The sequence below is a fragment of the Schistocerca americana genome, chromosome 2, assembly GCF_021461395.2.
Source record: "Schistocerca americana isolate TAMUIC-IGC-003095 chromosome 2, iqSchAmer2.1, whole genome shotgun sequence".
Lineage (NCBI taxonomy): Eukaryota > Metazoa > Arthropoda > Insecta > Orthoptera > Acrididae > Schistocerca > Schistocerca americana.
The window spans coordinates 1,051,582,753-1,051,726,931 of NC_060120.1; the positions used below are offsets into that span (position 1 = coordinate 1,051,582,753).

Here is a 144,179-nt window from a genome sequence, read left to right on the forward strand (position 1 = left end):
CAGCCTTCCTCCTTCCCATCCACAGTGCACAGATACCCTTTGCCATTGAACACGAATTGCTTCAGGAGTTATTGCATCTGGTGTTGTGGAATATTGTCACATACATAACTTGAAGATGTCACAGGAACTAAATGTGCTACTGCACAAAGAGAGTGGGGGAGGGAGGGAGAGACAAAGAGAGAGAGAGAGAGAGAGAGAGAGAGAGAGAGAGAGAGAGAGAGAGAGAGAGAGCTTTGCAGATGACTCCAGATTATTTAAACAATTACACATTTTATCCTGAAGAATACCACCACTGTCACACTTGAACACGCACTCTAAAAAGATCACTGCACACCTGTGAAACCATCTCAGAGGCAATTCGCACACTTTTGTGACAAATACCCATGTCTTGATTATGGGCTGCTTCAGGAGTTCATAAATCCAGCTGAATGTCTCTAAATACACTTTCAAAAAAGATCATAGCACAGTAGTTTGCTTCAATTTTGCAGTGTATACCACCACACTCAAACACAAACATTAAAAAAGATCGCGACACACTTATGAAACTTCCAGAGACACTTCGCGCACTTTTATGGAAACACCCTTGTCTTTGAGCACAAGCAGCTTCAGGAGATACTAAATCCAACTGAATATGTCTCTAAAAGCACTTTCAAAAAGATCACTGCACTGTAGTTTGCTTCAATTTTGCGATGTTTACTGCCCCACTCAGACGTGGACTCTAAAAAGATCGCAGCACACTTGTGAAACCAGCCTGAGGCACTTCACATGCTTTTGTGGGAAACAGATCTCGAAACTGATATCACCTGCAATATCTGATTGTGCACTCTGCAATGATGATATTTGGAAATCGAAATAAGTATCTCTGTAACTCTAAACTGGACGCTTGTTTGAAGTCACTACCACAGAGAAAAAAATTTCTGAGTCTTACAGCTGCTTGGGGTTCAACACTTCTCTGAAACGGTGAGTGGACTTAGTTTATATTTGCTGCTGCTGGAGTCAGGGACGTTATTTCCTCACTTCTCCAAGCACACACTGATGTCCAAGCAGAGACTGGAAAATCAAAACAATTCAAAGCACTGTGCTACAAACGAGAAAAAAGGCTGGAATTTTCAATGTCCTATAGCTTCTGGTCTGGAGATGCTCTAAGGCCACAATGCGGGTAAGCGACAGCATCCCTCCTATCCAGGCCAGAGGAGGATGGTCTGCTAGGACTTGTCTCTGAACACTCAAACAAAGAAGACGTAATGTGACTCTCAGAATTTTCTGTAGCTACCTTGCCCCCTGTCTTGTTTGAACCAGTCTGTAGAGGCTCCTACGCCCCACACAAAGGATGTCTTGTGACTCTCTGACGCCATGGAACTTCTTGTGAATGGACCATTCTGATTGGTTCTTATTGAATTTACCCACCAAACTGCTGTTGCTGTCGGTATGGGAACACTGTCAGCCACTTTTTTCAGATGGACAAATTACGAGACTTTCAGTGGAAAACTATTTTATACAGATCAAAAAAACATACAGCAGTCCTATTGCACCGGCAGTTAAACCCTGAGAAAGTGGTCTTCAGTTCATGATAAACGGAAGCTACTGCTGAAGATGCTTCCTCAATGACACTGTCACGGAAAGCTCGAATTGTTCAGCATGAAACTGATCTCGAATCGAGTTATATCACCACATACCATATTGATGTAGTAAAAACAACTCGTATCCTGCAACATAAAAAATCATCACGCCTGTATCCTGTCTACAGGAAAGTTATTAATGCAGCAAAAAAACTGAACAATGGTTTAATTATCAGAAAAGACAGCAATAAAACCAAATCAGTTTGGAAGGTCATAAATGATAAAATAAGCAAATCCAAAGTGACAAACAATAATCTTGTCATAAAAAAGGAAGGAAAAGTTGTTGAAGACCCTCTATATGTTGCCAATGTGTTCAATGACTACTACTACATTAACACTGCTCAAAATCTTATCAAGAACCTGGGGAACTCAAAAATTAGTAAGTCAAAAGTTCCCACAAATGAAAAGACAATGTTTTTGTACCCAGTTATGCAGTCAGAAGCAAGAAATGCGATTAATAAGCTGAAAAATAAAATGTCCTGTGGATGTGATGTTATTCCTGGTAAGGTCATAAAACATAGAGCAACAAAATAATGACTGAAATAGTTGATATTATTAATGCATCATTTAAAACTAGTAAATTCCCTTCTGCACTCAAAAAATCTATAATAAAGCCACTTTAAAGACTGTCCATATACCATACAAAATTATAGACCATTGCCACAACTATCAGGTTTTGCTAAAGTTGTTGAGAGGATTATATATGAGAGACTGTTGAGTTTCCTAATCCAATGCACAGAATGGGTTCAGGAAAAACAGGTCTGCAGAAACAGCTGTATATTACCTCTTGGAATGCACTTTAACTGCAATGGATAATGAGGACATAAACTGCAGAACATTTTTAGATCTATGCAAGGCATTTGACCTCATCAACCATGATATTTTGCTAGAGAAACTGTATTGCTATGGAGTCCGTGGAAATGCATATCGTTTCTGAACAACAGATATCAAAGTGTTGAAATAATACATAATGGCACAAAATATTACTCAACATATCAGAAAGTTAATTGTGATATACGTCAGGGTTCTGTTCTAGGCCCTCTGCTCTTCTTAATTTTTAATAATGATTTTCCTAACCATCTAACAATAGCAGAATCAGTACTTTTTGCAGACGATATAAGACTTTTTATCAAGGGAGTTAGTGAAGCTGATCTACAAGAAAAAATAACTGCAACAACGAAAGAGGCAGCTGAACGGTTCACAGACAATTATTTAATTATAAATGACAAAAGAATCACTTGGATGAATTTCAGGCACAGAAGGAACAGAGTAAAAAATAGCATAGGAGTAGATATTGGGAAATGTCTGATAGAACAAACTTCTTTTACAAAATTTTTATGAGTATAGCTGGACAAAGAGCAAACTTCTTTTACAAAATTTTTATGAGTATAGCTGGACAATAACTTAAGATGGGAAAGACATGTTCAACTACTGAATAAAAAACTTAGTAAATACTGTTATATATTAAGAAAACTTAAAGAAAACTGCAATTTTGAAACAGTACTATGTGTGGAGTGGCCCCATACTAACTGTCTTTAAGAAATGTGAGACTGGAACAGTCCAAAATATATCTTAAATAGTTGGGACTAACTAAATATCTCAGTTTTCACACTAGGTATGTCACTTTTGGCATTCTTTTGCAAATGTGACTGATGTGTTCTCCCCAGCTGAATATGGAGTCAATATGGAATCCTAAAAGATTAACTGTTCCGGTTTCTATATCATTAGATAGTTAAAATAGGTGATTCTGTGTCTTTTCACAACTACACAGCAATTTGTTAGGGGAGAACCATTTTACGGCAGCATGTAGTGATTCCAGTAACATTTGTGCTAATGTTTATGTGTCCTGGTGAGTTGCAATTACTGTTGTGTCATCTGTATAGCAGACCACAGACTGAGGAACATGATGTGGCAAACCATTGATGGCAATTACGAAAAAGAGTAGTCCAGGCACTGGTCACTGTGGTACCCCTGTCTCTACCATTTTCATTAGAGAAAGTCTATTTCTCACTTAAACGTATTGCTTTTTGTTTCGTGAGTATGAAGTAATTATTTTGAGTGCTGTAGTTTGTACTCCATAAAATCCATGTTTCTCAGTCAATATTTCATAAGGGACACAATCAAAGGCCTTACTTAGGTCACATAAAACCAATGAGGCTTTATCCATATTTTCAAAATGGTTTACAACATTAAGAACTGCTGAGGTGATATTTTTTTCCTCATCTGTAACCAAACTTTTTGTTCGAAAGGAGATTATTTTCTTCAAAATAATCACTTAATTGATTATATAAAAGAGTTTCAAATATTTTGGAAATTACAGGAAGTATTGAGAATGGGCAAAAATTTTGGCGGAGATTTTTGTCTCCTTTTTTAAAAATTGGTATAACTTTTGAAATTTTTAATCATGCAGGGAAAATTCCAAACTGAAGACATTTGTTAAAAATGAAGGCTAAAGGTTCACAAAGTAAATGAATAACTTCCTTGATAATGTAGTTGGATAGCCAGTAATTACCCATAGTTTTAGATTTGGAGAATTTTTTACTGCTTTTATTACGATAGCCAGTAATTACCCATAGTTTTAGATTTGGAGAATTTTTTACTACTTTTATTACATCTGTAGATGTGATCATTTTTCACTGAAAGGACTATTTCACTGACAGCTGCTTACCAAGTAGTTCACTTGCAGATGTGTTGGTCAAGTTTATTCTGTTTACAATTCCTTCACTCGGCCAGTCTGGAACCGCGCGACCGCTATGGTCGCAGGTTTGAATCCTGCCTCGGGCATGGATGTGTGTGATGTCATTAGGTTATTTAGGTTTAAGTAGTTCTAAGTTCTAGGGGACTGATGACCTCAGAAGTTAAGTCCCATAGTGCTCAGAGCCATTTGAACTGAAGTCACAAAGAACTCGGTCAGTTGGTCTGGTTCAAGTGCTACATCCTGTGTGTGGTTGGAGGAGTGTTCTTATGTCATTAACTGCCATGCTGCTTTGCACTTGTTTGGTGACATTTCTATAAACCATTAATTTTTTCTCATTAAGCAGCTTAGTTGTATAAAAAATTTTACACTTCATATACTTCCTATAACTGTATCAGCTTGCTTAGTGTCACTCTCATGGTTCTTTTTATATGCATCTCACAATAACAACATTTGTTCCCTATTGTTTTCAAGTTCTTTAGCATACCAATTTGCTAACTTGGTCTTAAGCTTACTTTTACACTTAGTTTTTCTTAGGTGTGAACAAGTGTACCACACTTCAATACATTTGCTAAAGTATCAATAGAGAGTTTCTTAAAACTCGTCAAGGATCAAAAGTGGCATGAAGTTTATAATCCCAGTAACATAGACAACAAATATAATGCTTTCCTTAACACATTTCTCATGCTCTTTGAGAGATGCTTTCCATTAAAATGTTCTTAATGGGGTACTAGCAGTAAAAGGCAGCCAGGGTGGCTGACTAGTGGGATAAGGATATCATGTAGAACAAAATGGGAATTATATCAAAATGATAGGAGTAGTCACAATCAAGCTACAGTTGTCCGTTGCAAACAGTATTGTAAGGCACTTAAAATGATATTAGGAAGGCAAAGAATATGTGGTGTGCAAATAGAATAGCTAATTCACAGGATAAAATTAGAACCATATGGTCAGTTGTGAAGGAAGTGTCTCGTCAGCTGCACAAGGTCGACAATATAACGTCATTTCGTAGTAACTGTTACTGATAAATCAGATACATTTACAGTATTCAACAATCATTTTCTGAGCGTTGATGGTGAATTAAATAGAAGTTTAGCTTCTACAGGGAATCATACAACTTTCTTGGAAAATGCCTTTCCGAGGCTGATGTCTCAAATACTACTCTGTGATACTGGCAAGAGGGAGATTGAGTCAATAATTAAATCACTGAAGACTAATGACTCTCATGGATATGATGAAGTGCCTAGCAGAATATGAAAGTACTGTGCTGCACATGTTAGGCATGTAATTAGCCATATTTGTAATTTTTCCTTTAGGAATGATCAGTTTCCTGAATGATTAAAGTACTCAGTAGTAAAGCCACTTTATTAAAAGGGAGAAAAGGATAATGTAGATACTTTTAGTCTATTTCTATGCCATCAGTGTTTGCTAAAGTTATTGAAAAAGCTGTGTATGTAAGGATAATGATCATTTTATATAACATAATTTGCAATCAAATGTACAGTTTAGCTTCAGAAGTCGTTTAACAACTGAAAACGCTATATTCTCTTTTCGCTGTGAGGCACTGGATTGGTTAAACAAAAGGTTTCAAATGCTAGGTACATTTTTTGATTTAACTAAAAGTCGGATCATTACAGAATATGGGGAGTAGCTCACAACTGGTTCACCTCTCACTGTAACAACAGACAGCAAAAGGTCATTATTCACAGTGTTGAGAATCGCTGTGATGTGGGGTCTGAATGGGGTATGGTCAAATTGGGAGTACCCCAGGGATAAGTGTTGGGGCCACTCCCATTCCTTATTTATATAAATGATGTGCCTTCTAGTATTATGGGTAACTCTAAAATATTTCTGTTTGCTGATGACACTAGCTTGGTGGTAAAGGATGTTATGTGGAACATTGGCTCGGTTTCAAATAGTGTAGTTCAAGGTTTGTAGAAAATAAGCTAATGCTAAATCACAGTAAGACTCAGTTTTTATAGTGTCTAACACAAAACTCAACAGAACCTGACGTTTTAATTTTGCAGAATGGGCATATGATTAGTGATACTGAAGAGTTCAAATTTCTAGGTGTTCAGATGGATAAACTGTTGTGGAAAGCCCACATTCAGGATCTTGTTCAAAGACTTAATGCTGCCATTTTTACTAGTTGAATGGTATCTGAAGTAAGTGATCGTTCGGCATGAAAATTAGTCTACTTCGCTTATTTTCATTCGCTTATGTCGTATGGTATTATATTTTGGGGTAAATCTTCCCATTGTAAAAGGATATTTTTGGCTCAGAAATGGCTGGTTCGGGCAATAAGAGGCATAAGTTTGCGAAACTCTTGTCAACCCCTCTTCACTAGTCTGGGTATTTTGACATTGGCGTCTCAATATATATATTCTTTACTGTCGTTTCTTGTTAACAATATCAGCTTATTCCCAAGAATAAGCAGCTTTCATTCAGTTAATACTCAGCAGAAATCCAGCCTGCATTTGGATCGGACTTCCTTAACTCTTGTGCAGAAAGGTGTGCTGTATACTGCTGCATCCATTTTCAATAAGCTACCACAAGAATTAAAAAAAATCTTAGCAGTATTCCATGCGCTTTCAAATCAAAACTGAAGAGTTTCCTCATGGGTCACTCCTTCTATTCTGTTGAGGAGTTAATTGAAAAATTAAGTTGACTCATGTTATATTGTAGAGTGGGTTTACTGAAATTTATGGCTTGACATATTTGGGTTCATAAACATTTTATTTTTGTTGGTTATTACTTTTATGTTGTAATTTCATGTACTGACACGTTCCATGACCTTGGAGATTTGCTCCTCAATTTCGTTCTACGGAACTTGACGTGTAAATAAATAAAAAAATTTGTCAAACACAGTTTCAACATTAGTTTGCCTAATCTGTGTTTCATGCAAAAAGTCCCAGTTTATATAATTTAGTCTATCAGAAACAAGTTCACAAATTCATCTTTCTGAGATCTCACCCAAGTCACCTTATTTTGATTGTGGGCTGTATTATTGATGTGATCTGACAGTTTACCGTAGACTGTGAGGACTAATGATTGATGGTCAGAGAAACATCCATCTACATGACTAACAGTAAAAATCTCACTAGAGAAGTTAATAATAATATTATCTAAGCATGCTTCTTTAGAAGTAGACTTTTTATTTGTACAGAATAAATTTAGTCACCTTAAGGTATTGAAAACAGTTCTTGATACTTTTCTTGTCACAGTTTGACATTTCTATATTGAAATCACCGCAGATAGCGATTTTTTCTTTTTTCCTTGAGATTTTTTCACACGTTCAAAATTTTTCAATAGTATTTATACTGCTCCATTTGGAGATCTATAGAGACTTAGAACTATCATATTCTCATCTATCAACTTTATGCAGCTTAACTCACAATCTGCTGTAGAACAACACTGGCTCACATAAACTTTTGTGAATTTCACACTATCTCTGGGAAAAATTACAACTCGGCCATTTTTTTCTCTTTTCTACACAAAAAGCTGGCCACAACATATCCTTGAAGAACAAAAATATCTATTTCAGACTCAGTTAACCAGCATTCCGATACACAAACTACTTCCACTTTCTTACTTCTACAATAATGTTAGAATTATAGTATTTTATTCCTTATGCTGCACATATTGATTTGCAGCACTGTTGAGTACTTAACGTCTGTCAATACTCCGACCTACTGAGCCTGGTGGTGTTGTTTCTTTCTTTGCAGAGAAGAGGGATTTCTGATAAAGATAATGACACTGATCATTTTTAGGTTGAACCATGTAACTTACGTATGGAATGGATGTCTTCCTGTTCTTCCCTGATACGATAAAAATCCTCATTCTCTGTTGTGGCTCTTCTTGGTCTCAGTTGCATTCTCTGGTTGCCTGCTGCTGTTGTTCCAGATGATAATTTTGTTATATTTCTTCGTGGTCTGAGACACATTATCTGGAACTTTGTGGTGCTGCTGGCGTTGCACACAACGTACACCATAATCATTGTTCTCTCAACTAAATAAAGATAGGAAATGAGTAGAAACAGTCAACTGGACAGTTTACATGGGAGGGAATAACTTTCCAGTATAAAAACACGCCCATGTTGAATTTTCTCAAATTTCCACAGAGAACATGCGTGATCACGAAAGCTGCCCAACACATAGTGAATATTAGTTCGCTATTCACTCACCTAGAGGGCGACAGGGAATAGGTCAGCTGCATTCTTCTACTCAGCCCGTCCAGTTCGGACAGCTCCCACCATAAGCCGGAAATATCTATCATTCTAGCCATAGGATACTGCTGCCACATGCGCTCCCACACCCCAGACAGAATCGTCCAAGGAAACCAGTCACATATATTTTATCACTGTATTTATAATTAAATATCGGAATTGCAGCCTCAATCTGATGACATTCGACAATGAGCGATATATAGGGAATACTCCCAATGGCTGTGGCCTTGGAAGTATTTATATCCTTCTTGTGACTGGACATAGAAAAAAAGATATTAAGCCTATTGCTATTTTCCACATCAAATCTATACCTTCCTTATGACAGGACAAAGCCATTTTCTTTGCACATGTCAGAACACCACAGTACACATACTTTATAAGCTTCCTGATCACAGCGAAACTAACACATATCCCCTACTACGTATAATACTGCGCCAATAACTGAATGCTGGTGATACCAAACGATCCGTGATGGATGGACATGTCTCATTTGTTTTCTTATGAGCAGTACCAGTGTGTCTTAGGAAGAGAGATGTAATCGTCTTACAGGTGACCAGCTATTAAGAAAACACGGTTGCAACAGCTATGTTACTGCCACAAGTGGCCTTGGTTCTACCAGCGCACACAAGTATCACTAACGATATTCTTGTTAAAAACTATACAAGCTTCATAAATTGAGGTATCGTATTCTTTCTGAATGAAGTGATCTTCCACACAAACACTGTGACATTGAATATAGACAGTCATCGCTGGGGTGTTTATTAACAGACCGAAAGCACGGGGTGCACATCGTCGGTGGTGTAAGGCCGTAGTAAAATCACCAAATTTAGAAAGTGATTCAGTTAAGGAACATGGTATGAAGATGGTATTTGCAACTCCATCATGCCACTGCTAGATATTTCTCCAGTATTTGTAATGCATTGTATATCAATGCCATGTCACAGGTTCTGTTATATATCCACTGGATTATAGGCGAGGGAACAGGATAGTTGATTGAGAATGATACGTACAGTAGATCATGTGTTATGCTACGAATCACTTAAAAAAATGCAACACTAGATTGTGGTCATAAAAAATGTACAAAATCCTATGACCAACACACTGGCTTTTCAGATCTGTAGTGTTATGCTTTCTGGTAGAAATGCTGTCTGCAATTTGGAATCAAGTCTTTCCATTCAACCACATACCTGCGTTGGATCCTATAGAGACGTCTTTTAATGATTATAGCCACTAGTGTATCATATTCGTGGCACTCTTGTATCTTGAAATGAGTCACCTTTTTCGAACCTATCTACCACAGTAAAACTACAAAATGTTTTTTTTTTTTTTTTTTTTTTTTTTTTTTTTTGACCATTTGTTGGAAATGGGAACATGTTGTAGTTCCACCAACAGTGTAACATCCTGTTTTTTCCACCACGATTCAAGATCTGTGTCAGGTTCTAAACTGACATTAACACATTTCGATCTGTTGGCTCTGACTGAAAGCTGGACATCACACAGTGTAAATCATGTTGCTGCTGCTCCCAAACAAAGCTTTCTCAGGCAACATGAGGTGGTAATGGAAAAAGGTAGTACGGGAACTGGAAGAAGGACAAAGATTTTGCTACTGCATGCGGTGTGTCTCCAAACTACACACAGGTGTGTCTCCAAACTACATACAGGTACTGCAGTCCGAACGAGATGTGCATCGCTCAGTGTACTTTCACGTCTGTCACCCAAACATTCTCTCTGTCATGGACCATTCAACATAGAATAAAAAACTATGAACTATAAAAACTCTGCTAACGTCACTTGATAGAGAACTTGATAAGATATTACCATGTCCCTGTCTTCAAATATATATGTATAAAAAACAATGCTCTCATCGAGCATATGCACCGACCCCATTAAGTATACAGGTATTGGCCCACTCACTGATCAAAGTCGCCTGCACAGACCAGTGTAAAGTGTCATCACCTGTACTGTAGGTGGATCATATCCCACAGACTATCAGTCCCACAGACTATCAGTCCCATGAGAAGGTCCCTATATTGTTGTTGGATACATTGTTTTTTTTTCTGCTGTAACTCATCCAAGCAGTGTATGACACAGCTTTGTACACTGAGGTACACAGAGGTACACAGAGAGGTGGGAAGTGGCAACAGGCAACAGGAGGAACAGGCCTAGAACTTTGTCTGACAGCTTTATGGTGAATGTGGAAAATAGATTTGACCTGTTGCTTCAGTTAGAAGCTGGTGAGCCTCAAGCAGTTACAGGTGTAGACAGGGCACAACAAACTTTCAGCAGCAAATTGAAAAGTAAGAATGTAGGGAAATCAGTAAAGAGAAAGAAAGTGTTGTTGTTAGGTAGTTCCCATGGAAGAGGTGTTGGCCAACTCTTGCAGGATGAACTAGGATCAGAATACCAGGTCACCAATTTTTTTAAACCTAGTGCTGGTCTGGAGCAGGTGACAGAGGATTTAGGATCACTTTGCAAAGATTTCACTAAGGAAGACACCGTGGTTATAGTGGGTGGGGCAGGTAACAGTATTGACAGAGATCCTGGGTACAGCATAGAGTGTGACCTGGCGAAGATTGCATCAGCATCGAGGCATACCAGTGTTGAGTTTGTATCTGTTCTTGGGCGCCATGACCGACCTCATTTGAACTCTTCTGTCAAGAGAGTTAATTTGGAGCTGGAACGGCTGCTCATGTCGGGTGCGGGGTCACACATTGGTGTGGTTCATGTTGATTCTGTCAGTAGGTGGGATTATACTAGGCATGGCCTTCACCTCAACAGGAAGGGGAAGGGTAAATTGGCTGGGGAAATAGCAGGAAAGTTAAAGGGGGGAGGCACTGTCATGAGTGGTAAAATACCAGTGGTTATAGGATTCAGAAAAGACCCTTTTTTAGGGTAGGGAGGACAGAAAGAAAACAAATTTTAAGAGAGGTTAGAACTGAGACAAACCTTCAGTTTGAGAAAGAAATCAAAAAACATAATTCCAGCTTATTACATCAACATAAACAGCCATTGGTTAAGAATTTTCAACTGTCAGCAGATATTTTAACTCCATCCAATTTTAAGTCAGTCAATGTGAAATGTCAGCTATCTTTATTGCATCAAAATATTCGAGGACTGAGAAATAAAATTAATGAATTAACTATCTGCATAGATGAATTAGAGTCTTCAAACCCAGCTGACATAATCTGCCTCTCTGAACATCATGTGACCACTGGTATAGAACTTTTAAGTGTTACAGGGTTTAGGTTAGCATCTCACTATTGTAGATCAGAAATGGAGAAAGGAGGAGTTGCCACATTCATCAGGAACTGTCATAAATTTAAGAACATAGACATTCATAAATTTTGCCTAGAACAGCATATGGAAGCATGTGCAACAGAATTAGATTTTCACAAAAAATCTTTCATAATATTAACTGTATATCGAGCACCTGCAGGTAACTTTAATCTGTTTGTAAACCACCTTGAAGCTGTACTGGCCCATTTAACAACCAAAAACAAAGAAATAGTGGTTGCTGGTGATTTCAATGTAGATTTCCTTAAAGACTCTCCCAATAAGAACCTATTTGAGTTAGTAACACTATCATTCAACTTAATTCCCACAGTAAAGTTCCCCACTAGGATAACCACTTGCTCACAAACAGCCATTGATAATATCTTTATAGAAAAGTCAAATGAACAAAATTATATTACAAAACCAATAGTCAATGGCCTCTCAGACCATGACATGCAGTTCCTTCTGTTAAATGTTAATACTGAACAGGATATAAAATCTGTTAAATCTGAGCTCAAGAGGGTAATCAGTAAGCCAAAAATTGATTATTTTAGGACACTCCTCAGAGACATTCACTGGACTGATGTTTACAGTGCTCATGGCATGAATGAAAAATATAACATTTTTGCTAATAAAGTGCTTACCTTATTTGAACACTGCTTTCCCCCAAAACTTACCAAGGTTAGAGCAAAGTCTACAAAGAAGCCATGGATTACTCGAGGAATAGGGGTATCTTGTAAAACAAAAAGAAAACTGTATCTGTCAATCCGAAACATTTCCAATGTTGATGCTATAGCACATTATAAGAAATACTGCAAAATATTAAAGACTGTAAGACGGATGTCAAAGCAAATATATTACAAGGAAAAGATAGTCATATCAGATAACAAAATAAAGACAATATGGGATATAGTGAAGGAGGAGACCGGTAGAACCAGACATGAAGAGGAACAAATAGCATTAAGAGTAAATGATACATTGGTGACAGATGTGTATAGTGTTGCAGAACTTTTTAACAAACATTTTATAACTGTTACTGAAAAGATGGGGTTGTCAGGTTCGGTAGATGCTGCTATGGATTACCTTAGACCAGACATTTCAAGTAACTTCCATAATATGAATTTGACCCTCACTACCCCAACAGAAATAATGTCCATCATAAAATCTTTAAAATCAAAAACATCTAGTGGGTATGATGAAATATCAACAAAGTTAATTAAAGAATGTGATTCTGAGCTAAGTAACATATTAAGCTATCTGTGTAACCAGTCGTTTATCAGTGGAATATTTCCCGAATGGCTGAAATATGCTGAAGTTAAGCCACTGTTTAAGAAGGGAGATAAAGAAATAGCATCAAATTTCCGTCCAATTTCACTGTTGCCAGCATTCTCAAAAATTTTCGAAAAAGTAATGTACAGTCGTCTTTATAACCATCTTATCTCAAATAACATACTGTCAAAGTCACAGTTTGGATTTCTAAAAGGTTCTGATATTGAGAAGGCTATCTACACTTACAGTGAAAATGTACTTAATTCATTAGACAAAAAATTGCAGGCAACTGGTATATTTTGTGATCTGTCAAAGGCATTTGACTGTGTAAATCACAATATCCTTTTAAGTAAACTAGAATATTATAGTGTAACAGGAAATGCTGCAAAATGGTTCAAATCTTATATCTCTGGCAGGAAACAAAGGGTGTTATTAGGAAAGAGACATGTATCAAGCTATCAGGCATCATCCAACTGGGAACTAATTACATGTGGGGTCCCACAAGGTTCCATTTTGGGGCCCTTACTTTTTCTTGTGTATATCAATGACCTTTCATCAGTAACATTACCAGATGCCAAGTTTGTTTTGTTTGCTGATGATACAAACATTGCAATAAATAGCAAATCAAGTGTAGTCTTAGAAAGATCAGCCAATAAAATATTTGTAGACATTAATCACTGGTTCCTAGCCAATTCTTTGTCACTAAACTTTGAAAAAACACACTACATGCAGTTCAGAACTTGTAAGGGGTGTCCCAAGAGTATATGTCTAACATATGATGACAAGAAGATAGAAGAAGTGGACGGTGTTAAATTCTTGGGATTACAGCTTGATAATAAATTCAACTGGGAGGAGCACACCACAGAACTGCTGAAGCGTCTTAACAAATCTCTGTTTGCAATGCGAATTTTGTCAGACATAGGGGATATAAAAATGAAAAAGCTGGCATACTATGCTTACTTTCATTCCATAATGTCATATGGGATTATTTTCTGGGGTAATTCATCAAGCCAAGCTAAAGTTTTCCGGGCACAAAAACGTGCAGTAAGAATTATATGTGGTGTGAACTCAAGAACATCCTGCAGAAGCCTGTTTAGGGAACTAGGGATACTAACTACAGCTTCCCAATATATTTATTCCTTAATGAAATTTGTCATTAAAAATATATCACTTTTTCAAACCAACAGCTCAATTCATGGAATCAATACTAGAAATAAGAATAATCTTCACAAGGATTTAAAGTCACTTAGTCTTGCACAAAAAGGTGTGCATTATTCAGGAACACACATTTTCAATAACTTGCCAGCAGCCATAAAAAGCTTAACAACCAATGAAATTCAGTTTAAGAGAAGCCTAAAGGATTTATTGGTGGCCAACTCCTTCTACTCCATTGATGAATTTCTGAGGAAAACCAACTGATTTGTATATAAGTACAACATAACTTCTGCACAATTTCAGTGCAGTAATGTGTTCACTGAAAATTTGTGTGTGTGTGTGTGTGTGTGTGTGTGTGTGTGTGTGTGTAAGTATAATCTAACTTCTGCACCATTTCAGTGCAGTAATGTGTTCATTGTAAATAAGTATTACAGTAGTTGTATTACATGTTTCTTACCTTATAAATAAATATAAAACTTTTTTATTTTAAATTCAGTGCAATAGTATTTGTAAAATGACTCTTAGTGTTCATTAAAAAATGACGATCATTCCACTTGGGACCTGTGGAATGGTACATTAGCTTATTTGTTTTAGTTTAAATATTTGTCATGTATTGTTGTTTTTCTGACATGTTCCACATCCTGGAGGACCTCCTCACTACGGATCAATTGGAATGAAAGTAAATCTAATCTAATCTAAACTGCCATACATCCTGTTTTTTCCACCACGATTCAAGATCTGTGTCAGGTTCTAAACTGACATTAACACATTTCGATCTGTTGGCTCTGACTGAAAGCTGGACATCACACAGTGTAAATCATGTTGCTGCTGCTCCCACAACACCCACACAAGGTTGCTTTTAAGTAAAAGACAGTCACAACATAAGGAAACTGGAACAGTTTTACGGCATTGTGGGGCGTTTCCAAACAGCTGTTCAAAGGTGGTTGACACCCTCTACATTTAGACTCAGCTTTCACAGTGACAGGGTAGCATATAGCTCAGTGTGCATTTCGACTGATTTCTCATACTGCAGTCATGTACATGATCACTGTTTTGATGCTACCGATACCCGGAAAGTGTTGCCCTCTACTAACTCTTTCTCCATCTCAAACAAGCAATGTCAGTCAATGATTATGTGGTAATCACAGTGTACCAGTGGATGGATGGGATGGAAAAGTCAGCACCAGTGTACTGTAATAATGATTCAAGTTGATAGTGGGATCAATTTTAGCAATTTTACAGTAATTTCAGTGCCAACCAATGATGCGGCACCATGCTTCCCAACTTCTGTAACATCGCTAAAACTGCCCCTCCTCTACTTTGTGAGAACAGATACTCGATTGCGAACGTAGATAAATGACTGTGCAGTACGTCCATTCATCATTAATTCTTGAACACATACACCAATGTATACCATACAGCATCCTATGTATTTCTAGCACTTTGATCATAGCGCGTAATTTACAATTTTTCCCTATCGAATGGGAGTCACAGAGCATTCTCACATTCTTAGGATAAAGTCAGAGATTGAAAGATATCCTCAGATTGTCTTTGACCAACCCTCCCTGCAATACTGTCACTGATTTAATCTGCAGTTGATCTGAAGTAGACCGATACATTCCACATCTCGTGAAGGAGTAGAGCTAACCAAGCCCGTAACTGCTGTTCTGCACCAATCTTACTCACGGTGCCCACCCAAAAGCACAAAATCTCTACAGATGCACGCATGTTGAAGGGGTTAGCATCATCCTGTATTGGTGTACAGTAGATATGAAAATGTTGTGATGAAATAGCAGACTCTTAAGGAGAAGAAGAAACAGGTAGTTTTTATGCATGATGAAGCTCCAGATGGACAGAGTTTGAAGCAGTTTATGCAAATCAAATTCACTATCAATTCTAAAATATTGTTCTAGTGTCTGTGGTCAATACCAAGAAGGTATTGGTAAGAGAGAACATAAACACATGCACTCCTAAGGCTACACACTTCTGCACTTAAAACACGCTATAATGTTAGAGAGGTATGGTTTCCGCCCTATTAGTCATGTGGAGTTCAACACTGTTAATATTTCAATGTAAGAAATATATTTAAAGTGCATTACATACATTGTCCTTGCAAGTTTATCTATGATAAACTATTGTGACAAAGTATAAAAAGAAAAATCTACTTTCTTAAAACATAGATTCTTTGTGATGTGTGCACAATAGAGCTTTCCACAGGTGTATAGCATTCACTGTCCACATTCGATGACGGTTCATAAATTATACTATGCTTGCATCAGTCCTATAAAATGATCGTTAGTAACAGACAATGTCTCTTACAAGGAAAGAGACAAACGCATAACAGCTGTGTTTCATGTATGAAATTACACACCATGTCATCGCTAACTCCGTAAACAGGACATCTGTCAAGCAGATGTTTACACAGCGATTGGAGTACTTCACAAACACCTCTCGCTAACTTAGAATCACCATAGTTATGAAACTGAAGACTCAATTTTATGCCCAAGATGCGGCATGGCAATGGAGTATGTCACATAAATCTTGGTTCGTTTAGAGGAAAGTGTTGAAACAGGATGGGTATGTCTCATCATCATCGCACCTGAGATGGAAGTCCTCTGATGACAGAGGTTTGCTGTTAACCATCACTAGTGGATAGTGCTCTAAGTCACACACAGTTGTATACAAGTCGATTGCAGGTTATACCACACAGCTGACACACCCAGACCGAACAACATAAAAAAATTGTTAAATGACCTGCAGCAACATCTCCCTCTCTCTCTGGAATGCATCATCTGTCCACCACTACATCATAGCTCGTTACACCTCCATCTCAACCAATCACTCTATCCACTTTCTGTCATCCTTTAAGGCAGCTTCAAGCAAGTTTAGAGGCAGATAGCTGTCTTTTTTTCCAGGAAAGCATCAAAGGTATAAGTCAACTTGCGTGTATCACTATTACCTCAATAGGCATAAAGTAGAACGTCGCCACACAGCAACTGTTTATTAGCTGACATCGGAAGGCTGTAATTGGTGGAGAGTACAGAGAAGCACATTGTAAATGCTGTTTGTTAGGAGAGGGTCAAACATACGATCCATTCTGTAGTTGTATACTGCAATTACCCCAGCTCATAATACAATGCTCCTTAGTTACGGACACATTATAAAAATTTTTAAGGTGCTTGTCGATGACTTTGGGGTCTCACCTGAGCTTTTGATCCAACATATTACTCTACACACAAGAATTGTCCTGTACCAGGCAGAAGACATGCAAGTACTCCTGTATTTCAGCGAAGTTTTTTGCCTCAATTTTTTCGTAATTTTATGTCACTTCTGTCCATGTCATCATGACATCACTTCTCACCACATATTATAAAATTGCTTATAAATGTGGTAGTACAGTTGTCAACACTTCGCACAAATGAATTATTTTTCTGGTTGGATGGCATAGTACAGCACTGTACTCAAACGCAGTTTCAGTGCATTTGCTTTGTTTTCTGTACGTCTGTGTGTCACGGATAGCCCAGGGAGGAAGACAGAGTGGCTTCAGGTCTGATGTTAGCTTCATGTGGTTACGAAGAAGGGAGGCTGAAGTATTTCCCGAGAGACAGGAAGTGTGCTAAGGATTAATGTGTACCTGAGTGCGCACCCTGACTGGCAAAAGACACGTGTTGCAGGACGCTATGGGTCCTTCACTAAGGAGCACTGTATTATGAGCTGGGGTGGCTGCAATATACAACTACAGAATGGATCATGTGTTTGACCCTGTGCACCAAACCTCTGTCATCAGAGGACTCCATCTCATGTGTGATGATGATGAAACATGTCCATGCTGTTTTGACACTTTCATCTAGATGAACGAAGATTTATGCGATGTACTCCATTGCCCTGTGCATCTTGGACATAAAATCGAGTCTTCAATTTCATAACTATGGTGATTCTAATTTAGCGAGAGGTGTTTGTGAGATACTGCAATCCGCATGTGCACATCTGCTTACAGATGTCCTGTTTACAGAGTTAGTGGCAGCACAGTAATTTCACATGTCAAACATCGTTGTTATGCATTTGGCTCTTCCCTTATAAGAGACATTCTCTGTTATTAACAATCATTTTATAGGACTGATGTAAGCATAGTATAATTTCTGAACTGCGATTGGATGTGAACATTGGGCACAATATACCTGTGGAAAGCTCTATTGTTTACTACATCGATATGGTATGTGGTGATATAGCCCAGTTGGAAATCATGTTTCACACTGAACAATTCAAGCTTTTCTTGACAGTAGCAGAGCAGAGTAACTGAGTAAGTGTCTTCAGCAGTAGTTTCCATGGGAAACTAACTATCAGTGCAATATGGCTGTTCTATGTTTTTTTTAATCTGTACAAAATAGTTTTGCCATTGAAAGTCTCGTAATTTGTACGCCTGCAGAAAATGGCAAACATCAGTTTGGCAGGTTTCACACTGAAAAATTCAAGCTTTCCTTGACAATAGCAGAGCAGTGTAATTGAGGAAATGTCTTTGGTGATAGTTTCTGTATTTCGTGATCTGCAGATCACTTTTGCAGGCTTTAACTGTCAGTTCAATATGACTACTGTATGTTTTTTCCGATCTGCAGAAAATAGTTTTGTTGCTGAAAGTCTCGTAATTTATCTGTCTGCAAAAAATAGCTGACAGTGTCCCCATACCAACAGCAGCAGCAGTTTGGCAAGTAAATTCAGTAAGAACCAATCAGAACGGTTTGCTCACAAGGACATCAGAGTCACAATACATCCCTTGTGGAGGGCACAGAAGCCGCTACAGACTGGTTCGAACAAGATGGGGGGCAAGGTATCCACGATAAGCTCTGAGAGTCACTTGATGTCTTCTTTGCTTGAGTGTTCAAAGCTGAGTCCTCCTCCTCTGGTTCAGACAGGCGGGATGCTGTTCCTCACCTGCATTGTGTCTTTAGAGCCTCTCCAGAGCAGTGTCTACAGGATATGGGAAATTCACCGAAAATTCTGGCCTTTTTTCTTGTCTGTAGGACAGTGCTTCAAATTGTTCTTATTTTTCCATCTCTGCTTAGACTAAGGCTCAGAAAGTCGTGAGCATCCTGTTTAGAGTTACAGATATATTTATTTTGACTTCTAAATATCATCAATTCAGAGTGTATAATCAGATATTGTAGCTGATATCGGTTTCAGAATCTCTTTCCCACAAAGGCTTGTGAAGTGTCTCATGCAGGTTTCACAAGTGTGCCACGATCCTTTTAGTGTGTGTGTTCAAGTGTGGCAGTGATGATATTCCTCGGAATTCCCCTGAAGCAGTTTGTGTTCACCAACAAAGGGTACCCATGCGCCAAAGCAGTTGCTGGTATGTCTCTTTCTGCAGCATCCATTGGAAGCGTCCTCAGGACCCAACATCCAGAATAGTGAGGAAGACATTAGAGCTTCTCAAATGGACATCAGTAGAAGAGAGCGCTATTAAAAGGATGAGAAGGAGGAAGGCTGTGGGTATTTACAACATGACAGGAAGTAGTTGACCACTGTGTGGCCGTGCTGTAAGCCAGCGCATGGTCTCTGGGGGCAGGAAGTGCGCCCACCAGAGGGAATATCTTGCCTCTTGCACTTCAGAAGACTGACTCGACTTTTATTGAATTATCTACAGTTACAGCAAATGCATTTATCAACATGAGTTATGAAGTGTAAATTAGCCCCATCCCGCTGCATATTCATTATTTCATGAAGTGTATTCGTCTTCACCAAATATCATTGCTATCCACACAGTCCTCAGATGCATTACTACAGCTAACATACCCTTAAACTACTCCTCCTGCAGCACAGACATCTCATACATTGAACACAGTAAACTATTACGTCTGTCCCGCCAGTTCAGCAGCAGCAAATAGACTGAGTCCTTTTGCCACCATTTTTTTCCCTGATTGCCATGTTGGATTACATCATAGGAGGGGACAGGTGTAGGGCCAAAAGCACCCTCTGTGCTGGTGTCATGAAGTAGGTCAGATGGACCCCGGACCTCATGGTGAACACACTGGATGGAACTATTGTCTATGACAACTCAAATTGCTTAAGTAAACAATGCATACTTATGCCCTTCTTATCTGACAGCCCAGCACAGACTGAAGCCTTTTCTCACCTATTTCCAGATTTGGGGGGGGGGGGGGGGGGGGAGACGGAGGGAGGGGAGGTTAGTAGAGGTAGCCCAATTGACCTATTTACCCGCCAAAACTTGAACTTCCCGCCATGGCATCACTGTGACGCTGCCACATCTATGGCTGCCACCTTAAATAAATTTGGTAACAATACAGATTAGGGTGATGCCAGATTTTTCCCTCTACCAACGTTCGGCAGTGGCATATGAAAAATCTGCGGGTGTTAATTCCAGTATGTCTGGCAGTGTAACAGTCTTGTTACTTCTCACGAAAAATCACTTAACTTGGTGCCAGATCAGTTTTGTTCGGTTCATACTATAATGGTATGGTGGCAAATGCAGCATTTATATGGTGTGCTGAATGCTGTGAAAATAATTGTTTTTCATGTTTCTACGACATTTGCCACTCTGGTTCCTGTGAGACTACATCTATGGTATAAAACAATGGGCATGGGCCCAATAAAGGGCATTTGGTTTTTCATTTGTGTCCTAAAAAATTAAATTGCTGCCATTTCTTAATTTACATAACCTTTATTAATGGTCTATCATAAAATATCGATAATTAAGAATTTGTATTTGAAATGAAAACAGGGATTTCGCATGCAATATGTAATTAGAATCAGAAGACGTGCGTTATTCATTAAAAAAAATGATACAGTTATGAGATGTAGATATTTCAAATTGAACAAAAAAAAGATACTATATCAAATACAATCCTTTGGAAAACTTCAAAGCCATTTTTTTCTGTAAATTTATGGAAAATATTAAGAACAACCTATTTCTCGGGATTTTTTTAACCAGTAACATCGTATGTGACTTATTAAAAAAAATCTTGTCTTCGTTAATGTATTATAAATAATGGCTAAACACCTGAACATTACAAATTCACCACACATGAAAATGATGACAACTTGTGCACAATATAAGAATATACATCACACATAAGTCTGAATCCTGTGATGTTAGAAGAGAGTATTCTATGTAATGGAAGATAGCTACTGAACTCCAATAAGCATGCGAACAACATTTTTACTGGTATCTTCTATTGAAGAATGTGTTTGGAAGATGACGTGGTCAGTACAATTACTAAACTATTTTCATGACTCTGAAACCACTACACAATTTTACAAAATACTTCAGGGTCCATTCTGATAGTACTTCACTCCCCTCAACATGAATTTTTGGTTCTTACATTTCACAACACTACTCAATTAACAACCTCGCTTCAGGGATTCTGAGACAACTGTACAGGTTGCAGTAGTATAACCAAACCAGTTGGAAAGTTCCATAAACAAAGTATATAAGGTTGATTATTATGAACTTAAAATGCATGTTTCTATCCTATGAGCTGAAAGCCAAGTCAGAGTTTCTGTTGGTGATATGTGATAGTCAACTGCACCAAGAATGTCTGTATCATGCATCTTCATTCACTTTTGAATAATATATAGGTCAACGTTGGGTTTTGCAGCATCAGTTAGTATCTTGACAACAGCCATTCATTTTTATTGTTTCACGACTGAATAATTGAACAATCTTTATATTTAAAATATTACATATTGTAGTGCATATATATAATAAAAAACATCACAATTTAGATGCCTTCTGTTGGTTCAAAAATCCAACATAAAGAATTTATGTGAAACAAGAAAAGAATACTTACAACATAATGATAAATAATTTCTTATAAAATGGCTACAAAGAAATTCATATATACATTACAAAGTCATTAATAACATATTCTCGGGTTTCAATCCATGTCAAGTGGTTAACTACCCATGAGCTTTTGGCAGAGATCTCCTCTGCCATTGTCAGGTGGTTGACTGTTGTCTGAATATGGCTGCTGCGATGCTGCCAGTAACGTCTCAGATGCATGGTCCTGCACAATATTCAACAATGTTTTTTGGCGATGTGGTCACTACACTTGCTTCAACTCTCCAATCACAGGATCCCAGGCAAACTCAGCTGGAATCCACCATCATTACTGAGAGTGTTGTCCGATACTTTGATCTCTATTGTTTCGTGTATTATGCTATCCCAGAAGCCAATGGTCCATTTTAATCATCGAATGCAACCCGGTATCCATTTTACAATGCATGCTCTGCTAAAGCTGATTTTTCAGCGTAGCATAAGTGGAAACAGCTTTCATGTTCTTTGTGATGCTGTTCAATAGTGCAGACCATCCGATCTACATAAAACTGCACACACACCCACACAGTATTTTGTACATTCCAGGTGTTCTGAGCCGTACACCATCTTTTGCAGGATTCATTAGTTGCCAGATCTTTGCTGGGCATCTGACGATTGTATCAACTTTATGTTTCTTCAGGAGACTGCTAATCTTCCCTGTTATTGAGCCAAAAACAGAGATCTTCTGCATTTGCGATTTAGATGAAACTGCTTCTGAAATTTTTCTATTGATGTAACGGTTATCCTTGAAAACTTTACGTAAGTGGCACAGTTCTCTCGGCAGGTTTTTGGCATCTGTGACGGTATCAGCTCAATGTACCGAGATCCTCAGAGCAGACCGTTTCTGTGCTGAGTGGTGGTAGCTGGTGACATGAAGATACCGGACTGTGTGGGTGGGCTTATGATAAATGATGTGCCTGAGGCACCCGTTGGGTTTTCACCGGACAAGGCTACAAGGGTGTCCTGGAAAAGCAAGGATCCTTTGTGAATGTTATGTGGTCATAGATGATATGTTCCATGAACTCTTTGTGCTTTTCATGTCCATAAGACCATATGATGAAGGTATCACTGCTGTAATGATTAAAACAACTAGGCTTTGCAGGAGCCATGTCGACAGTGATTTCCTCAAAATGCTCCATAAAGAGGGTTCCTACAACTGGAAGCAATGGGCTCCCCATCACGATGCCATCCATGTGGTTGAAATATTCTCCATCATGTAAAAAATACGATGATGTCAGCGCACGTTTAAATAAACCCATGATGGGGTCGTCAAAGAGACGGGACAGCAAGCCTATGAAGTCTGTGATGCGCATACACGTAAATAGAGAAACCACATTAAAACTAACCATAATATCCCTTTCACCAAGGCACAGAAATTTAATTTGATCAACTTAAGTCTGCCATATTCTTTACATGATGCACACAATGTCCAACATGTGTTGACAGGAGGCTGGCCAAATGCTTTGCAAGCCTGGAGGTCAGTGATCCAATGGTGCTAACTATAGGCCTTAAAGGTGTATCCTTCTTACGCACCTTTGGTAGACCTTAGAATGTGGGCGGTCTGGGTGTCTGAGGGAGGAAATTTTTTTTTTTAATAACGCTCTCTTCTACTGATGTCCATTTGAGAAGCTCTAAAGTCTTCCTCACTATTCTGGATGTTGGGTCCTGAGGACGCTTCCAATGGATGCTGCAGAAAGAGACATACCAGCAACTGCTTTGTGACCCAACATCCAGAATAGTAATGAAGACTTCAGATCTTCTCAAATGGTCCACCCTGGAAGAGGGTGTTATTAGAAACCTTCTCCCTCAGACACCCAGACCATCCACATTCTAGTGTCTGCCAAAGGTCATAAGTAGGATACAACTTTAAGGCCTATAGTGAGCACCATTGGATCACTGACCTACAAACTTCATGTACATAATATGGTGGACTTTGTTCATCCAATTAAATGTCTATGCCTTGATGAAGGGATAGTATGGTTAGTATTGCTGTGGTTTCCCTGTTCAGGAGTGTGCCCATTAGAGACTCTGTAGACTTGCTGTCCCGGCTCTTTCACGACACTATCATGGATTTATTTAAACATACCCCGATGTCATCATATTTTTTACATGGTCGAGAATATTTCAACCAGATGGACAGTGTCGTAATGGTGAGCCCATTAGCTCCAGTTGTAGAATACCTCTTTACAGAGTATTTTGACTATGTCACAACAGGGCTCTTGCAAAGCCTAGTTGTTTTTATTGCTACAACATCATATGTTCTCATGGACATGAAAAGCTCAAAGAGTTCGTGGAACATCCACAACCATATAAAGTTGACAATGGAAGAAGAGAAGGATTGGTCCTTGCCGTTCCTGGCTGTCCTTATCTGTCGAAAAACCAATGGCTGTCTAGGTCACGGTGTTTACCACTAGCCCATCTACAAGGTTCAGTATTTGTAAGCCATAAGCTACCACAATCCAGCACAGAAACAGTCTGTTCTGAGGGCACTGGCACATTGAGCTGAAACCATCTCAGACACCAAGAATCTGCCGACGGAATTGAGCCACTTACGTAAGGTTTTCAAGGGTAACAGTTACAACAATAGACAAATTTTGCAAGCAGTTTCATCTAAGCCGCAAAAGCAGACCTCTGAAGAAGACACAAAGAAGATGGCATTTTTCCCGTTTTGTGGCTCAATAACAGGGAAGATTAGCAGGCTCCTGAAGAAACATAAAATTGATATAGTCCTCAGGCTGCCAGCAAAGATCCGGCAACTAATCAAACCTGCAAAACATTATGTATGCCTCAGAACACCTGGAATATACTAAATAACATGTGGGTGTGTGCAGTTTTATGTCAGTCAGATTGTCTGCACTATTGTAGAGCTTCATATAGAACATGAAAGGTGTTTCCACTTATGCTATCCCAAAAAATCAGCTCTAGAGGAGCATGCATTGAAAAACGGACAACAAATTTCATTCATCAATACTTCTATTATTAAACGGACCAACGGCTTCTGGAATGGTGAAACACTTAAAGCAACAGAGATCCAAATATCAACAACACCCTCAATAAAGATGGTGGATTTCAGCTGAGTCACCGTGGGATCCTGTGATCGGAAAGTTGAAGCGGGGCCATATATGGTGCAGGACTAGGTACCAGTGATGTTACTGGTAGTGGCACAGCTATATAAGCATGGCAGCAGCATTCAGATGACAGTCAACCATTTGACAATGGCAGAGGAGATTTCTGCCAAAAGTTCGTGGGCAGTTAACCACTTGACGTGGCTTGAGACCCGAGAATATTTTATTAATGAATATAAATTACACAGTCATATTTTTGTCCATCACTGCTTTCCATTTACAGTAAAATCTTTTGATCTGTTAGGGCGCATCATATTCCTCTTCACTAAAATTCTTGATGTTTTGATCCTTCTGCAGGAATCTTTTAGAGGACAGTTGTGGTTCCTGACCACTACTGAAAAATTGTATTGTGTTTGCTCATATGAGACTGTTTTCCCATGCTTTTTTGGAGAAGTTGAGTAACTGGGGAAAAAATTTCTGCTGTCATTGGTGGGCATTGCCACTGGGTAAATAGTAATGAGAGAGGGAGAATTTTTAACAAAATATTACTGTTGTACCACCAAGCAGACTTACTGGCAGTTGTTCATGTCCCTCGCACACTATGGCTAGGTATTTTCTTCCATTTCGACTAGCAGCCATGAAGCCTTCAGCTGTCATCACAATTGATATTTCATTCATTCTTCTAGATTTCACCTTCTGTCCTGAGTTTCAACTACAAATAATACTTTCTTTGGTTAGAGCTCTTACCTTATTAAATTATATAACTTTGTCACATTTTTCTCAGTGATACAGTACCACAAATTTTACATGTGTATATACTTTGCTACAAAACACATCACTTCATATACTCCCGTGGTGAGGAGATGACCAAGTATGTCCATCCAAGATACAACAATTTATTTTATTTTGCATTGTAGTCCTTATGTCAGCCGTCCAATGGATTTTCTCTATAGGGTCAATTACTTTAGTAAAAAACAGTAACTTTACTGAATGGAAGGAATGTTCCTACTTCATCCTCTTCACATTATTGTTATCATTTTATTTGCAGGCCCCATTAATGAAAACAATCATCATATCTGTTGTCCACCAATTTTTCCCTTACGAAATCTTGCTATGATCAGTTTCTATAGATTAATGCAGCTAGGATTGGGATGACAACCTCACTATCTCCAGGGCGAATGTTATTTAGGAAATCATGGAATTCATGTAACTCTTCCTTGTGTGGTTATACAACAAATATGTCATTCACATAGTGGAGCCAGCAGAATGATTTTAATTCTGCATTAGTTAACCTGTTGCTCAGAATGGTCCACAAAAATGCGAGCTGCTACTGACAAAAAATTGGGCACATGGATACATTGTCAGATTGCTCAAAAAATCCTCCTTTACATTTAAAATAGCCGAACCACATGCAGATTTTGACCAGTTTACTTTTATCTACGGCAATTTTGCCTCCAATGAAGTACACAGTATCTGCTACTTGGATATCAATAACAAAAGATTTCACATTCAACTTGACAGGAATGTTAGTTGTGGATATCTTTACTGTGAATACTATTTATAACAAATGTTTGGAATTCTTAGTGAGAGGGTTTGTTTTTCCACTCAGATGATTCACTTTTGCTGACACAGGACTGTCTAAAAAGTACAATGGAAAGAATCCCATTCACAATAGGTCTTGGTGTGCATCCTTCTTTGTCTGTCTTTGGTTGACCATATATTCTGGAAGAGACAAGTTCCAGGCAGCAGAATCTTGATAAGAGTGCTATCTAATCTGTAGTTTGATGAAACATTTTTCAATTTTCTTATGACCTCGTATGTCAGATCACAACAACAGTTTCCAGAGCCTGTGTACTGCAAGCTCAAATGTTCGTCATCAGCATTTTTATAGATCACTGATAACAAGAGAAAAAAAGAAATTCTGGCTTCATAGCTACCTGCCATCAAGGAAGTAAATATTATCAGTAAGCCACTTTAGTGGCATGAAAACAATTAAATTTTTATATCATACCCACTCCCTCCCTCTTATCTTATCTTTTATCAGCATATACCCAAAGACAACTGCCCACCATTGGCAGACTGGACATTTTTTTATACAATAACACCACCAAAGTGCTAGAATACAGTCTTTTATAAGTGAACAAGGCACTGACTTTCAACAGTGTTCTGCCATCTGGGGACGTCAAGCCTGAAGGAGATCCTGCAAGAGGGATCAAAACATCGAGTATTTAAGAATTTTGGAGAGAATATGACAGGCTCAATAGCTCACAAGTTTTCACTATCAGTGACAATGACAACAAAATGTTGCAGACTTGTATGCTTTCCATTTCTCTCTTCCACATAAACAATAGTAAAACAAGAGTATCATTTGTCACTGGAATGCAATTTTAACATATGCCTTTTTACACTACCCTGTTGTGTAAATGACATTCCACAGCGACTACAACTGAATCGTTTCCCATTGTGTCCCGCAATGTGTAGAGCTAGATAGAATTTTGTTGTAAAATTCCGCTTACATATGTCACATGTGTATATTACATTTTCATATATACGAGTATGCTTATTCATGTGTTTATTGAAAGCAAATCTACGTTTGAATTCTTTGTTGCACACAGAGCAAATGAAACGTTCTCCACTAGAATTATCATCATGTTTCACTTCTTTGTGGTACTTCAATTGGTGTTTACTTGTAAAAGCTAAACTACAGTCTTCACACTGAAACTTTTCCCTGACAGAGTGCATGTTCTTCTTATGTCTCTTGAGTTGACAACGTCCTTTGAACTTCGCAAAACACAAGTCACATTCATATTTCCTTTCTGAGTGCACTATTTTGTGAGTATTTAATCTTACTTGATTGTGAAACATGGCTCCACAGACATCACACATCCAAGACTTCTCTGTATGAATAGTTTTATGGCGCTTCAAATAGCGTTGTGATCTGGCACCATGACCACAGATGTGACAGCGATATGGCCACTGATTTGTATGTATTAGTGCATGCTCTTTGAAAGATATTTCTCGATTAAGGCGCATTCCACAAATGCTACATTGTACATATGTCTTTTCAACATATGTTTTAATATGCTTTTTCAAAGCAGACATAGTACCATACTCCTTCTCACAAAAGTAGCATTTGAGTTTTTTTTTCCTCGACTCTCTGGAAAGGTGTTTGGCAATACAGGAATGACTGAGAAGTTGATAATACTCTGACAGTACCACTGAGCATTTAGAACACTTGATGCTTGATGGTTCTACAAAAGGACCCAAGCATTGAGGTTCTTGTGAAGTGCTGGATTCACTATTTGCCTGACTTATTTTTGAGTGAGGAGCTATCTGAATAGGCTCACAACATTCTGGTTCATGAGCAATGCTGGCTTCTTTGTTTGTTTGCACTGGTCTCAAGGGAGGGTGTACACTCCCATCACACATAACTGAGGTTGAGACATCTGGTTGCTTTATGGTGGAATGTTGTGGTTCTGCATTGCCTGTAACACAAAGATTATTATTACAAGACATGTTCACTGTCTCATTATAACATTGCTTTATACATATTCTGAGACAAGAAACTGTGAAATTTGTTTATAATAGATTTATATGTTTATGCGAACTACATTGTTGTAAAAGCGATGGAGCCACAGAACAAAACAAAGTGGAATTATATGACTTGTTCTTGTACCACACATGATGCAAACTTTTTTAATGGTGCCTCTTCATCAGTATGGTTAATACTGTGGTTACACAAAATTACCAAATTATTATCCTTCAGTATTTCGCTACTGTCTGACTGTGTGTAAATAGTTCATTTGGAAACATTTTACTTAAAGACATATTTATTATTTAATATACCTGTAAAGCACATGTTCGTCAAAATTGTGTCCTGCTAAAAACTATTTGTTTTAAGATTGGCATAGCTAATTAAAACACCTTTGTTCTCTTCTTTCAAGGAGATATTTCGCTTTTTCAAAAAAAATAGTATTTCAAAACTAATTCGAATTCTAAATTTTTATGTTCCAGAATGTTTCAATCTAAAGTTGTAATTCTTTGCAAAATACAGTGTTATAATTTTGTAGCATAGCATTTTCTTTTTTCATAAATGAATACTGTTACTTAAATAACCTGCTAGTGTGTTAATTATTCCAACTACAATATTTCACTTCCTCAAAAATAATTGGAGAATTTTGGGAATTCAAGCGCACACTAGAAAATCCCCTAATAAAGTAGGTCCTATTGTTTTGTTACTTTGTAATTATACAGCCTTCAGTTAAACATATTTACTTCACTGCCTACTGTATTTTTCTGTCTCTTGTGTTGATATTAAGAATGTAATAATCTTTTATTTTAACAATATTATGAAAAGGATTGATTGCTATTCACCACATAGAAGAGACATTAAGTTACAAAATGGCACAATGAGAAGATAAAAAAATCCTACTTCGGAAACAGAAAACATACACAGATTCACACAAGCACAACTTTCACACCCATGGCCACTGTCTCCAAACACTGTGTCCTGACTTCAGGCTAAAACTGCATATGACAGCAGCAGCAATCCGCAGTGGGTTGTAGGGGTAAGGAGGCAGCATGGGGTAGAGAGGGGAAGGGATCGCAGGGTAGGGGTGGTGGGAGATGATGTGATGCCTGTGAGTGTGTGCAGGGATTTGATAGGTACAGAATAGGGGTGCTGGGTTCAGAGTTAATGGCTGTGTGTGTGAGTGGCGGCGGGGATGGGCGGGGAAGCAGGAAACAGGAGAGGAAGGAAATAGAAAAGAGGAAAAAGACTAGTAGGTGCTTTGGAAAAATACAAGGCCTATGTATTGCTGGAGTGGGAACAACCTATTCATGGGCCATCTAGAGGAATCCTTCCTAACCAACTGGAATCCCAAACTTCTCAACTGTTTCAGATTCATTAATGTCTTCATGATCTGACCTGAGGGTGAGGAACCCTACCCACATTCCTCCAGAACCTCAACACCTTCTCCCTCATTTGCTTCATCAGCTTCTCTTAAACCCACCTCTCTTGATTTGGTCTTCACCTCAACGATGGCTAAATCTGTATCTCTGTCCACCTGAAACCTACCAACCTCTAACAACAATACCTCCATTTCAAAAGCTGTCACCCATTCAATACCAAGAAGTCCCTTCCATACAGCCTAGTCACCCTGTCACATCTATAGTGATGAGCAGACCCTCTCCAAATATGCCAAGGGCCTCACTGAGGCCTTCTGAAACCAAAATTATCCTCCCAACCTCGTTCAGAAACAGATCTCATATGCCTTTTTTCTCCAGTCATCTACCACTTCTCAGATACTCACTGTCCAGCTACAAAAGGGCACTCCCCTTGTGACCCAGTACCACCCGGGAGCTACTGAATCACATCCTCCATCAGAGTTTAAAACTACCTCTCGTCATGTTCTGAAATGAAGAATTTCCTACTTACTATCCCTCCCCACCTCTCCCACAATGGTAACAGTGGTATCCACAGCTCACAGTACCTAAGCAATATCCTTGTCCTTCTCTACTCCACCCTTGCTTTCAACCCCTCACAGCTCACATCCCTGTGATAGACTTAGATCCAACAACTGTCTAATACATCCTCCCACTATCTCAATCCTGGCAGAGGCATTTGCTATCACATCAAAGGTGGGGTACCTGTGAAAGCAGGCATTTGATCTACAAACTAAACCGCAACCATTGTGCTGCTTTCTACATACAGATGACAACTAAACAGCCATCTGTCCACATGAATGCCGCCACCAAATTGTAACCAAGAGACAGCTGGACTTCCCAGTTGCTGAGCAAGCTGCCCAGAACAACGTGCTTCAGTTCAATAACTGCTTCATGGCCTGTGCCATCTGGATCCTTTCTACCAACACCAGCTTTTCTGAATTTCACAAGTAGAAATGCTCTCTCAGACATATTCCTTCATTCTCAGATCTCCCATGGTCTCAGCCTTTGATAGTCCCTTTTGTCCACCTACCTGTTCTCCTCCCTGCTCCAACTCCAGCACTACACATGCCTTCTATTTTGTCAACAAACTTATGAGTCTTTTCCCCTTTACTACATCTCAACTTCGCCTTTTTCCATCCCCCCACCCAAACACAGCTCCCCACCTTGGCACTTAGCAGCCTTACCTTCTAGCCACCACATGTAGTGTTTTGAGATATTTGTCAACATCCCAACACACCATTGGAAAGCCATCAACAAGAGATGCTCATGAATAAATTGAATAAGAATAAATGTAGTGGGAAAGGGAAACTGTGTGTTTTCTTTTCTTGTTTGCAGTGAAGGTGGAGCAGTGGTGGAGCCAGCAAGAAGGAGACCAGTAAAAGTGGTATTACAACCACTGGTTGTCCGGGAGTCATTTGTGCCATGGTGCAGCAAGTGCCTCAATCCGAGAGCCATGGAGTAAACAATACACCAACAGGGGCACAATGAACAATTGAAAAGCAGTAGTTGTTTATCTGGGTTGCTATCTCAGGTCCTAAAGTATGCATTTAAGGACATTTTTGAATGTACTCAAGAGAGTGGTATTACCGTAGCAATTGTTTGATGTGTTGTTAAATGAAATAGTGAGAACATTGGGCAAGTTGGGCAAAATGTACCCCTGTTTGTGAGAAGTGTGGCAATTTATTTAGTAGTGCAGTAGAGAGAACTTGTGGAAGCATTCCAGGAATCTTCACCGCAGTTGGATCGACAGGGAGCTGGCACGGAAGGATCTGGACCACCAGACAACTACTCTGAGAAGAGAGGATAAAGGTAATACTACTTTCATCAGGAGTTGTATTAGGGTCAGCAAAATATGGCCCATTTATATCGGCCAGCGATGCAAATTCCTGCTAGTGTTGGTATAAGACTCACCACAAACCCTACAAAATATAAATCAGCAGAAGAAGAGGGAAAAATAAACCTCACATGTCCCTGTGCACTCTCACAGGCAGCATATCACCTTCCCCACCATAGTCCTTCCCCTTCCTACTCCTGCCCCCTCCTTACAGCTACCACACATCCTGATTGTTGCTCATGTCAGACCCGATTGCAGTCCGCAGTTGTGTTTTCTATGTCCCAAGAAGGACCTTTGTGTCTGAAAGCTTAAATATTTAGCAGTTTTTTAATTATGCCTGTCTGCAACTTAACGTATCCTCTATGTGGTGAGTAGCAATCTATCCTTTTCATAATGTTGTTGTTATCCCATACTGGACTTTCCATTATTTAATACTGTATTTTATAAATTTGTAATGTCTGCAACACGAGCACCTTCTGTATAGTTGTATACAGTGCCATGGTCAGTCAAATGTGAGAATTCAACAAGTACAAATCATGTAGTTTTTGTATGTCATGGCTAGCTGTAATTGATGTCTAGTTATTTTACTGATCATTGCCACAAACAAAATGTTTGAAACTTCTTCAAGGTGGTGCAGCTTAATATCTGTATTTACTTATTTTTGTATTCATCCAGTCATCATCTTACAATGATACAGACTTTTGTACCATAATACAATGAAAAATATTAGTAGACACAGAATATAGAAGTATCCTTCTACAACGATAGGACAGACAGATTGTTGGCCATGGTCTTTATCAAGAACACATCCTGACATTTGCCTGAAATGATTTAGAAAGATGACAGAAAACCTACATCAGGACTGCCAGACAAAGCTCACTCCACCTTCCCAAACACAACGACAATGTTTTAACAATAGCACTGACTCACTTGGATGGTCCATAATGTACAGAGATCTTTGATTTATACACAAGGATACATCGAAAATGAACTTGGTACTAACAAATGTGAAGGGTGGTGCAGCTTAATATCTGTATTTACTTATTTTTGTATTCATCCAGTCATCATCTTACAATGATACAGACTTTTGTACCATAATACAATGAAAAATATTAGTAGACACAGAATATAGAAGTATCCTTCTACAACGATAGGACAGACAGATTGTTGGCCATGGTCTTTATCAAGAACACATCCTGACATTTGCCTGAAATGATTTAGAAAGATGACAGAAAACCTACATCAGGACTGCCAGACAAAGCTCACTCCACCTTCCCAAACACAACGACAATGTTTTAACAATAGCTTGACTCACTTGGATGGTCCATAATGTACAGAGATCTTTGATTTATACACAAGGATACATCGAAAATGAACTTGGTACTAACAAATGTGAAGGGAAATGAGAAGCAAATCTGCAGTGCAGTGTAAATTATTTAATAACTGTTGTCCAGAATCAGTAATCACAGGAGGAAGATTAATGAAAAAGAATGATGAGATAGAGGAAAAGAAAACAGGTTGGCAAATCAACAACATCTAGTAAGAAGTCTACTACCAATTTCTGGGAGCAATCACTAGTTGCACACTTAAAGATAAGAAAGTTCATGGTATAATAAAACAATGCATTTTTTTCTTTCTTTTATTTAGTATGGTGTAATAATTATTTGTGAAATCTTTACAGTGATGCATATGAATGATGAACTCCAAACAAATGATATCACATGGATTCTACAGAGCCTTAATGTAGACGGTTATGACCCACACAATAATCACACTCTTGATGGATTGCTGAAACATATATGGTACAGTAGTTCATTTCCCATGGTGCAGTAGTTATTAACTAACAGGCAGATGCATATAGATCATCAGATTTAACACTTCTCCTGTAAATAATTTTCATTAACTGAAACTTGTCACAAAAAACAATATTTAATATCACATAAACATCAACTCTTTGAGCTACTTTTAGAGCACTTAATGCAAAATAAACAGTAATTGAAAATTCAGCATTAGTTATTTTTCATTGGAAAATTGTCTTTATTTGAATAACTGACTAAAATATATACTATGAAATGCCAGAATTTGTCAGGAATGAAGATCAGTGCCCATAATACCTGTATCACTCTCATATAGTATGCTTTCTTATGTGGGGGAGGATGGAGAGAGGAGGAGTGGAAGTAGACTTTAAAATTTCAGTCTCATTGAGCAGTCACACAGGAATAATGATTTTATTATTAATCTTATTAAACTGCTGTAAAGCTTCAGCCTAGAAAAGAAGACTTGCTCCAATACTTAGAGGATGGGATGAAAGCTTACTGACAAAGCAGCAAGTACAGAAACAGGCTATCAACACAAGGCATAGGGTGTTAGGGAAGACTAGATAGTAAAAAGTTGGACGACCAAGGTCATTTCTAAGTAATGCCCGTAGGAAGTGAATGTCTACAGTAGTGCAAAATTACTTGAGTGATGTATACCAGATAACTAGTATTTTTAAACTAAGTCCAGAGCACAGTAACTTTGACTTAAGCTCTTTGAGAGAAATCTAGATAACAATCGTGTTGCATTCATCAGTGGCCCAGGTAATAGAATAGGCCATAACCACAATTACACAACTTAGGACAAAGCATTCCATTAAATGCCAAGGTCTCAGAACTATTCAAGCAGAACAGTATTCACTTATTTCCTTTACTCAACAGCATTGTACTTTCTATCTGCATGGTTCTGGTAACAAACTGCTCGTACAATTCATTACAAGAAGCATTCACTCTTATCAGCAAGATGTCTGTCAAATCCCAGCATTTCCAAGTTTTAACTATCTTTTTCCAGATTAATGATCCCAAGTGACAGAGCTACAGAGTAAATATGGATTATGATCACTAGTGAAGCAAAACTTGATATTTTATATGGTTCTGAGATGTGAGGTTATGTGACCATTACCAAGGACTGCCCAACTGCTGCAGTTGAGCACTAAAAAGTTAATCATGGCCACACTGTTATTAACAATATTTTGATTCTTGAAATTGCGCTCTAAGATGACCTCTTACTCTGATTATGGATTAGTGTTGTAGATGTATAAATGGCCCAGGAGCCAAAGTTTCACATTCTTGTGAGTGATAGTTCAGGAATTTTACCATATTATTGATGTTTGATTGAAATTGTGCTCTGTTGTGGATTAAGTCTATGAAAACCAAATTTGGTACATGGGTTTAGGTATGCACTATATTCATGGAGTTAGTGCTGTTTTGTGACTGGAGTATTATTTTTTGAGTTATTTGTGTTTTTTACATTCTGGGTAGCATTGTTATAGATTATCTAATATAAATTTTGCTATAAGGTAAAATCTCTGATGCACCCTCAAGACCATAGTATCAGCTTTACTACAGGTAGAGTGCAGTCGGTGCTAAAAACAAGCTATCGCTGACACTAGTGCCATGGGCCTCACCTGACCCGTCCAGAACAGATACCTAGTGCCCCACAAAAGCAATTGGTAACTGCTCCCAGGCAAAGCACCCACTGCTAAGTGGTCCGAGCATAGGCTGTCACCAGCCATCGTTCAAGCAAAAAGCATTTTCTGTGAAGGAGCTAATCTGATGAGAGTACCTGTTTCCACCATGGAAGATAATTGGAGGGTAATGAGAAAGGTGATTTGGTAACTGCAATTACACACCCATAACACCACTGAAGTGGTCTTTTGGGGGCCTCCCTCAGTCCACAAACCCAGAGCACTACCGTGAAACATGTCACATTTTGCTCTCACTCAGTGTCATGGTTCAAATTTCCCTGGAGGCAGAAAGATTAGTTGTTTCTTCTAGTTGTCCTTTCAGCCAAATGAAAAATCTGCAGTGATGAAATGAAATGATCATATGCCATTGATGGCCAGGAGTCTCCAGCTGGAGAAATTCAGCCACCGAGTTGCAAGTCTTATCAGTTGACGCCACATTGGGCTAATAATGATGACGACAACACAACACCCAGTCCCTGAGTGAGGAATCAAACCGGGGCCCACTGCATGGCAGTCAAACAGGCTGGTCACTAAGCTACGAGGGCGGACTTTCAAGTGATGAAGTCAGCTGATACCACTGTTGTAGTGGAGATGCAGAAGCAGAACTATAACAATTAGAATGTACGCTATATTCCCCCAACACTCCCTGCTCGCACAAGTTATAAACAAGAAACACACAACACTGTTGTAACTTTGAATGCATTTCCAAGCAAGTCCAACTGCACTGATTGAAGCTCTTTAGCTGATAAATTTGGCTTCTTGCTTTCTACAGGCAGGAGAATCACCAAGTTAGATGTCACATGGCACAAGAGAAAACATGGTGTATATTATGATATCACTGCATGGGCATGTGTGTGCAGGGATATGGTGTTAACACACGACCTATATGTGGTATCTATTGTATCGAGGAGGGAAAAAAAAGTGCAAATACATTAATAATAAAATACAAAGTTGTATTATTTTTGCATTTTATTGTAAAAATTATTCAATAACAAATCTGGCTAGAAGTGACAAGATGATATTATAAAAGTGGCACAGAATGTCAGCAGTAGCTTTTTTTCAAAATCGGCGCACGGCTCTACATTTTATTGATGACACCTGTCTCCTGTCTTCAGTGCTCGGGGTACGAAACAACACTTTATTGGCACCTCCCCCTCCCTCCCCCCTTCTAGAAATACATATAGTAATACAAGTTGCACAATTTATTCTAATAATAATATATTTTCCAGAAAATCTTGTTTGCCTTGGAGATCAATGGGTGCATCTCTGCAAGTGGCACCTGGGGCACGAAAGACCCCTTTGCCTCCTCCCTCCCACCCACCCCCTCCCCTGCCCTCACCCACTACACCACATTGTCCAGCTGATTCTTGGCTACAGTCTGTCAATAGCCAATTATGTGAACAGGCAGCCTGCTGGTTGTCATGCCCATGTAAAACACAGCACAGTGGTTGCAGCTTAGCTTGTAGATGATATGACCACTCTCACAGATAGCCCTGTACTGATGGGATAGGTGATATTTGTGACTGGACTGGAGTAGTTGGTGATGGGTGAATGTATGGGACAGGTCGTGCATCTAGGCCTATTACATCGATATGAGCCATCAAGCAATGGGTTTTGCAATTAGTTGTGGAGTAGGGATAGATGACGATATTGTGCAGGTTCGGTGAGCTGCGGAATACCACAGTGGAAGAGATGGGATGGGTAGTGGGTAGCGCATTCCTCGTTTCATGGCACGCCAAGAGATAGTCGAAACTCTAGTAGAGAATGTTATTCAGTGGCTCTAGTACTGAGTGGCGCTGAGTCACAAGGACAGTGGAACTTCAGGAGGTCATGCGTGACTGGAGAGATAAGGCACAGGATATTTATTTTTGTAAAAGGTAGAGAGCATAATTTCAGCCTGTGAAGGCCTCAGTGAGGCCTCCTTGGTATATTTGGAGAGGGATTGCTTGTCACTACAGATGTGAAGGCCACAGTTGGCTAAGCTGTGCAGATAGAACTACTTGGTATGGAATGTGTGGCAGCTGTTGAAGTGAAAGTATTGCTGGTAGTTATCATGTTTGATATGGACTGAGGTACTGATGTTGCTGTCTTTGTGATGGGGGTTAGCAATCCCTGCCTTGCAGACCTACTACATTTACCACAACTCTTAAAAACTTCCTCACATCACCATACAGAAGCCATAACCTAAATGGACCTGAAACACAGTTGTGCATATTTACTCTGAAGCCTTATCCCACAGAAGTACCTGTCCTTTCTAAAGGACTTACCTTTTGTGCTATTCCCAAATTCAGCCATGCTAGACTTGTCAAAGGCCTTCTCCCAGTCCCTACAACGGAAAGACTTTTTCGCCACCAACCCATCCGATCAGACTCCATCCAACATCAATGTTGAACCATGCCTGACTCAGTTCATTCCTCCAACCAACTGAGATCCACCTCTACTGTCCAACCAACTGAGATCCACCTCTACTGCTGACTTATCACCTGCTGTTAACGTTCCATAATTTGTTAATCTCGAATCCTGCATCACCATCATTCCTCAAATCCCACAACATGCAAGCTAACCTTGTATTCGCAGAAATAACCACAAACCACCACAGAGACCCCATTTGCTCTTGTAGACCAACATATTCATGCTATTACCAGAAACCTACTCTCCACAGTTCCCGTTTCTTAACCACATGGTGCCTGCTTGACACTATTGATGCAACCTCCCTTTACACTAACATCCCTAATGCCCATGGCCTTACCACTATTGAAAACTTCCCTTTCCCAATGCCTGACAGATTACAAACCTACAACCTCCTTTCTGGTCACCATGACCAACTATATCCTCACCTACAATTATTTCCTTTTTGAAGGCATCACCTAAAAACAAATCTGTCGTGTGGCAATGGGCATCTGCATGGCACCATCGTATGCCAGCCCTTTTATGGACCATGAGAGGAATCCTTCCCAACGACGAAGAATCCCAAATGCCTCACCTGGTCCAGATTTACTGGTGAAATTTTCATGATGTGGACCAAGTATGAGGAACATCAATACATTCTCCCCCATTTGCATCACTTGTCCTCCTCAACCCAACAAGTCACCTTCCTCGATGTTGACCTCCACATCAAAGGTGTCTACATCAGTACCTTCATCCATATCAAACGTACCAACTATCACCAATACCTCCATTTCAAAAGTTGCTGCCCATTCTGTAACAAGAAGTACCTTCCACACAGTCAAGCAATTATGGCCACCACATCTGTGATGATGAGCAGTCCCTCTCGAAGTATACCAACAGTCTCACTGAGGCCTTCACAGACTTGAATTACCTCCCAACCTTGTACCCATCATGACTCAGTACCACCAAGGACTGGAACAATTGAATCACATTCTCTGCCAGGGTTTCAACGTCTCTCGTTGTGGCTTGAAATGAGGAATGATCTACCCACTATCCTTCCAACCCCTCCCACAGTGGTATTTTGCTGCCCACCAAACTTATACAATATCCTCATCCACCCCTACTACTCCACTGATCCAGTCCCCTTGGCTCTTGGCTTATATTCCTGTATAGTCTGTATAGTCTGGTCAAAAGCATTAGCTATTCAATCAAAAGTGGGGCTTCCTGTGAAAGCAATCATGCGATCTGAAAACTAAGCTGCAACCACTGTGCTGTGTTCTACATAGGCATGACAACCAACAAGCTGTCTGTCTGCTACGTGAATGACCACCACAAACTGTGGCCAAGAAATAGCAGGACCATTCAGTTCGTGAGCACACTGCAAAACACAACATTCTTGTGAGACCTGAGTTTCTCCTGGCATATACAACTTTCAAATAACTTCCGGGAATTCAGCCAGGTAACACTTTCAGCGACCACTGATATTTCAGTGGGAGAACATCCCACCATTTTCAAGGCAAACTGCAGCGAACAGGTGGCGTACATGCAAATGTAAAATCTCGGTTCTCGGACTGAAGCAGGAAAGATAACACACACACTGAACACTAGTGCCACCAAAGATGACCAAACAATTGCCAAGGTTGTGCACCATATTAATTCTCCTGCCGCCAATCGCATCAAGCAACATGCTGGCTTGGCTCTTGTTCGCAAAAGGATTCGTTTTGCTCGTCGATGTTTGGATTCTGTTTCCAAAGAATTGTATCGTTTTCATTTAACGGTGGCATCTGAAGTGCCTGATTTCACTTGGGATTGGTTGGACGGTGCCTCAAGGAGTCAAGCTGACTGGGCATACAACTCCATCACTGCCCGGCATTTGGCAAAGTTTGAACATTTTCATCGCGTGGAGTCGGATGTTATAGCTCGACGTTCTGTGATAAATCTCACAGAGAAATCTTTTGACGAAACAACCTTATCTGTGCTAGGGAAGGGTTTAAATTTTACACCCACTCCGAAGAGTTTGCAGGTAGTTGATTTTATTAGTTCAATTGAACAGGCAGTTTGTAAACTACCTCCTGACGCTGCAGAGGAGGTAAGGAGGGAGGCATGCCGTGTTTTGACTAGGGCTCGTCCACCCAAGAGTAATGTAACAGCAGCAGAGACGGCTACTTTACGCTCTCTCAAAGTTGATCCCGATATTGTTATTTTACCTGCAGACAAGGGCAATGTCACCGTTGTTTTAAATATACATGATTATGTACAAAAGATACAACGTTTACTATCTGATTCAGCGTATCGCAGAATCGATGCTGCGCCCACAAAAAGTGTTGAGAGAAAGACCAACAGCCTCCTGAAGAAAAGTGGTTTGTTGCAGAACACTATCAAGAGTCTTAACACCTATAGTGCTGTTCCCCCTAGGTTATATGGCCTTCTGAAGGTTCACAAGAAAGGGGTTCCTTTCCGTCCTATAGTGGGTAACATCGGCACTCCGACATATCGTGTAGCCAAGCATCTTGCTTCTCTGTTGAGTCCACAAGTCGGTCGGTGTGAACATCATATCAGGAACTCAGCTGATTTTTTACGTCGTTTGGGGGGACTGTGGTTGAATGACTCTGATATTTTAGTGAGTTTCGATGTGGTCTCTCTCTCCACTCGTGTTCCTCTGTCTGATTCATTGCGGTTAATTGAGGCCAGGTTTGGTGCTGAATTAACTAATCTCTTTTGGCATGTGTTGACATCCACTTACTTTTTATTTAATGACCAGTATTACGAGCAGACAGATGGAGTTGCGATGGGTAGTCCGTTGTCTCCTGTGATCGCAAATTTGTTTATGGAAGACTTCGAGGAGCGTGCACTGGAGTCGGTGCCTTTGAAACCCGCCTGTTTCTATAGATACGTTGAATATACCTTCATTGTTTGGCCTCATGGTAGGGAGAATTTGAATGTCTTTTTAGAACATCTGAACTCGATCCACCCGAACATTCTTGACGCATTGATTAGGAGGAAGGATGATGGATCATTGGGACATCCAGTCCACAGGAAACGTACTCACACCGACTTGTACTTACAGGCTAATAGTTGCCACCATCCGGCTCAGCATTAAGGGGTACTTCGTATCTTGGTACACAGGCCACATGTCACTTCTGACACTGAGACTTTGCCAGCTGAGCTGTCCCATCTTGAAGTTACATTTCGTCAAAATGGTTATAGTGATAGACAGATTGAACGTGCGTTGCGCTATCGACCAACTGTACATCGGGTGATTGATGATAATCCTGAGTCAACACCTAAGTCTACTGCCTTTTTGCCTTACGTAGGAAACACGTCCAATAAGATCAGTCGTGTTTACAGAAATACAATGTGAAATGTGTTTTCCGACCTCCATCTAAAAGTAGAGCACTTTTGAGTTCCGTTCAGGATGATCTTGTACTGGGTAAGGCGGGTGTATATCATATTCCTTGTAGCTGCGGCATGGCATATACTGGTCAAACTATCAGGACCATGGAGGACCGATGTACTGAGCATAAATGGCACACACGATTACAGCAGCCAAGTAGATCTGCTATTGCTGAACATTGCTTGGATACTGGTCACCCCATGTTATATAATAACACCGAGACATTGGCATGCACGTCCAGCTATTGGGACAGTGTTATTAGGGAGGCAGTTGAGATTAAATTAGCGAGCAACCTTGTTAACAGGGATGGAGGTTTCTGTTTAAACTCCATTTGGAATCCTGCTCTCTCCCTTGTCAAAAAACAGAGGGACAGAGTCAATGCTACCTCACCTGCAAATTCATAGTCTCACTATCGATAGCTCTGACTTTTGGTCATCTTTGGTGGCACTAGTGTTCAGTGTGTGTGTTATCTTTCCTGCTTCAGTCCAAGAATCGAGGTTTTAAATTTGCATGTACGCCGCCTGTCCATTGCAGTTTCCCTTGAAAATGGCGGGGTGTTCTCCCGCTGAAATATCAGCGGTATCTGAAAGTGTTACCTGGTTGAATTCCCGGAAGTTATTTGAAACAACATTCTTCACTTCAATGAGTGTTTCACAGCCTGCACCATTTGGATCCTTCCTACCAACACCAGCTTTTCTGAATTGTGCAGGTGGGAATCTCCCTGAAATATATCCTACGTTCCCGTAACCCCTGACCTCAACCTTCGTTAGTCATTGTCCTCCACCTACCTATCCCCTTCTCTGTTTACACTCCAGCACTAGACATAGCTTTCTATCCCACCAATGCACCCACAATCTTTTTACTTATCTCCTTTGCCATTCCCTTCCCACTCCCCCTCCCCATCCTCTGTCTAACCACCTGATTGTACCTAGTTGCCCTAGCCCCTCCCCACCACATCCCCTACATGCTTCTACAAGCAGCACTTTACGGTTCTCCACCCCATCCCTCCTAACCCTCCCCCTCCCCACTCCGGCTTCCCCCTTACCCCTCCACCCAGAGTGCTTCTCCCATCATGTGCAGTTGCTATTAGTCTGGCCTCAATGGCCAGAGACAGTGGTCATATGTGTGTGTGTGTGTGTGTGTGTGTGTGTGTGTGTGTGTGTGTGTGTGTGTGTGTGTGTGTCTACTTCTGAAAAAGGCATTTTTGGCCAGAAGATTACTTGTTTAGCAGTCTTTTTGTTGTGTCTGTCTGCAATCCATCCTTTCCGTCATATGTTCTTTTATATCAATAACTAAAATGTGATACTCTTGTATTCCACCAATTGGTAATTTATGTAATACACACATCTTTCATACAGGTGTCACACACAGTTCCACAGTCAGTTAGAGGAGAGAATTCAATTCGCAGATATCATACATTTTTTTATATTGTGGACCAGCTTTTCATCTTGTTGAACACTGCCAGTATGAAATGTTTCAAAATTCTTCAAGATGGTGTAACTTCCTGAATTGTAGTTATTTAGTTTTATTCATTTATTCATCCAGGGATCATACCCTAATGATAAAGAATTTCTAATTCTAAAACAAAAATAAATAGCTCAAAAATATACACACAGACAGAATATAGAAGTATACTCCTATTAGGAGAGGACATGTGTTGGCCATGGCCTTTATGAAGGAACTATCACAGAATTTGCCTGAAAAGTTTTAGGAAAATCTAACTCAGGATGGCCGGACAGAGCACACTCCACTCTCACGAATATGAGGTCAGTGTCTTAAAAAATGTGCTGCCCCATTTGGTTAGTCCCTATTGTATTATGTTCTTTGATTTATACATAATTTGCTCCTGACATTAAGATCTAGATGCTCATATGTTCTACACAGCTGATAATTGAAAATGAACTTGGTATTAATAAACGTCAAGAAAAATTAAAAATAAAACTGCAATATTGTGTAAATTATTTAACAACAGTTCTCTAAAATCAATAATTACAGAAAGAAGATTAAAGGAGAAGTTTGACAAGACAGAGGCAAAGAACACAGATTGGCACATCTACGGCATTCAGTAAGTAGTCTACTATCTTGTTGCCCACTTACGGATAAGAAATTTCATTGCATAACAAAACACTGTGTTTTTTCTTTCCTTTATTAGAAGATTATACAGAACCTTAACACAAAAGACCCACACAATAATCACATTGTTGATAGATTGCTGAAATGTATACATTAGTTCATTTGCTGTGACACTGTAGTAATTAATAAACAGACTGATTTCTATACATCATCAAATTTAACATTTTTCCTGTCAACAATTTTCATTAACTGAAACTAGTCACAAAAAGCAATATTTCGTATCTTACAAATGACAATGTTTTGAATTATTTTCATCTCAATGCTATGTGAAGTAATTTTAAAGTCCCAGTCTTTCATTCTACAACTGTCCTCAACTGAATACCTCACTGAAGCCTATGTTATGAAATGCCATAACTTGTCAGGAATGAAAATCAGTGCCCATAATGGTGTCACTGCCACACAGTATGTATTGTTAGATGTACCTTATTAAAGAGGGAGGGCGAGGGAGGAGAGTAAGTTGACCTTAAAATATAATGGATGCAAACTGTAGTTTGGGGGAAGTATCTTAAATATTCAACTGATAATTTTAAGATTAATCTTCCTATACCACTGTAAAGCTTCGGTGTAGAAAAGAACAGATGCTCCAATATTTTGTAGACTGGACAAAAGCATACCGATGCAGCAACAAGTTCACAAGCAGTCGAAAAACACAAGGCATAAGGTGAAAAACACAAGTCATAAATGAAGTTAAGGCTAGGAGGTAGAAAGCTGTAAGAACAAGGTCATCTCTAAGTAATACCCATAGATTGTATATGGTCCATAAGCCAACTACATACACTGCCAGTACAACATCTTAGCCCTGCGGGTTTGCCTACCTGTGGCCCACAGGTGTCTCACCTCCAGAGACTGTTTATTAATACCACATGGGCATCACATGTTATTGTCACAATATTGCATGCGAACAGTCTTTTGATACACTATATTTCACATGTACCATCTTCCAAATAGCACACAAATCAGGAAGCCAATGGTACAGCTATCAAGGAAACAAGTAATGTCTGCATGTTGCATGCTAAGAGAATGTGCATCAGCCTACCGTATACTTAAGGCCAAGTAAAGCCTCCAGTAGCGAGCATTCAACTGCTCGCTCAGTTCCAGGCTAGGAACAGGCTACATTCGTAGGTCATCAGTTGGAACTGACCAAGACCAGATCCGACAACACACTGCTCTACATTGCACCATCTTCGCACTGCATCACAATACTCCATACAGGACGGACACTGCATCTACAGCCACTCGGAATGAATCTTTCCTTGAAATGCATACCACGTCAGCAAACTTTGTTTCTTTTGAGTGACCATGAATCATTTTTCAGTTGTTATCAGATTTTACCCATTGTGAATAAAGTGTTCTTTACGTCCACCTGGGAATCATCATTACAACTGCGTGCATCTCTCAAATGGGACTAAACCGTAAGAATGAAAGTCACAACACATAGCGAGCGAATATCTAAACTAGTGCAAAATTCCTTGAGCAATGAATACCAGGTAACTAGTATTTTTAACTAAGAGACCTGTAAAGCAACAATGATTACTGATTTAAGCTCTTTGGGAGAAATTTAGATAACAATTATGTTGCAACCTAAGTGGCCCATGTAACAGTTTAGGAAGCAACCATAAATGGCCTAGGTAGTAATTTAGGCTAAAATTTTGGGATGAAGCATTCAATTAAATGCCAAGCTCAAAATCATTCAGGCAAGAACAGCATTCACTTCAGAAGTGTCTATCATATTGCCCTTTACCAAAGTCCATCAAACACAGGATTCAATCATACTAATACCACAGTCATTAAACACCTGCAATTCCAATGTTTTTATCCCACCAGGATAAATGATTCCAAATGACAGAGCTAGAGAGCAAATACATTTATGGTTACTAGTGATGCAAAACTTGATAGTTTACATGGTGTTAGGATATGAGGTCTATTTCACCATTAGCACAGTCTGACCGACTGCTGCAGCTGAACAGTTACTCTTGACCCCACCATTTTTCAATTACTGAACTTGCATTCTTTGATGACCTATCATTTTGATTGTGGATTAGTGTTATAGATGTGTAAATGGCCCAGGAGCCAAAGTTTCATGCTCCTGTGAGTGGTAGTTCAGCAATTTCAGCATTTTATCAATTTCCAATTAAAACTGTGTTCTGCTGTAGATTAAATGTATAAAAAACAGATTTGATACGAGTGTTTAGTTAGGCATTACATTCACTTGAGCTTGGTCGAAAAACTGTCTCACTCCATCACTTCAGCAATGACAACTGACACACTCGAAAGAATGCCCCGCACCTGGCAGCTTCAAGCTCCTCCGTCATGGCATGAGCAGAGGGCACCAAAGTTCACCTGACTGCAGAGCATTAGTAATGGCAGAGGCACCGCTACGCCAGCTAGATGACCTACAGGTGGCCGACTGCCTCGCTGCCAGTGTAGATGGCAAAAAATGTGTCAAAGAATAAACAAGAAGACAAATAAGGTAGAAGACAACACAAGACACATGGATGGAAGAAAAGGGATGCAAAGCAATGTGTTCTAGCACTGAACTCAATCAGGGGCTGAAGCATCGCTTGTGAGGATCCTACATTCAGAGAGTTAGTCAGTGGTACAGCTAAACTAAATGCACATAGCTCAATTTTTCGGATCCACACAAAGTAAGTAAATTGCGGACTTAGAATATTTTCAACCCAATTGTGACACACAGAAGTGCTTTAAATAATTACATGTACCACATTTTGTTTTAGGACACGTGGCACTGTGAAGACATCAGTAACTTTGCTGTGGAAACTGTGCTGGCAAACTTAAAACTTTCAGGAGTTAGTCAGATCTTGATTTATCTACAATTAGACTGAGTTGTTGTTTAAAATAATTTTGACACGCATATTCACACATGACACACAGAAAATTTTGTAAGCATTCCGTTTTCTTTTAATAATTCACATGGCATCACTCACATATTTCAGTCATACGTACAGCAACATATTTCAGGAAGATCAAACATTTTATAAATCTTTACTAATTTTTTTTCCTCAAGTGAAGGGATGTTAGGATTTTGATAGCTGTATACTGGGTAGTTCCTAGTAAGATGTGGTGGTTTATTGGAAGAATATATTGTTAATTTATGATTAACACTTTTCTACTTACAATCCTATATCCTTATACGCACCCTGATCAACAAAATTTGGTGCAGGCATACATGTTATGGTTACCACTCTTAAAGCAATAAAAACAATATTTAAACTAACATCACATGGAAATCATAAACAATATTACTGTGCAACTACAGGAATGCAGTAAGAGGAAACAATAAGCACATTGGATAAGAAATTTGTCAAACCCCCTCCCCTTCTCCCCAGACACCATCCTAACACCATGTCACACCACATCTAGCATTGATAATGGTCCCAACTACACCAGGGAGGGGAGTTGACAAGTTTCTTCAGGTTCGCCGCGTCCAATAGCTGAAGCAGCCCTGATGAGAGCCCAAAGAGCTACCGAACTGCAGGGGGGGGGGGGGGATATTAATAGCTACATTCTACCTGCTGTTCCAAATAGTCTCAGACATTTTCAATGAGAGTCAGGTTTGGTGATTTAGTGGGTCAGTCAAGAGGTGAGAAGAAGCTCATGTGTACGTCAAACCAGGAATGTGTATGTGCAACAATGTGATCATACCTGCTATCATCTCAGAAGATGGGAGTGTTCATAACATATTCATCATGAAGATGTAGATGAAAGGATACCACTTGGTTACCAAGAATGTTAAAATAGACATCCATCATCATGTTTACTGTTATGTGAATGAGTGGCCCTAAGTTAAGGTATGAAAAACACCCTAAAACATCACAGAACCGCATCTGGCCCAAACTACTCTCTCCATATATTGCAAGTTAAACACCAGACTTCACAGAATTGTGGCTTGTTGGATTACACTCATGCCAGCTTCTGTCCAGTTTATGTGTTGTTTGGGTCACACTGAAGATGGGCAGCTTTGTGTGATGCTGTGGGAAAAGCCCTTTCACAAGGTACTCGGCTACAAATGTCCACTGCATGCAGTTCCCTTTGCAATGTTCACTTGGAAACTGGTTGAGATGGATATTCATTCATTGACAGTGGTAATTCTTGATGAGTTAGAAAACTGATTGTCACTGACACATCCATAAGGGACAGTCCCTTCTGCTTTCTGTCACATCACTATGTTGACCAATCTTGATGTGTTGACTACATACACTTCCATGACTTAGTTCAGCAGTGGAGGAACACGTGACTGACTGCTACTAGCTCTACATCTTACACACATGGACCTGTAAAACACATATAAACTTCCCCATAACAACAGACACTGTTGAGGTAGTATAGCTTGAGTGCTACAACGATACAAATAGCTATACTAGAGGTCTGACCACAAAGGAGGGATATCTATGAAGAGATCAGACAAACATGTGGTTCCTGAAGAGGGGCAACAACCTTTTCATCAGTTGCAGTAGCAACAGTCTGGATGATTGACTGATCTGGCCTTGTAATGTAACTCAGCATGACCCTGCTGTGCTGGTACTGCACACAGCTGAAAGCAAGGGAAACTATACAGCCACTACTTTTCCTGAACACATGCAAAAATAGTCCCCCCCCCCCCCCCCCCCCCTCCCAGTCAGATCTCTGGGCAGGGAATACTCAGGAGGCGGCAATCATCAGGAAAAATAAAACTGGTGCCCCAGATTGGATCAGGGAATGTTAGATCCCTTAATCAGGTAGTTAGGTTAGAAAATTTAGAAAGGAGAATCAATAGGTAGGAGTTAGATATAATGGGGATTAGTGAAGTTCAGTGACATGATGAACAAGACTTCTGGTCTAGTGAGTGCAGGCCTACAAATACAAAATCAAATAGAGATAATCAAAAGTAGTTCTAATAATGAATATGAAAACAGGAGCAGCATAGGTAACACATTATCGTAGGCAAGATAGACACCAGGCCCACACTCACCACAGAAGTATAAGTTTATATGCCAACTGGCTCCAGAGATAACGAAGAGACAAAGAATGTGTGATGAGATAAAAGAAATTATTCAGATAGTTAAGGGAGAGAAACACTTCACTTCATGTGATGGGTGACTAGAAATCAGTGGTAGGAAGAAGAGAAGGAAAAATAGAAGGAGAATATGAACTTGGGGAAAGGAATGAAACATAAACCTGCCTATCAGAATTTTCCACACAGCATAATTTAATCATCACTAATACCTAGTTTAAGAACCATCAAAGAAGGGTGGTATTCGAGAAAGAGACTGGGCGACAGCTGAAGATTTGCAATCGATTACATAACTGTAAGACAGAGATTTCCAACTAGACTTTAAACATTTAGATATATCCAGGTGCAGTTGTGGACTCTGTCTATAATGTATTGGTTATGAACTGTATATTAAAACAGAGGAATTTGCAAACCAAGTAAGAACTTACATATATAGGACCTAGCTAAGTTGAAAGAACCAGAGGTTGTTGAGAGTTTCAAAGGTAGAATTAGGCAACAATTGACTTAAACTGGGGAACAGAACACAGTAGCTGATGAATGGGTAGCTTTGAGAGATGACATATTGAAGACAGTAGAAGAACTATCCCATCTCCTGTGCATGATATAAGAGACACAGGAAATACTCTAAAACTTCAAGAAGAATGTAATAGCTCCAACTCCGAAGAAATCACATGCTGACAGGTATGAAAATTACCGAACTATCAGTTTAATAAGTCACACTTGCAAAATACTGACACTATTTATATACAGAAGAATGGAAAAACTGGTAGAAGCCAACCTCAGAGAATATCAGTTTGGGTTCTGGAGAAATGTTGGAACACATGAGCCAATACAGACCCAACGACTTATCTTAAAAGAAGGTTAAAGAAAGACAAACTTATTTTTCTAGTATTTTTAGACTTTTAGAGATCTTTTAACAGTGATGACTGGAATACACTACCTGAAATTCTGAAGGTAGCAGGGGTGCAGTGCAGGGAGAAAAAGGTCATATGCAAGTTGTACAGAAACCAGATAGCAGTTATGTGTTAAGGAGTATGAAAGGGAGCAGTGGTTGAGAAGAGGGTGAAAAAGGGCTGAAGCCTACCCCCGATGTTATTGAACTTGTACACTGAGCAAGCAGTAAATGAAGGCAAAGAAACATTTTGAGAATGAAATAAAGTTCAGTGAGAAGAAATAAAAACTTTTAATGTTTGCTGATGAGAATGTAATTTTGTCAGAGACAGCAAAGGACTCGGAAGAGCAGCTGAACGGAAAGGACAGAATTTTGAGAGGAGGATATGAACACTAATAAAAGCGAAACAAGGATAATGAAATGCCATTGAATTAAACAAGGCAATGCTGAAGGAATTAGATTAGGAAATGAAATGCTAAAAGTAGTAGATGAGTTTTGCTACTTAGGCAGTAAAATAACTGATGAAGGTTGAAGTAGAGAGGATACAGAATGCAGAATGGAAATGACAAGACGAGCATTTCTGAAGAAGAAATATTTGCTAACATTGAATATAAGTTTAAGTGTTAGGAAGTCTTTTCTGAAGGTATTTGTCTTGAGTGTAGCATTGTATGGGAGTGAAACAAGGACAATAAGCAGGTCAAACAACAAGACATTACAAGCTTATGAAATGTGGTGCTACAGAAGAATGCTGAAGATCAGATGGGTAGATGGTGCAACTAATGAAGAGATACTGAACAGAATTGGGGAGAAAAGGCATTTGTGGCATTACTTAATTGAAAGAAGCAATTGGTTGATAGGACACATTCTGAGACATCAAGGAATCATCCATATTGGAGGGAGGCACGATGGGTAAAACTTGCAGAGGGAGACCAAGAGATGAGTACAGTAAGTAAGTTCATATCGATGTAAGAAGCAGTAGTTATTCGGAGATGAAGAGGTTTGCGCAGGATATAGCAATGTGGAGAGCTGCTCCAAAACAGTCTTAGGACTGAAGACTGCAACAACAACAAACACACATGCTACTAGCACATTTAGTGTACAGGTACAGGTGATCAGAAAGAAACACAATCCATTTCATGTATCCATTGAATACAGTACAGCTATACAGATCCGAATAACTGATTGTAAACTCATCATTTGAGGAGACTTTAATGCTGTTAGGAATAAAACATGCTGCTCAGTAAAAAAAAAAAGATACAGTATAACAGAATAATAACTTACTTTAAAATAAACAATCTAAGGCAGGACGATGCACTGGATTTACTCCAGGACAAACTATAAAGTATCTACAGACAATGGTTTTAAATTTAAAATCAATAAAGAAATTGTAAAGATCACGGAAAACCATCGTTGCTCTTTCTTTGATGGAATTTCTGGTTGCAGATTTGAAACTAATCTGACTTAATGCAATTCTCCTTGCGCTATCTTTATAATCAGTCAATGACTCAAGGGATAGTCCCTGACCATTTTAATTATTAAAGTACAAATTGACAACTCCTTGACACCTCAACATGTACCATTAACCGATCACTTCTCTTTGTCAAGCTGTCCACTAAATTTCTTTTCTCTTCAATCTGAAACAATACCTTGTCATTATTTATCCAATATTCCCATATTATCTTCAACATTCTTCTGTAACACTACATTTTAAAGGCTACTTTTCTCCTCTTGTCAGAATTATTTATAGTCCAAGTTTCCCTCTTCCACAAGATAACACTCCAAACAAGTAACTTCACAAAACACTTCATAAGACTTAAATTTACTATGCAGTGTTGATAAATTTCTTTTTTTAGAAATGTTTCTTTTACTATTGTCAGCTTGCATTTCGCATACTCTTTCATTCAGCTGCTGTCAGTAATTTTGCTGCTCACATAGCTCGATTTAATTTGACTACTTTCAATTACTCTTGCTTTACTTTATCTTATAACCTATTTTCAACTGAGCTGATCTTCCATGTCCTTTGTATTTATGTCACACAACAATAATATCAGAAAACTTAAGATTTTTATTTACTCACTCTGAACTTAATTTCCTTTTCCAAATTTCTCTCAGATTTCCTTCATAGCTCACTCAATATATAGACCAAGTAATATTAGGGATAGACTGCAGCTCTAGCTTACTCCCGTAACAACTTCCCCTTCCCTGTCATATCCTTCGATTCTTATAGCTGCAGTGTTGTTTCTATCCAAGTTATTGACAACCTCTCACTCCCTGAAAATTATATCTATTAACTTCCAGCCAAGTAGTCAAAGGTTTTTCTGTATCTACATGTCTATACACACTTCTGTCTGTTCTGTAAGGCAAGTCGTACTGTCGATATAGTCTCTGGAATCGAAACTTATCTATGATGTGAGCTTCTACCAGTTTTTCCACTCTGCTGTAAAGAATTTGTGTCAGAATTTTTCAGCCATGACTTACTAAACTGAATATTCACACCCATCAGCACGGTATGAGGTGGAAAGTTTTTGTCATGGTATGTTCTCCCTAGGATCTAAGTAATTCTAAGGGACTATCATCTCCTTCAGCTTCCTTCTTTCAGTTCATGTCTTCCAGTGATCTCCCAAGTTCTTCCCTAAGTATCATAGCTCCCATCTCATCTTTATCTACTTCCTCTTCTCTTTCTCCAATACTGTCTTAAAGTTTCTTTCCTTTATTTAGACCCTCCACATAGCCCTACCACCTTTCAGTATTACCTTCTTTGCTTAGGATGAGCTAACCACCTGAGCTCTTAATATTCATAGAGGTGCATCTCTTTTTCTCCTATCTCTTTTCCATTTTCCTAAATGGGGTATCTATCCTTCCCACAGCCATGTATCCTTCTACAGCTTTGCCCTTCTCCTCTAGTTCTCCCTGTTTTGCCCCTTTGCACTTCTTGTCTATTTCATTTTAGATTTCTGCATTCCTTTTCATTTGCTCTATTTTAATAGTTTCTCCTTTCATCAATTAAATTCCATATTTTTTGGGTTTATACTGGGCATTGTCTTTTGGATATTTGATTCTTTGCTGTTTCATGTCTCAAAGCTATCCGCTCATCTTCTATTACATTCTATCTTCCTGTCTCTGTCAATTGTAGCCTACTTCTGCCTTTGAAGCTTTTAACCACCAGTGGATCTTAAAATCTATCTAGGTCTGTCTCTCTCTTTTGCCCTCTCTGCCTCTCAAACAGAACAAAAAATAACCCAGGAAATAAGATTAACATAACATGGAAAATACAAAACCATATATTTAAATATGCTAAAAGTACTGTGTGCCATTAATGTTTTATCTCCAATTAAATTAAATTAGAATACGTGTATAATTTCTTTTTCTTCTCTGAGTTTCTTTGAGCAGGATCAGCTTATCTGCACCTCACTGTAAACATGTTATTCCATAGGGCGTCAAGCCATGATATCCTTAAAGAAAGTGATTAATGACAACATAATAGTAACGACAAACAGAGTTTTAAAATTACAGACAACGCAGTAGCTAAGGGTTCCAAAATATATGAAATACACTTCTTATGAAACTTGAGAACTTAGCTTTTAGTTTTTGCAGTAAAGAATATTTTGTAACATTAACAAAGTTCCTAAGCCAATGTTATCATAATGCAGATAAAACACAAAGTCAGTTCCTGTGCATAGTCCTAAACCATTATTTCCAAAATCAGACTTGCCTGACCTCATGTTACAACTGAAATATTTTTCAAACTATACTTTTTAAAGAGAATGTTCACACAGTATTAATGAAGCTTATAGCTTGCTGTGTATTCTTTGGAGTATTTAGTTGGGAGCTGTTGTGCTGTTTTAGACCATCAAGCAGCTGTCAGCAGCAGTTGCTTGTGACGAACCAATCTATTACTTTGTTTTTGGCAACAGTTGGCAGTGGCCATTCATCGTGGTAAAACTTGCCACAGGGATCATATCCCTGTGGTAGACCAAGGTGCAAGACATGCTCAATCCACCAACCCAGCACTTCCTACGCCAGTCCTGTCACAGGCTTATCTTAAACCCCCATCAGAGGCAGGGCCACATGTGAAAGCACTCATCATATATCAATTCTGCTGTAAACACTGCACAGAATTTTATGACGAAATTACTACCAACCATCTGTCACAATGACGAATGGCCACTGCCAAACTGTTGCCAAGAATAAAGTCAACCACTTGGTGGCACAACATGGAGCTCAGCACAACATGCTCAGTTTTAATGGCTGCTTCACTGCACATGCCATATGGATCCTTCCCTCCACCATTAGCTTCTCTGAGCTACACGGATAAGAGTTATCCTTGCAATATATCCTCAGCTCCCATAATTGCCTTGGGCTAAATCTTCAGTAGCTCACTGTCCCACACTCTTCACCCAACAATTTCCTCTTCATCTGTCTTTCCGACCCCTCCAAATTCACATCCATTTTAGTGTGCACCACTCCCTACCGGCTTCCACAACCATGTATCGCATACCTAGCCCATGTACCTGCCTCCCCTCCCTCCCGCATTCCTAGCCATCAAACCACCTGCCTCCCTTTGAGCTGCTAGCCACCTATTCTCAATCCCTCTTCCTGCCTCTCACCTCTCTCTGCTTCTATACAGCCCACCCGACACAACATCCACCATAACCAAGTCCACCCGGCAAAATGAGGCACGGCACTGTGTGTCCAGTCAGCACCACATAGGGAGGTGTGTGTGTGTGTGTGTGTGTGTGTGTGTGTGTGTGTGTGTGTGTGTGTGCATGTGTGTTGGTTGGTTGGTTTAAAAGAGGGGAAAATGGACCAAACTACGAGGTCATCGGTCCTTTGTTCCTAATAAAACAGTGGCACAAGTATGAGAATAAAACAGACAAGACATATAACGCAAAACAGAATGAAAGGAAAGACCACAAGAACGTAGGAAAGGCAACGAACACTAAAAGGAACAAAAGAGGACAAGAGAACAACAGAGAGATGCAAGAAACAGGTAGAGACTAAAACAAGGAAGCAGATTACAGTGGCTGGTCGATGATGAAAATAAAAAGGAAAAGCCAGCCACCCTGCAACACATTACAACCTCCACCCTAAAAGCATTAGGGTGGAGGACACAGAGGGACAAAGGACATGTGCTAAAACTCAGACCAAATGATAAAATCCTCCCTCACGGATGAAACATAAAACCAAATCAGCCGATGAGGTGCTGTCTGCTAAAATCAATGATAACTAGTCCAGCAACCGAAGATGAAGCCACAGGGCAGCCAAAGAAGGACAGAGCAGAAGGATATGGGCCACTGTCAACCGGGCACTGCACCAATACTGAGGTGCATCTTCACAGTGCAGGAGGTAGCCGTAGTTTGCCCAGGCATGGCCAATGAGGAGCTGGCAGAGAACCATGGAATCCCGGTGAGAGGCCCTCATTGAGGACTTCCACACATTCATGGTCCCCTTAATGACTCGCAGTTTGTTGTGCATTCTGAGATTTTGCCATTCCATCTCCCAAAGCTGAAAAACCTTGCGACGTAATAAAGAATGCAGGTCAGTTGTGGGGATGCCCATCTCCAGAAGTGGTTTCTGTGTAGCCTGTTTGGCCATCCTGTCAGATAGTTCATTTCCTGGGATTCTGACATGACCAGGGGTTCAGACAAACACCACTGAATGACTGGACCATTCCAGAGCATAGACGGATGCCTGGATGGACGCTACCAAAGGATGACAAGGGTAGCACTGGTCGATAGTTTTCAGGCTGCTCAAGGGGTCAGTACATAAATGAAAAGACTCCCCAGGGCATGAACGGAGATACTGAAGTGCACGAGAAATGGCCACCAGCTCTGCAGTGAATACACTGCAGCCATTGGGTAAGGAATGCTGTTCAGTTAGGCCGACGTGAACGTAGGCAAAGCCAACGCGACCATCAGCCATCGAGCTGCCCGTGTAAACCACTTTGCAGCCCTGGAACACAACAAAAATCTAGAGGAAGTGACAGAGGAGAGCCACAGCGTTAACGGAGTCCTTAGGGCCATGTGAAAGGTCCAGATGAAGCTGAAGCTGCAGCTGAGGTGTACACCATGGAGGCGTATGTGAACAGACTGCAAGTAGAGGTGGTAAAGGGAAGGACTTCAGTTTGGAAAGAATGGACTGCACGTGAACTGCAATCAGCCCTGACCTGGGCCGCCAATGCGGGAGATGGACTGCTGTGGGCGGAAAAAGGAGATGGTAATTCAGATGCTCAGGAGATCTACGAATGTGTGCGGCATAACTGGCGAGCAGTTGTGCACATCTGATCTGCAATGGAGGAACCCCAGCCTCCACCAGTACGCTGGTCACCGGACTCATCCTAAAAGCTCCTGTCACTAATCCAACCCCACAATGGTGCATAGGGTCGAGTAAATCCAATTCTGAAGGCGCTGCCAAGCCATAAACCACACTCCCATAGTCAATTCAGGATTGGACAAGGGTTCTGTAGAGCCACAGCAGCGTAGTGCAATCTGCACCCCAATTGGTGTTGCTCAGGCAATGGAGGGTGTTGAGGTGCTGCCAGCACTTCTGCTTAAGCTGATAAAGATGAGGAAGCCAAGTCAATCAAGCATCAAAAACTACAGTGAATGGATCATCATGAAGGTAAAGTTCTGGGTCTGGATGAACGGTACAATGCCGACAGATGTGCATGACGCACGACTTTGCGGCTGAAAACTGGAAGCCGTGGGCTAGAGCCCATGACTGCGCCTTATGGATGGCTCCCTGTAGGCAACACTCAGCAACACCAGTACTGGTGGAGCAGTACGAAATGCAGAAGTCGTCTCCATACAGAGAGGGTGAGACGGACGGCCCTACAGCTGCTGCTAGACCATTAATGGCCACTAAAAATAGAGACACACTCAATACAGAGCCCTGTGGGACTCCATACTGATGGATATGGATGGAACTATGGGAGGCACCAACTTGGACACAGAAAGTATGGAGTGACAGGAAGTTTTTGATAAAAATCGGGAGTGGTCCCCGGAGGCCCCACTCATACTTTGTGGCAAGGATACGATGTCGTCAGGTCGTGTCGTATGCAAATCAAAAAGGATGGAAACCAGGTGTTGCTGTCTGGAAAAGGTGTTTTGGATGACAGACTTGAGGGACACAAGATTATCAGAGGTAGAGCAACCCTGGCAGAAGCCACCCTGACAAGGAGACAGTAGGACACTTGACTCCAGGATCCAACCCAACCGCCGACATACCATACATTCCAGCAGCTTACAAAGAACGTTGGTGGGGCTGATGGGCCAATAGCTATGCACATCAAGTGGATTTTACTGGGTTTGAGCACTGGAATGATGGTGCTCTACTGCCATTGTGATGGAAAGACGCGATCGCACCAGATGTGGTTGAAGATGACAAGAAGATATTGCTTGCAATCAGATGAGAGATGTTTAATCATCTGGCTGTGGATCTGATCAGGCCCAGGAGCTGTGTTGGGGCAATGTGCAAGGGCACTGAGGAGCTCCCATTCTGTAAATGTGACATTACAGGATTCACTGTGGCGTGTAGTGAATGAGAGGACATTCCCTTCCAGCCATTGTTTGAGAGTGTGAAAGGCTGGGGGGTAATTCTCCGACACAGAGGCTTGAGCAAAGTGCTTGGCAATCGTGTTTGTGCCGGTAGATAACATGGCATTTATGTTAACACCAGGAACACCTGTTGGGGTATGGTACCCAAAAACACGTTTGATCTTTGCCCAGACTTGGAAACGTGACATACGGCACCCAATGGTTGAGACTTATCTCTCCCAACACTCCTGCTTCTGTCATTTGATAAGTTGGTGAACGCGAGCATGGAGCTGTTTAACGGCTATTAGGTGCTCCAGGGAAGGGTGCTGCTTATGCCACTGTAGAGCTTGCCGACACTCCTTAATTGCTTCAGCAACTTCCGGTGACCACCAAGGGACTGCCTTATACCTTGGGCACCCTAAAAGAGTGAGGGATCGAGTTTTCTGCCACAGAAACAAATGTTGTAGCCACCTGCTCAACCATCACATCGATGTTACCGTGTGTGGGGGGGATTAAAGCCTATCTGGGCAGGTGTCTGTGGGCCTGACACTGCGGCAGTGACAGGAAGATGGGGAAGTGGTCACTACCACACAGGTGGTCATGTGCTCTCCAGTGGATAGATGGGAGAAGTCCTGGGCTACAAATTGATAAATCAATGGCCGAGTAACTACCGTGAGCCACACTGAAATGTGTGGTGGCCCCAGTATTTAAGAGGCAGAGGTCGAACTGCGAAAGTTTTGACCTCTCGGCCTTGGCCAGTAAGCACAGTGCCACCCGACAAGGGGTTATGGGTGTTAAAATCTCCCAAAAGTATGAAAGGTTTAGTGAGTTAATCAAACAGTGCAGCCAATACTTTCAGAGGTGCTGCACCATGTGGAGGAAGATATACATTGCAGACAGTTATTTCCTGTGTCATCCTTATTCTGACAGCTACAGCTTCAAGAGAGGTTTGAAGAGGCACAGGTTCACTACAGACTGAGTTTAGGACATAAACGCAAACTCCACATGACACTCAATTATATTCGTTATGGTTCCTGTAATATCCCTTATAGCCGTGGAGGGAAAGGGTACACATTGCTGGGAACCAGGTTTCCCGGAGGGCAATGCAGATAGGAGGTGTAAAGCTTAACAGTTGCCGTAGCTCAGCCAGGCGGTGGAAAAAACTGCTCAATTCTACTGGAGAATGACGTCATTGTGTGGTAGATTACAACTCAGAGTCACCTGCTACCGCTGACTTATTGCCTGAGCAGTCTATACTCATTGTGTCTGAGGGTCTGGCAAGATCTTCTACGTCCCCAGCGGATGCCAAAATCTCCACCCCATCCTCAGATGCAGGGCTTGTAGGTAGCAGTGGTGTGGGTGCAACTGCAATTTCCTTGGTCTTAGGGGTTTTCTTTTTGGATTTCCTGCTCCTTGGGTTTCCTGGCTGGGAGGACTTCACTGGCTCAGTCTCCGGGACTGAGGATGAGTGTGAAGCGCAATGACCAGCTGCTTTTGGACTCTTCAGTCACTGCTGGGTGTCATCTTCCCCACTAGTAGAAACCTGGAAAGGGAGTGACCCAAGGGACCCCTTCCAAGTGAGAGAAGCCAAAGAAGACTTACACTTCTCCAGCTTAGAAGTGGGGATGGATGTCCCCAATGGTTGGGGGGCAAGTGTAGTTGTCCAGCTCTGAGATGTGACTGGGGTTGGCGTAGCTGGCGGTGCCAGAACTGTTATAGTGGCGGTGTAAGACGATGTTACAGGCACAGGATGCAGACATTCAAATTTTCTCTTAGCCTCAGTGTATGTCAGTCGGTCCAGGGTACTTGTACTCCATGATTTTCCTTTCTTTCTGGAGAATCCTGCAGTCTGGCAAGCAAGGTGAATGATGCTCTTCGCAGTTGACACAGGTGGGAGGTGGGGCACATGGAGTATTGGTATGTGATGGGCATCCGCAATCTCGACATGTAACACTGAAAGTACAGTGGGAAGACATATGACCGAACTTCCAGCACTTATAGCACCACATCGAGGAAGGGATATAGGGCTTTACATCATAGTGGCAGACCATCACCTTGAACTTCTCGGGCAATGAATCACCCTCGAAGGTCAAGATGAAGGCACTGGTGGCAACCTGATTATCCCTTGGACCCCGGTGGACACACCGGATGAAATGTACACCTCACCTCTCTAAATTTGCACACAGCTCATTGTCGGACTGCGAAAGAAGATCCCTGTGAAATATGATACCCTGGACTGTATTTAAGCTCTTATGGGGTGTGATGGTTACAGAAACATCCCCCAGCTTGTGACAAGCGAGTAACGCCCGTGACTGGGCAGAAGATGCTGTTTTGATCAAGACTGACCCAGATCTCATTTTGGACAAGCGCTCCACCTCTCCAAACTTGTCCTCTAAATGCTCAACAAAAAACTGAGGGTTCATCATCACGAAAGACTCCCCATCAGCTCTCGAACATACATGGTACCGGGGCGAATAAGATCCACTGCCATCCTTACCCTGATGTTCCTCCCATAGCGTGGCCAGGGAGGGAACGATTTGGGGTTGTACTTCTGTGTGTTGAATTGAGCTCGTGAACACTTAGAGACTGCTGGTTTTTCACCACCAGCAAGAGACGATGGACTACGCTTCATCGTGTGTCATCCTCCCTGAAGTCACCCAATCCGACCAGGTGCCCTCCCCACGGGTGCCACCCAGCCGCAGCAAAGGCCACCTGGCAGGATGGCCATTGCCGGGAGTCCCAATGCTCCAGGGGGATGGGCATCTACCCCTTGGCATACGTGGTGAGTGAACGGTGCAGGCATCAGTAGGGTGATCTCTGTGTGGTCAGGGAGCTACAACCAACAGGGTATATGGTGGCCTCACCACAATGGAATGGCTACCATGCTGGATATCAGGTGCAAAGAGGACCATGCTCATCGTCGATGCAGAAAGCGACACTGCCTAGTGCGTGGTGTAAAATGCACCCAGGAAGGTGTCCTCGATCAAGAGATGGAGAATGGGTGGGATTGCAATGTGACAATGAGATTTGTGTGTGTGTGTGTGTGTGTGTGTGTGTGTGTGTGTGTGTGTGTTTGTGTGTGTGTACACTTAAGTTTAACTCGAAAAGAGGATCACTCCAAAAGCTACCACGTTTTCTTTCTCTGTCAATGACTCAATGCTTCTGCTATCTGGTAAGCAGTCTTGTTTACTCTAAAAGTATTAACATTTAAAATTTGGTGCTTCTGACCAGTCTCTTGCTTCTCTCATATTCAGATAAATGGTCATATCTCTGCCTGACAAACCAACAGAACCGTGGGTACTTGGCTGTCGAACACAAAAGAAACTAGAATGTAGGAATGACAGATTCAAACTTTGTGGAACATCTTTTAACTCAAAACCACTCATACAATATGCATTGTAAATACTGCATATCTGCCTCAATAAAATCTTGACAGTACGTCATTTTATCTTTTACTGAGACATTAAACTGACACTTAGGAATGGCTTTAGAACCTGAAAACTGTACTACATAATTAACAATTACAGTGCAACAGGAAAGTGTTTGGTTTTTTATCATCATCATTTTTCTTCAAGCACTGATGGAAAAGTCAGGTAATACCACAGAAGTCTGCCATAAAAACTGCACATGTGTCACACACATGTGCCTCTATATGAATATTCTCCTGTGATACACGAAGTCCAAATTTGTTTTAAAAGTTGAAGCTCTTGCAGCTCCATAGACAGTATGTCCACAGTTACAATACAATTGCATGAAGGCTCCATAAAATTAAAACATAAAGATTTGGTCTGTGCCCCAAGCACAGTGACTACACTTTTTAAAATATTTAGTCCCTTAGGATTCACACTTTCATATTCCTAAAGTCTCTTTTACATGAGCAGCTGTACTGCCTCAATAAACTATTCATAGTAGTTGAATCCACTGCTGCATCACTGCCATATTATTCAGGTAGTGAGACTCATTTGTCAGAAACTGTTCATCACTTTTACACATTAACTCCAATATCACCTGACTGTCACCTGCTTTTTAGCTCAGTTGTGAATAGTAAAAGTGAGGTTATAACAGACTATCCTTCTTACTAAAAGTCTAAATACAGTAAGAGCATTAAGGATCCAGCAATGCAGTAAAGTTTCTTAATGGACAAAGCAAAATTAAAAATGAGTGTTCTTGACAAAAATCTCACACTGAATTCTCCACACTGCTGAGAACTGGAAGAATGTGAAAGGTGTATGCATACAAACACATCAAACAATATTTAGAAAGCAGTAAATAGCACAATTTTCTATTATTCTTTATGTCTTGTTTTCTTTCTAAGTGCTAAATAATATCAAAAATTATTTTAACCCTACAACAGACTGATGTTTTCATTGTTGAAATCACTTTCATTTAAAAAAGTCGTTGTATAAGTATAGTTTAGCCTTTTTTTTCTAGGTATTGTGAAACCTAAACCATTTTTTAATTTGTATATCTGGTTGAGTCTTCATGCAATTCTCAGAAGCAAGCAGTAAATTAAACATTAAGAGAATATAGAAGGATGGCTCCTCATTAGTATAATATAAGTATAATATAAGTATAGTTTAGCCTTTTTTTTCTAGGTATTGTGAAACCTAAACCATTTTTTAATTTGTATATCTGGTTGAGTCTTCATGCAATTCTCAGAAGCAAGCAGTAAATTAAACATTAAGAGAATATAGAAGGATGGCTCCTCATTAGTATAATATAAGGGAGTACAGTGAAAATTGATTAATTCCAACATTAACAAATAACATATCCACACACCCTTCTCTTCATGTGCAGTCTTCAGCACATGTAGCATTTCATATCCCTACAACAAACACAGTCAGTTGATTATTAACATCACTAAACCACTTGCAACAGGCATGCTTGTCAATTTTCATTCTTTTATGTGACACATACTAACCACAAGTCAACGACTTAGACAAGTAGGTTCCTCATGCAAAACAAGCTGAAGGTGTGGCAATCAAGTATACTTAAAATCAAATGTGAGATCCACAAATCTCACCACTTCCTTAAAATTCAGTTCAGAAATCTAAACCATTAAAAAGAATGCTCACAACCCCCCCCCCCCCCCCCCCACACACACACACACACATTCCTCCAGCCTTCTAATACTGTACGAGGTCTGTTCAATGTATGTTAGAGCAAAATGTGGTTTGCATCCCTGCACATGGCAGTGTTTAATGTGTAACTGCTGGAAATTTCATTTTTATATGTCTTTTAATTATTGTTCAGTGCTGTATTGAGTAGAACGTTGCCTCCACAGTTTGCGAATTCCGAGATGGCAGAGTTAGAGGAGCAACTTATTTGCATTAAATGTTGTATGAAATTCATGAAAATCTTTACAGAATGATGTAGGAAGCCTACGGTGATAAGTGCTTTGGCTGTACTCGGTGTTACAAATGGTTCACAGAATTTAAAGATGACCGTTTGACCCTTGTTCAGGGTGCCCTTTGATGTCTACCAATAACGTTCACGTCAGGAACATCAACAAAATTGTGCATGCCTATCGAAGACTGACTGTGCAAGAGATTGCAGAAGAATGTAACATTTCAGTTGGATCATGTCATGAAATCCTGACAGCATCTTGGAATGCATCACATTGCCACCAAGTTCTACCCACAGCTCAAGAGTCAAGACCAGAAAGACTTTGCCACGCAATCTGTGAAGAGCTTTTGGATCGCAGAAATGAGAACGAGATCTTCCTTAAGAGAATCATAACTGGTGATTAGATGTAGATCTACAGTTGTGATGTTGAGACCAAAGTTCTATCTTCACAATGGATCAGGAAAGATTCTACAAGACCAAAAAAAGCCCATCAGGTCAGGTCAAACATCAAAGGCATGCTGATAATTCTCTTTGAATTTGAAAGATTACCTCATCATGAATTCGTGCCACAGGGACATAATGTTAATCGATGGTACTATCAGGATGTGTTGTGATGCCTACGAGAAAATGTGAGAAGGATACGGCCTGAAATGTGGCGAGACAATTCATGGCTCTTGCATCATGATAACGCACCTGCCCTTTCACACATCTTGGTGTGTGGCTATTGCACAAAAAATAAACTCACTGTGTTGCCTCATCCTCCATACTCTCCAGATCTGGCCCTGTGAACGTCTTTTTATTTCCAAAGTTGAAAATACAATTGAAAGGACGAAGATTTGCAGTGATAGACAAGATAAAAGAAAACTCATAAATGGTGCTTTGCACAATCCAGCAAGAGGCATACCAAGATTGCTTCTGGAAATGGAAACAGTATTGGGAGTGGTGTATCAATTGTGGGGGAGAGCATATCAAAGGGAACCATGCACAATAAGTAAAAGGTAAGCACAGAAAAATTTTGTGGGCAAAGTTCCAGAAGTTTTTGAACACACCCCATATTCAGCTGTAGCTGATGGGTTGTTGTTACAAGGATCAAAGGGGAGTAAAATGAGAAGATGTTGTGTCCAAATAACAAACACTGGACAAAATTTCTTACTGTCGATGTTACACTATTATATTCATAGCCCTAGAAAATATACATACACTTAAAACACTACTTGAGGTACACTGTATCAATTCATAATGGTAAGAGAGAATGTCCTCAACTCAATATTTAAAATACTATGGGGAGAGGAAGGATTGCAAAAAGAAGGGAAGACATTCAAGGGAGCTCCGTTCATAGACCTGCCTAAAGATATCATGTCTCAGTATAGTATCATAGCCTTTCTTGAGGTCAAAAACTAAACCTATCAGTTGATGCATGTGCAGGAAAACCTACTGTGCAGCCACTTCCAATAAGACCACATTGTCAAGGGTGGAGCAACACTTCCAAAACTTTCTAAACCTGACGAAGGAGCTGTTTGGATTCTAAAATGCAGACAAAGTGGTGGCTAACCAAGTTCTTTCTAAAGAACTAGCGAAGACAAAACTATGGTAACTACTTGGGTTGTATGGTCCGTCCCAGGTTTCAAGAGGGGAACTGAAACACTTTCCTTCTCTGTGAGGTGCTACAACATACTGTAATGCACTCTACCATGATCAAGTGATGCGTCATGCGCCACAGGCATTACGGAATACTGCTCCCACATGGAGAAGATGCAGTTGTATGCTTCACCATTGGTGGAACTAGAGCCCCAACTGTACATTCTTCTCAGTGTCAACTCTGTGTTGTCAAAAATTTTAAAGCTGACTAGCAGTGGCAGTAATTCTGAAAAATGTTCTGCCACTGTCTGGGCTATGTCTCTCTGATTTGTCTTAGGATATGTGGTTGGCATTAAATCAGCAGCTGACCATGTCCTTGCTCTCCTAGAAATCCTCCTGACAGTCTTCCACACAATACAAATCTTAGTGGAATGAATAGTTCCAGGAAATGTTGCTAAGATCTTTTCTTGTTCTCCCCAGTAACTCAATGAGATTTGAATCTACACAGAGCTGCACACGTGCCTCTGACTGTGAAACAGCATTTGTTGCTCCTCCATGGAACAGGCTGCCTCTGTTAATTTATCTGTAGGTTGTGAAACTGATGCTTCAGTGATATAGTGGATTGTGTTAGTAATATGATCCATCCATTCCAGAATGCTCTCTGATAGTGCAGCACATTAATATAGGACTCGTTTAAATTATAGATGCAACCGTGAAGTTTCACATCCACTTCCATGTAAAACATCAGGTCACGAGGATGAATCTGTGTTGTGTCATCACCCTTTAATTTAACTTTCAGCAAATTTCAAGGAGAATTTTGGGTAAAAGTTAACTATAAATTGTAAAAGCACTTTGTTATTGTTAATGTATTTCTTCCTATATACGAGGGTGGTTCAGAAAGTAACCTCCGATTGGTCACAGTGCGGGTTGGTGCGGGGAGTAGCGACGCCATCTGTGCGTTCACGCACTCAACAGGTCAGTCGGCATCAAGCCGTGGTCGAGTGAACGTCGTACCTGCGCTAGTTTAGTTTTTGTGGCAGTTTGAAATCTGTGCTGCAATAGAAAACCCCGCCAAATGTGAAGTGCGTGCTGTCATAAGGTTTTTTACAGCCAAAGGCTATTCTGCAGCAGCTATTCATCGTGAGCTTTGTGCCGTGTACGGACCAAGAGTTATGAGTGAAGGAGTTGTCCGTGAATGGGTACGTTTATTTAAAAGTGGACGAGAAAACATTCATGATGAAGAGAGGAGTGGTAGACCATCATTGGTGACTGACGAACTCGTTCAGACAGTTGATGCAAAAGTTCGTGAAAATCGACGTTTCTCAATGTCGGAGTTGTCTACTGGTTTTCCACAGATTTCTAAGACTCTCTTGTACGAGATAGTGACAGCAAGATTGGGTTACCGTAAGTTCTGTGCATGATGGGTGCCCAAAATTCTTACCGACCACCACAAAACGCAAAGAATGGCCTCTGCATTAGACTTTGTCACGTTATGAGGATGAAGGAGAACCATTGTTAAACAGAATCGTGACCGGTGACGAAACCTGGATTAAGTACTTGAACCCTGAGACAAAAGAACAATCAAAGATGTGGGCACATTCAAATTCGCCTACCAAACCAAGAAAAGCCTCGCAAGATTTTTCTGCCAGAAAACTGATGGCAACGGTGTTTTGGGATGCCAAAGGGGTGTTGTTGGTTGAATTCATGGAACGTGGTATGACCATTAATCAAGACGTGTACTGTGAAACAATAAAAAAGTTACGACGGGCTATACAGAACAAACGCCGTGGTATGCTGACTTCCGGTATCGTTTTTTTGCACGATAACGCCCGTCCTCACTCTGCTCGCAGAACAACGGTCCTTCTCGAGTCCTTCAAGTGGGACGTTATCAACCATCCACCTTACAGCCCAGACCTGGCGCCAAGTGATTATCACCTCTTCATGCATTTGAAGAAATGGCTCGGGTCACAGCGGTTTGATGACGACGAAGAGCTCAAAGATGCGGTCACAGGCTGGCTCCAGGCACAAGCGGGTGATTTTTATGCAGAAGGAATTTCAAAGCTTGTGAAGAGATACGATAAGTGCCTCAATCGCTATGGAGACTATGTAGAAAAATAGTGCAAAGATGTAGTTGTAAGATGTATAAATTAAAATATTTTTATTTAACTTGGTGTATTTTTTTAAATCAACCGGAGGTTACTTTCTGAACGGCCCTCGTATCTCTTCTTTTCAATGCTTTATTGGCGTAATCTATGCCACACTCTTGACATGGCACCAATGAAAAATACAACCAAAGTGTGTTAAATCAGGCACATGCACTGGCAATGAAACACATCCTGCTTGATCTACCAAATATTCCTCAAAATTGACAGCTGTGTTTGCGTATGAGCACTAAAGTATGTTGACACTCAATTATGCAGGAACCAGAAGATCCTGCACGCAGTAAGTATTCTGCAAATGTATCGTGCTGTTGATGTCTTGTGTTAGGAAACTGATGACTGTATGAGTGATGGCCACTTCCATCACATCCCCTTCTCTTACTGTGACATATGACTGTGTCAGTAAACTTAAACCACTCCTAGTTCATGTTAGATCCAGAAACTCACATGTAAACAACAACCGCTGAAGCATACTGAAGACTTCGAAGTACTATGAGTTCACTACTGTGCATTTTGTATTGTGACTAGGTCCTAAAACATGCAGTATATAATTTTACACCACAAATAATCTTAATTACTGCCCCCCCCCTCCCACCCACCCACACACACACACACACACACACACACACACACACACACACAGAGAGAGAGAGAGAGAGAGGATGGAGAGATTCAACTGCATGATTCACGTCAGCTGGAAGAACTATGAAAGTAAGGGCCTGAAACAAGGTATTTTACAGCCATGAATGCTGTTTACCTCAGCAGAAATCACATTTTCCTGCGCTCATCTGCTTCTTTGACTTAACAGCAAGATCGTACCATGTGATGTCATATTCTACAGTGCTGTGGAACACTACTCAAACACTCCCCGCCCACCCACCCATCCCCAATGATGTAGCTACATCTTAATGGTCCATTTGCGTGTTTATTTTATAGTTGCCATAGATTATAAATTTCACACCCTTGCACTTGAAACCAGTTACATAAGTACTGTGGCCAAGACGTCTTGGCTTCAGATTACTTAACCTCTGTTGCAATGCAGTGCCAGCCAGAAAAGTTACTTAAAAGACCACCTACTTCTGAATAATTCTGAAACTCTTCTTCTGTGCAATATGTGTATTAAACTCCTGTTAAAATGTGTACATTGCATATTCCAGTTGCTTACAGCTCCAAGTTATACAGCTTTAACATTTTACAGTGTTTTTCATATATCAGGGCTGTTGAGCAATGGCTGACTTTCCTTCACAGAGATGTCAACAGCTATGTCTCCAGCTCACACGGATTGCACGGGACGGAGTGTACAACCCACACAAGACGTCTTCCATCACAAATTGTTACTCTTAATAATGCCTTACTTTACAGTGAATTAGACTCATAAGTTTTAAACAATCTTCAACCACTATGGTGTTGCAGTGGCTTGATTGATGCTTGTACTTATGCGCGTAGTACGTGCCACTGTATACACTGTCTTGTCTGGTGTTCTGAATACTCATTATTTTCTTAAATAATTTGGTCACAGTCTGAAGTAGTTGACCAGACCTGCTACTCGGTTCCAGTCTGCTGTGCTGATCATTCTTCACTTTGCAGTTATGTGTGGAGCTGTAAGAGATGCTGTTCTCCAACTAGCATCACCAACTCAACAAATACTCAGACGTCAGTTTAACTAATATATTCTTCAACATCATAAACAATATGTCACATTAACATTTTACAGAACACCATATTAGTATTACAATTGCCAGAGAAGACAGATTGTCACCCAAGTTGCAAAATCAATACATCTGATATCTCTTCACGGAGAAGACACTAGTTGCGCTTTGTCATTGCAGCACTATTCCATGTACCATGTTCATCTCTGGTGCTACACCAACTCAGAGTAAGCCATCCCACACCACAGCAGGTGGCGATATTTTAACACCTGTACTGCTCACCAGACATATGGTGTCCATGGATTACTCTGTTTCTACACGGATTTCCAACATCTCCCACACAGTGGGCTGTCCAGTCTTTTTGCCTAACTTACACATTAAAAAAATCTTCCGACACATATTGTTGGCTAAGTTAAACATTGAGTGTGACACACTATTTCTTACAAAATAGCCTGTGACATTACATGTCCCACGGTGGAGGCAAAATGTGTCAGAATCATTCATTTATTTTGAGCTCGTAGCCTACTGCTTCTTGCTTAACTTATGCTTTTTAATACTTTATTGTTGAGACTTATTATGAGACTTTATACATCTTTGATACTACTAAACTTATTATATTCTTTCAAGAACAAGAGAAAACAGAAACTTCATTATTTCATTTTAGTTTATTTTTACTATCTTTGTATACCTTTGCACATTTTCCCCTCATTACTATTTCATGGAGCATTTGACCATCTTGCCTGTATCATTTTATTTTGGTTCACATCCTCCAACATAACACTGTCCATAAATTATTTATTTCTTCCTTTAATATTTCACACTCTTCCTCACAACAGACTTAAAATGTTACTCCCCTTTTAAGTGTTCTGTGGTACCGCCTTAACAATTGGGTTGTTTTGTGGTAATTTCATAACCCTTTCTCCTGTTGCTCGGTTTACTGCTATCCATACATTTAAGATGTTAGCACGTCGTTAACTACATGCTAAGGGGCTGGGTTACTTTCCTACTAGTCTGCCCCCCCCCCCCCCCCCAAAGAAAAAAGAAAATGTAACCTCAGATTAATAAGTGCATTCCTGTTTGTATCTACTAGTGTATTGGTGTGTATGGATTTGAGAGTTAGTATTAATGTGTATTTATGCGTGTTTATGTACGCTCCTTAACCCTCGAGTCCTCCTGTGACAACGGGATTTTAGTCAATTACAGAGACAGAATGAATGAAGGGTTTCACAACAGAAATATATGAATCTCGGAGGAGGGATGAACAGAAATTGTCCTCATAATAGAGAAGAAAGGCAAAAAAAAAAATCAGAGTACTAGTGTGTGTGTGTGTGTGTGTGTGTGTGTGTATGTGTGTGTGGGTGGGTGGATGGATGGATGGATGGGTGGGTGGGTGGGTGAGTGGGTGGGGCAAGGGGGGGGGGGGGGGGGGTGCGCACATGCAAGGCCTGTGTTCTCAAATTGTCCCGATATAAAACCACTGGTCTCAAGTCTTTTACTACTTCTGTTCACAACCTCCACTAAAAAATGTGCTCAAAACTGACCCCACATATGTACATTGTATAAAAGGTAAAAAAAAAAGGATCCCCATACAAAGATGAAAACAGTTAGTGTTATGCACCTGTCGAGATTGTACTTTTGTAGGTGTATTGTAAGTAATAAGGTGTGATTGTTCAAAACTGTTTGAAATTCTGGAATAAGCTGAGCACAAGAAGTATGCCTGTTGGAGCAGAATGGTTGGTTTCTTACTTTCCTCTCTGGCCTTCTCTTTATATGAGTCTAATGACTTTTGTAAGTCTAAAATTCTACACATATCAAAAAAAGTTTTGCATCACTCCGGTTCCCAGAACTGCTGAAGATAGATGTTGACTGTGGATACTGTATCACAGATACAGTCCTTTTGACTGTTCACATGTCACTAAACCCGCCCAAAGATGTAAACAACCATGCATGAGCAGCGCCTATTTGACGGAGGGGGTCGGACAGCTGATCAGTTCTACTCAGTCCACCAGGAAGAAAGTACATGGCCCGTATTGACTGTAGTTCAACCATGCCTAGACATCAATACCGTGATTTGATCGCGTCCACATTGTTACTTTGTGCCAGGAAGAGATCTCAACAAGGGAAGTGTCCAGGCATCTCGGAGTGAACCAAAGTGATGTTGTTCGGACATGGAGGAGATACAGACAGACAGGAACTGTCGATGACATGTGTCGCTCAGGCCGCCCAAGGGCTACTACAGCAGTGGGTGACCACTACCTATGGATTACGGCTTGGAGGAACCCTGGCAACAGTGCCACCATGTTGAATAATGCTTTTCATGCGGGCACGGGACATCGTGTTACGACTCAAACTGGCCGGCCGCGGTGGTCTAGCGGTTCTAGGCGCTCAGTCAGGAACCGCGCGACTGCTACGGTCGCATGTTCGAATCCTGCCTCGGGAATGGATGTGTGTGATGTCCTTAGTTTAGTTAGGTTTAAGTAGTTCTAAGGTCTAGGGGACTTATGACCACAGATGTTGAGTCCCACAGTGCTCAGAGCCATTTGAACCATTTGACTCAAACTGTGCGCAATAGGCTGCATGATGCAAAACTTCACTTGCAACATCCATCGCGATGTCCATCTTTGCAACTACGATACCATTCAGCGAGGTACAGATGGGCCCAACAACATGCCGAATGGACCGCTCAGAATTGGCATCACGTTCTCTTCACCGATGAGTGTCGCATATTCCTACAACCAGACAATCGTGTGTTTGGAGGAAACCCGGTCAGGCTGAACGCCTTAGACACACTGTCCAGCGACTGCAGCAAGGTGGAGGTTCCCTGCTGTTTTGGGACGGCATCACATGGGGCTGATGTACGCTGTTGGTGGTAATGGAAGGCGCCGCAATGGCTGTACAATACATGAATGCTATCCTCTGACTGATAGTGCAACCATATTGGCACATATTGACAGGGCATTTGTCTTCATGGACGACAATCCACACCCCTATCATGCACATAATGACATCACTCGACTAGAGTAGCCAATATGTTCTCTAGACATGAATCCTTCCAAACATGCTTGGGATGGACTGAAAAGGGCTGTTTATGGGCGACATGACCTACCAACCACTCTGAGGGATCTACACTGAATCACCATTGAGGACTGTGACAATATGGACCAACAGTGCCTTGAGCAACTTGTGGTTAGTATGCCATGATGAATACAGGTAGGCATCAATGTAAGAGGATGTGCTACTGGGTATTAGAGGTACAGGTGTGTACAGCAATCTGGACCACCACCTCTCAAGGTCTCACTGTATGGTGGTGCAACATTAAATGTGTGGTTTTCATGAGCAATAAATAGGGCGGAAATGATGTTTATGTTGGTCTCTATTCCAATTTTCTGTACAGGTTCTGGAACTCCCAGAACCGAGGTGATGCACAACTTTTTTTGATGTGTGTATTGTTTGTTTCTTCTTTCTCTTGCCTTGATTCTCTGATATGGGTCTCTAAATCTTTTTCCAGCTTTTCTAAATTGGCCTTATATTTTATATGCTAACAGACAATTCTGATTGGAATCACTGATTTTTTTGTTCAACTCATTTGTGTTATCATCTATTTTTTTGCTCAAATCACGTCTTACCTCATTTTTAACCTATTTGTTAATTTAACTATGAAATCATGGAGCCCTACCAGTATTTCAGAAGCTATTCTATGTGTTATTATTGGCACATAAGTATGTGTACACAATATTCACTTAAGAATTATGCTTTTGTATAAACACAGACTCTCCCAAGCACAGTGTCACTATCATATACAACTCAATTTCCCCTGTAAACAGATTGCATGTAACACTACTGACTATCACAAGACATCACTCCAACTATTGATAAAACTTGTTCAGCACTTTAACAACTCACTGTATGTGTTGGCTGGACTGGGAGAGTGGTGGGTTGTCTAGCACTGGTATCATGGAGTGAAGTCTTGTAGTCTCGTCGTGTAGATTTCCCAATGAGTAATCAAAGCAGGGACAGCTGCTCATAGACAACAAGCTGCTCGGTCATCTCTGCCCACTTTGTTGTTGTTGGCGAGTCTTGTTTCATGAACTGTCATCTTCACTCTCCTTTGTATTTTATTGATGATTCACCATAGTGAGAGGCTTTTGCTTTTTTCCAACTACTAATAAACAATTCACCCAGACTTCACTTTACCGAAGTAGACTTTCTTTGAATACTATGTTGTTTATGTCTGTTGTCCATGGCAAGCAACCTAATTTCTTAGGAAAATCTTCATAAATTTTCCAAATTTTTTTTATTTTGTAATAACTGCTCTCTTTCCACTTCTTCAGTAATATTTGCATCCTGTCACAGTCACAAAATATGGTGTCACAGTTGCTTGATTGATATTTGCACCTGCATTTGTAGTAAATGCCAGTGCATACACTGTCTTGTCGGATGATCCGAATACTCACTATATCCTTAAATAATCTGGTCACCATTTGCAGTAGTGGACGAGACTCACTACTCATTCCAGTCTGCTGTGCAAATTTGTCTTCTCCACCTGCCAGTGGTGTGTGAAGGTGTAAGAGAGGCTGCTGTTCAATTAATGTCATCAAATCAACAAATACTATGACTTTAGTTCAACTTATATATTCTTCAACATTATAAACAACATTTCACATGAACATATTGCAGAACACTAGATTAATATTACAACTGCCAAAGTAGACAATGTTCTCTATGCGGCAGATTGCCACCCAAGGTCCTAAATCAACAAATTTGATCTCTCTGCACAGGGAAGAAGCCAGTCAGATGTTCTCATCTGTGGTACTATTCCATGGGCTGAGTTCATCTCTGGCATGGCACCAGCATGGAGTAAGCAATCCCACATCACAGCACGTGCCTGTGATTTAATGCCTGTACTGCTCGCCAGATATATGGCATCGATGCATTACTCTGTCTCTGCACAAAATTTCACACGTTTTCCATGCAGTGGGCTGTCCCGTCTTTTTGGCTAACTTACACATTAAGAAATCTTCCAAAATATGTCAACTAAGTTAATCCTTGAGTGTGACTTGCTGTTTCCTACAAAATAGGGCGTGACACAACGCTACCTTAGCCTGGTTTCAAATCCTTCCATGTACATGGACTTAACATCCGTTTGTGGATTTAACTTGCATCTGGGCAAGAAAATTTATATTTTCACACTAATGTTCTACAAACTATATGATTCTCTTTTAAGTTTACTACATGGGAATGTTGCACTACACACATAAGATTATCTACTGAGTATATTTCACATACAACTACCAGCTGTTCACCCTGGTTACTTATGAAACACATAAGAGATTCTTTGGTATAGAAAACTAATACTGATATCCAGATTGTTTAAAGTCACTAAAAAAAAACAAATACTGTCCAAACAGGCCTTGAAGACCAAACAGTACTGACCAGCTACCATGTCATCCTCAGTCTTTAGGCATCAACGGATGCAGATACGGAGGGGCATGCGATCAGTTTTTGTGACCAGTGTCACTACTTCTCAGTCAAGTAGGTCCTCAATTGGTCTTGCAATGGCTAAGTGTTCCCTGCTCACCAACAGCACTTAGCAGACCCAGACAGTGATCCATCCAAGTGCTAGCCAAGCTCAACAGCACTTAACTTTGGTGATCTGACAGGAACCACTGTTACCACTGCGGCAAGGCTATTGGCGTTTAAAGTCACTAGCCCACAGAAAATGTGAAAGTACTAATTTATATTAAAGCAAAGCCCCTACCATTAGAACATTTACAAATCCAACCATGTAGTTCAATACTTCTACCAAAAGTGTAAAAATTCCCTAAAACCTAGCATTTGATTTACCTATTTATTTATTTACACGTCAAGTTCCATAGGACCAAATTGAGGAGCAAATCTCCAAGGTCATGGAAAGCGTCAGTACATGAAATTACAACATAAAGGTAATAACAGATAAAAATAATGTTTATGAACCCAAAAAGTCAAGGCACAACTTTAAGTAACTGCAATCAACAATATAACAAAAGAATCAGCTTAATTTTTCAAGGAACTCCTCAACAGAATAGAAGGAGTGACCCATGAGGAAACTCTTAAGTTTCAAATTGAAAGTGTGTGGATTACTGCTAAGATTTTTGGATTCTTGTGGTAGCTTACTGAAAATGGATGCAGCAGTATACTGCACACCTTACTACACAGGAGTTAAGGAAATCCGATCCAAATGCAGGTTGGATTTCTGCTGAGTATTAACTGAGTGAAAGCTGCTTATTATTGGTAATAAGCTGATATTGTTAACAAGAAATGACAGTAAAGAATGGGCGGCCAGTGTCAAAATACCCAGACTAGTGAACATGGGTCGGCAAGAGGTTCACGTACTTACACAACTTATTTCCCGAATCACCCAGTTCTGAGCAAAAAATATAACTTTGGGAATGGGAAGAATACCCCAAAATATAATACCATACCTCGTAAGGAAATGAAAATAAACAAAGTAGACCAACTTTCTTGTTGAACAATCACTTACTTCCAATACCGATCCAAGAGAAGAAACAGCTGCATTAAGTCTTTGAACAAGATCCTCAACGTGAGCCTTCCACGATAGTTCACTACCTATGTGAGCACCTAGAAATTTGAACTGTTCAGTTTAATAATCATATGTCCATTCTGTGAAATTAAAATGTCGAGTTTTGTTGAATTGTGTGTTAGAAACTGTAAAAACTAAATCTTACTGTGATTTAGAGTTAGTTTATTTACTATAAGCCATGGACTTAGGTCATCGACTGCATTATTTGATACCAAGCCAGTGTTGCACACAACATCAGCAAACATAAATATTTTAGAATTACCCACAATACTAAAGGGCATATCATTTATATAAATACGGAATGGAATTGGCCCCAACACTGATCCCTGGGGCACCCTCCACTTGACCGTAGCCCACTCAGACCCCACATCACAGCCATTCTCAACACTGTGCTGTCTGTTGCTAAAGTAAGAAGTGAACCAATTGTGAGCTTCTACCCATATTCCATAACGGTCCAACTTCTGGAGCAATATTTTGTGATCTACACAATTAAACACCTTAGTTAAATGAAAAAATATGCCTAGTGTTCGAAACCTTTTATTTAACCCATCCAGTACCTCACAGAGAAAAGAGACTATAGCATTTTGAGTTGTTAGACAGCCTCTAAAGCCAAACTGTACATCTGATAGCAAATTATGTTATAGAAATGATCAATTACCTTACATACAAAGCCTTTTCAATAGCTTTAGGAAACACTGATGGCATAGAAATAGGTTAAAATTGTCTACATGATCCCTTTATCCATTTTTATAAAGTTGCTTTACTACTGAGTACTTTAATCATTCAGGAAACCGACCATTCGTAAAGGAAAAATTACAAATATGGCTAAGTACAGGGCTAACATGAGCAGCACAGTACTTTAATATTCTGCTAGCCACTCCCTCATATCCACGAGAGTCCTTAGTCTTCAGTGATTTAGTTATTGACTCAATCTGCCACTTGTCTGTATCATAGAGGAATATTTCAGACATCAATCTCGGAAAGGCATTTGCCAAGAGAGTTATATGATTCCCTGTAGAAACTAAATTTTTATTTAATTGACCAGCAATGCTCATAAAATGATTGTTAAATACTGTACATATATCTGATTTATCAGTAACAGAAATATTTTTACTACAAACTGACTTTAATCACCGACCTCGTGCTGCTGACTAGACACTTCCTTCACAACTGACCATATGGTTTTCATTTTATCGTGTGAATTAGCTACCGTAAAATGGGGCGACTTTGTGACTGGTGGGGTGACTTTGTGACAAGGGATCGAGTTTTCGTATTTTAAATCTCGCGCCGCGACCGCTCGTCTCAGGAAAGAGCTGAACCACGCATTTCGTTTGTCAGACATGCCACGCCACGTAGTGGCAGCAGGGTGAAGCTTCTGCACACGCATAGTTCCTTCCGACGCCGTTGCTTAGAAACGCTGTTATTTACGTTTTCGTAAAACGAGGGAAACTTTATATTGTGAAAACGTTTATGTTAAGGACGCAACTAAAACAGGTATGTACATTTGTTTGTTAATATGTTGGGCAAATTATTGTAGAATATCGATTAAATCAAGCCATGTTTGTTGAACATATGAGACAAAAACTGAAATGCACGCACTTTGTGTGGCGACTTTGTGACACCTCAACTTGTCACAAAGTCACCCCACCATGGTTTTAGGTTATATTTTATCACGTTTTTTTGTCTTTCAAGCACTGAAAAGAAGATGAGGTCTTATAAAAGGAAGTTGGGTGCAAGAGCCTATAGAAATTACTCTCCAGAGACGTTAGATAAAGCCGTTAAATTGGTTTTAACAAAGAAAATGACCCTGCGAGCAGCATCGTTCTTTAATTTTTCATACACTGTCACACAGGAAGTAAACGTTTTATTGGATACTGTAAGGCTAAAATAGACGTTTAGATGACCATCTGTTTGGCGTTTTTAAGCAAATTCTTCTGCTTGAATAGGGAGCAAAATACAGCTATGTACACCAGGAAGTTACCTACATTCCTTTATTTTGTTACAAACTTTACTGTCATAAAACGGGTTTTTACACCAATTTGCAACTTCTGGCATTTGTAAAGGAAGCATTTATGCAAATTTTAAACCTACCTTCGTAAAATTCTGATATTTTTGGCATTTTTTCTATTAAACATCTTTTAAAAGGTATGGTATTTTTTTCTGAATTATACCATACTGGTATATATGTTTTATACGTTCTTTTTCTCTGCTTTTAGGTTCAATATTCATCGAAACACATTGTGGAACAAAACCAAAGAGATAAAACGTTCGACCACCTCAAACTCAGAGACAGTCAAACCTAAAAGACAGCATGGGGGTCAACCTATTTTCACAAAAGAAGAAGAGGATACATTCGTTGCTCATTCCATTGCAATGGCATCTTATGGTTTCCCAATGACATTACTTGATTTGCGCTGTGTCGTCAAATCATATCTAGATCGAACTGGAAGAAAAGTTCCCGTGTTTGGAAATGGAAACTTTCCTGGGAGAGAGTGGGCCATGTCATTTATGAAGCGGCATAAGTATGTTCTCTCCGAACGTGTCACCAAAAATATCACATATGCAAGAGCTGCGACTGATACTGAAGTGATTGACTCATATTTTGAGCATTTAGAGAAGGCGTTAGAGGGTATTCCGCCAGAAAAAATTTGGAATTACGACGAAACGAACGTCCAGGACGATCCGGGAAGCAAAAAAGTGTTGGTCAGAAGAGGAGCAAAATATCCAGAGCGGATACAAAATTGTTCCAAAGCGTGTACTTCGATTATGGTCTGTGGGAACGCCGCAGGACAGTTGGCTCCACTATACGTAAATTACAAGGCCGAGAACATGTGGTCGACCTGGACCGAAAATGGACCTGAAGGAGCCCGCTACAATCGTACTAAATCTGGATGGTTTGATCACCAAGTGTTTGAGGACTGGTTCATCAATCTTATGCTCCCCATACTGAAACAACAAGATGGCCAAAAAGTTCTTATTGGCGATAATTTGAGTTCGCATATTAACCTAGAGGTTATTCGACTCTGCGAAAAGTATGGGATAAAATTTATCGCACTCCCACCAAATGCGACACATCTACTGCAACCGCTAGATGTTGCCATATTCAGAGTTCTAAAACTGATTTGGCGTGAAATTTTGTCAGATTGGAAGCAATCGACATCTGGTAGCCGGTGCACATCAGTTCCAAAAGATGAACTGCCTGGTCTGTTAAAGAAAATGATGGACAAGCTGCAGGAGAACATCATAAAAAATCTCCAGTCAGGATTTAGGAAGACTGGGATTTTTCCGCTTAACAAAATGGAAGTCCTCCAAAGACTCCCGAAGGCCGTCTTGGAAGAGAGCCTACAGTCCTTATCAGGAGTGGTTGGTGAGATCTTCATAGAAGAACTGCAGAAGAAGAGAGAAGAGGTTACAGGATGCCGGGCCCCCAAGAGAAGGAGAAGGCTCACTGTTCCAGCAGGCAGAAGTATCTACAGTGCCGAAATCGAAGCCAGTAGGGCGGAACAGCCGAAAGGGAAGAACACAAAAGCCAGCACTTCCTCCAGACCCAGCGGATCCAAGGAAAAGGCTGTACTGGCAGGTGAGATGTCTGAAGAAAGCTCTTCAGATGAAGACAACAGCAGAGAGAGGAACTGGATGGATGAAGATCCCAGTGACCCCGACGTGCTGGATGAATCTTTCAGCTGTTTGGAGGATTCAGAACCTGAAATGTCTCCCACAAAAGTGATTCCAAATGATAAAGACGTCTTGGGAATCGACAGCATGGCTCCTGAAAAAAACGTTTTCAAAGTGGATGATTTTGTAGTGGTGAACTTTGAAGGGAAACTTTTTCCAGGAAGGGTGACTGAAGAAAAACAAGAGGGCTACATTGTCAGCGTTATGGAGAGGACCAAGATGTTCTGGAAGTGGCCTACTAAAGAAGATGCTATTCTGTACTCCAAAGAAGAAGTTTTCTACACTATCGACCCCCCAAGACCGGTAGGAAAGCGAGGGTTCTTTGAGGTGAAAAATCTAGATTAGGGAGCTCCTTTTTCATCACTTGTAAAAATGATGTAGCTCTACCAAAGCATCAAACACATGTACATTGATTAAATATACTTTTTGATTGGTCAAAATTGTGACATTATTTTTTTCCCATACTTTGTAACCCAAAAACAATGTTGTCACAAAGTCACCCCACAGGGTGGGGTGACTTTGTGACCGAGTTTTCCCTTTATATAGTCGTTCATAAAAAAGATACAAATTTTTTGAAGACATAATCTTGTAAAGGAAGGTTGTAGCTATCTTATGATGCCATCCGTTTCAGTTTATGTTAAAAATTGGTCAGTGTACGAGTGAAAACATGCAAAACTTGTCACAAAGTCACCCCATTTTACGGTATTCTATTTGCATACCACATCTCTTTGCCTTCCTAATAACATTTTAAGCACCTGTTTGTAATGGGCTTCTGCAGCTTGATTGTGACTACTTCTAACATTTTGATATAATTCCCGCTTTGTTCTACATGATATCCTTACCCCACTAGTCAGTCACCCAACCTGTCTTTTACTGCTAGTACCCGTTTAGAACATTCTAATGGAAAGCAACTCTCAAAGATCTAGCATGTGGTTGGCTACTAAGCCTGGATATGTATGTTTCACCATGCAAAAGTATATTCATAAATTCACTTCTTTTCTTGACACTTTGTATGACCTAGCAACTACTCAGGGGGTTATGCAAAGATCACAAACGACCAAGCATTATGGCATGATATTACTTATACAAACATGAATTATTCTGTTGATTAATTACAGGCCAAAGCAATGTGTAACTCTTTGCAACTCCTTGCCTAATACTCATGTTCCCTGCACCTTATTGCACTTGTTCCCTTGTTCATTCATTTAGCCAGACATGTAAGTTCAAAGAGCTGTACGACCCAGGTAAATCTTTCTGCTTTATTGTCTTGGGGTAAGCCTTCAAATAACAATGGCATCATACAATTAAGAACTGTTGAACACACCACTTAATGCAAAAAAATACTTCCAGCACAATTCTAAATTCTTATGGCTATCTACATTGGCCCCTTATTTTATGGTATTGGTCTTCCCTCAATAGGGTACATGAGCCAATTCATATCAAGGTGCATTTTCCCATACTTCTTTCTACCATTTGACCACTTTTCTATTCTCAAAGTAGCTTAATCCCTTTTATGGCTGGAACTTACTTCTGGACCACCTCCCTCACCCGCCTACTGTGGCTTGCATGTTTTCCTCTACCCTGAGTTGAGGTAATTAGAAGGCTTATACTTGTGAATTATCCTTGTCCTCTGCTAACATGCATATCTAGATATTAGCTCATCACTTACTTTCCTAGGTGGACATGAACATCTGTTTTTCCGGGTGGGTTACATTTAAAGGTTTACACATTGAAATGATTCTCAGTATTCACTAGTTTTTGCATTTATTGTGCTGGTAAGGTAATCAAAGGAAGTGAAAAACAAAATTAGATGAGGTAGGTCCTTTTAGGAATTTAGGCTAGTTGTATTGTCATGTCGTGGAGCCTGACCTCTGCACCAGGATGTTCTATGTCTCCTGAATATCTGTAAATGCATAGATTACTGTTGTTTGTAAGTTAGAAACTGGAGTATGTATTTCTTCTTTTCTTTTTCTTAAATTTCTTTACGTGTTTTTTAAATTTGCATTTGTTGCAGACAACTCTGTTCTAAGATTTCCCGTTTAAATTTAACCCTCCAACTGCCTTATCAAATTTCACAGTCATCTTCTCAGTAAACACTCTTAATAACTCACCTACAGGTTGTGATCAGTCTTCTGACTGGTTTTATGTGGCCTGCCATGAATTCTTCTCCTGTGGCAACCTCTGCACCTCAGAGAAGCATTTGCAACCTATGCCCTCAATTATTTGCTGGAGGTATTCTAATCTCTGTTTTCCTCTACAGTTTTTACCTTCTATGGGATCTTCTTGTACCATGGAAGTTAACCGGTGATGTTGTAACAGATGTCCTATCATCCTGCCCCTTCTTCTACTTCTTCTTCTTCTTCTTCTTCTTCTCAGTGTTTTCCATATAATCTTTTCCTCACTTATTCTCTGGAGAACCTCCTCATTCCTTACCTTAACAGTCCACCTAATTTTCAACATTCTTCTGTAACATCACATCTCAATGCTTTGATCCTCTTCTTTTCCAGTTTTCCCACAGTCCATGTCTCACTACAATCCAATGCCATGCTCCAAAACTACATTCTCAGAAATTTCTTCCTCAAATTGAGGCCTATGTTTGATACTAATAGACTTCTCTTTGACAGGAATGCCCTTTTTGCCAGTGCTGGTTTGCTTTTCATGTCCTCCTCGTTCCGACCATCATGGGTTATTTTGCTGCCTATGTAGTAGAATTCCTTAAATTCACCTACTTCGTGATCACTCATCCTGGTGTTATGTTTCTCACTGTTCTCATTTCTGCTACTTCTCATTACTTTCGTCCTTCTATTTATTCTCAGTCCATGTTCCGTAACATTCCGTAATTACTTCTTTGAAGTATGGGTTAAACAGTAGGGGTGAAAGATTACAGCCCTGTCTTACGCCCTTTTTAATCTGAGCAGTTTGTTCTTCATCTCCCACTCTTACTGTTCCCTCTTTGTTCTAGGACATATTGTATATTGACTGTCTTTCCCTATAGCTTAACCCTATTTTTCTCAGAAATTCTAATATCTCGCACCATTGTGCATTTTTGAATGCTTTTTCCAGGTCAACATATCCTATAAATGCACCTTGATTTTTCTTCAGTCTTACTTCCATTATCAACTGCAATGTCAGAATTGCCTCTCAGGTGTATTTACCCCATTCTCCTGTAAATTATTCTCATCAGCAAACTTGGATGTCTGAGCTGTTAAGCTGTTTGTGCTATAATTGTTAAACTTGTCTTCTCTAGCAATCTTTGGAATTGTGTGGATGATGTTTTTCCGAAAGGCAGTATGTGATGTTTACCACAGACCACTTGACTGTTCCAAAACATGGTGCTATTCCCAAAATATTGACATTGAAAACATACCTCATTGGGTTGGGAACACAAGGCCCAACTTCAAGCCTCAGGAAACCAGCCTTTGTGTGTTCTGCTAATACTACGCTAATACAACAACAGCAAAACTGAGTATAAATACAGCTGTTTTCTCCAATTTGCCATTTACCTTCATTGTGGCCCTTTTTTCCCCTCACATCTCCTTCCCACTCTTCCTTTAGTTCTTGGAAATCTATTCCCAATAGATGTCTACAGGAACAATGTCCTTGCTGAAATTAAGAATGTTGTGAAGCCTCCATTACAATGAGGCAATCAACAGATATTTTATATTTAGAGGCCTGCAGAGAAGTAGAATTTTCTGTAAGTATTGTACTGTTCTTAAGTATTATTATGGATTAACACAGACACATTGCTAATCTTAATAAGCGATGAACTGGCACACAAACTTGGTAACAAACAAGAGAGCCTACCGGTAGCTTATAGAATTTCATCTGGAGACCTGGAACAGGTATAGAATGCCTAGCGTATTGCAGCACTTCTCTAAACAGAAAATCATGCCGAGAAAGCTGTTGTCAGCTTTGGAAAGTCACCTTAGAGTAATTCTAAAAACAAATGTACAATCCCTTATTTCCATTTCAAAATTTTCTAAGATGATATGTTTGAATTTAGAATTTAATTCCTGCAACATGACACATGAAAAGAAATCTTGGGCCTAGGTGAACAATTTCCAAAAGCATACAAGGCAGGTTATAAGCAGTTTTAATTGCATGAACAATATTTGTATTACCAAGCACTGCTCAAATCACTGGATATTTTCTTCCACAGTGTGGACATTATACAATAATAGATGCATTGTGAAAACAAGCATAGGCTTGTAGTGATACATACCACACCAAAAGACTGAGACATAGGCCTACATCTTTTTACTGAAGAACCATACTGTCAATAAACACAATTTACAAAGGAAGAAGATAATGTAAAATCACACATTCAATTAAATATTATGATACAGTGTGTTTGCTTATTTTATTGTGCATGTGATGAGTGACACTGTGAAACAATATGCATTTCCAGCATGTGATGGTGATCATAGTGATTTAATAAAAGAAAATACATGCTCACACATAGCCGCAGACTTCTCAAGAAATTAGATATCAACAATAGTGAAACGTTGTACAGAAAGCTAGAGGAATGCTTGAGAAGTAGAATGATCTTGTAATCTTGAGTATTAACATAACAGCTTTGTTACAGTTGTTAAAAAATTTGAGGGTAGGGAAATACAGGGTGGTGCACGTAATGTGTTACCAATTGTTTCTTTCACAATTTACAATGCTCATTAGATATCCTGCTGGGATCTCTACAGCAGTACCAGCAGAGCTTGGAAAAACAAATAAGTTACAAAATGACGTGTAATTCACAATACTACCACTAGGAGACTACTAAGCAGCAATGGCTGACAATGGAAGACGGACGACACAGCAACGATCAGCAATTGTGTTTCTTTTTCATGAAACGAAAAGCCTTGTTGTGACTCAGAGGCGTTTTCGACAACAGTTTAACACACGATGGGTTCCTTGCAAGAAGACCATCCACAGGTTGTACGATAAATTTGTACAGGAAGGAACAGTATTGGAAGCAAAGTGACCTTGGCCTAAGCATGTTTGTTTTCCGGAGAATATTGAAGCGGTACGAGTTGCTGTACAGAGAAGTCCCGGGAAATCATGTAGAAAGGCAGCAGTGCAACTGGGAATATCCAGACACTCCGTTCAACGCATACTTAGAAGTGACCTCTATATGTACCCATACAAGATGACCTGTGCACAGAAGTTCACTGAAGAACACAAGCAGCAGAGACTACCGTTTGCTCAGTGGGCAGAGGATAGGGAAGAAACTCTTGACAATGTTTGGTTTTCAGACGAGGCGCATTTTCATTTAAATGGTGTGGTTAACAAACAAAATGTACGCTTTTGGGCCACTGAAAAACCACAAGTGCTTCATGAACGACAACATTATGCTCCAAGGATTACAGCATGGGCAGCAATTTCCAGTCACGGACTTACTGGACCCTTTTTCTTTGAAGAAACTGTGAACAGCGAGCATTATTTGAGCATGCTTCGCAATATCTTGATTCCATGGCTTCTTGCTACTGCCTTGCCCTTCAACACGCAGTGATTCATGCAAGATGGAGCAAGGCCACATATTGCAAACACTGTGTTGGAGTTTTTACACGATCATTTTGACATGCGGATCATTTCACTCAGGTTTCCAGGTCGCTTCAATGACGGACAAAATTGGCCCCACAATAGTCCAGACCTCAATCTACGTGACTTTTTTCTTTGGGGGTACCTAAAGGAAAAAAATTTCCCGAAACGTCCACGTCATTTAATGGAGTTCAGAAGACTTATTCTTCAAGCTTGCAGTGAAACTACAGAAGATATGTGCCGTAGGGTAATCACTAACTTCAGTGTTTGTTTGAAGGAAGTTAGGAAACAAAATGATGGACATATTGAGCATGTGCTGAGTTAGAACAAATCTCCATGGACAGCTCTTCATTGTAGTATATGTTCCTTTCAGATTGTACTGACAATAAAGTTTATATTCAAAAACAAAATGGTAACACATTTCGTGCGCCACCCTGTATATCAAATGTTAACTTACAACTGTTCCTGAAACACGGTGCAAAACAAATTACATTTTATTGCATTTAACATAGTAATAATGGCTTTGGTAATAGAGTACAGAAGTGGAATTTAAAATTTTCTCAACAAATTAAATGTCTGAAGAGATTTTGGGATTGTAGCCAGTCGTCTTAAACTTCACTCCACTATAATTCAACTGGTCATCTTCCCACTGAAGACTGATGAAGATGTTCTCCGCTCCGCCTTCTATAGCGCGCTGACAGTATTGCTGCGGATGTGTCAGAGGCATGATGACAGAAGGACTACACTAACTGGTGGCAGTGTCCTTGCTAGTGGAATTGCAAAGATCAATTGTCTTTGGCATTACCGCTTGCCTCTTCATCTGGAGCAAATCGCAGACATGACAGTATTTCATGCATTATCGAGCTAGTAACCGCTGCAGCTACCAGCTGGATAATGCATCGAATCCTGTCATCTCCGAGATTTGCTCTAGACGAAGATGCCAGAACACTCAGATGACTGCGGTGAGTGGCAATGTTGAAGACAGTTGGTCTTTGCAGAGGGTGCTGCCACCAGTCGTGTGGTCCTTCTGTCTTCGTGACTTTGACACATGTGTGGCAATACTGTCAGCGTGCTATATAAGGCAGGGCAGAGAACGTCTTCGTCAGTCTTCAATGGCTCACCTGAAAATGACTGGCAGGTATCCAATTGAAATATCGTGGAGTGAAGTTAATGAAGACCTGCTGCAATCCAAAAATCTGTTCAGACAGATTCCAGAAGTACCAATCAAAGTACTGTTATATACATTCAATAAGTAATGCAAAACCTTTTATCTTGGCCTGTTTCAGTTCAAAAAAATTCTGAATTTACTGTGGGACATCATGGAATATTTCTGCTTCAGCCCCTATTGTTTCTTGAAGTTCCGATAGGTGGCAGAGGGCTATACGTAGCCTTCTAAATAGTGCCCATAACAGAAGTGCATTCCAACCTAAGAGCTGTCATTGAGTTTCTTTTTGCAGAAAACCAGAGCATCTCAGATATTCATAGGCATTTGCAGAATGTCCATGGAGACCTGGCAGTGAACAAAAGCATGCGGAGTCATTGGGCATTTGTCACCACTGCAACAAGACGTTTGGCAAACCTGTCCAATCTCCCGTGTGTCAGCCGGCCACACACAGCTGTGACTCCTGGAATGTTGAAACGTGTAGACAGTCTCATTCAATCACAATCAAACACTTCATTGCTAAACTGGACATATTTGTTGATAGTGCTGACACATTCGTCAACCGACTGGATCCTCAAAGGTGTGTACCCACTAGTTTCCTCGCTACCTAACAGAAGACCTTAAAGAGCAACGAAGGACCATCTGTGCAGCACTGCTTGAATGTTAGACTGATTGCGACAATTTTTTGTGGAGTATCATCACAGGCGATGAAATGTGGGTTCATCACTTTGAACCGGAAACAAAACAGCAATCTCCGGAGTGCTGCCACATCATCTCTCCTCTGAAGAAAAAGTTAGAAGCTGCAACCTCAGTTTGTGCAGTTATGGTGACGGTCTTCTGGGACTCTGAAGAAGTTAATCTGTTTGATGTCCTGCCTCATTGTGCAATGATCAACTCTGAAGTATATTGTGCCAACCTTAGGAAACTGAAGAAACAACTTCAGTGTGTTCATCGCCTCAAAAATGCAAATGAGCTTCTCCTCCTCCATGAGAATGCTGCCCTCACAGAAGACTGTAGACCCGAAAGCGCCTCACAAAATGTCGTTGGACCGTTCTTCCTCATCCACCGACAGAGCAGATCTTGCACATTCAGTCAACCATGTGTTCGGCCCAATGGGAAGCAGTATGTGGATGATGGGGAGGTTACTAATGCAGCAAGACAGTGGCTCTGACATCAACCAGCACACTGGTACCACATGGGCACACATGCCATTCTAGTACAGTCATGTAAGGCTATCACACTGAATGGAGGCTATGCTGAAAAATAGGGGTTTGTAGCCAAAAGAGTGGGGAATACTATGGTGTATTGGAATCCGGAATAAAACAAACCTGCTTTCAGAAGAAAAAAAAATGCATTGCATTACTTATGGAATGCTCCTTGTACAAATCCAACAGCAACACACATTTGACACAAACATCTGCACTGTACACTCTATTGCAGCACAGATTTCACACAAATTGTATGGCATCTGTAGGCTGTGGAAATTGCCAAACCACTGGCATCTAACTCTTACAACTCAATATAGTGAATACAGCATTGCCTTAAGACTGATATTACCACTTCTCAGTGTACAAGCAGATTTTAACAAAGGGTTTTTACAACTTCCTTCACTAGACACTTACCTTGTGGTGTTTCTTAATTGACAATATTATGAGACATTAACATCAAATACAAAACCATATAAGAAAGTGGGTTAACTACTACTGTGTTCTATGCAGTGCTTACTTTCTAGTAGTGTACAAATATTGCTTACCTTCTATGCTGTTGATAACAGGTGGGGGTGTGCTAATTCTTGATTCTTCCTTAACTGGAAAAAACAAGAGCAGAATGAATTTTACAGCTTGATGTGGATTGAGACAAGAATCTATTTATACATATGTATACAAATTACTGTCCTCCAACTGCTGTTTCTGTCAGTATGTTTGTGCTAATCTCAGGAACTACAAGTACAATTTTGATGAGATTTTCCTTAGTAGACATAGTTATTCATGAAGAAGGTTTGTGTACACGATTTATGAATATTTCGTGCGTAATGGCAAAACTGTGATGAATTAAAGTCCCCTGCTGTTTGGATAAAGATGCCAAATAGTGGCAAATGACAGAACTCCTTCGAGCATACATGTGCGAGCCTCCCAGTAGTGGTAGCTGACACTGGCCTGGCACAGCAGCCGAACGTCCTGTCCTACTGGCAGAGGTAGCTCATGCCAGGCTGGCAGCACACTCAACCAGCCTCCCGTTAGTGGTAGCTCACATCAGACTCGTACAGAAACCGAGCAGCCTCTGGGTAGTGGTATGTAATGCCAGGCCTACACAACAATCAAATGTCCTCCAGGTAGCTGTCGGTCACATCAGCCTGATGCAGCCTACCGGTAGTGGTTCATTACGTCAAGGTGGCGCTACAATCAGATGGCCTCCTGGCAGTGGCAGCTCACACAGGCCTGACACAACAGCCGGGTGGCCCCCAGCTAGTGGCAGCTGACATCAGCCTGGCACAGCAGCCAGGTGGCTTACCGGTAGAGGTAGCTCACGCCAGGCCGGTACGACAATCAAATGCCCTCTCGGTAGCGGCAGCTCACATCGCAGCCAGGTAGCCTCCCCATAGTGGTATGACACACAAAGCTGATGCAACAATCAAATGGCCTCCAGGTAGCGGTAGCTCACATCAGCCTGACACGGGCTCCTGGTTGGGGTAGGTTGTGCCTGGCTGTTGTTACAATCCAACGGCCTCTCGGTACTGGTAGTTCACATAAGCCTGGCGCAGCAGCTGGGCAGCCTCCCAGCAGTGATTGGCCGTGCCAGGCTGGCACTACAATCATACGACCTCCTCGTAGCGGTTGCTCATATCGGCACGGTGCAGCAGCTGGGTGGCCTAATGGTAGAGGCTGCTCACCACAATCGAACAGCCTCCCGGTAGTGGTAACTACTTCAGCCTGGCACAGCATTCGCACCAGGCCGGTGCTACAATCAAACGTCATCCCAGCAGGAGGAGCTCACATCAGCCTTGCGCAGCAGCCTGGCATCTGCCACTATCGTAGCTCGCATCAGCCTGGCACAGCAGCTGGGTGGTCTTCCGGTAGTGGTAGATGGCAGCAGTGCGGTGTTACAATTGGGCGGTCTCTCGGTTGAGGGAACCCTCGCCTGCCTGTCTTTGCAGTTGGGCTACCTTCCAGTAGCAGAAGCCTCTGCTGGACTGATGCTGCAGTGACACAGTCTCACTGTGTCTCTCGAGTCCATACCACACCCCTGCCACTGTCGGCATAATTTTCTGGTTGAAATCCGATGCACATCTAGGATGTTAATATTTGTGTCTTGTGAGAACTTACCTGGTGTGCACTAGTTAAAGATATACGAAAGCGATGATGTTCAGACACTTATTGCTGTTCTCCTAATTTTTATCATAACTCTAACCTATGGCCTCTAAACAAAATTACCGATAAGCTTGCAAAGCGAGAGCAGGTTGCTAATACACGTAGTATATGAATTGAAATGATTCTAACCAATTATATGTGGCGGAGCAGTCACCCTACTGATGTTGCACGGTATTGGGTGTTACATGTACATGTTGCACGGCAGAGGGTCTCCCACAGACGAGGGGCGACCCAAAAGAAACCGGACTCCGAGGGTGCTGCCACTTGTAGATGTAGCGCAGGGTTCTCATGCTAGATGGTGTTAGTAGAGACCTTCGTGAAACAGCTGTGCAGGTGGCGTTAGTGTAGAGCTGAACGTGCAAGTGTGGTATTGTGTTTCTCTGACTGTTGGCGGGTTACCTCTGCGAAGTCGTTATGGCAACTTTAAAAGAACAAAGAGTGTGTGTGAAATTTTGTTTCCTGCTTAAAAAACTGGAACAGAGACACACCAAATGCTTCAGGAAGCTTTCCAGGAGGACACTGTTAGCCGCACATAGGTTTTTGAGTGGTTTGGGCACTTCAAACGTAGTGAGATGTGTGTTGAAGACCGAGCTCGTTCTGGACGCCCTTCAACATCATGAAATGAGGAAAACATTGAATAGGTCTGACAAAAGATCAACGAGGATCGTCGCCAAATGATCGACCAAATTTCAGCCGAGACAGGAATCAGTTGGAGCTCATGCTAGCGGATTTTGAGTGAGGATTTGCACATGACACGTGTTGCTGCTAAATTTTTTCCGTGGTGCCTTCTCACACAGGAGCAAAAAACCATCTGCATGAATGTGTGTCAGGACTTGAAAACAGAGATTGAAAGTGATCCAAACTTCTTGAACAAAGTCATTACAGGGGATGAGAGTTGGTGTTAAGGGTAAGACCCAGAAACCAAGCAAGCATCAAGTCGCTGGAGGACTCCCAACTCTCCCAGACCAAAAAAAGCAAGGCAAGAGGTCAAATGTGAAGACGATGATCATTGTCTTTTTTGATGTTCGTGAAACTGTGCATCAGGAATTCGTACCTCCTGGCCAGACTGTTGACCAGCACTTTTACTTGGATGTTTTAAGGCATCTGCGAGAGGATGTGAGGAGGAAATGCCCAGAACTTTGATGATCAATTGACTGGTTTCTGCATCACGACAACGCTCCAGCACACATGGCCTTATGAGTGACCCACTATTTGGCATCTCAGAGGTGGTCTGTCATTCCCCACGCTCCGTATTCGCCGGACCTAGCCCCGTGTGACTTTTTCCTATTTCCTCGAATGAAAGAAACGCTAAAAGGGGAGCATTATGATGATGTGGAGGTGGTAAAAACAGCTTCGCAAAGGGCACTGGACAACATCAAACTTGTAGAGTTCCAAACATGCTTACAACGTGTGTGTGTGTGTGGGGAGGGGGGGGGGGGGCTCATCATATGATAACCCCAGAAGCTATCATTTTCTTTTTTTGTTTGTGCCTATTGACAGCTCAATACTTCTGTTGTTGGTGCGTGGACTCCTTTAGTCCAAAAGTATCTGCTTTCTACAATAATCCAAAAGTATCTGCTTTCTACAATAACTTTCCTACAACACTTAACAAAAGTATTACATGTACCTAAAAGGAATACATCCGTAAGTCTGGTTTCTTCTATGCACCACGCAGCTCAAGTATTTTGGGGGGGGGGGGGGGGGGGCGGTATAGGATATATTGTAGTCAAGGAATTGTCAAAGTAACAATATGCATTCATCACAGCTTATGTTCATACACAAATAATTTAAGTGTTCAGTATTGTTATAATTTACTTTTAAGTTCATTAAATTGCCAAATACTGTATATGTATTACTCAAAAGACCTTTTTTTTAAGACTGTACAGAAAATACCCCACAACCCAGGTCATGTGACAAAATAAATATATCTCACGTTCATCAATTTAACAGTTCCAGTTTCCTGGGTACTGGTAATGAGCCTCTTCCATTTAGTCCTGTTCAAATACACCTGTTCACGGAGATCATCGTCCACTGTTCATCTTCTGGTCACTAGATCAGCCTTAATCAAGTCCATCCATTGGGTTCGAGGTCTTCCTTGAGGTCTTTTCCCATCCACCTGTCTTTCCAAATTTATTTATACTGTTCTAGTTGGCTCCATTCTCATCATATGCACGCACCATCGAAGTCTATATGCGCCAATTCAGTCTAATAGGGATGTCTCTATTCCAGCTTCTTTCCTCACTTCCTCATTCCTTAACTTGACCATCTTGGTCTTCTGGAAGGTGGATTTAAGAAATTTCATCTCTGATGCTTGCGGCCTTGATGATTCTCTTTTTGTGAGGGTACATGTTTCAATGCCATAAGTCAATATTGGTATGAAATAGCTATTAAACATCATCAGTTTGGCTGGTTTTGGAATCAAGTCATCCCATAAAAGTGGCCTTACTGGTTGGTAGAATTCAGATCCTTTGTGCACTCTGTTGGTGATTCATTTCTGATCAACTTATCACTGAAGATCACACTTCCGAGGTGAGGAAAACTGTTCACACACTCTAGTTGTTGGTCTCCTTGTTTTACACTTGCTGGTTACCCATCTCTGTTGACTGCCATCACCACTGTCTTTGTCTTGCTGATGTTGAGGTTATATTTCTGGAACTGATATTTCCATTCATCGAGTCTGATCTGTACTTCCTCTTCAGTTTCACCCCATATCATGATGTCATCAGCAAAGGCAATTGCATTCAGTTCACCTGACTTCCCCTTGACATTCTTCATTATAGTATCCATAACAGTGATGAATAGTAGTGGGGACAGTGCACTTCCTTGCTGGACCCACTCTTGGTCTCAAACCATGATGATCGTTCTTCCGCAATTTGTACAAAGCTAGTGTAGTCTTTGTACAACATCTGAATTTCTCTTATTAGTCTTTCAGGCACATTCTTTTTATTCGGGCATTTCCAGATCTTATCTCTTATAACACTATCATAGGCTTTTTCTATATCCAGGAATACAATGACCAAGGTCTTGCCTTTCTCCCAATACTTTTCCATCAACATGTGGGTGCTAAAAATTAGATCTATTGTTGATCTATTATTGCACTGTTGATGGTTCCAAGCAATGGTTGCAGTAAGAGCATACACATACTCTGCGATTGAAGAAAGTGTGTATACTGCAAATTATGTCTCCCCCTTGCCTGTGCAGAATTTTTCGCCTACCACCATCATCAGCTTTGAAAGGTCACAATAAATGGGATAACAATTCACTTCATAACTCATTATTATCATGTTTAATGCTTGCATTGACTATATCATTCAAGGCAGAGTGTTGAGAACACTACTGAATGATCATTGGTTGTCGGAGAATGCATGAGTACATGTGCTGGACAAGCTGTTGTTTGTGATTCCCCCTATATTGAGCATGAGTTCAATTATTCAGTTACTGAGAATAAAACTGCTATCTACAGTTTGGAGTCAACAAAAATTTCAGGTTCTACTATGGGGTTCGGAAATAATAACATATAGACCATCAAGCTTTTGCATTCTTAATGGAGAGTAGACTATTACACAATCAATTAATGAGATGGTTTCTATTCTTACAAGAATTTAAGCTTGAAACCAATTACATCATAGGCTCATTTAATGTAGTGCCAGACACACTTTCTTGGTTATCAACAAGTACGAATAATGAGAGTAGAACTGAAGGCCCTGGAACCATGTTTAGGTTGGTTGGTTGGTTGGTTTAGAGGCAGCAGAAGGGACCAAACTATGAGGTCATCGGTGCTGTGGTCCTAATAAAACAATGCCACAAGTGTGAGAATAAAATGGACAAAACATATAACACAAAATGGAAAGAAAGGAAAAGCCACAAGAATGAAGGGAAGGCAACGAACACTAAAAGGAACAAAAGAGGACAAGAAAACAACAGAGAGATGCTAGAAACTGAAGAGAGTCAAACATGAAAGCAGATTACAGTGGCTGGCCAACCACAAGAATAAAAAGGGAAAGCCAGCCACTCCACAATACATTAAAACCTCCATCCTAAAAGCACTAGGGTGGAGGACACGGAGGGACAAAGGACATGCGCTAAAACCTACATAGAAGTATAAAACCCACTCTCACGGATAAAACGTAAGATTAAAGCTGCTATGGAGGCATTGTCGCCCAACACTGAAGGCAGGGTGCTGAGAAAGTTAAAAGTCTGCTGCAGAGCAGCTAAAAGTGGGAAGTCCAGCAAGAGGTGGACGACTGTCATTTGGGAGCCACAACGACACTGAGGGGGATCATCTCAATGGAGTAGGTAACCATGCATTAGCCACGTATTGCCAATGCGGAGCCGGCAGAGGACAACTGATTCCGTGTGAGAGACCTGCGTGGAAGACTTCCACACATTCATAGTCTCCTTAATGACATGCAGTTTGTTGTGCGTGCTGTTATGCCATTCCATCTCCCAAATCCAGAAAACCATGCGGTGTAAGACAAAACCCAGGTCAGCTTCGGAGATGCCTATCTCCAGGAGTGGTTTCTGCATCATCTGTTTGGCCAGTCTGTTGGCAAGTTCGTTGCCAGCGATTCCGATGTCTCCTGGGGTCCACACAAACACCACGGAATGGCGGGACTGTTCCAGGGCATAGATGGACTCATGAATGGATGCTGCCAGAGGGTGGCGAGGGTAGCACTGGTCAATAGCTTGTAGGCTGCTCAATGAGTCAGTACACAGGAGAAATGACTCGCCAGGGCATGAGTGGATGTACTCAAGAGCACGAGATATGGTCGCCAGCTTTGCAGTGAAAACACTGCAGCCAACTGGCAAGGAGTGCTGCTCAATATGTCCTCCATGAACATATACGAAGCCTATGTGACCATTAGCCATTGAGCTGTCGGTGTAAACCACTTCAGAGCCCCTGAACATGTCAAGAGTCGAGAGGAAGTGACAGCGGAGAGCGGTGGGGTTAATGCAGTCCTTAGGGCCATGCAAAAGGTCCAGACGAAGCTGTGGCTGAGGCATACACCATGGAGGCATACATGAACGGTAGAAGTAGAAGTGGTAAAGGGAAGGACTCCAGTTCAGAGGGAAGGGACTGCACATGAACTGCAATCACTAGCCCTGATCTGGGTCACCAATGCGGGGGATGGACTGCCGCGAGCGGAAAAAAGAGACGGTAATTCGAATGCTCAGGGGAACTATGAATGTGTGCTGCATAAGTGACGAGCAGTTGCGCACGTCTGGTCTGCAGTGTAGGGACACCAGCCTCCACCAGTACGCTGGTCACCGGACTCATCCTAAAAGCTCCTGTCCCTAATCCAACCCCACAATGGTGCACAGGGTCGAGTAAATGCAATGCTGAAGGCGCTGCCAAACCATAAACCACACTCCCATAGTCAGTTCAGGATTGGACAAGGGTTCTGTAGAACTGCAGAAGTGTACAGTGATCTGTACCCCAATTGGTGTTGCTCAAGCAATGGAGGGCATTGAGGTGCTGCCAGCACTTCTGCTTACGCTGATGAAGATGAGGGAGCAAAGGCAACTGAGCGTCGAAAACCAGTCCTAGGAATTGATATGTCTCCACTACAGTGAGTGGATAGTCATTAAGGTAAAGTGTGGGATCTGGATGAACGGTACAACACCGACAGAAGTACATGACACACGACTTGGCAGCTGAAAACTGGAAGCCATGAGCTAGATCCCATGACTGTGTCTTGTGGATGGCTCCCTGGAGGCGCCGCTCAGCAACAATAGTACTGGAGCAGCAGTATGAAATGCAGAAGTTGTCTGCATGCAGAGAAGGTGAGATGCTGGGCTCGACAGCTGCTGCTAGACCGTTAATGGCCACTAAAAATAGAGAGACACACATTACAGTGCCCTGCGGTACTCCATTCTCCTGGATATGGATGGAACTATGGGAGTCACCAACTTGGACATGGAAGATAAATGAGGTAAACTGGAATGCTCACTGAGTCATGCATGCACACAATAATGTTCTGTCTCTCTCGTGTCTCCCATGACACACACACACACACACACACACACACACACACACACACACACATAAAAAGAAAGAACCGCTTTTCCTCCTCTGTCCGTGCTCTTCAAATGCAGCATTACTAATGTGAGATAGCAACAAGCAAGTACTGGGTACTTCATTGGTTCTAAATCACATAGAACTACAATTTTTCGTATGAAGACAATAACATTTATATATTTAAAAACAATACTTAATGATTGTATGTGATTAATGAACACTGAATGTAAATTGATGATTCACAAAGTACAGTATAGGAATGAAAGTTTATAAAAGAAACCATACCATTACCCATGGCTTTGCCCACAGATGTGTATGCCACAAATATGACATGCATCTCCTCCTTCCCCTCTCTTAGTCCATGTCCTCTTCCCCAGCCACTCGGTTAATCGCCCCTGCGCCCTCTATCTGTAAACCACACCTCCCCCTCTATCTATTCATCATCCCCTCCCACCTCTCTCTCTCTCCATCGCCCTCTTCCCCTCACACTGTCCTCCTCCTATTGGTCCATCTTCAGCTCCCTTTGTCTCAATCCATCTCCTCCCACCCCCTATCCTTCTCCATCTCCTCCTACCCCCAATTTCTGTCCTCCTCCTCTCCCCTCACTCTGTACATCTCCTCCTTCCCCTTTCTTGATCCATCTCCTCCTCCACCATCTCTAAATCTATCCCTTCCTCACACTCTCTCTGTATATCCCCTCCTCCCTGCTGTCTCTGTCAATATTCCCTTGCCTATCTTTGACCACCTCCTTCCCCACTCTTCATTGGTCCATCCCCTCCTCTTGCATCTTTCTGTCTATTTCACCTGCCTCTCTCTTTGTCCGTTTTCTCCTCCTCAACCCCTCTATGCCTGTCACCCAAATCTCCCCTCTCCCCATTGCCTCCTCTCCTTGTCTCTGCCCATCTCCTCCTAGCCTTTTCACTGTTCATCTCCTATTGCCCCCGCTACTTAACCATCTCCTCCTCCTCCAAGTCTCTGCTCAGTCATGGCTATAGATACATGTAACCCCTGGAACACATATCGATATCGCCTGAACACATGTCATGCAACGCAGCTTAGATGTAAGGGTTACCAACATTTTTTTACCCCCACCCTTATCCCTACAGGAGCAAGTTGTTTCTTATCCTCACAATACTTCTTACCAAACACTATCCCAAATTTTGTTCAATTTGATCCAGTGGTTTAGGGGATGTGATAAATAAGCACACAAATAAAGATCCAATTTTATATATATATGATGATAACAAATGTAGCTCATACAAAAAATATCACGGTTGCATCAGAAAAGCAAGATTTGTTAAATGTTATAATGATGGTAAAGTTTGATGAAAATATTACATGATTTATCACAAAAATGCCATAAAATTATCTGATTATAACAAAATTATCATAAAATGTGTTTATTGTTAAAATTTGTAAATATTATCACTACTGTGAGAGCATGGCTCAATATTTGATACATCTCAGTTTTCTGACTCACCGCTGTTTCAGTGTTTGGTACTGTTTTGACTCAGCAGGATACTGATAAATGCATGTAGGACCAAAAGAACAATATCTATCAACCACAACACGATTTCAGTTTTCAAATATTGTTGTTGTTGTTGTGGTCTTCAGTCCTGAGACTGGTTTGACGCAGCTCTCCATGTTACTCTATCCTGTGCAAGCTTCTTCATCTCCCAGTACCTACTGCAACCTACATCCTTCTGAATCAGTTTAGTGTATTCATCTCTTGGTCTCCCTCTATGATATTTACCCTCCACGCTGCCCTCCAGTACTAAATTGGTGATCCCTTGATGCCTCAGAACATGTCCTACCAATCGATCCCTTCTTCTAGTCAAGTTGTACCACAAACTTCTCTTCTCCCCAATCCTATTAAATACCTCCTCATTAGTTATGTGATCTACCCATCTAATCTTCAGCATTCTTCTGTAGCATCACATTTTGAAAGCTTCTATTCTCTTCTTGTCCAAACTAGTTATCGTCCATGTTTCACTTCCATACATGGCTATGCTCCATACAAATACTTTCACAAACGACTTCCTGACACTTAAATCTATACTCGATGTTAACAAATTTCTCTTCTTCAGAAATGCTTTCTTTGCCATTGCCAGTCTACATTTTATATCCTCTCTACTTCGACCATCATCAGTTATTTTGCTCCCCAAATAGCAAAACTTCATTACTACTTTAAGTGTCTCATTTCCTAATCTAATTCCCTCAGCATCACCCGACTTAATTCGACTACATTCCATTATCCTCGTTTTGCTTTTGTTGATGTTCATCTTATACCCTCCTTTCATGACACTGCCCATTCCGTTCAACTGCTCTTCCAAGTCCTTTGCTGTCTCTGACAGAATTACAATGTCATCGGCAAACCTCAAAGTTTTTATTTATGCTCCATGGATTATAACTGCCATCTGGTTTCTGTACAAATTGTAAATAGCCTTTTGCTCCCTGTATTTTACCCCCGTCACCTTCAGAATTTGAAAGAGAGTTTTCCAGCCAACATTGTCAAAAGCTTTCTCTAAGTCTGCAAATGCTAGAAATGTAGGTTTGCCTTTCCTTAATCTAGCTTCTAAGATAAGTCGTAGAGTCAGTATTGCCTCACATGTTCCAATATTTCTATGGAATCCAAACTGATCTTCCCCAAGGTTGGCTTCTACCAGTTTTTCCATTCGTCTGTAGAGAATTCGCGTTAATATTTTGCACCCATGACTTATTAAACTGATAGTTCGGTAATTTTCACATCTGTCAGCACCTGCTTTCTTTGGGAATGGAATTATTATATTCTTCTTGAAGTCTGAGGGTATTTCGCCTGTCTCATACATCTTGCTCACCAGATGGTAGAGTTTTATCAGGACTGGCTCTCCCAAGGCCATCAGTAGTTCTAATGGAATGTTGTCTACTCCCGAGGCCTTGTTTCGACTCAGGTCTTTCAGTGCTCTGTCAAACTCTTCACGCAGTATCGTATCTCCCAGTTCATCTTCATCTACATCCTCTTCCATTACCATAATATTGTCCTCAAGTACATTGCCCTTGTATAGACCCTCTATATACTCCCTCCACCTTTCTGCTTTCCCTTCTTTGCTTAGAACTGGGTTTCCATCTGAGCTCTTGATATTCATACAAGTGGTTATCTTTTCTCCAAAGGTCTCTTTAATTTTCCTGTAGGCATTATCTATCTTACCCGTAGTGAGATAAGCCTCTATATCCTTACATTTGTCCTCTAGCCATCCCTGCTTAGCCATTTTGCACTTCCTGTCAATCTCATTTTTGAGACGTTTGTATTCCTTTTTGCCTGCTTCATTTACTGCATTTTTATATTTTCTCCTTTCATCAATTAAATTTAATATTTCTTCTGTTACACAAGGATTTCTACTAGCCCTTGTCTTTTTACCTACTAGGTCCTCTGCTGCCTTCACTACTTCATCTCTCAAAACTACCCATTCTTCTTCTACTGTATTTCTTTCCCCCATTCCTGTGAATTGTTCCCTTATGCTCTCCCTGAAACTCTGTACAACCTCTGGTTTAGTCAGTTTATCCAGGTCCCATCTCCTTAAATTGCCACCTTTTTGCAGTTTCTTCAGTTTTAATCTACAGTTCATAACCAATAGATTGTGATCAGAGTCCACAGCTGCCCCTGGAAATGTCTTACAATTTAAAACCTGGTTCCTAAATCTCTGTCTTACCATTATGTAATCTATCTGATACCATTCTCACAATAGTCTATGTCATGATGAGATATTCACTCCTAAATACACAAATACTGCAACTAAGTTAAGTACCAAGCAAAAAATATTGAGTTTGCTTAAACAGTGCTTGATTTGATAAACAGGTGAACATTTCAACTCGGAGGTGAGCACAGAGGCTCTGTGGTGGGATACTTCCATGTATGGAAGTGCATATATAGAAATATTATTAAGTTTCATTGTATTTTGTCAAGGATATTTGGCAAGCCAAAAAGTATGAAAGAAAACACAAGAAAAATGACCTGTCAGCTGAATGTGGACTGCAATGCCAGAAAAATGAGGACTTTTATACATGTGTCTGTTTTTGTTTGACTTCGTTGTTAAATTATTTTTGTGTGATTATGACAATTGTTCTTGGTGGACCTTAACCCTAGAGATCGTGGACATAGGTGGCAGAACATGGCATGCTCCTGCCCTCTCTAATTATTCATCTCCTCCTTCCCCATATCTCTGCTCCGTCATGGCTATCGATATGTGCAACCCCTGCAATGCATTGCGGTATGTATTATAATAACAAAAAATATAATTATTAGAAGGAATATTAGTAAAATCACATTATTATGAAATGTTCTGCATATACAAAATTGTTAGCATCCACTTTACATTGCATTGTTTCTCTTTTTTCTGTGTCCATCTCTATATATTTTAATTATATATGCCATCTTCTGTAAGCTTCTCTTCCTGGTTATTCTTGCAAAAATATGACAGTGGACTTCCTTCCCTACATTTCAATTGTAGATGCAGGCAGATATGAGAGAGTGAAACAAAATCATGTACAGAAAAGTGAATGATGTTTTTTGTTGTTTGTGCATTACTGCACATTCATAATTAATGTCTTTGCCTATGCTTATGGTCAGTCTTTGATAGTATAGAACATGGAGGAAATTCCTCCCAACTTGGCTCCAATTCACTTTAATAAAAATACCTAATACTGTTATTAAGTCTTCTCTTAATCAGAATCACATATAATACAAAACACTTGTAGCACGTCATACTCTGAGCAGTACATCATTCTTCTAGATATGAGAGAGTGAAACAAAATCATGTATAGAAAAGTGAATGATGTTTTTTGTCTGTGCATTACTGCACATTCATAATTAATGGCTTTGCCAATGCTTATGGTCAGTCTTTGATTCTGCCATTATCGCTGTTTCATTTTTTAATAAATTTTAACTTTACCATATCCAGGGGTCTTTCACCAAGTACCTACACAGATACTAACCAGATACATGTCACGCATGGCAGCTTAGACATCAGGGGTTTTTGATGGGTAGGAGGATATTAAAATATGTCCCTTTAAACAAATAGGTTGAAGAGAAAACTCTCAAACCAAAGCCAGTTACAGTAAGTGGTGTAATTGATGAAATACATACTTACAAAAATGGTTCAAGCCATGGAAAGAATGGATATTATGGAAGGCAATTAATTAGTTGAGGGCTAAGGGACTAAACATCATAATCATAAGTCCCTCAGCAAGAAGACAGTTCATCTGGTGACAGTGATGTCAGCCAGAAATGTGATAGAATTATGAAGATATTCAGGAGTGATAAAATTGAGGCCAGAGCTAAGAATATTTTAAAGAGGAGTATATGGATCAGACTGGCACACTGGTCAGAAGAGACAAGGGGTCTCCCATGTCTCATCTGTGGCGAACGAAACCCCACCTACATCTGACCCCTCATCAACCCCATCAGTGATGGAGTTACAGAGTAAAGAATGCCTTCTGGCCAGGAGATTTGTAACAATAAAAGTGAGAAGCCTAAAACAGTAAAGTACATAAGTTGGATCAATAACAATAAACCAAAGTGAGAGAAACAGTCAGGTCAGTAAGAAGGTGAGGCTAGGTAAGTCTCCCCCGGGGCTCCCCACGCAATGGGGACCACACTTCCCACCTCACAATCTATTATAATCAAAAGTTTTAAAAGAGGGGAACAGCATCCAATATGCATTGGAGTGATTGCTCTAAAATGGAAAACAGGGTGTAGTAGTAGTAGTAGTAGTAGTAGTAGTAGTAAAAAGGAGCTAACCACATCTCAGAGCAATCCACACAGAGTAAAAGAGCGATGGTGAAGGAGGCTGGGTTGGGGTCACCCCAGACAAGCAGGCAGTGGGAGACACACCAGCACCAACCACCCTGCCTGTACTGAAAGTAATTTAAAATGTTAAACCTAATAATAACAACAACAACATTCACAGAAAAAATGGACAACCAGTCCTACTGTCTGTGAGTTATTCGTCAATATCAGCGGCAAAGAATCCCAATGACCACATCTAACATGGAGAGTCAGAAGGATTGTGCATTCCACCGGTATGTAAGCTACGGTCAGTACAGCTCCACAACCACAACAAAGGGGTGGCATGTTAAGTAAAATAAAACTGTGTGTTGGCTATGCTAGCTTTTCATGAAAGCCTTTTATCACAGAGAAGTCCCAAAAATCATGATAGTGCAACAATGACCAAGTGTTCGGTACTCAAGTAGAGTTCTGGCTCCAGATGGACCGTGATACTACAACAGAAATGTTCTTTTGTGGGAAAAGAATTAGAAGCCATACAAAGGGGCCATGAGAAGTCCCCTTGGACAGCTCCTTGGAGCTGGCATTCAGCCAAGGCTAGAGATAGGGAGCTATATGAAATGTGAAAGTCATGGACGTAAAGTACAGGGGTTATCGTTCATCCAACAGAAGTTGCTACACAATGGTTATGATGAGGAAGAGTGCAACACTCAGCATAGAGACCTGTGGGATGCTGTTCTCTTGAATCTGTTTTTGAATGCAGAGTTGTACAATTCCTAACCCAAAACAAGCCAGGGGATAAAATATGCCACATAAAAATTAGTAGGGAGCCTAGCAAATCCCAGTCATGAAGGGTAAATAAAATATGATGGTGTCAAGCTATGTCATATAGCTTCTGCACAGTACAAAAAAGATTGCAATCATGTGTTGTCTTTTAGAAGAAGTCTGTTGGATTTTGCTGCTTCCAACAGGTGTGGATCATCCCTTTCAGTAACCATACTATTACAGGCAAAAAAGACACTGCATTTTGAGAACCCAGCATACCAGTCAGGCTATCATCCTTACCAGCAGTTTTCAGAGCAGCCCTCAATATCACTGTCTGGTGGCAAGTTAACATCAATGACCATTGGTGCAAAGCCCAACAGCAGAGGGGATCTAGTGCCTCTAGGGTCAATAGAGTAGTCTTCTCCTGAGATTTCTTCTAAGTCTCTTTCGCAACTTATGATGTTAAGAGATTCTTCTGAGGACTTATCCACTCTGGGTGTAGGGACAGAAGTGTGAGCAGCCCTGTGAGTCACAGTCTGTGGCACTTTCAGCCACTGGCTGTTGTAGGGTCACTGGTCTGTAGATTTCAGACAAGTGGGATAACTAAAGGGAACCTTGTTACTGGTATACGCCCAAGGTGGATGCTGCTTCTACAGTCAGGTGTAGGTAGTGATTCCTCAATATAATCCCACAAGAAGATGAGATGGGAGGGCCTATCAACCCCACCCCCTCCACCCCCCTGGTACATGTTTATTTGTACATTTACCAAATTTCAGTATCAAGGGAGTAAATACACCAGTGACTTAACCAGAGTACAGGATAGTAGAGTACAACTGGTGAAATAACTCAGACTGTATACAGTATAAAACAATTGCTTTTTTTCTGAGCTTTGGTGATTTTTAATTCCTCGATATTGAGCTCCATGGTTTGGGTAACACAGTTCAGGGCTCAAGGTGGATGGTTATTATTTCAACAGAAACAGATACATGATAGTGCACATGGTGGATTTTTGTGAAGCACTATCATCTCCACAAATCCGTTCATATGTACATGGGGAACATTTATGCTGGAACCACTCGTATATAAATCACTGAATCCACGGGGGGGGGGGGGGGGGGGGACTATGGCATCACAAATGGCTTGGCTCTGAGCACTATGGGACTTAACATCTGAGGTCATCACTTTTAACTTGATCTATAAGTGAATCACCTTAAAAAGCAAAGACAAATGTACTGGTGCCAACCTTACTGCCTGGTGGGCCTTGACATACACGGCAAATGAAGTGGATCCCTTGCCTGGAAAAGTTTCGCATAGTTCATCATCTCACTGCAGTGTTATGTCATAGTGAAAATTAATCCCTCTACCATTATGAAGTTCTCATGGAGTGTTATGGTAACAGGTTCAGTCTCAGACATACAACCTGGCCACAAACTAGTCACCTCAGAGACTGAGATTGAGTCATTCACTTAAGATGGAAATAAAACTGGCTGCCCCTAAGAATACTAAGTCTGGCAAATTGCAACATTAGGGGATTGGAAGTTTCTGGAGTAAGTATTGTCTTCTGCTCAAGCTGTAACAGTGTCGTATCTGCTCATGGTCGTGTGGTAAACATCTCACACTGTAGAAGTCAGAAGTTCAAGTCCATTCTTTTCTTTGTCAGTCTGTTAATACTATCACTTTGATGGAACATCAAAGACAATGTGCTTTACTTTCTAACCCATCATAATAGTAAAACCTTCCAGTAATATTTTCCCCAAAGAGGTAGTCATATCAAAATAAAACAAGTTATGCTAGAGGCTTTCCTCACAGTTCATTTTCTAGGAGTATGTCCAGTAGTTAGATTGAAAACATTATGAGTATGCAATACCTTTTTGAATTATTATAGACTAAAAAAATAAGTTTTTCTTAAGAATGCTGTCATTGATTACAATATGTGAACATACACAGAGAGTCTTCATAAGTTACAAGTAGCAAAGTTCCAAATTAAAGAAGTCTACTACACAAGGAATCTATGGTATATGATTGAAAAAGTGAGCTCAAAAGTCAGGAAATAACAGCAGTAATGTGTGCAGTACAAGTTTGGTTCCAACCATTGCTAACATGAAAGAAGATGCAGCTACCATTAGAACTTGGAACAAGGAACACAAAATGCCGAAAACAATGTCTGGAATAAGTCATCCATAAGCAAACTTCATTCAGTCTATCATGAGAAGTACCATCTACTTGAAATGATTGTAAATATAAACGCTGCTGATGCTTTCACTACGCAGAACATGGTGTTGATTTTCTGTGTGGCGCCTCACAGTCAGCACGCAAAGTTATTAGTTTACTTGTGGATGGTTTCATACGAGTGACACCTCTAGGCTGTCACAATATTCAAATGAGAATTTTCAATCTGTAATGCAACAGTACAGATAAGCAAACTCTTTTTGAATTTTCAGGGACTATCCATAGGCTGTTAATTCATGACACCAAACTACTGCTACCTTATTTCAGCAGCAGACATTGTGATATGGATTATAACCCAGACTTCATTTCTGCCTGTGAAAGATATGCTCAACAGTGTGTGAATAACATCAACATACCTGCACAGCACACACAAGGTATGCCATTTAATTGCAGCAAAATTCCCTATGCTTGTATCTGTTTGCAGCAGACCGTCACCTTGCTGTGGAGGCAATAAATAAGAGTTACAGTCTATCACACCATCGATCATGCCCTTTCTTTTCCCCTCACCCCACACCCACTGTGAATGTCTCAAATTATGAAATTGGACTGAGTCTAATATTACAGTATTTCAATATAGTTCCCTATTTTAGCTAAACCTCTTTTGTGAAGAGAGATTACAGAATGGCATATCACTGACTACAGTGATAGTGGTAGATCAATGAATCTGCTAATTTCAACCTTTGATGTGTTACAGATGACAAAAATCAGTCGACAAGGTTGCAAATTACTGTCAAGGCTTAACTGCACCTTCACAATAGTTCTTGGGCACATTCACTTGTTTTCAGATACTACTACTTGCAGACTTCTGTTCCACTTAATAATCTAGGATCACAGAAACAGTGAAAAATAAGACTGACAAATAGGCATAGAGACTTCTTGTCAGCTTTAGCTGACAGCACATTTGGATATCTCCTGCTCTGACGGTGCCTACTTGTGGAAAATATAAATATTCTGTGTGTCAAACATCCAATGCTTCCTTTCTTCTAGGCCAACCATTCAAAATGTGCCTTTTTTTTACTCTACACACACTGCAGTATAAACTCAAAGTTTTCTTATGATTCCATTACTCAATTTTTATGTGGTTATTTTCATTTACATTAGAGAAGGAGACAAAACATCTGACTTAAAATATCCCACTTTTTTGGACAAAACATTGCCTCCAAAATTCTGATGTGTCTTATACTTGAAATTAATATAAAAATGTCAAGTGTTTGATATAAAATTCCCCCAGTCTTAAAAACGGCCATAAATTTGATGGCACAATAAACCTATCTCTATCTGGCAGCATTTGATTCAACTGGCAACGGCAGTGCACTGATGTATCAAACATGAGCTGCAGGGAATCACAAGCCTGCCATCACAAACCCAGAACGCTACCTAGCCTATGATGCCGGGATGGCTCCTTTGAAAGGGCACGGCCGACTTCCTTCCCTAATCCGATGAGACCGATGACCTCGCTGTCTGGTCTCCTTCCCCAAACAACCCAACCCAACCCAATTGTTTAAAGGTTTCACTAAGAGATGCAGCACATGAACCACAGGTGGGAATGGGTCCGCAAAATTAAGTTTTTCTGTTAGAAAAAATCATGGAGTATGAAGTATCAGTAAAAATTAAACACCAATGCTTCAGAAGCATTAGATACATTGTTAGTCAAGAATTTTTTGGGAGCCATATCTGCCACCATATTATATCACCAGATACACGCCACCCCATCTTATCAAAAGCATAATGAAGTGTAATCCACCAGGTGGCACAACTTTTCTTTTTATTTTTTACTTACTAGCAAACCCAGCATGGCCAGGGTATTCATTTTGCCAATTTTCTATCAGAAACGAAACCTTATACGTACTTCAGCAGTAGACTTGGTGTGAGATGATATCACAAACAGTTTCTGTACAATGGGCGCAGCTGCTTCAGATATATTCACTGCAGTTTTGAAAATCTCTCTATGGCAATGCACCTTCATAGCTGTATAGACAGCTAGTGTTTTTGCCAACAGCCTTTTGCATTTTGTAGTTGGAACCTGTTGCATTTTGTAGTTGAAACCTGTTAAAAGCATGGCCAGGTGACAGAGATTTTCTTAAGTTGATATGACTGTGGGAGTGTCTTAGTAATAAAGTACAAATGTATTAAAACTTCATGGATGATGTGACATTTTTTTACACATCTCCGTGTTTTCGATGTCACATATTTTAAACTGTGTGTTGTAGAATGATATATTTGCATAGGTACATTCAGTGGCATAAGTGGGTAAAGTGTCTGTGAAATATGATGCAAATAGAGTTAGTAGCAAAGCAGTAATAAATTTAAATTTCATGCATATTGCAGCAGCTTTTCACACCCCTCAATGTTTATAACATCATACCTCCAGAATAATGTATGGTGCCATAGTATCACAAAAGTAATAAATTTAAACACCATACATGATGTGGCAGTTTTTTAGGCATTTAATTGTTTATGATGTCGTATCACCTGAACTATGAGAGGTAGATGGTCTTTACCCCCACTGTGATTATTGCCTGACAGTAAGGAACATATGTACCAGGTCTGGTTGAAACTGGTCGAGTGGTTTACAGGGAGATGTGGAACATACGTACACACACATATACATACATACAGCTATTTTTATAATATGTATGGATTCTATTTTTTATTTATTTATTTAGGCAATAAAAGTGAATGGTGAAAACTTGTTTTGTATCTGTATAATGTGGCACACCTACTTATTAAAATAACTAAAAGTCTGCCTATTTTAGAACAGTGGAAGTAGGACTGCAGTGAGCTGATTACTTAACTAACTGTAACATGCAGATCCTGTGCAGTGACTTCTCATGTAAGCTGCATAGCAGATGGTTTCACTTGTTAGCTATCACAACACTGAATTCTGTCATCATTATTGTAGCAATATCAGCTCACGAATTGAGGGTTATGTTCATTAAGTCAGATTACTCACTCTGATGCCACTTTCAAGAGACATTGTTTTACAATTGATCTTGAGGTATATTTTGTAAACAGCACTAAATTATTAACTGCAAAGTGAGTAACTTTTTATGTGCCATATAATATGTAACAATAGTATTTTCGGATTTTGATGCATAAAGAATTCATAACACTTGCAAAAACAGTGCTAAAACCGATGAAATAAAGTGTGAAGGAAAGCTCTGTTTAGTGCTATTATTTACAGTAACTGCTTATTACATGAGAAATTGCAGCTACAAATGTCAGTATACACTTTACTAAAATACAGCATAAATTAGTATTCTAGCTACACAGGAAAAATTTAACTTTCTTGTCTACCAGTACTACATTACAAATCTATCATGGAAATTTTATTTGCTCTTTCTTACAGATAAACAGAAAACAGTTTGGGTCATCACAAAGATGATGTGTGGGTCTTTATTTATTCATTTGTCTGCCTACGGAAGCTACGGAGTGCCTTGGTACAGTCAAAACTATACAGTCAATAGCAATTATTGGTTACGTCAATTTGCCAGAAGCGATACACATCTAAGAGCTACTGCCAAATTTTACCTTTGCTTATATAGACAGAAGCTTGCATTTCAACACTCCAATACTCCACACATTACCTTAGCACTAGCAAACAATCATTTAATGTCAATGGAGGCAAAATCATTAATGTTGGTAGTGAATATAACTATCATTTGACATAACATAGCAGTCACTAACTGAACAAGTAAAACAACAACTTGATATATTGGTTTCAGCAGACACACAGACGTTTCCCATCAACTGTTAGGTGCTTTGTAGTTCCATTCTCTGCTTGTTCTTGAAGGAAACATGACATGGTGTAGCAAGGTAGATGCTACTCTTTGGTGTGACGTCATGTGTGCTGGACTGCTGTTGAAATTGCTCGTCAATATTTTAAAGTTTTAGTCTTCAGTTACTTATTTTAAAGTTTATTTGTGTTAATATTTGCTGTAAAAGTAACTTATTAGTCGATTTTCATTCATCTCAGTCTTTTTTCCTGTATTATTGACTCGAGTGGTCTGTTATTTGTGAGTGTGCTTATGTCGTTCATCTAAGCCTCACACTTCAATAGTGTTTTTACATTTTGTGGTGTACATTTGCAGCTGTAGCAGTTATGAAGCTAAGTACTGACAAAGTTATTTGTGCACTGTTATACAGTTATTAAATTCAATAATTTTCAGCGGTGTTTCGTGCTGTGTGTGTGGCAAAATAACAATTTAATAATCTTTTGGAAATGTTCACTCGCTGTGTTTTTTAGAGTTTTCTGTGCGTTGAAGTCATTTAGTAAATTTTGTACTTTAGTTTCCCACTGATATTTATAGTGTTGTTTATAGTGAAATATTTCAGTAAAAGTTTTACTCAGTGTTTTAACTTTGTTGAGTGTTCCAGTGGCCACTTGAATTTTTGGTTTTAGCTAATAATTTTGTGAAGTTTTGTTGGTATTGGTATTAGCTATGGTGTAGTAGTTTTAATACAAGTAGTAGTTGCTTTCTTGGTAGACAGAGAATTTTGAGAACACTATTGTTAGTTCTATAAATAGTTCTACCGGTGTAACTGGACTTCAATAACGTAGACATATAGTGTTGTTTTTTTTTCCAGTAACTGTAAAATTTTACCATGAGAGGGAAGGGTGGGCTCTGTTGTAGGTTTGTGACTAGTGGGTAATAGTGTGGGATTTGTTCAAAGTATTTTCATTGGGGAGGGGGGGGGGGCAGCCAGTGGGCATTCTAGTGAGACCCTCTCCAAGGAATGCAGAATCTTTAGTAGAAATAAGTTGACAGAGGAGTGGGATCGTGAGATCTTTGCCCTCCACGTGTCCTTACAATGTGCTACATCAACATCAATTGCACCCGTACCATATTTCTATGCACCAGGAATTGCATGGCGATGACTTTGAACGTTGTGTACTGTTCTACCACTGGGCACAAGAGAAATTACGGGACGATGACAGATTTTTTGCACGCATTCTATTCAGCGACGAAGCGTCATTCACCAAACAGCGGTAACGTAAACCGGCATAATATGCACTATTGGTCAATGGAAAATCCATGATGGCTGCGACAGGTGGAACATCAGCGACCTTGGCGCGTTAATGTATGGTGCGGCATTATGGGAGGAAGGATAATTGGCCCCCATTTTATCGATGGCAATCTAAATGGTGCAATGTACGCTGATTTCTTACGTAATGTTCTACTGATGTTACTACAATATGTTTCACTGCATGACAGAATGGCGATGTACTTCCAACATGATGGACATCCAGCACATAGCTCACTTGCGGTTGAAGTGGTATTGAATAGCATATTTCATGACAGGTGGATTGGTCATCGAAGCACCATACCATGGCCTGCACATTCACCAGATCTAACATCCCCGGATTTCTTTCTGTGGGGAAAGTTGAAGGATATTTGCTATCGTGATCCACCAACAACGCTTGACAACATGCGTCAGCGCATTGTCAATGCATGTGCGAACATTACAGAAGGCAAACTACTCGCTGTTGAGAGGAATGTTGTTACACATATTGCCAAATGCATTGTGGTTGATGGACATCATTTTGAGCATTTATTGCATTAATGTGATATTTACAGGTAATCAAGCTGTAACAGAATGCGTTCTCAGAAATGATAAGTTCACAAAGGTACATGTATCACATTGGAGCAACCGAAATAAAATGTTCAAACGTACCTACGTTCTGTATTTTAATTTAAAAAACCTACCTGTTACCAACTGTTTGTCTAAAATTGTGAGCCATATGTTTGTGACTATTACAGCGCCATCTATCACAAAGCGAAAAAAGTGGTCCAACTAAAACATTCACATTTCTTTACGTACTACACAAATATGTAATAAAAAATGGGGATTCCTATTTAAAAAAACGCAGTCGATATCCGTTTGACCTATGGCAGTGCCATCTAGCGAGCCAACCATAGCGCCATCTGGTTTCCCCCTTCAAGCTAGACAAGTTTCGTTCTATGTAGTTTTTTCGTTTGACGCTTATTTTGTGAGATATTTGGCCCGGTCACGATCAATGGACCACCCTGTATTTGAATGTTGTGCAGGGGGAGTTGAATTTAGTGAAACTAAACTTCTAACTGTTGTTGTTTATAGGTCCCCTAACTCTGACATCAGGGCATTTCTGCTCAAGCTAGAGAGGGTTTTTCATGTGGTGACTTCAATATAAATTTTCTACATGATGGTGCAAGAAAAAGGATGTTGGTAGATCTCCTAAATTCATATGTTCTGATGCAGACTGTGTTTTTTTTTCCAACTAGGGTGCAGGGGAACACTAGCACAGCCGCAGAAAATATTTTTATTCATTCTTCATTACTAGATGGGCATTCTGTTAGTAAAAGGGTGAATGGCCTTTCAGACCAAGATGTACAAATTTAAACTCTAAAAGGCTTTTGTGCTCAAACAAATGTCACATGTAATTACAAACTATGTAGGAATGTTAATCCAACAGCAACAGAGAGTTTTCTAAACCTTGTCAAAGAACAAGAGTTGCAGAATGTTTATAGTGCCGGTAACATAGATGACAAATATAATGCTTTCCTTAACACATTTCTCATGCTCTTTGAGAGTTACTTTCCATTATAACATTCCAAATGGGGTACTAGCAGTAATAGGCATCTTGGGCGGCTGACTAGTAGGCTAAGGATATCATGTAGAATGAAGTGGGAATTATATCAAAAGTTAGAAGAAGTCACAATCAATCTGCAGAATCCCATTACAAACAGTATTATACAGTGCTTAAAATGTTATTAGGAAGGCAAAGAGATGTGGTATGCAAACAGAATAGCTCATTCACAGGATAAAATGAAAACCATATGTTTAGTTGTGACGGAAGCATCTGGACAGCAGCACAAGGTTGGCGATATAAAGTCAGTTTGTAGTAAAAATATTTCTGTTACTGATAAATCAGATATATGTACAGTATTTAACAATCATTTTCTGAGCATTGCTGGTGAATTAAATAAAAATTTAGTTTCTACAGGGAATCATATAACTCTCTTGGCAAATGCCATTCCGAGATTGATATCTAAAATACTCCTCTGTGATACAGACAAGAGGGAGATTGAGTCAATAATTAAATCACTGAAGACTAAGGGCTCTCATGAATATGATGGAGTGCCTAGCAGAATATTAAAGTACTGTGCTGCACAAAGTTAGCCCTGTATTTAGCCATATTTGTAATTTTTCCTTTAGGAATGGTCAGTTTCCTGGACGATTTAAGTTCTCAGTAGTAAAGCCGCTTTTTAAAAAGAGAGAAAGGGATAATGTAGACAATTTTAGACCTATTTCTATGCCGTCAGTGTTTGCTAAGGCTGTGTATGTAAGGATAATTGATCACTTTATGTAACACAATTTCCTATCAAATATACAGTTCGGCTTTAGAAGTCTTTTAACAACTGAAAATGCTATATTCTCTTTTCTCTGTGGGGTACTGGATGGGTTAAACAAAAGGTTTTGAATGCTAGGCATATTTTTTGATTTAACTAAAGCATTTGATTGTGCTGATCATAAAATATTGCTCCGGAAGTTGGACCATTACGGAATACGGGTAGTAGCTCACAATTGGTTCACCTCCTACCTTAGAAACAGACAGCAAAAGGTCATTATTCACAATGTTGAGAATGGCTGTGATGTGGGGTCTGAGTGGGGTACAGTCAAGTGGGGAGGGGTGGGGGTGCCCCAGGGATCAGTGTTGGGACCACTCCTGTTCCTCATTTATATAAATGGTATGCCCTCTAGTATTACGGGTAACTCTAAAATATTTCTGTTTGCTGATGACACTAGCTTGGTAGTAAAAAATGATGTGTGTAACATAGGCCCGATTTCAAATAGCGCAGCTCATGACCTAAGTTTATGGCTTGTAGAAAATAAACTAACACTAAATCACAGTAAGATTCAGTTTTTATAGTGTCTAACACACAATTCAACAAAACCTGGCGTTTTAACTTCACAGAATGGGCATATGATTAGTGAAACTAAACAGTTCCTATTTCTAGGTGTTCAGATTGATAAACTGTCATGGAAAGCCCATGTTCAGAATCTTGTTCAAAGACTTAAAGCTGCCATTTTTACTATTCGAATGGTATCTGAAGTGAGTGATCATTCGACTCAAAAATTAGTGTACTTTGCTTATTTTCATTTGCTTATGTCATATGGTATTATATTTTGGGGTAACTATTCCCATTCTAAAAGGATATTGTTGGTTCATAAATGGGCAGTTCGGGCAATAGGTGGAGTAAGTACATGAACCTCTTGTCAACCCCTGCTCACGAGTCTGGGTGTTTTGTCACTGGGCTCTCAATATATATATTCCTTACTGTTATTTCTTGTTAACAATATTAGCTTATCCCCAAAAATAAGCAGCTTTCATTCAGTTAATACTGGGCAGACATCAAACCTGCATTTGGATTGGACTTCCTTAACTCTTGTGCAGAAAGGTGTGCAGTATACTACTGCATCCATTTTCAATAAGTTACCACAAGAATTCAAAAATCTTAGCAGTAATCCACGTGCTTTCAAATCGAAACTGAAGAGTTTCCTCATGGCTCACACCTCCTATTCTGTCAAGGAGTTCCTTGAAAAATTAAGCTGATTCTTGTTGTATTGTAGATTGATTATGGATTAACATTTTTGGGTTCATAAACTGTTTTGTCATCTGTTATTACTTTTATGTTGTAATTTCATGTACTGACACGTTCCATGACCTTGGAGATTTGCTCCTCAATTTGGTCCTATGGAACTTGACATGTAAATAATAAATAAATAAATAAATAAATAAATGCTCCTATTTGCATGTCAGTGCATATTGGAAGCTAGTGTGCAGAGCAGGATGAAACAGTTATAGCTTAATCCGAATTGTTGCTCACAAGAAGCATTGTCTCTGTGCTATATTTACTTCGACAGTCAGCACTAGACTGAATCTGCCACCACTAATGTCATTCAAAGCATTTAGACAACATAACACCACTATGGTCACTGAGCAGCCCTCCCATTCTGATCATACAGCTGTTAGTATAAGTTACTCACTATGGTTACAACATAACTGCTAGTATTACTTGGCAAAGAAAAGCAAAAAACACCTACTAAATGAGAGTTTCTATTTACAGTATGCCTAAGCAAGAGAAAAATTAATATAAAAATATTAAGTTCACCAAACTGTATGAAGAGTAAAGTCCTTACACAGTTGCTCATGCTCTTGTAGTCTAATCTTAATTTAGTCCATGATATTTTCTAAATAATGTCTTCTTTAGTCTATCACAGAATATTCACAAGAGAAATATCAAAGTGTAAATGCAAGAACTCTCTACAATCTCAAGTAGTACTGCATACACTGACTGGTTTCATTCTCTTCGCGACTTTTTGAGCACACTTTATCAGCTACTGCATATAGTTTCCTTGCACAGTAGACTACTTGATTTGGAATTTTATCTTATTCATAACTTATGATGTCTTTTTGTGGACAATCAAATTTTACAATGAATACCGTGATGTTGTCTTTTCATTTGTGTTCTCTGTTTCAGGGAAGGTGCATATAACAGTGTTATGAATAAAAACCTGTTTTCAGATCACAGTCATTAAAAGATGTGTGTCATAATCACAATATTTACAATATAATTACTGGAGATGCTCAAAAAAAAAAAAAAAAAAAAAAAGAGTAGTACATCTGGTGGATGAACTTATGAACTTAAGTTTTCAGCATGTGTAAAACTGAAAAACAAAAGTAATCATGGCAATTATTGATTTGTGAGGTTTGGTTTGCAGTCAGTGTATCTCAGTATTATTAGTAATTACTTCCTAGCCCTTCATTCTAGTTACAAAACAGTAATAAAGCTTGTTAGGTTACAGTTTTGGTATTCCAGCCCTTGGCAGCAGCAGCTTTGTGAAGCAAGCTGTACTCCTCATTTCTGAGTCTGCTCAAGAAACACAATGACTAGGGAATGTACACTATGTGATCAAAAGTATCCAAACATCCCCAAAAACATACATTTTTCATGTCATGTGCACTGCCACCTAGTGCCAGGTAATCTATATCAGCGACCTCAGTAGTCAGTATACATCGTGAGAGAGGAGAATGGGGCACTCCGCGGAACTCATGACCTTCAAATGTGGTCAGATGATTGGGTGTTACTTGTGTCATATGTCTGTACCCAAGATTTCCACACTCCTAAACATCCCTAGGGCTGCTGTTTCTGATGTGATAGTGAAGTGGAAATGTGAAGGAACACGTGCAGCATAAAAGTGTACAGGCCGACGTCGTCTGTTGACTGACAGAGACCGCCAACAGTTGAAGAGGATCATAAAGTGTAATAGGCAGAATTCTATACAGACCATCACACAGAAATTCCAAACTGCATCAAGATCCACTAAAAGTACTATGACAGTTAGGCGGGAGGTGAGAAAACGTGGATTTCATGATCAAGCAGCTGCTCATAAGTGTCACATCATGCCAGTAAATGCCAAACGATGCCTCAGTTGGTGTAAGGAGTGTAAACATTGGGCAACTGAACAGTGGAAAAACATTGTGTGGAGTGACGAACCACAGTATACAATATGGCGATCCAATGGCAGGATGTGTGTATGGCGAATGCCCGGTGAACATCATCTAAACTGTTCAAATGGATCTGAACAGTATGGGATTTAACATCTGAGGTCATCAGCCCCCTCGAACTTAGAACTACTTAAACCTAACTAACCTAAGGACATCACACACATCCATGACCAAGGCAGGATTTGAACCCGGGACCGTAGCAAACGCGTGGTTCCGGACTGAAGTGCCTAGAACCGCTCAGCCACCGCAGCTGGTTGAATGTCATCTGCCAGCATGTGTAGTGCCAACAGTAAAATTCAGAGGCAGTGATGTTATGGTGTGGTCATGTTTTTCATGGAAGGGGGCCTTGCACCTATTGTTGTTTTGCATGGCACTATCACAGCATAGGCCTACAGGTGTTTTAAACACCTTCTTGCTTCCCACTGTTGAAGGGCAATTTTGGGATGGCAATTGCATCTTTCAACACGATCGAGCACCTGTTCATAATGCACGGCCTGTGGCTGAGTGGTTACATGACAATAACATCCCTGTAATGGGCTGGCCTACAAAGAGTCCTGACCTGAATCCTACAGAACACCTTTAGGATGTTTCGGGATGTCGACTTCATGCCAGGCCTCACCGACTGACATTGATACCTCTCCTCTGTGCAACACTCCATGAAGAATGGGCTGCCATTTCCCAAGAAACCTTCCAGCACCTGACTGAATGTACGCCTGCGAGAGTGGAAGCTGTCATCAAGGCTAAGGGTGGGCCAACACCATACTGAATTCCAGCATTACCGATGGAGCGCTCCACGTACTTTTAGGTCATTTTCAGCCAGGTGTCTGGATACTTTTGATCACATAGTGTATTATTCCTGCTGGTAGTATAACTGAAACTTGGCAATGACACAGACTACCTTTGGCATCATTTTAAAATGAATGCTATCCTTTTTGAGTTTATATGACTGTTAAAGAAAAGAACAAAATAATGAAATACTATATTTACAAACATAATCTTAAACTGCAATCTTAAATTGCTATTTATCTCAAATATTTCTGTGCATCCACACAAAATAATAAATCCACCTTGCAAAAATTGAGGTGCAACTGCTTGCAGTAAAGATAATAAGAACTGATGACAAAAACATTTAAAAAGCTATCTCATGTAGATGTAATCCTATCTTGAGCTGCTTAGTAGACTGAAAAATTATTTTCTGCAGATCGTTCTAAGCATGTTATCAAAACAACAATTTTGGTAGAGGTGCCTTTGCAGTTTAATGCTTGGAAGTGTGAGGGGAATAATGTCTATGAGTTCTGAGAAACACATTATGTACACATGTACCATCCTGCAGACTTGAGAGCAGCCCTGACCTGTGTCACTTCGCAAAAAAGTGGTTGGATGTCTCTTGATATGCAAGCTGTGACTCTGGTGACACCAGTGCATGACACAAGCAGGTACGCAGGACACTTGTTTAACCTTTCTGTCTACACATCTCCAAACTTGGTGACCCTTATGTGAGGTGTGCACTGACAATAGTTGAATCATTCTATCGTCAGCCATAAATATCAGGTCTCTAAACTCTGTCAACAGTGATTTGCAAAAAGAGTGTCTTCTTCCCTCCAGGAAAACTGGGCACTTACTGAGGGTGAGAAGTCCCATAGGTATACTACAGACATGAAACATTTAATCCAATTAAGTAGTGCTGAAACATAATATTAATTAAATCTCCTTACCAAGTTGTTGTTTTCAAATTTAATTTGCAATGCTGATAATGAATTAAGCTGCATGTTGAGTTGGAAGGTTTCAAGTGTTGTGAATTGCTTCAGTATAGATCCATTGTGCTGTGATTCCTGAAGTTACCAAAAAATAGTACACTAGAAACAGCCACCAGAGCTATACATGGATACCTACAAACAGTTGGAAAGTGAGTATGTCACGACCAAGTAAATATTGTGCAAATGCGAATTACGAGTCACTGGTTTGTGGGCACAAAGCTGGCTCACCTATTATGCTAATTGTGTTGCATTGGGTTAATATCAAATGAATCTGGAGACCCAAAAATCAACATGAGTTCACTACTGTGCTCCTCAAACTACTTAGCTCAGCTCCATGCCTTCTGAAATCAAGATGCCATCGCCATAGGAGAGGATATTGAACGTGAAATACTGCAAGTGGTCTGCAATAATGTACAAGCAGTCCACAGTCATTGTGGTGCTTTTGAATACTACCACAGGTCACACAGAAGCCTGCTTTTCACAGTGGGTAAAACACCAACCTCCACATACTGTGACAAGGCACAGGTATTCAACATCTCATCATCTACTCATGGTCTCACCATCCTTCTGCCATTTCATAGATTCTCATGCAAGTAGCACGCCAAAAGCCGACCAACTTTGCCATTTCTGAGATGTTCATTCCAAGGCATCAGCCCATAACAATCTGCCCTTTGTTAAAGGCACACGTATCTGTTGATTTTCCCATTTGCAGCCCGAGTCGTCACTCACAGGTTTCATCTCTGCTCTGCTTATATACTTTGATTACTGCAACACAAGTCCACAATGGCACTGGGCAGTAATAAGTCTTACGGTGTGCAGAGGTTATAATGCTTTGGCTCATCAGTGTATGCAATTCTTGTGGCAAGATGCCATGGTGCTCACTAAAGCTGTTCCCTCAGTGGTGTAACTCCCACAAACATTGTGGGAGAACCTCTGATAGCAAAGTTTGAAAATCACTGTACGAACATCTGGAGGCCTGCTCTGATAGCAAATTAGCCAACACAAGTTCTCATTGAAAGTATGTTATCTGGATTCTTGTCATTAGATTGCAGGTTCAGCAAGTCTGACAGATTTTCAATAATACAATTGTATTTACCCTGGTTTCAGACCCATAATTACATTCATCCACTTCAGAAAATCTAATTTAGTAGATATAATCAGCTGAGATGCACGGATATAATTTTGAAATTCAATATTTGATTCATAACTATGGATCACAATTGTTCTGCCAATTCACTAAATTTATGTGGCATCTATCCGGTACTAACAGAGCACAAAGTGCTATCATTTTTAATGAACACAAAGTTCATTAAGTTATGCCATGGGTGAGTTTACGGGACAAGTCTTGCCCCTACATGAATTTTAGTCTGAAATCACGTATAGACACTGCAAAGAGAATTTCATCACAAAGGCTTTTATCACAAATCCTGGTGGGTTTAGAAAAGAACAAAAATGCAACCCAGAAAGAAGAACAGTGGGCTGTAAGTATGTAATGAAAACCAAGTACAGGAAATGCTGAGACTGTTCCATACAAAACGGAATGCATAAGCACGTTTAAATTTGATAAAAATAAAACATTGCTGCACTATTCAGGAGAAATTAAGAAATTATTTGGTACATGACAGCACAGTGTATAAAGGAATGAACACCAAATGGAATAACTGGCAATTGTGTGTTCCAGAGCATACAGTCAAAGAAATCATTCGGATAACACGTATCTGTAACACAATTTTGTAGCACAGAAATGAATACATGTGCTTCACTGGAACTATATCAGCAATTAACAAAAGACAAATAAATTGCACAGATGAGAAACATGTAAAAGGATTCTGACCATGCAATGTAAGGACTATAAGCACTCAATTATTCCAAAACGATCTGTTGTTGTTGTTGTGGTCTTCAGTCCTGAGACTGGTTTGATGCAGCTCTCCATGCTACTCTATCCTGTGCAAGCTTGTTCATCTCCCAGTACTTACTGCAACGTACGTCCTTCTGAATCTGCCTAGTGTATTCATCTCTTGGTCTCCCTCTACGATTTTTACCCTCCACACTGCCCTCCAATGCTAAATTTGTGATCCCTTGATGCCTCAGGACATGTCCTACCAACTGGTCCCTTCCTCTTGTCAAGTTGTGCCACAAACTCCTCTTCTCCCCAATTCTATTCAATACCTCCTCATTAGTTATGTGATCTACCCATCTAATCTTCAGCATTCTTCTGTAGCACCACATTTCGAAAGCTTCTATTCTCTTCATGTCTAAATTATTTATCGTCCATGTTTCACTTTCATACATGGCTACACTCCATACAAATACTTTCAGAAATGACTTCCTGACACTTAAATCTATACTCGATGTTAACAAATTTCTCTTCTTCAGAAACGCTTCTCTTGCCATTGCCAGTCTACATTTTATATCCTCTCTACTTCGACCATCATCAGTTATTTTGCTCCCCAAATAGCAAAACTCCTTTACTACTTTAAGTGTCTCATTTCCTAATCTAATTCCCTCAGCATCACCAGACTTAATTCGACTACATTCCATTATCCTCATTTTGCTTTTGTTGATGTTCATCTTATATCCCCCTTTCAAGACACTGTCCATTCCATTCAACCGCTCTTCCAAGTCCTTTGCTGTCTCTGACAGAATTACAATGTCATCGGCGAACCTCAAAGTTTTTATTTCTTCTCCATGGATTTTAATACCTACTCTGAATTTTTCTTTTGTTTCTTTTACTGCTTGCTCAATATACAGATTGAATAACATCGGGGAGAGGCTACAACCCTGTCTCACTCCCTTTCCAACCACTGCTTCCCTTTCATGTCCCTCAACTCTCATAACTGCCATCTGGTTTCTGTACAAATTGTAAATAGCCTTTCGCTCCCTGTATTTTACCCCTGACACCTTTAGAATTTGAAAGAGAGTATTCGAGTCAACATTGTCAAAAGCTTTCTCTAAGTCTACAAATGCTAGAAACGTAGGTTTGCCTTTCCTTAATCTTTCTTCTAAGATAAGTCGTAAGGTCAGTATTGCCTCACGTGTTCCAGTATTTCCACGGAATCCAAACTGATCTTCCCCAAGGTTGGCTTCTACTAGTTTTTCCATTCGTCTGTAAAGAATCTAATGAGATGATTTCTGTAGACTATTTAGTACTACTGATAGTATCTCAAAGTGGAGCTACTAGTATTTGTACTCACTGAAATATTTTCTAAATACATAAGCTTCTATACATTGCTTAAAACACTTGATAAATTGATGGGCAGCAACATGGAGAAAGATTATTTCATGAATATTTGCCTTCCAAAGAAAATATTAAGTGATAATGTATCACAGTTTACATCTAAGGTATGGATAGAGATAATGAGTAGGAATGGAGTTCACAAAATCTTCGTATCTAGATAGAGGCCCACATTACATCTGACCAAACATATCATGAAAGACATAAACAGGATGTGTCAGGTGTACTGCCACAAAAAGCATAGCAGCTGAAGCCAGTATCCAAGAGATTTTGAGGATGTAATAAATAACTTTGCACATAAATCGATGAGGCATGCACCAATAGAAATTTTGATGGGTAATGAACCATTCAGTTCAGTAGAGAAAATCATCCAGATCACGGGGGAGGAAACAGTTCAAAGGGGACAGAGAATCTGGAGACATGATGGCAGCAAGAAAGGCACTACATGACAAGTGATCCACCGCACAGCGTACTGATTAGTAATGATAAAGAACACACAGAGAACATAAAGACAGCTACCTCTGGGGGAATCAGGAACTGGCTACCTACCAGGAAAAGGTATACAGGTTACACAGCGGAACAAGGATGTATACGGGTTACACAGCAGTATTCAGTATTTGCTAGAAAAAAGAATAAACAAAATACACTTCACTCTGATACTCAAAGCAAGGAAAGTGTAAAGAAAAATGTAGAGAATGTACGACAGTCATGCACAACCTTTGTGACAAAAAGTAGTGATGTCATGCCTTTTTTTCTTTTTGTTAATGAGTGTAAATGGGCAATTGTCTCCTACGAATTGTGAGTAATAGTTTAATTAAGCTAGTCATAACAGTAATGCCCAGTGGATACTAGACGGTAATAATAGGTGGTTTTGTTACTGCAGGTTAAAAAGAAACCATATAGTGAATAGACTGAGTCTTACCTTGCTGGAATAATGTGGAAAAGAACTAAGCTTGTAGGCTAGTAGCGCATTTTTTGTTGGACACTACACAGTAGCAGCAACTGCAGCACAGTGACCAAACCTCAGCTAATAGCAGCATGCAGCTGACCATCACCACCACCACCACCACCACCACCACAGTGGCTTAGCAATCAAAGCAGTGCTCAACGGTGTCCCAACAAACACCCCTGTGGGTGGACAACTCCCTCCTGCTTATTTGCCAGCAAGAAGAGATGACACACATGTTGTCGGAAGCCTAGTACAGACAGTGTGGTCTGACACAATAGCAACAGTCACCCAACGAAACAAGTTGCGCAAGCTTTCATCTGTGTGGATCCACTAATGCTGAACACTGAGAACACTGATGCAAGCAAGCTATATCTGCACACTTACGGCCAGGGTGAGATCACAAACCATACAGATGACAAAACCACTATCAAGTGGATGCTCAATGGGTGAACTACCACACCCAACTACTGCTGCAGACACAGACTTGGTCGGGAACCACAACCTGTGGTTGACGTAGCAGGGCAAGCCGAGGATCTGTGACCAATGGGGTTCCGGCTTTGGGGCGCTGTCTAAAGCATTTCACTTGTCAATGTAACCTGTGCTATGAGCTCTTCAAGTGTGAGAGTGTGTGAGTAATATAAGCAAAAGCAGAGATCAAGTTCATTTATACTGTTTGCTTACAGCAGATAACTACAGAATTACACTAACCTTCGTTAATGAATGTCATGTTCACTCAATACTTTGTCCCTTCATAAATTTTATTGCATTGTATGTTTACATCAGCAACAAATGTTCTGTAAAGAGGTAATGTGTACTTATATGTTCTTTAGAAATGATTGTGTGTAGTGTGTATATTGCTTCAATTACAAAAAACAGAACTGTAGACTTTTGCATTTTAGGTGAAGGGCTGTTCGAATGCAAGAAAATGCAATTAACAGTAAGCATTTCTGTTTGAATTAGAAAAAGTCTCCTGATGCAGCAGTTTCTTTGCAGATATGGGAGTCTTTATTTTCAAAATTTGCTTCCCTAATTTTGCAAAATATTGGAGATATGAATGTAAGTTCACAGTGTCTTTCACAGTTATAAACTTTGGTTTAGTTTATGCAGGTCAGTAAGTCTTATCACTACCTCTTTTGCTCTTAAACATATTCTGGTGGCTCAGGCACTGTCATGTTGCACCAAAATTACTTGCAGTAGTGAGCATTCACACTTTCAGCTGTGGTTTTGGGAGCTACATGTTGTGCTCCGATTAGTTAACACACCTGGGTATAGAATTACAGGAAATGGATACGCAAAAATTAAGTTGGGAAGTATTTTAGAAGTTATATGGGGGGGGATTATTATTTTATATATGAAAGTTAAATTTAAAATGGTAATTGGACGATCATTCACACTGATCAGCAATAAATTTACGAGACTAGAAGCCAACTTTCGCATTTCATGTGAATACTAATTATTAGTGCGAAGACTGGCATGCAAAATTAGTTGTAGCTGATCTTTCTATATTTGCAATCAGATTCATAATTAATCAGTATTGGGGGGGGGGGGGGGGGGGAGAGAGAATTAACATAGCTCCTCTGGAATAAATGGACTTGTATTGGCGTAAGTGGGAATGATACTGGCAAGTGTGTTCTGTTGTGTCCTGCCTACTTGTCAAATATGGGGTGCCTATGAAACCTGCTTTCTTGGATCTCTTGACAACAATTCAAGCAAATCGTATTAAGATAAATGACAATACTTAACTTTGAGAATTTACAATAATGTGTCGCAAGCAAGGGATGACAGACAAAATAAGAAAATCTCTTCAGTATATACAATTTCTAATACAAATGAAATAATACAGTTCCTAAGTCGCTGCTGTAGAGCTCATAGAACGGCTAGTCTTCAACTGGGCCACAGCCAGTCAGGTGCAGTGCTTATGGTCTCTCTGCCTAGAAGCCACTGCTGTCTTGTCGTTGTCCCAGATAGGGGTCAAACAGCGTGCTATTGGCTGATGCCTTCTTCACAGCTCTCTCTGCTTTAATGTTTGCGACCAGTGTGACAGTGCTTGATTTTATGCCAGAACATGTTCTACCAATTGAAGATTAATAAATGAAGTCAGTGGATATCATCTCTTATTGCAGAGGACACCTGTCATGGCTACTGATTAACTGTGTGGTAGATAATTACAGGTACATCACTGGGAATGGGCACATGGGTTCATCCTCTGCTGTGAATGATTACTTTGTTAGTTTCTCCCTTCAAAAGATCTGATTCTCCTCTCAACTTGTCTACCATACGCACACAGTCTGCAGCCATTCAACATTACTCCACACAAGTCAAAATGGCTTCAAATTCCTTTCTACAATGGTTTGACTGTCATATGAATAACTGCCTTCATATTAACACAGAGCATTACCCACAGATGCTAATACTGTTGGAGGAGTGGTAGGTTACACGAGTTCACACACATTATTTCTAATAGCACTAAATGTGGTAAAGCAGTCATATCAAAATTCTCATTGGTGACTACTGTAACTTACGCATAAAAACTGACTCAAGAGATAATGGAAAAGTGATTAATATGAAAAGCAGTTGATTAAAACTTATTAACACCATTCTGACGGATATATCAAGTCTATCAATTTACATGCGGTTCATTTGTGCTAACCCTTGTAATTTGGTAAGACTAGACTAGCATGGAAGGGTGTTATACACAACAAGTTGCTACTAAATATGTCACCCTCACTTATAATTTAACCATCTTATTACTTGGCTTTAGTGGTGAGTTTATCCCTATGTCTCTCTCTCTCTCTCTCTCTCATAAATGAGCTGAGCATGGCTAAGGAACTGTTCGTGCCGTTTAATTTAAATGAATGGTTGGGTGGCTACCCTGAGTTGACATGAAATTCTAAATATTCGTCTGGAGTATCATCATGTGATACGTCCAACACTTTTAATTAAGGGTGATTGGATGACTTTAATCCTGTTTGCTGTATGCTCTTACTTCTGCATAAAAGCTTCTCTATCAGCAATGATGGTAAATCTTTAAGTACTTGGAGCATATTACTTACTTTTTCCTTATTCATCTGCTATGATGAGATAATGGACTTGGCTATGCTACTAACTTTTCTGTGTTACGGCATGCTGTGACAGAAATAGAGAAGACACTTTACAACAATTCTATATTTAAAAGAATGCATAGAGCTATTGGTGGCAATTGCAGCTTTCTTTGTTACAGTCTGCATTGAGCAGTATACTGTAACATACTGAATCATCTTAATTGCCACCAGATATAGCAGGTGCAGCATTAATAAACAAATGCAGCTTGCTTGTAATTTGCCAATGAGGGCCAATAAAATTCATTCTTTCATTAGAATCATTAGGAAACACGTGCTCCTTCCCTCTCCTCTCCCACTAACAGACGATATGATAATATTAACTTTCCTCCTTGTAAGGAATTGTATTGCCAAGAGTGAACACAGCACATGAAGAAATAATGTTGCATTGCCTAGTAGTATCAAAATTTCTGATCTATAATGCAGATTAACTTTATTACTCTATTTATGATGACAGAATTATCTATCACACACAGGAGAATCATATAGTGGTCCAGTACAGAAAAATCAATTGTACAAGTACTCTCTCTTCTAGTAGTGTGTATTCTGCAACCTACGTTTCCCGCATTAATATAAATTTTACTTTATTCTCTCTAACTGACTAATAGTTGCTATGAATCCAGAAAATTTAAGTACAATGAAGAGTAAATCACAAAGTTAGCAAATCAGTGCCAACAGTGAGAGCATTTCTTCACCATTCAATTAATTTTTTTCCTTACAGGCATTGTCATTCTCATGACATGTGAATTTACACATATTATTGACTGAGTTTTGTTGTTGTTGTTATTTCTTGACAATATGTTTTTGTTGTCTTTCTTGTAGACATTATTTACAATTTTTGTGATAAATGTATAATAATGATCACTTGCTTGATCAGAATGCATCTATTTTGTTTCTGTGGCCAAATGTCATTCCCCTTGGCATTGTTACACTGTGAACCGTTATCTTTCAGAATGACATTGGCTAAGAATGGCAGTCAGTTGGCATCCATACAACCTTCATGTATCACAGTTGTCATACAAAAGTTCCACTGCCATTCATACCAATTCCAGTGGCCCCCTTAACATTAACACTTAATTATCCTACACCAACATAATCTTATGTAATGAGGATGCATTCTACAAGTTCAAAGTAGCTTACCATTTATGGGCAATGTGTATAATGCTGGGACTAGTTCTTCCTTTACTGCAAAAATGAAAAGATGGGTGACAGTGCAGATCCTGAAATTTACCACTTTTTCCAGAAAATACACACAGTTGTAAATAAACCTGCTAATCTGATAAAACAAACTCAAGAACTGTACAGAAAACACATGAGGTTACTAACATTGGCCAGCAATTATAACTGTGCTTCTGTAATGATGTAAGGGTGGGTGGCACCACACACACACACACACACACACACACACACACACACACACACACACACACACTAGAGAAATTTTCCTTTTTAAATAAGTAAATGTAAGAGTAAAAGGACACCATGAAGGTTGGTGGTACAGAATGCACTGACAGTAGCCAAGAACTGAATAAACAAAAGGAAATACAAACAGGTACAACACTGCAGAATTCATGGCAATGCAAACAACTTTTCTGTACAGAAACAAGCTGCTAATGATACTTACTAGAGGCTACACTTAATTATCCTGCACCAATGTAATCTTATATAATGAGGATACATTCTACAAGTTCAAAGTAGCTTACCAGTCATGGGCAATGTGTATAACCCTGGGACTAGTTCTTCCTTTACTGCAAAAATGAAAAGAAACATTCTTACTATTTAATATGGACAATAGAGGGTCTTACAGTGTTATGCAACTATTATACCAAGACAGTTTGTGTACACTTAGTCATTATAAACAAATACAGTAGGGAGGAAGAAGAAAATTGTGAAGGAGAGGGCATGCCTCGCTTTTCATATTTTAAAAATTCCTCTAATTGCTGTATAACAACAATGGAAATGCCTGGAATAACACATCGAATGGCTACCAGTCACCAATAGCTGACTGGTATGTGGCAGGTAGGAAAACAGTAAACAGTATTTTCTACATTTTGAGGTGTTGCTATTTCTCTAGTAAAAGTGCATTCATTCACACACACACACACACACACACACACACACACACACACACACACACACACACACTCATGAAAAAACGAATACATACATGGGAAGGCTGACTGTTGCTTATCAGTAGCAGCTTCCTTGCAAATAGTGGTGGAGAGGAAGGTAGGGAAAGACACACTAGGCCAGGGGTGGTAGTGGGACAGTGTGAATCAGGTCTTTCAACAGCTGGGTGGCTGCACCACAAGAAAAAATATGTTAAGAGGGCAGAGCATATAAGAGTTAGAGAGAGAGAAGAGGGAGTGGTGTGGAGAGAAGAGAGAAGGGAAAAAGGTAAGGTGAGGCAGCAGGGAACAGGTTAACAGAGATTTAGGCCTGGGGTGCAGAAATTGGTAGAGAGGCAATTCCCAATTGTGTAGTTCAGAGAAGCTAGTGCTGGAAGAGAGAATCCAAACAGCTCGCATAGCAAAACAGCTGTAGGTGTCATTTGTGTTGCAGTGCACAGCATATTTGGCACAATTTCAGGAAAATATCTCTTTCCCTATCAAAAGCCCAATCCCACATTCTGTCCCTTAAATTCTTCCTACACCATGGAATACCTAACACACCCACCCTTTGGCCTAACCATGAAAATCCCTTTTATGGTCCCCACCCCATCCTTTCACAGTAACCTTCATCTTTCCAGATTACTCTCAAACGTGCTACTGTAGAAAAAACATTTCCATGACCCAGAACCACCTCTGCTCCCTCCACAAGATACATTCCAGAAGTGCAATATAATCTCCAATCCCTACTGAAATCCTTAGGCCCACCTGAAAACTCTCCCCTGTGTCCATCTCCCTTCTCACCCCCTCACCCCCCCCCCCCCCCCCCCCCCTCCCATGGGTCCACCTCATTCCTCACTCACCTTAAGTACACAACCACCTTCTATCAGCATTCCAAAATCCGCAAACACAAGAGTTGTTGGTGCCCCATTGTAGCTGGTTACTATGCTCCTATTGAAAGGATTTCTGCTCTTGTTGACCAACACCTCCAACCAATCGTCCAAAGCCTAGCCTCTCAATCAAAGGCACTAACCACTTTCTTCATAACTCCACCACCCCTACACTTCTTTAACACCTGGATCCCTACTGTCTCTATTCATACTACCTCCTTGAACACCAATGTGCCTCATGCCCATGGCCTAGCCACTATCTAACACTCCCTGTCCCAACATCCTTCGGAGTCCAAACTCACTTCCTCACTCCTCATACACCTTACCAACTACATGCTTACACACAAACACTACTCCTTTGAGGAATACCTACATAAACAGATCCATGGGCACTGCATGGTACCCTTCTATGCCAATCTTTTTATGGGCAGTCTAGAGGAAACTTTCCTAGCCTCTCAAAATCCAAAACCAACCCCCTTTCACTCAACATTATGCCGAGATGGAACAGCTGAACTGCATAATTTACCAGGTCTTTGATTATATATCGTCATGCCCAGAAATGAGGGACATTCTACCCAAGATCCTTCCCACCCCTTCTACAGTGGTATCCCAATGCCCAACCAACCCACACAATACACTGGTCTGGTGTTATGCCACTCCCACTCCCAACAGCTTGCCACAGGTGTCATATATCTGTGGAAGACCCATTAGCAAAACCTGCCCAATCCACCCACTCAGCACATCCTACTCCAGGCCTGCCACAAGATTATCCAATTCCATCAGAGGCCTGGTTATATGTGGATGAATTCAACCACAGTTTTTATGTTGGTATGACAAGCAACCAGCTGTTCACAAGAAAAAGAGGCAACTGCAAAAATGTGGCCACGGGCAAAGTGATAACATAGTGGCACAACATGCAGCTGAACACAACATGCTCAAGTTCAATGAAAATGAACATTCACTATTGCTCCACAGAGAAAGGACAGGTATACAAATCATATGGGGTTTGTTTGTAGTCCATGCAATATTGAAGAATCATTCTCATCCAACCCTCAGTATTTGATATGGTGAATACAATGGCAGCTTAAGGTGGACATAACTACTTTTGAGTGTACAAAATGTTGTTGACCAATAAATTTAGAATATTTTGGGATATTTAAAGTACAATTTCTATTAAAATTTGATGACAGATGGTGCAGATATAACTTTAATATCAACAGGATACCCTTCTGAAACCAGCTTATAGGACTGAAAAGATTTATAACTAGTTTTAATGCTATGCCCCGGTGCTATGAAAAGACAAAAGAAGTTTTAAAAGAAGAACTGGCAATGCTCAATCCTTTGTTTGGTAGTCAGTACAACCAACTAATATAAGAAACTATAAGGAATGTGAGCAACAAATAAGCCCGTTATATTCAAAATAGTGTTCCTCTATACAGCACACCAAATCAGATTTTTCTCATTGATTCTTGAACTGAAAGAAGTTTCTGTTATGCACTGAGAAGGAAGTTTTATTAGAGGCATTGTTCACATCATTTCATATGTTCTAAGGGACAAATGTGACTTCAGGAAGGAGTTAATTTTCAGTTAATAGGAAAGTCATCATAGTGTGATATATGGGCACAATCTTCTACAAGGGTGTTACTTAAGAATCATAAGGAAATGCAGAAAAAACACAGGCAGCCTTTCAATCTAATACATAAAATTGTGGCTCTATTTACAAGTAGATACAAACAAGAAATCTGAAGCATGTGACATTGTTTAAATACCTAGAAGTAATAGAGAAGATAAATGAAAGGCTTTGATTTATTAAGAGCATTATGGAAGGGCACAGTAAATCTATAATTCTCTTTGATTTATTAAGAGCATTATGGAAGGGCACAGTAAATCTATAATTCTCAATTACCACTCCGGGACTTGGAACCCTTTAAAACAGGCATGACAGCACAAGTAAAATGAATTCACAAATGTGCTACAAAAAATATAACAGTCCAGGACAATGAAGTGTAACAAAGATATTTATGCAACATAGAAGGGAATCTCTGGAAGAAAGGTGATATTCTTATGAACTCATATGTGTAAATTTAAAGAACTAGCAATGAAAAGCAAAAATCGGTAAATTTTCTGCTCCTCTCATGTCTCCCACAAACCTCCCTCTCTCCCCCTCCTCTCCATGCATACACAAAAAATCATCCTCTCCCCTCCATCCTTGCTTTTGAAATGCAGTTATCTCAGACAGGATTTATTCTAGAATTCAGTAAAAATGTTTAAATTCAGTACAAATGTTTAATTAAGCACCCAATACATCATCATTTTTTAGTTCCAAGGTGTGTCTTTTTGTGATTTTGGCTCTGTCATATCGTTCTAAGTAAACAGTTGACATTTTTGGATCCTGTTCACATAATTGCAAAAGTAACCAATGTGGGATAAAACACACAAGTACTGTTTACTTTATTTTCTAATTCACTTAAAAAATGACCTTTCATATGACAGTAATGTTTATATAAAAAAGTACAGTACAGGAAAGAAAGTTTATACAAGAAACAAGCTTTTTACTCATGGCTCTGCCCATGGTTGTGTATGTCACTTGTATTACCTACACATCCTCCCCCACCACCGGTCTCTCTGTTTATTTCCACCATCCCCTCTCATGGTCCATTACCTTCTCGCCCTAGAACTGTATCATGCCAGTGCCTTCCTCCCTCTATCTGTCAATCTCCTGCTCAACCTTCTATTGGTCCACCTCCTGCTCTCCTTGTGTCCCTGTCAGTCTCCTCCAACCTCCTATCTGTGTCTGTGTCTGTCACCTTCATCTACATCTACATCTACATTGATACTCCGCAAGCCACCCAACGGTGTGTGGCGGAGGGCACTTTACGTGCCACTGTCATTACCTCCCTTTCCTGTTCCAGTCGCGTATGGTTCGCGGGAAGAACGACTGTCTGAAAGCCTCCGTGCGCGCTCTAATCTCTCTAATTTTACATTCGTGATCTCCTCGGGAGGTATAAGTAGGGGGAAGCAATATATTCGATACCTCATCCAGAAACGCACCCTCTCGAAACCTGGACAGCAAGCTACACCGCGATGCAGAGCGCCTCTCTTGCAGAGTCTGCCACTTGAGTTTATTAAACATCTCCGTAACGCTATCACGGTTACCAAATAACCCGGTGACGAAACGCGCCGCTCTTCTTTGGATCTTTTCTATCTCCTCCGTCAACCCGACCTGGTACGGATCCCACACTGATGAGCAATACTCAAGTATAGGTCGAACGAGTGTTTTGTAAGCCACCTCCTTTGTTGATGGACTACATTTTCTAAGCACTCTCCCAATGAATCTCAACCTGGTACCCGCCTTACCAACAATTAATTTTATATGATCATTCCACTTCAAATCGTTCCGTACGCATACTCCCAGATATTTTACAGAAGTAACTGCTACCAGTGTTTGTTCCGCTATCATATAATCATACAATAAAGGATCCTTCTTTCTATGTATTCGCAATACATTACATTTGTCTATGTTAAGGGTCAGTTGCCACTCCCTGCACCAAGTGCCTATCCGCTGCAGATCTTCCTGTATTTCGCTACAATTTTCTAATGCAGCAACTTCTCTGTATACTACAGCATCATCCGCGAAAAGCCGCATGGAACTTCCGACACTATTTACTAAGTCATTTATATATATTGTGAAAAGCAATGGTCCCATAACACTCCCCTGTGGCACGCCAGAGGTTACTTTAACGTCTGTAGACGTCTCTCCATTGATAACAACATGCTGTGTTCTGTTTGCTAAAAACTCTTCAATCCAGCCACACAGCTGGTCTGATATTCCGTAGGCTCTTACTTTGTTTATCAGGCGACAGTGCGGAACTGTATCGAACGCCTTCCGGAAGTCAAGAAAAATAGCATCTACCTGAGAGCCTGTATCTAATATTTTCTGGGTCTCCTTCTGTGCATTATCTCTGTCCTCCTCCTCCCCACCTCTCATGGTCCATCACCTCTTTCATCAACCCTCAGTCCACCACCTTCTCCCCCATCTTTCGATCCATCCCTTCCACCGCCACCCCCAACCCCCTCTGCCAATATCCTCTCCCTCCCTTCGTCTGTCTCCTCCCCCACTCTCTCCTGTTCCATCCCCTCCTCCTACTTGCCTCTGTCCACTCCTCCCACCACCTCTCTCTGTCCCTCTCATCCTACCCCCTCTCCCTGCCTATCTCCTTCTCCATCACTTGTCTCTGTCCACCTCCTCTTACAGTCTCTCCATCAATTTCCTCCTACAGTCTCTCTGCCTGTCCAGCTCCTCCTTCCCTTTTCTCTGTACATCTCCTCCTCCGTCTTGCCACTCTCCATTGCCTCCTTCCTCATATCTCTGCTCCATCATGGCCACATAGACACATTAGCCCAAAATGCATGCCAACACTAGCCACACACAAGTTATGCAAGGCAGTCTCGATGCCAGTGGTTACCAACACTTTTTTATCCCCACCCCCACCCCTGTAAGTAGTAAGTGTGCCAAAATTGGCGCAACTCAATACGGTGTTCTGGGAGACGTGGAAAATAGACACAGAAATATACATCCAGTTTTATATTTTATATGATGATAACAAATGTAACTCTCACAAGTCATAAAATTATCTGTTTACGATAAAATAAACATAAAATGTATTTTTATTCAAATTTATATCGACTACTGTGAGAGCATGGCTTAATATCTGTTATATGCCATTTTTTTGACTCACTACTGTTTCAGTCTTTGGCACTATTCTGACTCAGTTACATCTTTGTTGATAGTTGGCTGGATATTGATAAATGCATGTAGGGTCATGAAAGAGTGCAATTTAAAAAAGGACAAGCCTATTCTGTTGACCACAATATGATTTCATTTTTCAAATGTTAATAATATTTGGAATAGTCTATGTAACAATGAGGTGTTCGCTCCTAACTATACATATACCGTAACTGTCCTAAGCACCAAGCAAAAATTATTGACTTTGCTTACATATTGTTTAATTTCATAAAGAAGTGAATACTTGAACTGGGGGCTCTGTGGTAGGATACTTTGTGCATGAAAATCAGGTACATACAGAAATATTATTATGTTTGTCTTCCTATTTTGTCAAGAATATTTGGCAAGAAAGAAAGTACACAAAAAATGAAAGAAGAGTGACCTGTTGGCTGAACAGGGACTGCAACACCAGAAAAATAAGAACTTTTATGCATTTGTTGAGCTTTGTTCAACTTCGTTGTTAAATTATTTTTTTTTTTTTTGGGGGGGGGGGGAGGGGGGGTCATAACTTTTACTCTTTGGGCATCATTAGTCCCAGAGAGTGTAAATGGTAGAATAGGGAATGTAGCTCCTGGCTGTTGAAGCATAAGAGAAAAATGATATACTTCCTGCAGACCACAGAGGTTGGTCAAGAAACTTCAATAGCAAATCCAGTTACAATAGACTAACAAGCCAGTAGTTGATGAAATACATACCTTCAAAAATGGAACAATCATTGGAAAGAATGCATACAATGGAAGACTGTTAGTGGGTTGTGGGCTAAACGGCTGAACATCACAGTCATCAAGTCCTCAGTCAAGAGATAGTTCACCCTTGATATAGTGATCGCAGCCAGAAACGTGACCACATTATGAAGGTATTCAAGGAGTGGTAAAATTGAGGCTTTCAAAGCAATGTGTTGACAGAGCTGAGGAATTTTTTTTAAAAAGGAGTATATGGATCAAGCCAGTACACTGGTCAGAAGAGACAACGGGTCTCCTAAGCCTCAACTGTGGTGAGAGAAATCCCACCTACATCTGATCCCTAGCTCCTACCCCACTAATGGTGAAGACAGTTACAGAGTAAAGAATGCCTTATATCCAGCAGATTTGTAACAACAGAAGGGAGAAGCCTAAAAGGATAGTGGACACCAGATGGATCGATAATAATAAACCAAGGTGAGATACATGGTCAGGTCAGTAGGAGGGTGACGCCAAGTAAATGTCCCCCAGGGCTCCCCATGCGATGGGGACCATGCTTCTCACCTTATGATCTGTTACTGTCCAAGTTTTAAGAGGGGAACAACATCCAATATTCACTGGAGTGATTCCCCTAAAATAGTGTGCAGCAGTAAAACAGGGCTAACTACATCTAAAAGCATTCCAACCAGAGTAAAAGAGTGATGACCAAGGAAGATGGCAAAGGAGATTGGATTGAGAGTCTCCAGACAAGCATACAGTGGGAGATGCCCCAGCCTCAACACCCTACCACTGCACTGAAAGCAATTTAAAATGTTATACCAGGAAAAAAAAAAAAAAAAAAAAGAACAGTGCAATTGTCTGGGAGCTGTTTGTCAGTATCAGAGGCAAAGAATCTGAATGACCAGAAGGAGTGAGCAGTCCACCAGCATTTAAGTTATAGTCAGTACAGCTCTGCTACCACAACATTGAGGTGAAGCATTACACAAAATAAAATTATGTGCAGGCTACATCAGCTTTTTATGAAAGCCATTTGTCAAAGAGGAGTCCCAAAAATCATGACAGTGCAAGAATAGCCAAGTGGTGGATACTCAAGTACAGTTCTCACTCCAGATGGACCCTGATATGACAACAGCACTGTATTCTCATGGGAGAGAAAATGGAAGTCATACGAAGGGGGTCACGAGGAGGCCTCTTGAATGGTTATTTGGTGCTGGCATTCAGCCAAGGCTACAAAAAGTGAGCTATATAAAACACAGAAGTTCAAATGGTTCAAATGGCTCTGAGCACTATGGGACTTAACATCTGAGGTCATCAGTCCCCTAGAACTTAAAACTACTTAAACCTAACTAACCTAAGGACATCACACACATCCATGCCCGAGGCAGGATTCGAACCTGCGACCGTAGCGGTCGCGCGGTTCCAGACTGAAGCGCCTTTAACCACGTGGCCACACTGGCCGGCTAAAACACAGAAGTCATCAATATACAGCACAGGGGTGACCTGTAATCCAACAGAAGTCTCTAACTCGAGGATGGTGACATGTAAGAATGTTACACTCAGCACAGAGACTTGTGGGATGCTGTTCTCTTGAAACTGTTGTTGAGCTGAGAGATGTACATCCTCTAACTCGTAACAAGCTATGGAATAAAACCTGCCAAATAAAAATCAGTAGGAAGCCTGGCAAATCTGGGTCATGAAGGGTAAGTATAATTTGATGTGCCAAGCTATGTCATATGCATTCTACAGAGTAAAAAAGATTGCCATCATCTGTTGGCTTTTAGGAAAACCCTATCAGATTTAGTTGCTTCCAACAGCTCTGGCAACCACATTGTTAAGGGAAGAAAAGGTCCAGTAATCTGAGAACACAGCATAATGATTGGGGTACCATCCTTTCAAGCAGTTTTAAAGCATGCTGGTTAGGCTAATCAGTTGGTTGCTATCGATGGATGTTGGCTTTTTGCTTGCTTTAATTACTGAGACAATACTACTACTTCGCCACTGTGAAGGGAAACACCTTCTAACCAAATACTGTGGAAGACTCTGAGTAAATGGAATATTTGAGTAACTTTTAGATGTCAATCATCTGATAATGAATCAATCACGGAATGAGGTCATATTGTGTGATGAGTGAACAGCTGTTGCAATGTCTTTGGTCAATCAAAGCACTTGTATGGCAACAACCTCATTGAGCAACAGGACACAGAGGGTACGAAGGTCATACAAAGCCACAAGATTGGGGAAGGTCAACATCCAAAAAGATGCCATGGGTGGCACCAAAAGTGGATAGGACCACTTTTATTGAGGGGAGAGATCAGATGGGAAGGAAGTTAGTCAATCAGAAGGCCTCTTCCAGATGTAGTGGTACTTACCCACAGGGGTGTACACATTGAAATCCTCAAGTATGGGAAAAGAGGAGCGGAGTTGTTGTCTAAAGTTATGCAAGTGCACTGCCTGGAGGGAAATAGATTTTACAAATGGTGGGGGTCACTTGCATTGTCAGTGCACTTGCTTTCAAAGTTTATTGAAGGGAATACACACTGGTGATATATGTGTGAACCAATGTCTAGACCACTTAGATGTCCTCTCCAGGCCAATACAGTTCTGACATAACACATGGTAACGTCAAACAACTGTAGAATGGTAATCAGTGAAGAGTCAAAGTGAGTTTCTTGGTGAGTAACACATACTGCAGAACAACAGGAAATTAATTGTTATAGTTCTGTCAGATGCCATTCAACCAGGTGACCACAAAGTTGCACACCTTGGTCACATATCTGTTTCTGCAGCAGACACAGCCCTCAACATTTGTATTGTGTGCGAGGCAACTGCTACCGGACAAATGACATCAAGAAAGGATTTTCTTGTTTCGTGAAAGATCATTTTGGTAAGAATGATTTGCCACATTCAAGAAGTCCCAATGACTGATATTTGTGATGAACTGCATAATTTTTCTTTCATGTGACATCTGCACTCAATAGGCAGGGTTGAGAAGCCAGGTGCAGGAGGACAGCATGATATACATCAAAGCAACAAAAAACAGAGGACTGACTATCACTACATTTTTCCCTGAACACCATCAGTTTACTCACTGATCATTTATATGCAGTATTGTTATGGTGGCAAGTTATAATTCGTTTGTGTTGTCTTCTAAAAGAAGAAATTAATGGGTGGGCCCTAATGAAAAACATCTCCTCAAGGCTAAGGTCAGTGTGAACAGATAATATTTTGCATTCAGTACAAAAATAGGAATTTGTACTATAAACTGCTCTCCAGAGATGTGTACCATGCAGATGTCATTTGTTGCCAACAACTGGGATGCCTTTCCATTGCAGAGAAAGAAAACTGGCCAATAAATTTGTATTAAGTGTTGCTACCATAGCACCTGCTTGCACTCTACGGATTTAGAAAAAAGTCATCCAGGAGTTTGTTTGGGAAGTCTTATCTCACACACATATTCTTCTAATCTTGCAACTTCAAATGTTTGCTTTTCTATTTCTTATCAAACAACTGTCTTTAATACCAAAGCAGTAGTTTTCTACAGGTGTGGAATTGGAAAACTATCAAAGCATTGGAAGACTGTTTTAAATAATGTGAGAGACTAAATTGTTGTTGATTAATTTCCTCATATGCTGTGTTCAATAAACTAATGGAAAACTGCTATTACGATATCCACTGTACTATTACAAATGAATTACAACCTATCCAAAGAAGAGCTGTGGCAGTTACCTCACTCACTGCACCTGTGGTGGCTAGGGGAGAGAAACTGAAATGTAGAAGATGTGATTAGTTGCAATTCCTGCGTGTAAAGATCTTCTTCAACTCAAATCCATAAACCAATAAATCAATGCCACAGCTTAAGAGTAAATCACTCAGATTATTCAGTAGAAATGACAACATAATATCATGTGAATCTAACATCATAATTCTGTGCCATGCATGAAGTAAATAAACAACCACAGAGTTGCTAAAGATATTATGTGATGATGCTGAAACGCTTCTTCCTATTTTTCGTAATTTGGTTAAAGGTGTTGATAGGTAAAACAATTCATTAGTCAGTCAGTAGAATTTTTGTAAGCTGATTCTTCAAAGTATGTGCAATGTATTTATCGGCTGCCATACTTCTTGCACTCAAAGGGTCCTGCGAATCTGTGCCTGTTTAACCCTGGATCAGCTCATCTCAGTGGACTTCTTCTCCTTTGTGTATAGAATTCTAGATGATGACAGAGCAATTACATCTCCATGTATTCCAGTAAGATAAGAAAATGTATGTCAATCAGAGTCCGTTAAGACAATAATAACTGGCACAAAAATATTTCAATGTCATTTGTTCTCTGGTGAGCATTTCTTTGAAGTCATGGAGATCACAATCTCTCCATGTCCTTCACCCATGGAACCACAGAGCAGACGACTCCACCCAGCAGGTAGAATCACCTCACCGATAGCACACGATCAGTACAACTCTGATCGGCACAGACCATAAAACTTCTTCTGAAAGTGAGATGTTTCCTACTTATTAACTACCTTAACTTGTAAACATCTTTCATCATCCAGTGGAGAGCAGGGAAATGGGACAACTCATTCCCAGAATGACATGCCACACTTCATTGCTAAGCTTCAGTTATACTACCAGCACATTCCTGTATAAGATATGTTTCTTTAGCAGGCTTGTAAGTGAGGAGTAAGCTGAAGCTTGAGTCTCAAAATGTAGCCACCAAGCACCTGAATACCAAATGTACAAGCCATTGTGTGTGATTCTCATTTCTGTAAGTAGGTTTAGGAACTAAGCGTGGTTACTAATATTACACTGATCACAAACTGCTAACTTAACATCATAAATCAATAACTGTCACGATTACTTTTCTTTTTCTGTCTTAAGTGTACTGGAAACTGAAAATCTCATGGACAAGATGTAACTCACTTTTTTGTAGTATTTTCGGTAGTTGTACTGTAGGCATTTTGAGTAGTCAATACATGTTTTGATCATTATAGGCTTAAAAAAGTTTTTCTTAAAAATGCTGTCATTGATTACAAAACATGAACATACACAGAGTCACTTCACAAGCTACAAATAACATAAAAGGAGAAGTAGTTGTCATCAGAACGCGAAATAAGGAACACAAAACACTGACAATAATGCCTGGAATACGTCATCCTTAAGCAGAATTGTCATTCAGTCTACAAATACTGAAAGAATGACAATTACCATATACATGTATGATTATAATATACCTGCTGCTGGTGCTTTGCGAATAATAACAAGAACTGCCTATGCTGAGAGATTTTTGAATGTCAGTATCCTCAAGACAGAGACTAGTGCTATAATATAACAGCACAGATGAGCAGATGGTTCTGGAATTTTCAGGGACTACCTATAGGCTGCTGATTCACGACACCAAACTTCTGCTACTCTATTTTTAACAGTAGTTACTGAAGCCAAATTATAATGCAGACTATTTCTGTCTGTGAAAGAAATGCTCAACAGTGTGTGAATAACATCAACACATCTTTGCACCACACATAATGTAGACTCAGTATATGCTATTTAACTGCAGCAAAATTCCCTACGCTTGCATCTCCACATCGCAGAGGCAATAAATGAGACTTACAATCTATCACAATATCGACCACAACTGTTCCTTGGCCCTCCCCCACACATCCAGTGTAAATGTCATAAATTATGACCATGGACTGAGTATAATATTAAGTTATTTTAATACAATTCCTTACTTTAGCTAAACCTCTTTAGTGAAGACAGTCTACAGAACGGCATATCAGTGATAACGGCATTAGCAGTAGATAAAATGAAGTGTTTATTAATGGCTGATGACAGCTATATTCATCTTGGGTGGCACTGTTCTGACTGCTTCAAATGTTCAAATGTGTATGAATTCCTAGGGGACCAAACTACTGAAGCCATCAGTCCCTAGACTTACACACTACTTTAACTAACTTATGCTAAGAACAACACACACACCCACGCCCGAGGAAGAACTCGAACCTTCGGCGAGAGGGACTGCACAATCCATGGCATGGTATCTTTAACCATGCGGCCACTGGCTGCTCGAGCAACGTCTGTTCTAGACCTATTACTCCATTCAGTTACACCTAAACTGCTGCCCTAACACTTCCTTATTAGATTGGTGTAGGGATTCAACCTTGCAACTCTTGTGATTTATCTCAGGGTCCAGCTATACTGTGCCATGTTCTTCCTCGGCATTGAACTTCTTTCTTCCAAGCAGATTTCTATAAGGGAAAATGGCTATAAAACAAAACACTGCTTCTCTACTTAAATAAAGTAAAGATTGGTTTCAATTAATTTTGTATACTGTCACAAAGTTTCATAAATGGTTACACATTACATGGGACATTTCTACTCCCAGAACCAGTTAATATGACTGTCCCAAAAACCTCTCATTAACATCTCTGTAAATAGGATATAACACCAACCACTTATAAACATAATATTCGTCTTTCTTGGTGCCAAAGGTCTTCCACAGTACCAGAGCTACTTCATTCCACCTTACTCCATGGAGATTACAAATGCTCTCTGGCAGGTAGACTCCACACCTTCTGAGTAATATTTACACACAGAATGTGACCTGATGTTTACAAACTAATTTGAATCATGCACATCTTTACTCTTAGCTTTACATTTGACGTACATGATACCTGCCCTTCCATGAAAGGCACAGATCACTACAAAATGCAACTGCTTAATTACAACCTTTGAACCATTACAGATGTCCAAAAGCAGTCAAAAAGCTTGTGGGCGCATTCACTTGTCTGCTCACCAATTTATGTTTCACTTAAAAATGTAGGTTCACACAAACAGTGAAAAAAAAAAAAAAAAGTCCGGCAAATAGGCATCCAGACTTCTTGTTATCTTTTCTGTCAGCATATTTCAGTACTCACCAGTTCCTCTGAACACTTGGGACAAATACAAATATTCTGTGTGGCAAACATCCAGTCTTCCTTTCTTCCACACCAACCATTCAAAAAGTGCTGCTTTTTTACTCTGCATAGCACTTAGTACTAATTCAAGAATTTTCTTTCAATTCCACTACATAATTTTCTTTGTGGTTATTTACAATTAAATCAGAGGAAGTGACAACATCTCACTTTGAATATTCTTCTTCAACGAGATTTGAATCTACGGGTACAGTTGCAGTGGTAGACAGCTAGTGAAGCATCCATAACATCTACATTCCATCAGTGCTCATACAGTTGTGTCACAAATGAGTCTCATTCAGATGGAATTGATAGCACAGGCATTTATCAGGTACTATAAAACACTAACGGCAGCCAAAATCTCACCTAACAACAGTTGTTTTAACATTTCATTGAGAGGTGCAATCTATAAGGTTGTTAGCAAGTGAGCTGCAAATGACAATGGGTCAGCAAAATTGTATTATAATGTTAAAAAGTTAACCAAGTACGAGGTAATAGTGATATGAAAACACGAACATAGCAGATCCATTGGATACATTGTTAGTCGAGAACTACGGGGAGCCATATCCATCACCATACTGCAGCAATGAAGGTTAGCCACTGTGAGGGTACAAATATGCGAATTAATAATTTGGGAGTTCAAAGAACACCTGCTCGACTTAATAGCTGATATAATTGAGACATTATGGCTAGTTGATAGGCAATCAAGTTTCAAGTTATGTTATAAGGGTTAGTCGGAGTATTGAAGCAATTATAGGTTCATTGTGTTTGGATTTTCTGTTAGAGGTACTCCTCAAGTGTTGTGCAGTGGAGAAAGACCATCTCAAAATGAAACCATGTCATCACATGTAGCCACAGAGTATACAGCACTGTGTGTGGCACCATGGCGCCCCTCCATGACAATGCTCCATGATGATGGTCAACACTGACCAAAGAGTGTTGAATGAAGTACAGGAGAAATCTGCCAATAGCCTTGGAACAGTTCAGCCACATTCCTATAACTAACAAGTTGTAAATTGAGTTGTGAATTCAAGTCTGTTTGTAATTTGGCAAATAAGTCAAATACTCCTCCAGAATGATTAAATAGTTCTTTGTAAAAACCAATTTTCTGGAGGAAGTGGGGAGTTCTGCCAATAGAAAGTAAAAGCACGCATCAAGGTGGCGGAACCCTCGTATATGGCTACCATGTTTCTTTGATAAAGAGGAAAAGGCAACAAAGAAATGGAGTCTTGAACCTGACATCGTGAGACACTAATATATTGTATAAGAAGATATGTGTGGCAGCCAACCAATAGTCAACCACATTAGTAATTGAATTGATAACAACAACAAAATTGAGAATAAGTGATAAAAAGTAAAAAAAATATGATGTGAACTCGAAAAAGATATGAACAGACATGATGCAAATGCATTGATAAAAGTGGATTATTTGCATAAACATTAAGTCGGAGTGACCAGAAGAATATAATTTGGTACAAAATATGGAAAGTTTCACATGGCAGTGGTATTAAACAGTAGTGCTAGGCGAATAATTGAAAAGGCAAACCATTGGTACAATGTATCGAGAGGAGTTTATTCAAGATTAATTCACTCGATACAACCAAGCAATCTCTGAGGAGATTATTTTGACAACACATTTTGTAACTGCAGTATTCAGGATGATTACGGTCAAATGATATTGGTAGTTACAAATTTACCAGATCACCTCCGTAACACGCAATTGTGGTGATAATGATTGGCAGCATTTATCGAATAATGAGGCTTTATAATGGGAAAGGAATAGGTGGTGGTGGTGGTTAGTGTTTAACGTCCCGTCGACAACGAGGTCATTAGAGACGGAGCGCAAGCTCGGGTTAGGGAAGGATTGGGAAGGAAATCGGCCGTGCCCTTTCAAAGGAACCATCTCGGCATTCGCCTGAAACGATTTAGGGAAATCACGGAAAACCTAAATCAGGATGGCTGGAGACGGGATTGAACCGTCGTCCTCCCGAATGCGAGTCCAGTGTGCTAACCACTGCGCCACCTCGCTCGGTAAAGGAATAGGACATAGTAATGGCAGCCCACCAGTTCACCAGCAGGAGTGCAGCCAAACCTGGAGGTAGCAACACACTTCTACAACAATGGGACACAACCAGACACTGTAGTAGCAGCAGCCCACCATGCTGCCAACAATATTAAGTTATTCGGTGGGCTGCACATTATTTTATAGTGAATAGTAGCATACTTTATTATAAGTGCTTGCTAGTGTAATGTATACAGAGTTGGCAGTAACAAATCAGAAGACCATTATTTGTTTCAGAACTCCAGGATTTATTGCACAAAGGAAAACCATTTGCAATATTTAATAAGTGAGAAATAATTTTGAATAACAGATTTTATATTTAGTTAGTTGTATATATTGACAGTTATCAGTTAGTAATGGGTTTTGGAACAAAATTGGCTCAAACGGAAAAATCAGTTGGCAATTGAAGCATATTGGAAACTTTAATGGGCAAATTTACTCAATTAAATTCTAATATGGATACAAGGTTCAATTAAATAGATAACAGGCCAAATCAGATAGACAAAAGATTTACCACACTGAACATAACATTCAACGAGATTGATGAAGCAATGTTCCATATAGGAGGAAGGATGGATGGGTTAGAATACTGACCAGACATAGGATTGAAGCATGACGCAGAAATGGATACCCAGCTGGTAAGTTAGAACATATGCATGCAATTAAGTCAGCACAGGATGAATTACTTCAATACATTACTTTGTTTAAGAGAATTAATGCAAACTAAAATCCATGTAGAAAAAGTGATCAACACGAATACAGATGCTGTATCAGTGGTGATTAATCAATTAGAGCCAAGGATACAACGGCTAGTGAACAAAAAGAAATCAAATGAAAACAGAGAACAATTTCATGATAAGTCTTCAGTGTTAGGCAATTCTAATTCATTGTTTAATAACCCCTCCTCCATCTCCCCCCCCCCCCCCCCCCTCTTTTCTCCCTCCGTTATTGAATAGAGCATCTAATAGTACAGAACACGCTGTTAACGATAACAGATACATAATGCCTATAAGCAATAGTCCACCTACAGTTGCTACACATGTCAGAATGCTGGAGGCAGACACGAGTAGGAATCAATTAGTATTAGGTTAGATTATTCCTCATATCAAGATTTTTGCATCAATACTTAGCAAAGTCATCAATCATAGTTTTCAAAGTTCACTTCATCAAGTGATTTAGACATGATATTATTTTTGAAAGCCTTTCAGGGAATGCTACATAACAGCTGGCCTGACCTTCATAAGATTATGTTTGTAGTGAATCGTCTTACAGGAGAAGCGGCACAATGGGGAACGCAGAGAAAAAGACTTCAAAACGTATACAGATTAAGACACAAATGAATTACAGGCTTTGGCTGAAAGTGGGCATTGATTAAATCGATGGGGAAAGTTGGAAATTTGTGCCTGATTAGGATTCAAATCTGGGCCCCCTGCTTACAAGGCAGATGCCATGTCCTCACCATCATCCGGACACAGTGGTCATCGCAACTGCATGGATTACCCTAGCATGCCTCCCATAAGACTCAAATTCCCAATTTATTCACATACTACTAATATAGTGCCCCTTGCCCATTATCCTCTTTACTTGTGGCATTTTATCGATTCCTGTAAGAGTTCAGGCCTAGTATGCATCCACACTGAATATATCATTGGCTGTCCTTGTCTGAATTATACAGGGTGTCCCAAAAGAATGACCCGATTTTAAATAGAATTATTTATTAGGAAGAACACTTAACACCAACAAATTGCATACTAAATTACTCAGAAAAGACAGAAGTTTATAAAGACCATCATAAATGTTCAATATGTCCTCAATTGGCTGCATGGATGACATCTAGCCGGTAGCTGAATTCATCCCCAACTGAGCGTAAGTTGTCTTCTGTCACTGAAGCTACAGCAGCTGTTATTCTGGTTTTTCATTCATCAATGTCATGAGGTAAAGGAGGAACATAAACACATTGTTTAACATATCCCCACAGGAATAAATCCCATGGTGTTAAGTCAGGGGACCTAGGAGGCCAAGAGTGTACAGCCTGGTCTCATGATCCTGTACGCCCTATCCAACGTTGAGGCACGTTGGAATTGAGGAAACTGCACATGTTGTGCCAGTGCGGTAGTGCTCCATCATGCTAATAGATGAAATTGTCAGAGTCAAGTTGTGGGAATAACCAGTTCCGTACCATTGCAAGATACGATTGTTCTGTTACAGTTTCTCCCTCAAAAAAGTAGGGTCCATAAACCTTGCTTTGCAAAACAGCACAAAAAACATTCACTTTTTGTGAATCATGTTCATTTACAATTGTTTCATGAGAATTTTCGAGCCCCCATACACGCACATTATGATGGTGAACCTTACTGCTAATACGGAAAGTTGTCTCATCGCTGAATATCAACCGTGACATAAAGGTGTCATCTTCCATGTCCTCTAGAATAGCATTGCTGAAGTCCACTTGCTTCACTTTGTCAGTATCTCGAAGAGCTTGTACCAGTTGTAATCAGTATGGTTTGGGGGCTAAACGATGCCGTAACACATGCCACGCTGCTCGCTGTCATGCGCAGTAACGCAAGTTCTCGGCTAGCTCAACACGTGGACTTGCAGGGGTTCCACTCAAATGCTTGTCATATTTGTTCCACTGTTTGGTCAGAAATGCGTGGCCAGCCAGGACTTTTGCCTTTACAGAGGCACCCTGTTTCTTCAAACTGTTATACCACCGTCGAATGTTCTTTGGTGATGGTGGTTTAGCACGAAATTGAATATGAAACGCCAACTGAACTGCATTCACTGATTGAGTACGACTAAATGCAATAACAAAATACACCTTCTGTTGCGCGGACGCCATATTGCGCAAGACTGGCTGCACGCTCTACGTCAGCATTCGTAGTGACATGTAGCGGATTTTTTCTGAAACTCTAGATCATGCCTATTACATCTAGCATTGTTTCAGTTACCTAGTGACATTTGTCTCAATATTATTACAAGTTAAATTCTGGTCATTCTTTTTGGGACACCCTGTATGTATGTGGTATCTGTTCTTCCAGACATGTCTGAAAAAAAATTCAAATAGAAAAAAAATTCATATACACTACTGGTCATTAAAATTGCTACACCAAGAAGAAATGCAGACGATAAACGGGTATTCACTGGACAAATATATTATACTAGAACTGACTTGTGATTACATTTTCACGCAATTTAGGTGCTTAGATCCCGAGAAATCAGTACACAGAACAACCACCTCTGGCCGCAATAACGGCATTCATACACCCGGGGATTGAGTCAAACAGATCGTGGATGGCGTGTATGGGTACAGCTGCCCATGCGGCGTCAACACAATACCACAGTTCATCAAGAGTAGTGAATGGCGTATTGTGACGAGCCAGTTGCACGGCCATGATTGACCAGAAGTTTTCAGTTGGTGAGAGATCTGGAGAATGTGCTGGATAGGGCAGCAGTCGAACATTTTCTGTATCCAGAAAGGCCCGTACAGGACCTGCAACATGTGGTCGTGCATTATCCTGCTGAAATGTAGGGTTTCGCAGGTATCGAATGAAGGGCGGAGCCACGGGTCTTAATACGTCTGAAATATAACGTCCACTGTTCAAAGTGCCGTCAATAGCGAACAAGAGGTGACCGAGACGTGTAACCAATGGCACCCCATACCATGACGCCGGGTGATACGCCAGTATGGCGATTATGAATACACGCTTCCAATGAGCGTTCATCGCGATTTCGCCAAACACGGATGCGATCATCATGATGCTGTAAACAGAACCTGGATTCATCCGTAAAAATGACGTTTTGCCATTTGTGCACACAGGTTCATCGTTGAGTGCAGCATCACAGGTGCCCTGTCTGTGATGCAGCGTCAAGGGTAACCGCAGCCATGGTCTCCGAGTTGATAGTCCATGCAGCTGCAAACATCGTCGAACTATTTGTGCAGATGGTTGTTGTCTTGCAAATGTCCCCATCTGTTGACTCATGGATCGAGACGTGGCAGCACGATCCGTTACAGCCATGTGGATAAGATGCCTGTCATCTCGACTGCTAGTGATACGAAGCCGTTGGGATCCAGCACGGCATTCCGTATTACCCTCCTGAACCCACCAATTCCATATTCTGCTAACAGTCATTGGATCTCGACCAACGCGAACAGCAATGTCATAATACGATAAACCGCAATCACGATAGGCTACAATCCGACCTTTATAAAAGTCGGAAACGTGATGGTACACATTTCTCCTCCTTACACGAGGCATGACAACAACTTTTCACCAGGCAACGCCAGTCAACTGCTGTTTGTGTATGAGAAATCAGTTGGAAACTTTCCTCATGTCAGCACGTTGTAGGTGTCACCACCAGTGCCAACCTTGTGTGAATGCTCTGAAAAGCTAATCATTTGCATATCACAGCATCTTCTTCCTGTTGGTTAAATTTTGCGTCTGTAGCACATCATCTCCATGGTGTAGCAATTTTAATGGTCAGTAGTGTAGAACTATTAGGGGCAAAAAGTTACAACAGTA

The 144,179-nt window shown here is 40.3% G+C and overlaps 1 protein-coding gene across 1 annotated transcript; it reads left to right on the top strand.

Moving 5' to 3' along the window:
* Positions 1–31,870: 31,870 nt before the first annotated feature.
* Positions 31,871–78,100, top strand: LOC124594667. The gene is made up of 4 exons (XM_047133037.1): positions 31,871–31,888; positions 33,595–33,715; positions 43,193–43,262; positions 76,297–78,100. The coding sequence occupies exon 4, from the start codon at positions 76,454–76,456 to the stop codon at positions 78,098–78,100; it is 1,647 nt and encodes a 548-aa protein (XP_046988993.1). The 5' UTR covers positions 31,871–31,888; positions 33,595–33,715; positions 43,193–43,262; positions 76,297–76,453.
* The last annotated feature ends 66,079 nt before the right edge of the window (positions 78,101–144,179 follow it).

Coding starts and splice junctions, on each gene's coding strand:
- LOC124594667 (XM_047133037.1), top strand. CDS start 76,454: ATGGCATCTTATGGTTTCCCAATGACATTACTTGATTTGCGCTGTGTC.